Genomic DNA, 126,218 nt, shown 5'->3' on the forward strand with positions numbered 1-126,218 from the left:
ACATGCGGATTGGTTGGGAGAAGTTTGAACCTCCCCTCTACTTTAACCAATCACCATGCGGGTTTACTGGGACTTACATTTCACTGGCGAATCAGAGCACAAGAAACTGAAGATAACTGTGGGCCCTGACCAATTGTTTATTTATTTTTTTTAAATGTATGGGGGCCCTGGCTAATAGTTTTTTTTAAATGTGTGGGGGTCCTTTGCTATTTTTTTTTTTTTTTTTTAATGTGTGGGGGCCCTGGCTAATTGTTTTTTTTTTTTTAAATCTGTGGGGGCCCTGGCTAATTGTTTTTTTTTTTTTTAAATCTGTGGGGGCCCTGGCTCATTGTTTATTTTTTAAATGTGTGGGGGCCCTGACTAATTGTTGTTTTTTAAAAAAAAGTGTGGTGCCCCTGGCTATTTTTTTTTTTTTAAATGTGTGGGGGCCCTGGCTCATTGTTTATTTTTAAAATGTGTGGGGGCCTGGCCACAAATGTTTTTTTTCTTTAACCACCACCTGACACCAAAACTTGTAGGAGGGGCCTGGGCACCAAAGTTATTTTTTTTAACTTGTAGGGGGGGCACTTAATGTTTTAATGCCTGTGTCTTGTGTGGCCTTCATACTGAGGGAAGGGTGGCCCAGAAAATTTTGTTGTGTGGGGCCCCGTGATTTCTGATGGCAGCCCTGGCCAGCAAGGAGCGAATATACAAGCAGCAAAACGTACCTGGCTGCAAGATGTCCGACTCCGGGAAGTCGTCGAAATTGGAGGTGTCGTCGATGCTCTTTATTTCGATGGGAATCGCCGCCGGCCGCTCCCTTCAAACGAACAAAACCGACAACATAACGAGTAAATATACGAATATCTATTCTCGTGTCGCCATGGGAACTTTGTTTCCCATTCGTTGGCATTTAATGCGGATACATTGTAACTGTACCTGATGTGTCCCCAGTCTACGCCTTCGAAAAAGGGGCGACTCTTAATTTCCTCCACGCCGTTGGACCCGATGCGGTTTTCGGAGTCCGTACAAAACCTGGGTGACATTTATAGGAGTGTGTTACAGTTTCAGACGTCCCCGAGAGAAGGGGGTAATCGGGGAGACCATCACGCAACCCTGATCCGAATCTACAAAGGGCCGCCTTAAAACCATGACATCATAGATGGGAAGTTATATCATCATCATAAACCCAGAAGTGACAATATCTGGGAGGACCGAGAGAATCTAATTGTGGGAGCCAATTACCTGCACCCCATTGTCCCGGGACTGACCTGAGAATTAAATCCTTGGATTTCTCCGACGTCGGCACCTCGGGAGGAAAGACCAAGGTCTCCTTCCAGTTGATCACTTTCCTGTATGTTTCCTGGGGAGTCTCTGAGCAGAATGGGGGGTACCCTGGGTGCAGGCAGTGGAAAAGATATGAATACGTTTCAGGAAGGGAGTCAAGTGAAACCGTAACTCACTTCCCTCCCAAATGGGCAACTTACCGATTAACATCTCGTACATTATGACTCCCAGCGACCACCAATCACAGAGCTTGTTGTACCCCGTCTGCACAAAGACCTCCGGCGCGATGTAATCAGGGGTCCCGACTGTGGAGTAGGCCTGAAACAAATAATTCCCATCAATCACCGTGCAAAACTGGCGCATTAAAGCGTCACTGAGCGTGGTACCCACCAGCTGCCGGCGGTTTTTCTTCCACGTTTCTGCTTTTCTCTTGGAGTTCATGTTCTGGAAGGCTGGGGTGAAACACAAAGAACTTGAGAATCAAATTCATCACGAGCCCCCCTCTCAGTATCAGAACCCACTTCTCTACTTACAGAAGTCACTGGGAGGACTATGGGTCAGGTTCCGGTAAAACTCGGTTCTATGGGCCTTCTTCAGCCCCGTGCAGAGGCCGAAATCTGAAAGCTTGATGTGGCCCTATAGATTTAAAAAAAATAAATTGTAAAGGGGATCCCCAGCACCTGAATGCATGGTTTTTGGGGGATACCATGCTGTCTAAAGTTCCTCATCTAAGGAGATCGTTGTTGGGCACTTCGATGGGGGCAAACTGGGCTCCTTAGTTATAGTTTCTGAATTGATTCAAGGAGTTTGGTATTTCTTTTGTGGGAAAGTAGGCTCCTTAGTTTTAGTTCCTGATCTAAAGAGATTGTGGGTGCTTCTTTGGGGCAAACTGGGAACCTTAGATTTAGTTCCGGATTCAAGGAGTAGGGTTGTTGGGACACTTCCCTGGGGGGTAGGAGGCTCCTTAGATTTAGTTCTGGATTCAAGGAGTAGGGTTGTTGGGACACTTCTCTGGGGGGTAGGAGGCTCCTTAGATTTAGTTCCGGATTCAAGACATTAGGTTCTTGGGCATTTGTATGGGAGATAAGTAGGTCCTTCGTTTTGGATCCTTATTTAATTAAAAGTTCTAGGTTGTTGGCCACTTCCATAGGAAAAAAAGCGAGGTATTCTTCGTTTTCATTTTTGATGAGTCAAGGAGTTAGGTTGTAGGGTACTTCTAAGGTGGGCAAACTTGGCTCTTTAGTTTAAGTCCCTGATTCAAGGAGTTGGGTATTTCTCTGGTGGGAATGTGGGCTCCTTAGGTTTAGTTCTTGGTCTAAGGAGTTAGGCTGTTGGGTGCTTCTATGGGGGCAAACTGGGCTCCTTAGTTTTAGTTCTTGATTCAAGGAGTTGGGTATTTCTCTGGTGGGAAGGTGGGCGTCTTAGGTTTAGTTCTTGGTCTAATAAGTGAGGCTATTAGGTGCTTCTATGGGGGCAAACGGGGCTCCTTAGTTTTAGTTATTGATTCAAGGAGTTGGGTATTTCTCTTGGGGGGGAGTGGGCTCCTTAGGTTTAGTTATTGGTCTAAGGCAGTGGTCCCCAACCAGTAGCTCATTGGCAACATGTTGCTCACCAACCCCTTGGATGTTGCTCTCAGTGGCCTCAAAATAGACACTTATTTTTGAATTCCAGGCTTGTTTGGTTGCATAAAAACCAGATGTACCACCAAACAGATTCTTCTGTAGGCTGCCAGTCCACATAGGGGCTACCAAATAGCCAATCACAGACCTTATTTGAAACCCCAGAGACTTTTTTTCATGCTTGGTGGGAAAGTGGGCTCCTTAGGTTTAGTTCTTGGTCTAAGAAGTGAGGCTATTGGATGCTTCTATGGGGGCAAACGGGCTCCTTAGTTTTAGTTCTTGATTCAAGGAGTTGGGTATTTCTCTGGTGGGAAAGTGGGCGTCTTAGGTTTAGTTCTTGGTCTAATAAGTGAGGCTATTAGGTGCTTCTATAGGAGCAAACGGGGCTCCTTAATTTTAGTTCCTGATTCAAGGCTCCTTAGGTTGGACTCCAGGAATTGTGGGGCGACTGTAGCACTGATAACTGGGAGTGGGGGAGTGCAGGACTTGTACCTTAGCATCCAACAACAGATTGTCCGGCTTTATATCCCTGTGGATAAATCCAAGCTGGTGAATGGCATCAATAGCAAGGACAGTTTCGGCAATATAAAACTGCGTTGCCTCCTCCGTCAGCGTGTCCTTCTTCATAAGCAAAGTCATCATGTCCCCTGAGCAAAGTAAATAAATGGCATAACCAAAAATTCAGGGTTTCTAAGTCACAGTTAGATATAGGCCACGGGTGGGACTGTACCTCCAGGAAGAAACTCCATGATCATATAGAGGTTCCTCTTATCCTGGAAGCTGTAGAACATCTTAACGACCCAGGCCCCGTCTGCTTCCACCAGTACGTCCCGCTCTGCTCGGATGTGGGCTACCTGTTATATCAGAGGAACAAAGGGTCTGTTAATCTCCGTAGTCTTTATTGAGAAGCCACTTGGGTTGGACTCTCTATAACAGTGGTCCCCAACCAGTAGCTCGTGAGCAACATGTTGCTCTCCAACCCCTTGGATGTTGCTCCCAGTGGCCTCAAAGCAGGAGCTTATTTTTGAATTCCAGGCTTGAAGGCAAGTTTTGGTTGCATAAACCAGCTGTACTGCCAAACAGAGCCTCAATGTAGGTTGACAATCCACATAGGGGCTACCAAATGGCCAATCACAGCACTTTTTTTGGCACCCCAAGAACATTTTTCATGCTTGTGTTGCTCCACAACTCCTTTTACTTCTGAATGTTGCTCACGGGTCCCAAAGGTTGGGGATCCCTGCTCTATAAGAACATTGTGACTTAGACTTCAGGTTAACGGAGGAAGGCCGGGTATCTAGTGGTGATAAGTCTAAAGCAACCGGACTTGTGGCCCTAGACTTACTACTGGATGTGGGCTACCTGTTATACCAAGTGTCTGTTAATCTCTGTAGTCTTTATTGAGAAGTCACAATGTTCTTATAGAGAACCGAACCCCGAGACTTCAGGTTAATGGAGGAAGGCCCAGTATCTAGTGGTGATAAGTCTACTGGACTACAAGCTACTGAAGAGACCAGATATACCTGCTCTTTCTCCAGCATGTCGGCCTTGCGTAGAATCTTCATGGCATAGATGTGTCCAGTGTCCTTCTTCTGAACCAGACGAACCTGCAATTGGGCCAAAAATCGGAAATGTAAAACATTATCCGAACTTTCTCTAAATCAGCTAGGGAGGGACTGTGTGGGCATTTGGAGGAACATGGCCTCCTACTGAAAGCAGTCTGCATCTGTCCCGTTCTGAAGTAGGTTCTGCTCCGGGTGCATTCATCAGCTGGCTTCTGCTACACTGTTTGAGGAGTCAGAACCAGCAATGCAGAGAATCTAAACCAGCATATGGATAACGAGTTTAAAGGTGTTTTTTTTGCCCCTGCAGATCATCGCTTGGGGGCAGTGGGTTAGAAAGACACCAACCTCTCCGAAGGCCCCTCGGCCAATCACTTTCAGCGACTCGAAATCATCCAGCCCCAGCCGGGTCCTCTTCAGCCGCAGGAACTCCGTTTCCTTCCGGGCGTGTTGCGATCGCCGCATTTTTTTCTGTGAGGGCAATCGGTCAGATCGTTAGTTTCATTTCAACGATACAAGTACGAATGGGACTTTGTCCCATACACAGGGCCACCATCAGTAACCTTGGGGCTCCATACTACTAAGTAGGATCTTACCCAACAGTCACCTGGGGCCCCTGTCTACAAGTCAAATATGGCCACAAAAATATACAAATGCTCCCCAAACTCACTATAACTTTGCTCCTGATCCACCCCAACCTGCCAGTCACACCTGCCCTATTGTGAGACCACTTTTGGGGTTCCCCTTGACCTTGCTGGAATACCCCCTATACTGTAGGGTTGTGATTATTTCCCCAGTATGTTCATTTATAGATCTCAACCCAAAACGAATTTAATAGATTCTCTATTCTACCACTAGGGGGAGCATGCAGTGAATCCTTATCTGCGGAGGAAACGTTAGGCTAAAATCCTTGGAAGCTGGCACTGCTGCAAATTCTAAAAACATCAATAAAACCAGCCGCCTGAGCTTTCTTATCCATTAAGGACAGGACCTTGGAGCAGACTACATTAATCAACGGTGAACTGAAGGAGTCTATGGCAAGAGAATGAGAACCTACCTGTTGTCTTTTGTGGCCACCTACTGCCTAGGTGAGTGCATTCTCTTCAGCCAAACAATAGAGCTAATGAGAATACATTGTGTGTATGTGTGTATATACACGTCTTCTCTTATATTTATTGATTAGACTTACATTATTATGTCCCTTTAAAGTAGGGATGCACCGAATCCACTTTTTTAGATTCGGCCGAACCCCTGAATCCTTCGTGAAAGATTCGGCTGAATATTGAACCGAATCCGAAACCTAATTTGCATATGCAAATTAGGGGTGGGAAGGGGAAAACTTTTTTTACTTCCTTCTAGGGATGCACCGAATCCACTATTTTGGATTCGGCCGAACCCTTTGTGAAAGATTCGGCCGAATACCGAACCCTAATTTGCATATGCAAATTAGGGGTGGGAAGGGGAAAACATTTTTTACTTCCTCGTTTTCTGACAAAAAGTCACGTGATTTCCCTCCCACCCCTAATTTGCATATGCAAATTAGGGTTCGGATTCAGTTCAGCCAGGCAGAAGGATTCGGCCGAATCCTGCTGAAAAAGGCCGAATCCCGAACCGAATCCTGGATTCGGTGCATCACTACTTCCTTGTTTTGTGACAAAGTCACGCAATTTCCCTCCTGCCCCTAATTTGCATATGCAAATTAGGGTTCGGATTCAGTTCAGCCAGGCAGAAGGATTCGGCCGAATCCTGCTGAAAAAGGCCGAATCCCGAACCGAATCCTGGATTCGGTGCATCACTACTTCCTTGTTTTGTGACAAAAAGTCACGCAATTTCCCTCTTGCCCCTAATTCGCAGTTCGGCCGGGCAGAAGGATTCGGCCGAATCCGAATCCTGCTGAAAAAGGCCGAATCCCGAACCGAATCCTGGATTCGGTGCATCCCTACTTTAAAGGGGTTGTTCCCCTTTAAATTAACGGTTAGTATGATGTAGAGAGGGATATTCTGAGACAATTTGCAATTGGTCTTCATTTTTTATTATTTTTAACTTATCTAGCTTTTTATTCAGCAGCTCTCCAGTTCACAATTTCAGCAATTTTGTTGCTAGGGTCCAAATTCCCCTAGCAACCATCCATTAATTTGCATAAGAGAGTGGAATATGAATAGGAGAGGCCTGAATAGAAAAATGGGTAATAAAAAAGTAGAAATAACAATACATGTGTAGCCTCACAGAGCTTTTGTTTTTTAGATGGGGTCAGTGACCCCCTTTTTTTCCAAATTCCCCTAGCAACCATCCATTAATTTGCATAAGAGACTGGATTATGAATAGGAGAGGCCTGAATAGAAAGAAGAGGAATAAAAAGTAGAAATAACAATACATGTGTAGCCTCGCAGAGCTTTTGTTTTTTAGATGGGGTCAGTGACCCCCTTTTGAAAGCTGGAAAGAAAAAATGAAGACCAATTGAAAAGTTGCTTAACACGAGCCACTCTACTAAAAGCTTTTAGAACATACTAAAAGTTAAGGTAAAGGCGAACCACCCCTTTAATGTGGAAATATATAGAAAACATTCCAGGTTTTAACTTTTTTTTTTAATTTCAATAAAACGGCCTCTTCTTTAGGAATTTCTGAAGTCACCAGGATTATAGGAAGGAGAGTATGAGGTGTAATATTACCCTGGGACACTAGGGGGCAGATAGAATAAAAACAAACAAGCCTTTATCCTTTGGTCTCCTAAAATAAACTCAAACAGTGAAATGTATCAATAAAACGAATCACTTGCCTCGTCGTCTCCTAACCCCTCCTCGTCCATGACCATCTCCAGCTTCTTCTGCCTGGAACACACACACATCATATCACATGTATCACATGTATCACATGTATCCAGCACTAAACCCTCCCAACTGAACAGATCTGTGTATTGATACATATGGGGAGGAACCGCCCTCCTGTGGGGCTTCAAGTCACAGAGCAGAGGAGTCGGACTGAGAGCGAATCTGAATCTTTTGTGGATGTGAAACGTCTCTGCGCAGGAGGTTACAGAGATTTCCCTGATCTGCCTTCTGACAAGGTTACAGATATATAGAAACATTGGGGTGTCACCCTGCTATAGTTCCAGGGGTACCCAGGGTACAAATAAACACTCACCCAAATCTCCTCCTAACTGACCTTCAGACTGGGCCCCCTTAGCTCATAACAAGGTTACAGATATATAGAAACATTGGGGTGTCACCTGCTATAGTTCCAGGGGTACCCAGGGTACAAATAATCACTCACCCCAAATCTCCCCTAACTGACCTTCAGACTGGGCCCCCTTAGCTCATAACAAGGTTACAGATATATAGAAATATTGGGGTGTCACCCTGCTATAGTTCCAGGGGTACCCAGGGCACAAATAAGCACTCACCCCAAATCTCCCCCTAACTGACCTTCAGACTGGGCCCCCTTAGCTCATAACAAGGTTACAGATATATAGAAACATTGGGGTGTCACCCTGCTATAGTTCCAGGGGTACCCAGGGTACAAGTAAACACTCACCCCAAATCTCCCCCTAACTGACCTTCAGACTGGGCCCCCTTAGCTCATAACAAGGTTACAGATATATAGAAACATTGGGGTGTCACCCTGCTATAGTTCCAGGGGTACCCAGGGTACAAATAAGCACTCACCCCAAATCTCCCCCTAACTGACCTTCAGACTGGGCCCCCTTAGCTCATAACAAGGTTACAGATATATAGAAACATTGGGGTTCAGTGAGAGAATTGAATGAAAGAACCCTGAGCCCATAGAGAGGTGTCAGTACCGGGTCTCTCGCTCCTCGTGCTGCAGGATGAGATTACTGTAGAAGGTCTCGAGTGTGAGTTTGGCCACGGTCACTCTCTCCCGGGTGTGGCAGCTCGTGGCACAAGATGTGGGGGTACTCGCCGTCATTGCCATAGTAACGACTCCTGCAAAGAGCCACAAACAGCTTTCCGTCAGCTACAAGCCTGGAGTAAGTAATGTTACACATAGATACAGGGAACAGACTCCCAGCAGGGGTGGTGGGACTAATGAGACACAGAGAATTTATTTGTAAGTTTAATAGTGGAAGACGTGGGACAGACTTGTACGAATCACAGGGGAAGCTGCACCCCACCCACCCGGGATATTTGTGCTACAAAAAGCCCAGCGTTGAGGCTGAGGGTGTCACAGATTATTAGGGAATGGACCAGCCACATGGGTGTAGAATTTCTCCCAAATATCCACCGGCTGCTGAGCAAATATTACATTAAATCATTGAGTTACGTGACACTGAGATACGCACAACTGCACCACTCACCCCATGTCTCTATTCCATCTGATTCTCCTACACAGCACTAAACACATTTCCTCTACCTCTCTATATATGCGAGTGGGTGCTGCTCATTGTGGACAACACCCACTCACTTCCTTATCCACAATGAGCAGCACCCACTCACTTATCCACAATGAGCAGCACTCACTCACTTCCTTATCCACAATGAGCAGCACCCACTCACTTATCCACAATGAGCAGCACTCACTCACTTCCTTATCCACAATGAGCAGCACCCACTCACTTCCTTATCCACAATGAGCAGCACTCACTCACTTCCTTATCCACAATGAGCAGCACTCACTCACTTCCTTATCCACAATGAGCAGCACTCACTCACTTCCTTATCCACAATGAGCAGCACTCACTCACTTCCTTATCCACAATGAGCAGCACTCACTCACTTCCTTATCCACAATGAGCAGCACTCACTCACTTCCTTATCCACAATGAGCAGCACTCACTCACTTCCTTATCCACAACGAGCAGCACTCACTCACTTCCTTATCTACAATGCGCAGCACCCACTCACTTTGTTACTTTATTTTCCCCCTAGAGAAGAGAGATTTGGGGGTTTGGGGTAAATGAGTGGCTACTGAGTCAGATCCAGGGAGCAGTGACTAGTGAGAAGCTACTGAGTCTGAACCCCAATTTCTAAGTGCAGAGAATATTTCTTTATAAGCAGGTTCCCAGTGAGTGTCCCTCAGTTCTGATCAGCTGACTAACGGGCAAGAGCCGGGCCCCGGGCCCCACAGACTATTGTTTGTACAGTGACCCCCAGTCAGGACTCAATATAAACGTCTCCCCCAGGTGTAAGTGTGGGGGGTGAGTAGGATCCTCCTCCCAAGCAACTAACATGTCTGTACTGCCTGTACTATACAGCCGTCTGTCTGTCTGTCTGTCTGTCTCTGACTCCTGAAACAATGTAGACATTGAAACACAAGAAACACAACTCTGGGGGGTAACAGTCCAGTCTTCTCCCCTCCCCCCCACCCTACTATTGGTCAGACACCCCCACAAGTGCACCTCCTGACCCCTGATATCATTCTCTGGTACATCGTGTCCAGTAAACCAGAAGCAGCAGCTGTTGTGACTCCGTAGCTTTAATAGCTGTCCCTGCAATAGGCCCCGCCCCCAGATCCAGCAGCAGCAGCAGGTACAGGTGATATTACCTGTTGATAAAGATCTGGGAGGAATCAAACTGCCAATGTGCCGCCACTTTATTTATATTTTATATTTAATCTCCTCATCCACTAATTTCAATCCCGCGGGACAGAGAAGTAACGAGTAGCTGCTCCTTTATATAAATGGAAGTTAATTGCCAAGATTTTGTCAGAGAAGCAAGTTGAGTGAGTTCCCTTACATTTCTCTGGGGTCCAATTGTTCTCTTGTATTGGGGGAAGTCTGGGGCCCTCAGGCATCAGGGGAGCGTCCCTCCAGCACAAGATATTTATTATACTCACATACAGTCACTCACAGGAAGCTGCCACTCATACTCTACTACTTATTGTACAACTACTTACTGTACTACCTACTGTACTATTCCACTACTTACTGTCCAGCCTACTCTGCTACCTAATGTACTATGCTACTACTTACTGAACAGCCTACTCTACTACTGTACTACTCTGCTGCCTTATGTACTACTCTACTACTTACTGTACAGCCTACTCTACTACTGTAATACGCTGCTGCCTAATGTACTAATCTACTACTTACTGTACAGCCTACTCTACTACTCTGCTGCCTACTGTACTACTCTACTACTTACTGTACAGCCTACTGTACTACTCTGCTGCCTATTGTACTACTCTACTACTTACTGTACAGCCTACTGTACTACCGTTGCCTATTGTACTACTCTACTACTTACTGTACAGCCTACTCTACTACTGTACTACTCTGCTGCCTAATGTACTACTCTACTACTTAATGTACAGCCTACTCTACTACTGTACTACTCTGCTGCTTAATGTACTACTCTACTTAATGTACAGCCTACTCTACTACTGTACTACTCTGCTGCCTAATGTACCACTCTACTACTTACTGTACAGCCTACTCTACTACTGTACTACTCTGCTGCGTAATGCACTAATCTACTATTTACTGTTCAGCCTACTCTACTACTCTGCTGCCGACTCTACTACTGTAATACCTACTGTACTATTCCGCTACTTACTGTACAGCCTACTGTGCTGCCTAATGTACTACTCTACTACTTACTGTACAGCCTACTCTACTACCCCATTGCCTAATGTACTACTCTACTACTTACTGTACAGCCTACTCTACTACTGTACAACTATGCTGCCTAATGTACTACTCTACTACTTACTGTACAGCCTACTGTACTACTCTCCTGCCTATTGTACTACTCTACTACTTACTGTACAGCCTACTCTACTACTGTACCACTCTGCTGCCTAATGTACTACTCTACTACTTACTGTACAGCCTACTGTACTACTCTGCTGCCTAATGTACTACTCTACTACTTACTGTACAGCCTACTCTACTACATACTGTACTAACATACAGCCTACTGTACTGCTCTACTACTCTACTGCCTAATTTGCTACTCTACTACTTACTGTGCTGCCTACTGTACTATCTGCTATATTGCCAACTGTACTACTTACTGTAGGCCTACTACATGATTGTACTACTGGGCTGCCTACTGTACAACTTACTGCACAGCCCACTCCACTACACTACTCCAGCTCACCTGAGAGTCCTCACTACTAACAGTCTCCGTGTGCCTTTATTGTCACCTGTACAGTAAGACTGGGACACAGACAGATCCCATTGATAAAGATCAGGTGCAACTGCAACACTCACTGTACAGTCCAACTAAACAAGTAGCTCCCGGGCACATGTATAAACACACACAATAAGCTCCACCCCCTATTGTACCCCTACAAGCCCCATGTCTCTCTACAAGCAGTTGTATTGCCTCGGGCCTCAGCAGACACACAGGGAATTGGGAGCCCACGGAGCAATTAGTTTGCTGGAAGATTAAGTGTAGCCCTGGGCAAATACAGAGAGGAGCGGCTCGGCCCAACCATATACAGGCAACACAACACTGAGCTACAATCACACACATGAAATACACCTGAGTTTATAGGGAAGCAGCACAGTGATACAACATGGTGTATAGAGTACAGCACAGCGATACAACATGGTGTATAGAGTACAGCACAGAGGTACAACATGGTGTATAGAGTACAGCACAGTGATACAACATGGTGTATAGACTATAGCACAGAGGTACAACATGGTGTATAGAGTACAGCACAGAGGTACAACATGGTGTATAGAGTACAGCACAGAGGTACAACATGGTGTATAGAGTACAGCACAGAGGTACAACATGGTGTATAGAGTACAGCACAGTGATACAACATGGTGTATAGACTATAGCACAGAGGTACAACATGGTGTATAGAGTACAGCACAGAGGTACAACATGGTGTATAGAGTACAGCACAGAGGTACAACATGGTGTATAGAGTACAGCACAGAGGTACGACATGGTGTATAGAGTACAGCACAGAGGTACAACATGGTGTATAGAGTACAGCACAGAGGTACGACATGGTGTATAGAGTACAGCACAGAGGTACGACATGGTGTATAGAGTACAGCACAGAGGTACAACATGGTGTATAGAGTACAGAACAGAGGTACAACATGGTGTATAGAGTACAGCACAGTGATACAACATGGTGTATAGAGTACAGCACAGTGATACAACATGGTGTATAGAGTACAGCACAGAGGTACAACATGGTGTATAGAGTACAGCACAGCGGTACAACATGGTGTATAGAGTACAGCACAGCGGTACAACATGGTGTATAGAGTACAGCACAGAGGTACAACATGGTGTATAGAGTACAGCACAGCGGTACAACATGGTGTATAGAGTACAGCACAGAGGTAGAACATGGTGTATAGAGTACAGCACAGCGATACAACATGGTGTATAGAGTACAGCACAGTGATACAACATGGTGTATAGAGTACAGCACAGAGGTACTACATGGTGTATAGAGTACAGCACAGTGGTGTATAGAGTACAGCACAGAGGTACAACATGGTGTATAGAGTACAGCACAGTGATACAACATGGTGTATAGAGTACAGCACAGAGGTACGACATGGTGTATAGAGTACAGCACAGTGATAGAGGTACAACATGGTGTATAGAGTACAGCACAGAGGTACAACATGGTGTATAGAGTACAGCACAGAGGTACAACATGGTGTATAGAGTACAGCACAGAGGTACAACATGGTGTATAGAGTACAGCACAGAGATAGAGGTACAACATGGTGTATAGAGTACAGCACAGAGGTACAACATGGTGTGTAGAGTACAGCACAGAGGTACAAGATGGTGTATAGAGTACAGCACAGTGATACAACATGGTGTATAGAGTACAGCACAGTGATACAACATGGTGTATAGAGTACAGCACAGAGGTACAACATGGTGTATAGAGTACAGCACAGAGGTACAACATGGTGTATAGAGTACAGCACAGAGGTACAACATGGTGTATAGAGTACAGCACAGTGATACAACATGGTGTATAGAGTACAGCACAGAGGTACAACATGGTGTATAGAGTACAGCACAGAGGTACAACATGGTGTATAGAGTACAGCACAGTGATACAACATGGTGTATAGAGTACAGCACAGAGGTACAACATGGTGTATAGAGTACAGCACAGAGGTACAACATGGTGTATAGAGTACAGCACAGTGGTACAACATGGTGTATAGAGTACAGCACAGTGGTACAACATGGTGTATAGAGTACAGCACAGAGGTACAACATGGTGTATAGAGTACAGCACAGTGATACAACATGGTGTATAGAGTACAGCACAGAGGTACAACATGGTGTATAGAGTAAAGCACAGTGGTACAACATGGTGTATAGAGTACAGCACAGAGGTACAACATGGTGTATAGAGTACAGCACAGTGATACAACATGGTGTATAGAGTACAGCACAGAGGTACAACATGGTGTATAGAGTACAGCACAGAGGTACAACATGGTGTATAGAGTACAGCACAGAGGTACAACATGGTGTATAGAGTACAGCACAGAGGTACAACATGGTGTATAGAGTACAGCACAGAGGTACAACATGGTGTATAGAGTACAGCACAGAGGTACAACATGGTGTATAGAGTACAGCACAGTGGTACAACATGGTGTATAGAGTACAGCACAGTGATACAACATGGTGTATAGAGTACAGCACAGAGGTACAACATGGTGTATAGAGTACAGCACAGAGGTACAACATGGTGTATAGAGTACAGCACAGAGGTACAACATGGTGTATAGAGTACAGCACAGAGGTACAACATGGTGTATAGAGTACAGCACAGAGGTACAACATGGTGTATAGAGTACAGCACAGAGGTACAACATGGTGTATAGAGTACAGCACAGTGGTGTATAGAGTACAGCACAGCGATACAACATGGTGTATAGAGTACAGCACAGCGATACAACATGGTGTATAGAGTACAGCACAGAGGTACAACATGGTGTATAGAGTACAGCACAGAGGTACAACATGGTGTATAGAGTACAGCACAGAGGTACGACATGGTGTATAGAGTACAGCACAGAGGTACGACATGGTGTATCGAGTACAGCACAGAGGTACGACATGGTGTATAGAGTACAGCACAGAGGTACGACATGGTGTATAGAGTACAGCACAGTGATACGACATGGTCTATAGAGTACAGCACAGAGGTACAACATGGTGTATAGAGTAAAGCACAGTGGTACAACATGGTGTATAGAGTACAGCACAGAGGTACAACATGGTGTATAGAGTACAGCACAGAGGTACAACATGGTGTGTAGAGTACAGCACAGAGGTACAAGATGGTGTATAGAGTACAGCACAGTGATACAACATGGTGTATAGAGTACAGCACAGTGATACAACATGGTGTATAGAGTACAGCACAGAGGTACAACATGGTGTATAGAGTACAGCACAGAGGTACAACATGGTGTATAGAGTACAGCACAGAGGTACAACATGGTGTATAGAGTACAGCACAGTGATACAACATGGTGTATAGAGTACAGCACAGAGGTACAACATGGTGTATAGAGTACAGCACAGAGGTACAACATGGTGTATAGAGTACAGCACAGTGATACAACATGGTGTATAGAGTACAGCACAGAGGTACAACATGGTGTATAGAGTACAGCACAGAGGTACAACATGGTGTATAGAGTACAGCACAGTGGTACAACATGGTGTATAGAGTACAGCACAGTGGTACAACATGGTGTATAGAGTACAGCACAGTGGTACAACATGGTGTATAGAGTACAGCACAGAGGTACAACATGGTGTATAGAGTACAGCACAGTGATACAACATGGTGTATAGAGTACAGCACAGAGGTACAACATGGTGTATAGAGTACAGCACAGAGGTACAACATGGTGTATAGAGTACAGCACAGTGGTACAACATGGTGTATAGAGTACAGCACAGTGGTACAACATGGTGTATAGAGTACAGCACAGTGGTACAACATGGTGTATAGAGTACAGCACAGTGGTACAACATGGTGTATAGAGTACAGCACAGAGGTACAACATGGTGTATAGAGTACAGCACAGTGATACAACATGGTGTATAGAGTACAGCACAGAGGTACAACATGGTGTATAGAGTAAAGCACAGTGGTACAACATGGTGTATAGAGTACAGCATAGAGGTACAACATGGTGTATAGAGTACAGCACAGTGATACAACATGGTGTATAGAGTACAGCACAGAGGTACAACATGGTGTATAGAGTACAGCACAGAGGTACAACATGGTGTATAGAGTACAGCACAGAGGTACAACATGGTGTATAGAGTACAGCACAGAGGTACAACATGGTGTATAGAGTACAGCACAGAGGTACAACATGGTGTATAGAGTACAGCACAGAGGTACAACATGGTGTATAGAGTACAGCACAGTGGTACAACATGGTGTATAGAGTACAGCACAGTGATACAATATGGTGTATAGAGTACAGCACAGAGGTACAACATGGTGTATAGAGTACAGCACAGAGGTACAACATGGTGTATAGAGTACAGCACAGAGGTACAACATGGTGTATAGAGTACAGCACAGAGGTACAACATGGTGTATAGAGTACAGCACAGAGGTACAACATGGTGTATAGAGTACAGCACAGAGGTACAACATGGTGTATAGAGTACAGCACAGAGGTACAACATGGTGTATAGAGTACAGCACAGTGGTGTATAGAGTACAGCACAGCGATACAACATGGTGTATAGAGTACAGCACAGCGATACAACATGGTGTATAGAGTACAGCACAGCGATACAACATGGTGTATAGAGTACAGCACAGAGGTACAACATGGTGTATAGAGTACAGCACAGAGGTACAACATGGTGTATAGAGTACAGCACAGTGGTACAACATGGTGTATAGAGTACAGCACAGTGATACAACATGGTGTATAGAGTACAGCACAGTGGTACAACATGGTGTGTAGAGTACAGCACAGAGGTACAACATGGTGTATAGAGTACAGCACAGAGGTACAACATGGTGTGTAGAGTACAGCACAGTGGTACAACATGGTGTATAGAGTACAGCACAGTGATACAACATGGTGTATAGAGTACAGCACAGAGGTACAACATGGTGTGTAGAGTACAGCACAGTGGTACAACATGGTGTATAGAGTACAGCACAGAGGTACAACATGGTGTATAGAGTACAGCACAGTGGTACAACATGGTGTATAGAGTACAGCACAGAGGTGTATAGAGTACAGCACAGTGGTGTATAGAGTACAGCACAGTGGTGTATAGAGTACAGCACAGTGATACAACATGGTGTATAGAGTACAGCACAGAGGTGTATAGAGTACAGTAGGAGTGAGAGGGTCAGTAGAGTACAGTGTATAATATATATATACAGGATAGAGAGAGTAGAGCACAAGTCAGAGGGAGGAGAGAACAGACTGTGTTATATCGCGCATTACCTGTTACTCTCTGGCCGCTGCCTCGGTCTCGCTGCTCTCAGGCTCCGGTCTCACACTGACCTCTCTTGAGGCTTCCGCACCTGCACCGCTAACCACACCCACCGTGAGACGAGGCACACCCACCGCCTGACACGCCCACGACACACGCGAGGAAGTGATGTCACCCAACAGGGACACAACTCAATGTGATCAGTTTGGATTCAAATATCACTCAACTTTATTAGTCATAGTTGACACGTACATTTTATCATTCTCTAACTCAATCTCTGTCACTCTGTGCTACCAACTGGGTTACTAACGATCATGTCATGTCCTTCTGGGTTATTCACTTCTCTTTCACATGGGGGAGTGTATTTCCTGGTACTCGTGTGACTGTCTCTACTTCCTTTGTACGTGGGAGTGTATTTCCTGGTACTCGTGTGACTGTCTCTACTTCCTTTGCACGGGGGAATGTATTTCCCGGTACTCATGTGACTGTCTCTACTTCCTTTGCACGGGGGAGTGTATTTCCGGGTACTCGTGTGACTGTCTCTACTTCCTTTGCACAGGGGAGTGTATTTCCTGGTACTCGTGTGACTGTCTCTACTTCCTTTGTACGTGGGAGTGTATTTCCTGGTACTCGTGTGACTGTCTCTACTTCCTTTGCACGGGGGAATGTATTTCTTGGTACTCATGTGACTGTCTCTACTTCCTTTGCATGGGGGAATGTATTTCCTGGTACTCATGTGACGGTCTCTACTTCCTTTGCACGGGGGAATGTATTTCCTGGTACTCGTGTGACTGTCTACTTCCTTTGCACGGGGGGGTGTATTTCCTGGTACTCGTGTGACTGTCTCTACTTCCTTTGCACGGGGGAGTGTATTTCCTGGTACTCCTGTGACTGTCTCTACTTCCTTTGCACGGGGGAATGTATTTCCTGGTACTCGTGTAACTGTCTCTACTTCCTTTGCACGGGGGAGGGTATTTCCTGGTACTCATATGACTGTCTCTACTTCCTTTGCACGGGGGAGTGTATTTCCTGGTACTCGTGTGACTGTCTACTTCCTTTGCACAGGGGAGTGTATTTCCTGGTACTCCTGTGACTGTCTACTTCCTTTGCACGGGGCAGTGTATTTCCTGGTACTCCTGTGACTGTCTCTTCTTCCTTTGCACGAGGGAATGTATTTCCTGGTACTCGTGTGACTGTCTACTTCCTTTGCACGGGGGAGTGTATTTCCTGATACTCATGTGACTGTCTCTACTTCCTTTGCACGGGGGAGTGTATTTCCTGGTACTCCTGTGACTGTCTACTTCCTTTGCACGGGGGAGTGTATTTCCTGGTACTCGTGTGACTGTCTCTACTTCCTTTGCACGGGGGAATGTATTTCCTGGTACTCGTGTAACTGTCTCTACTTCCTTTGCACGGGGGAGGGTATTTCCTGGTACTCATATGACTGTCTCTACTTCCTTTGCACGGGGGAGTGTATTTCCTGGTACTCGTGTGACTGTCTACTTCCTTTGCACAGGGGAGTGTATTTCCTGGTACTCCTGTGACTGTCTACTTCCTTTGCACGGGGGAGTGTATTTCCTGGTACTCCTGTGACTGTCTCTTCTTCCTTTGCACGAGGGAATGTATTTCCTGGTACTCGTGTGACTGTCTACTTCCTTTGCACGGGGGAGTGTATTTCCTGGTACTCCTGTGACTGTCTACTTCCTTTGCATGGGGGAGTGGATTTCCTGGTACTTGTGTGACTGTCTCTACTTCCTTTGCATGGGGGAGTATATTTCCTGGTACTCGTGTGACTGTCTCTACTTCCTTTGCACGGGGGAGTGGATTTCCTGGTACTTGTGTGACTGTCTCTACTTCCTTTGCACGGGGGAGTGGATTTCCTGGTACTTGTCTGACTGTCTCTACTTCCTTTGCACAGGGGAGTGTATTTCCTGGTACTCGTGTGACTGTCTCTACTTCCTTTGCATGGGGGAGTGTATTTCCTGGTACTCGTGTGACTTTCTCTACTTCCTTTGCACAGGGGAGTGTATTTCCTGGTACTCGTGTGACTGTCTCTACTTCCTTTGCACAGGGGAGTGTATTTCCTGGTACTCGTGTGACTGTCTCTACTTCCTTTGCACAGGAGAGTGTATTTCCTGGTACTTGTGTGACTGTCTCTACTTCCTTTGCACGGGGGAGTGTATTTCCTGGTACTTGTGTGACTGTCTCTACTTCCTTTGCACGGGGGAGTGTATTTCCTGGTACTTGTGTGACTGTCTCTACTTCCTTTGCACAGGGGAGTGTATTTCCTGGTACTCGTGTGACTGTCTCTACTTCCTGTGAATAGGGGAATTGGATTTCCTGGTACTGGTGATGTATATTCTGTATATACAGTATGTGGTCTTGTATCAGTATTAATGGGACAAGAGCAGCAGTGGCGCCTCTAGTGGAAAGTAAAGGAAGTAGTAGTAGTAGTAGTAGTAGTAGTAGTAGTAGTAGTAGTAGCAGGGGAGGGCAGTTCAGTTGCTGGTGTTTATAGTAAGGCAAATACTGTGCCACATCCTATTTCTTCTTTTACTTTTCCGTTAAACCAGTTGGATCAGGTTCTATTGTCAGACACTGAGCAGTAAACGTGTCCTTCCACCGCACCCACATGTTCTATCAAACGTAAACACAGAGCGGGGCCCACAGGAGAGGCGGGGCCCACGGGAGAGGCGGGGCCCTAACACAACTCCTCTCTCATTGGCTCTGCTCATACTTCTCTCTGCTTCTGTTAAAACTCAGTTTCTTCTATGGGCCCAGTGGCTCCCGACTTCCTCGCACTCCTGTTATAGACAAGATTACTGCCAAACCTATTTCCTTTTTATATCCTTCTGCTTCCAAAACTTACTTCCTCTGATACCTCAACTTATTTCCTCCAACATGAAACTTACTTCCTGTTAGGGATGCACCAAATCCAGGATTTGGTTCACGATTCAGCCAGGATTAGGCCTTTTTCAGCAGGATTCGGCAAGGAAAACAAAGGAAGTAAAAACATTTCCCCTTCCCACCCCTAATTTGCATATGCAAATTAGGGTTCAGATTTAGTTCGGTATTCGGCCGAATCTTTCACAAAGGATTCGGGGGTTCGGCCGAATCCAAAATAGTGGATTTGGTGCATCCCTACTTCCTGTACCGATTCACATGAACATATGAGAGAGAGAGTTTTCTGTGAACAATAAACTATACTTTTATAATTTAAGGATCTCTCTGTACAGACTATGAGCAAACTTAGGGACTGTTCCTGCTGAATTGTGCTTAGTACAGGGAATACCTATGTACCATAGTTTTATGGGATCTCTCTGTACAGACTATGAGCAAACTTAGGGGACTGTTCCTGCTGAATTGTGCTTAGTACAGGGAATACCTATGCTGCCATAGTTTTATGGGATCTCTCTGTACAGACTATGAGCAAACTTAGGGGACTGTTCCTGCTGAATTGTGCTTAGTACAGGGAATACCTATGTACCATAGTTTTATGGGATCTCTCTGTACAGACTATGAGCAAACTTAGGGACTGTTCCTGCTGAATTGTGCTTAGTACAGGGAATACCTATGCTGCTATAGTTTTATGGGATCTCTCTGTACAGACTATGAGCAAACTTAGGGGACTGTTCCTGCTGAATTGTGCTTAGTACAGGGAATACCTATGCTGCTATAGTTTTATGGGATCTCTCTGTACAGACTATGAGCAAACTTAGGGGCTGTTCCTGCTGAATTGTGCTTAGTACAGGGAATACCTATGCTGTCATAGTTTTATGGGATCTCTCTGTACAGACTATGAGCAAACTTAGGGACTGTTCCTGCTGAATTGTGCTTAGTACAGGGGAATACCTATGTACCATAGTTTTATGGGATCTCTCTGTACAGACTATGAGCAAACTTAGGGACTGTTCCTGCTGAATTGTACTTAGTACAGGGAATACCTATGCTGCCATAGTTTTATGGGATCTCTCTGTACAGACTATGAGCAAACTTAGGGGCTGTTCCTGCTGAATTGTGCTTAGTACAGGGAATACCTATGTACCATAGTTTTATGGGATCTCTCTGTACAGACTATGAGCAAACTTAGGGACTGTTCCTGCTGAATTGTGCTTAGTACAGGGAATACCTATGCTGCCATAGTTTTATGGGATCTCTCTGTACAGACTATGAGCAAACTTAGGGACTGTTCCTGCTGAATTGTGCTTAGTACAGGGAATACCTATGTACCATAGTTTTATGGGATCTCTCTGTACAGACTATGAACAAACTTAGGGACTGTTCCTGCTGAATTGTGCTTAGTACAGGGGAATACCTATGTACCATAGTTTTATGGGATCTCTCTGTACAGACTATGAGCAAACTTAGGGGACTGTTCCTGCTGAATTGTGCTTAGTACAGGGAATACCATTGGGAATAGGAGAGGCACGTGGAAGGTGAGGATGTGGTTAAGAGGTTTAGGAGACAGTCACAGAGTAGGAAAATACCTGCACCAGAGGCACGTGAGGTTCATCACAGACAGACACTTACTAAATCAGGTTACACAAACTGTTGCCATAATCCTGGTGTTTTACTGTGGCATTCGGTATTTCCCGCAAGCAAGCAGTATGGCAGCTGTTACTCACACGTATCTGACTGATATGTACTTACATTCCCTGAGCACCACACTGGTTGGGTTGGTAGTTACTAATTAGCTGTATATAAATACCTAACTACCTCAAAGGAAACATGAAAACAATGTATTCTAAATCTTTACTACAATTCCAAGGAAGTCCCCTCTTTTGGTAGGGAATCTCCTAACCTGACTGTCCTTACAGTAAGGAACCCCTTCCTATGCTGATGGTGAGATCTCCTTTCCTCCCCACCAATGAATCACTCATTCCCCTCTCTTGGTAGGGAATCCCATAACCTGACTGCCCTTACAGTAAAGAACCCCTTCCTATGCTGATGGTGAAATCTCCTTTCCTCCCCACCAATGAATCACTCATTCCTCCTCTCTTGGTAGGGAATCCCATAACCTGACTGTCCTTACAGTAAAGAACCCCTTCCTATACTGATGATGAGATCTCCTTTCCTCCCCACCAATGAATCACTCATTCCCCCTCTCTTGGTAGGGAATCCCATAACCTGACTGCCCTTACAGTAAAGAACCCCTTCCTATGCTGATGGTGAAATCTCCTTTCCTCCCCACCAATGAATCACTCATTCCCCTCTCTTGGTAGGGAATCCCATAACCTGACTGCCCTTACAGTAAAGAACCCCTTCCTATGCTGATGGTGAAATCTCCTTTCCTCCCCACCAATGAATCACTCATTCCTCCTCTCTTGGTAGGGAATCCCATAACCTGACTGTCCTTACAGTAAAGAACCCCTTCCTATACTGATGATGAGATCTCCTTTCCTCCCCACCAATGAATCACTCATTCCCCTCTCTTGGTAGGGAATCCCATAACTGACTGCCCTTACAGTAAAGAACCCCTTCTTATACTGATGGTGAGATCTCCTTTCCTCCCCACCAATGAATCACTCATTCCCCCTCTCTTGGTAGGGAATCCCATAACCTGACTGTCCTTACAGTAAAGAACCCCTTCCTATGCTGATGGTGAGATCTTTCCTCCCCACCAATGAATCACTCATTCCCCTCTCTTGGTAGGGAATCCCATAACCTGACTGTCCTTACAGTAAAGAACCCCTTCCTATGCTGATGGTGAGATCTCCTTTCCTCCCCACCAATGAATCACTCATTCCCCCTCTCTTGGTAGGGAATCCCATAACCTGACTGTCCTTACAGTAAAGAACCCCTTCCTATACTGATGGTCAGATCGCCTTTCCTCCCCACCAATGAATCACTCATTCCCCCTCTCTTGGTAGGGAATCCCATAACCTGACTGTCCTTACAGTAAAGAACCCCTTCCTATGCTGATGGTGAGATCTCCTTTCCTCCCCACCAATGAATCACTCATTCCTCCTCTCTTGGTAGGGAATCCCATAACCTGACTGTCCTTACAGTAAAGAACCCCTTCCTATACTGATGATGAGATCTCCTTTCCTCCCCACCAATGAATCACTCATTCCCCTCTCTTGGTAGGGAATCCCATAACTGACTGCCCTTACAGTAAAGAACCCCTTCTTATACTGATGGTGAGATCTCCTTTCCTCCCCACCAATGAATCACTCATTCCCCCTCTCTTGGTAGGGAATCCCATAACCTGACTGTCCTTACAGTAAAGAACCCCTTCCTATGCTGATGGTGAGATCTTTCCTCCCCACCAATGAATCACTCATTCCCCTCTCTTGGTAGGGAATCCCATAACCTGACTGTCCTTACAGTAAAGAACCCCTTCCTATGCTGATGGTGAGATCGCCTTTCCTCCCCACCAATGAATCACTCATTCCCCTCTCTTGGTAGGGAATCCCATAACCTGACTGCCCTTACAGTAAAGAACCCCTTCCTATGCTGATGGTGAGATCTCCTTTCCTCCCCACCAATGAATCACTCATTCCACTCTCTTGGTAGGGAATCCCATAACTGACTGCCCTTACAGTAAAGAACCCCTTCTTATACTGATGGTGAGATCTCCTTTCCTCCCCACCAATGAATCACTCATTCCCCCTCTCTTGGTAGGGAATCCCATAACCTGACTGTCCTTACAGTAAAGAACCCCTTCCTATGATGATGGTGAGATCTCCTTTCCTCCCCACCAATGAATCACTCATTCCCCCTTTCTTGGTAGGGAATCCCATAACCTGACTGTCCTTACAGTAAAGAACCCCTTCCTATACTGATGGTGAGATCTCCTTTCCTCCCCACCAATGAATCACTCATTCCCCTCTCTTGGTAGGGAATCCCATAACCTGACTGTCCTTACAGTAAAGAACCCCTTCCTATGCTGATGGTGAAATCTCCTTTCCTCCCCACCAATGAATCGCTTATCCAGTGATATTTACAATAGCGTGTCCCTAATTACTGGCCCATATGCAGATATAGGTCACACTAAATGTTCCCTGGTCAGAACTGAACCCAAGTCCCGAGTGCTGCAAGATATTGGCAGTGTCGTGGGTTTGATTCTAACCAGAGCAGAATCAGCATGAAATTGTTATGTATAAACATATTCAGAGATTACACACGGGTTGCAGGGAGTTGTGCCACCCAGTATGGCAACACCACCCAGTATGATGTGTCACATTCCAAAATGCCATTAACAGCTGAGCATTCTGGGAAAGGACATTCACCTCATCACTCACGATGTACTAATTCCTATTGTTTGTGGCCTGAGCACCTGCCCTGCTACACTCCCTGATAGGGATGGGCGAATTTTTTCGCCTCGTTTCGCCAAAATAATTACGCCCATAGACTTGTATGGCGGCGTACGTAAGAAAAAAAAAAAAGACGCCCATAGATTTTAATGGGCGTCTGCGACATTTTGGAGGCGAATTTTTGTCGAAATAAAACGGGTCAAATTCGCCCATACCTACTCCCTGACTGCGTCCAACTACAATTCCCATCATCCCCAGCGGGTTACTCACAGCATCAGTGAGAATTCTGAGTTTAGTTTTCATTATGGCAGTTGCACCTAAATTGGAGTTTTATATTATCAGTTGTCCTTTAAAGTGAACCCTGAGTATTAAAAGAAAGAGTCAGTGTCAGCACATTTCTGCTGTACTTGATGTGTATCGGTAATTATTATTGATAGTGTCAGTGTGGATGTTTATAGTCTCTACACTGGTGGTTCCGACTCCTGAAACAATGTAGCAGTAGAATAGAATTAGTGCTGCATTGTTTCTAAAGTCAGACAGAGAGAAGGGGGCAGACACAATGAGGAATGAATGGATTTTGGGAAGGATTTTCGGACAGTGACCTCACCCCTGGCACTGGGCGGGAGTCGTGTACGACAGTGATACAAGAGGTGGGTTCGGACGCCGGGGCTGAGTCACATCTGTTGCTCCTGTTTGTAATGTAAATAAGCCCCAAGCCTAATAAGAGACTCGTTTGTGCAGTGAACACACAATAAAGCGTCAGCTCTGCACCAGATTATTGACTCTTGAAAGAAAGTAGCAGAAAGTGGCTCCACCTCAGCTGAGACAATTCCCACAATGCTTTGCACGTTGTGAACCCACCACTTCTCTATTTGGCTCGGCAGCAATTTAGCCACCGGGGCAGCTTTGCGATTGGTCTGTCTGTTCCCCTGGGAACCATCTACCTGCCCCCAACACACATGAACGAACAGGACTGACCCCCTCCGTACAGGAGACTCATGTTACTTACCCTTTATTTGTACAGCGCCACCCCCTTATACAGCAACATTCCCATCAGCCCCTGCTCCAACATTACTCATTATTACTTAGTAATACACCACTCACAGTATCTATAGATTCATATGTAACGCTTCCATATTCCCATCAGTCCCTGCCCCCAGGAGCTTGCAGTCTAATGACCACATTAACCCCACAGCTGTATCCGTCACCTGAGGGAATGAATAGATTCATCTCATACAAGAGGAAGCCCAATTCTATGCAATATCACGGCACTGCTACTTTATAAATAGGTTAGTTCCCCTTTAAGTTAACCTTTCATTGTGTTCTTGGCAAGTTTAAAACTCACCTTCCATCAGTTACATCTCTTTCCCCTCAGCCCTGATCTTATTCATCTTCCAGTCTTCCATTCCCACCACTGCCTGGTTGCTAGGGTAAACTGGCCCCTAGCAACCAGAAAGCTGCTGAAATGCTCAACTGGAAAAGCTGAACAAAAAGCAAATTATAAAATATAAAGACTAAATGCAAATTGTCTCAGAATATCCCTGACTGCATTTTACAAACAACTCAACTAAAGGGGAACTCTCCCTCTAACAGGAATTATTTCACATCTGTTTTTATATAAACATTATCTGCCAACTTCAAGAACATTCTCTTCTAAATATAACTCTGCTGCCTAAATTACCCCCCCCCCACACAGACACACACTGTCTGCTACAGACTCACCCCCCCTTTCTGTTCTTCGAAAAGTCACCTTATCAGTATCTGTCTGTCCTTATGTATTGTCTGCTGACTAAGCTCCACCCCCAGCCTCAAGTGCATTTCTGTCAGCTCATAAGGTTATAGATATATAGAAACATTGGGGTACAAATAAGCACTCACCCCAAATCTCTCCCTAACTGACCTTCAGACTGGGCCCCCTTAGCTCATAACAAGGTTACAGATATATAGAAACATTGGGGTGTCACCCTACTATAGTTTCAGGGGTACCCAGGGTACAAATAAGCACTCACCCCCAAATCTCCCCTAACTGACCTTCAGACTGGGCCCCCCTTAGCTCATAAGAAGGTTACAGATATTTAGAAACATTGGGGTAACAGTCACCCTGCTATAGTTCCAGGGGTACCCAGTGTACAAATAAGCACTCACCCCAAATCTCCCCTAACTGACCTTCAAACTGGGCCCCCTTAGCTCATAACAAGGTTACAGATATATAGAAACATTGGGGTGTCACCCTACTATAGTTTCAGGGGTACCCAGGGTACAAATAAGCACTCACCCCCAAATCTCCCCTAACTGACCTTCAGACTGGGCCCCCTTAGCTCATAACAAGGTTACAGATATATAGAAACATTGGGGTGTCACCCTGCTATAGTTCCAGGGGTACCCAGGGTACAAATAAACACTCACCCCAAATCTCCCCTAACTGACCTTCAGACTGGGCCCCCTTAGCTCATAACAAGGTTACAGATATATAGAAACATTGGGGTGTCATCCTGCTATAGTTCCAGGGGTACCCAGGGTACAAATAATCACTCACCCCAAATCTCCTCCTAACTGGCCTTCAGACTGGGCCCCCTTAGCTCATAACAAGGTTACAGATATATAGAAACATTGGGGTGTCATCCTGCTATAGTTCCAGGGGTACCCAGGGTACAAATAAGCACTCACCCCAAATCTCCCCCTGACCTTCAGACTGGGCCCCCTTAGCTCATAACAAGGTTACAGATATATAGAAACATTGGGGTGTCACCCTGCTATAGTTCCAGGGGTACCCAGGGTACAAATAAGCCCTCACCCCAAATCTCCCCCTGACCTTCAGACTGGGCCCCCTTAGCTCATAACAAGGTTACAGATATATAGAAACATTGGGGTACAAATAAGCACTCAAGATTTATTATAGAAGAAACAACACACGTATTGGCATATTTTCCCTTTAAACACACATTCCTTTCTCTCCCATGAGGCCTGAGTGTGGGGTGTGCTGGGCAGAGAGGGGTCACATGGGGTGCAGTACACAGAATCAGATGTAGAGGGGTCAGTAATGGGGGTACAGGGAGAGAGATGGGTGCTCATGGCAATATCCAGTTACCCCTCTCGAGGGCCTCGGGGCAGCAATGCAGTTGAATATGTGACAGTCAGTGTAATGGTTTGATATTGTGTGGGGAATGAGCGCCCCCTGCTGTTAGGATTCAGGGAGAGGCTGCTGAGTGTGAGCTCTGCTGCGAGTCTTTAGCTGGGACTGAGCAATGTCAGCGAGTGCCGTCTGGATCTTGTCCAGTAACATGTCCCCCCTATACACCACCTCCTCCAGCCGAGCCGCCGCCCCATGATTCTCCTCCTCCAATTGGTACAGACTGGCGGCCTGCAAGGGATTAGAGAGTCAGCTCTGTGGTTACTACACATTCATGATACACACGTGCCAGTAAGGATTTCTATTTCTAATACCCCGTATTGCGAGTGAAGGGAAGCTGCCTGGCGTAGGGTGCTGGGAGTTGTAAGGGAACAATACTAGAATAGATTGAACCCCAATACAGACCTGCAGGGCGGCCGTGGATTCCTCGCTGGGCAGAGACTCAATCAGAACCTCAATATCCTTCCCTGTCCTGGCAATGAGAGCAGCAAACAGCTGGGCGTATTCTGAACGGACAGAAAAACTGACAGTTGTATCTCTATATATAAAGGTCTCACAGTGGGTGCAGGAGGCGTGGTATTAATGGCTTAGGGGCAATTGTGTCCTACAAGGTAATATTTGGGCATTTTATCAGTTACCCTTTATCTGAATGGCACCCACACTTTTACTGAATTAATACACAGGATTTCCTGATACTCGTGTGACTGTCTCTACTTCCTTTGCACGGGGAGTGTATTTCCTGGTACTCGTGTGACTGTCTCTACTTCCTTTGCACGGGGGAGTGTATTTCCTGGTACTCGTGTGACTGTCTCTACTTCCTTTGCACGGGGGAGTGTATTTCCTGGTACTCGTGTGACTGTCTCTACTTCCTTTGCACGGGGGAGTGTATTTCCTGGTACTCGTGTGACTGTCTCTACTTCCTTTGCGCGGGGGAGTGTATTTCCTGGTACTCGTGTGACTGTCTCTACTTCCTTTGCGCGGGGGAGTGTATTTCCTGGTACTCGTGTGACTGTCTCTACTTCCTTTGCGCGGGGGAGTGTATTTCCTGGTACTCGTGTGACTGTCTCTACTTCCTTTGCACAGGGAGTGTATTTCCTGGTACTCGTGTGACTGTCTCTACTTCCTTTGCGCGGGGGAGTGTATTTCCTGGTACCCGTGTGACTGTCTCTACTTCCTTTGCACGGGGGAGTGTATTTCCTGGTACTCGTGTGAATGTCTCACCTTCGGTGGGATTGGGGGGCTGCTCCTTGTTGATAGAGGTCTGGATGTTGTTGAAGGAGGCGGGGGGAGCGCACTGCTGGAGGACCCCGATGGTGTTGCAGAACTGATCCGCCAGCTGAAAGGATAAAGGAAATAAGATTAATATGAGGAGATGAAGGACAAAGCACAATGGGGTTCAGTTGGTACAGTAAGGGGGGGGGGCGACTGCACGGGAGTGAGGTAGACGAGAGCGAGGGAGACAAGAGAGCGAGGGAGAGACGAGAGAGCGAGGGAGACACGAGGGAGCCACGAGGGAGACACGATAGAGCGAGGGAGACACGAGAGAGCGAGGGAGACACGAGGGAGACACAGGAGGGAGCGAGGGAGACACAGGAGGGAGACACGAGAGAGAGACGAGAGGGAGACAGAGGGAAGCACAGGAGAGCGAGGGAGACACAGGAGGGAGCGAGAGGGGAGACACAGGAGGAGGGAGCGAGGGGAGAGACACAGGAGGGAGCGAGGGAGACAAGGAGAGGAGCGAGGGAGACACAGGAGGGAGCGAGGGAGACACAGGAGGGAGCGAGGGAGACACAGGAGGGAGCGAGGGAGACAGGAGGGAGCAAGCGAGACACAGGAGGGAGGGACACAGGAGAGAGTGAATGAGACACAAGAGAGTGAATGAGACACAGGAGAGAGTGAGGGAGACAAGAGAGAGTGAGACACAGGAGAGAGTGAGAGGGAGACACAGGAGAGAGTGAGAGGGAGACACAAGAGAGTGAGGGAGACACAAGAGAGTGAGAGGGAGACAGGAGAGAGTGAGAGGGAGACACAGGAGAGAGTGAGAGGGAGACACAGGAGAGTGAGGGAGACACAAGAGAGTGAGGGAGACACAGGAGAGAGTGAATGAGACACAGGAGAGAGTGAGAGGGAGACACAAGAGAGAGTGAGAGGGAGACACAAGATGACAGAGTGGAGGGAGACACAGGAGAGGTGAGGGAGACACAAGAGGAGTGAGACGGGATGAAACACAGGAGAGAGTGAGGGAGACATAAGAGAGTGAGGGAGACACAGGAGAGTGAGGACAAAGATGGAACACAGGAGAGTGAATGAGACACAGGAGAGAGTGAGAGGGAGACACAAAGAAGAGAGGGCACGAGGGAAGGGACAGGAGAGTGAGGGAGACACAAGAGAGTGATGAGACACAGAGAGAGTGAGACACAGGAGAGAGTGAGAGGGAGACCAGAGAGAGTGAGGGAGACACAGAGAGTGATGAGACACAGGAGAGAGTGAGAGGGAGACACAGGAGAGAGTGAGAGGAGACACGAGTGAGGCACGAGTGAGGGAGACACAGAGAGAGTGAGAGACACAGGAGAGAGTGAGGGAGACACAGGAGAGAGTGGAGGGAGACACAGAGGAGTGAGGGAGACACAGAGAGTGAGGGAGACACAGGAGGTGAGGAGACACAGGAGAGTGGGGAGACACAGGAGAGAGGAAGAGACAAGGAGAGAGTGAGAGGAGACACAGGAGAGTGAGAGGGAGACACAGAGAGAGGAGGAGACACAGGAGAGTGAGGGAGACACAGGAGAGAGTGAATAGACACGGAGAGGGGCAGGAGAAGGAGACACAGAGAGTGAGGGAGAACAGAGAGAGTGAGGGAGACACAGGAGAGTGAGGGAGACACAAAGTGGACAGGAAGGAACAGGGAGAGTGAGGAACACAGGAGAGAGTGAGGGAGACACAGGAGAGAGTGAGAGACACAGAGGAGTGAGAGGGAGACACAGGAGAGTGAGGACACAGGAGAGTGAGGGAGACACAGGAGAGTGAAGAGACACAGGAGAGAGTAGAGGGAGACACAGGAGAGTGAAGGAGACACGGAGAGTGAATGAGACACAGGAGAGAGTGAGAGGGAGACACAGGAGAGTGAGGGAGACACAAGAGAGTGAGGGAGACACAAGAGAGTGAGGGAGACACAAGAGAGTGAGGGAGACACAGGAGAGACTGAGAGGGAGACACAAGAGAGTGAGGGAGACACAAGAGAGTGAGGGAGACACAAGAGAGTGAGGGAGACACAGGAGAGAGTGAATGAGACACAGGAGAGAGTGAATGAGACACAGGAGAGAGTGAATGAGACACAGGAGAGAGTGAATGAGACACAGGAGAGAGTGAGAGGGAGACACAGGAGAGTGAGGGAGACACAAGAGAGTGAGGGAGACACAGGAGAGAGTGAATGAGACACAGGAGAGAGTGAGAGGGAGACACAAGAGAGTGAGGGAGACACAAGAGAGTGAGGGAGACACAGGAGAGAGTGAGAGGGAGACACAGGAGAGTGAGGGAGACACAAGAGAGTGAGGGAGACACAGGAGAGAGTGAATGAGACACAGGAGAGAGTGAGAGGGAGACACAGGAGAGTGAGGGAGACACAAGAGAGTGAGGGAGACACAGGAGAGAGTGAGGGAGACACAGGAGAGAGTGAATGAGACACAGGAGAGAGTGAGAGGGAGACACAGGAGAGTGAGGGAGACAAAAGAGAGTGAGGGAGACACAGGAGAGAGTGAGGGAGACACAGGAGAGTGAGGGAGACACAGGAAGAGAGTGAGAGGGAGACACAGGAGAGAGAGTGAGGAGACACAAGAGAGTGAGGGAGACACAAGAGAGTGAGGGAGACACAGGAACGGAGAGTGAAGAGACACAGGAGAGAGTGAGAGGGGAGACACAAAGGAAGAGACATCAGAGAGGTGAAGAACACAGGAGAGAGTGAGGGAGACACAGGAGAGTGAGGGAGACAAGAGAGTGAGAGACACAGGAGAGAGTGAGAGGGAGACACAGAGAGGTGAGGGAGACACAGGAGGAGTGAGAGGGAGACACAGGAGAGGTGAGACAGGAGAAGTAAAGGTGAGAACACAGGAGTAGAGTGGAGGGAGACACAAGAGAGTAGGAGGAGACACAGAGATTGAGGGGAGACCAGGGAGAGGTGAAAGAAAAAAAAAAAAAAAAAAAAAAAAAAAAAAAAAAAAAAAAAAAAAAAAAAAAAAAAAAAAAAAAAAAAAAAAAAAAAAAAAAAAAAAAAAAAAAAAAAAAAAAAAAAAAAAAAAAAAAAAAAAAAAAAAAAAAAAAAAAAAAAAAAAAAAAAAAAAAAAAAAAAAAAAAAAAAAAAAAAAAAAAAAAAAAAAAAAAAAAAAAAAAAAAAAAAAAAAAAAAAAAAAAAAAAAAAAAAAAAAAAAAAAAAAAAAAAAAAAAAAAAAAAAAAAAAAAAAAAAAAAAAAAAAAAAAAAAAAAAAAAAAAAAAAAAAAAAAAAAAAAAAAAAAAAAAAAAAAAAAAAAAAAAAAAAAAAAAAAAAAAAAAAAAAAAAAAAAAAAAAAAAAAAAAAAAAAAAAAAAAAAAAAAAAAAAAAAAAAAAAAAAAAAAAAAAAAAAAAAAAAAAAAAAAAAAAAAAAAAAAAAAAAAAAAAAAAAAAAAAAAAAAAAAAAAAAAAAAAAAAAAAAAAAAAAAAAAAAAAAAAAAAAAAAAAAAAAAAAAAAAAAAAAAAAAAAAAAAAAAAAAAAAAAAAAAAAAAAAAAAAAAAAAAAAAAAAAAAAAAAAAAAAAAAAAAAAAAAAAAAAAAAAAAAAAAAAAAAAAAAAAAAAAAAAAAAAAAAAAAAAAAAAAAAAAAAAGAGGAACGGTAGGTGGAGGAGACAGGAGAAGGGGGAGACACAATGAGATGGGAGATACATTGTGTAGGAAATACAGAAACTGAGGTAGGGCAGAACGAGAGCAGGAGACAGTGAGTTCAACCCAAAGCACAGGAAACACCAGAATTGAGGGGACACCGGAGTGGGTAGCCGGAGCGATCTTTACTGGGAAGATGAAGGAGCCAGCCCACAAAGACCAGGCGCTCCTATTGGTGAAGGAGACACATAAGTGTTAGGGTACAGGAGTGAGGATACGTGAGTTGTCCCGGAGAAGAAAAGGGAACAGTTTTTATTGGCCAGTCTCAATAGGCGGGATGTAATCAGAGATCATGATCGGTATGCGGCATGCAGGATTTCTCTATGAACTAAATTTAATGTATGCTCCAGAGAGTGAGGGTTCATTGGTTGTAGCGCCCGGGCCAGCTATGTACCAAGCAGTGAAGTATGAGTCTCCAGGATTGGTCTCAATATGACTCCCCAATCACTTCAAAGTGCCCTGGAGCCTGAGTCAGTGAATTTTAAAGCAGCAACTCCCAGACCCCTCTATACACTGACTCCTCCTCTATATACTGACTCCTCCTCTATATACTGACTCCTCCTCCTGCACTTGTACTAATGTCACTACTGATGTAACATGACACTGACACATGGAGACAGTAGAACAAGATGGAGACAGTAGGACAAGATAGAAACAGTAGGACAAGATGGAGACAGTAGAAAAAGATGGAGACAGTAGGAGAAGAGGGAGACAGTAGGTCAAGATGGAGACAGTAGGACAAGATGGAGACAGTAGGACAAGATGGAGACAGTAGGAGAAGAGGGAGACAGTAGGGCAAGATGGAGACAGTAGGGCAAGATGGAGACAGTAGGACAAGAGGGAGACAGTAGGACAAGATGGAGACAGTAGGACAAGATGGAGACAGTAGGACAAGATGGAGACAGTAGGACAAGATGGAGCCAGTAGGACAAGAGGGGAGACAGTAGGGCAAGATGGAACAGTAAGAACAAGATGGAGAATGTAGGACAGATGGAGAAGTAGGACAAGAGGGGGGACAGTAGGGACAAGATGGGAGACAGTGGGGACAAGATGGAGACAGGTAGGAAAAAGATAGAAACAGTAGGAAAGATGGAGACAGTAGAAAAAGATGGGGGACATAGGAGAAGAGGGAGACAGTAGGACAAGATGGAACAGTAGGACAAGATGGAGACAGTGGGGGCAAGATGGACACGTAGAAAAGATGGAGAATTGAGGACAAGTGGAGGACAGTAGGGCAAGATGGAGACAGTAGGACAAGATGGAGACAGAGGACAAGTGGAGACAGTAGGACAAGATGGAGACATAGGACAAGATGGAGACAGTAGGCAAGATGGACACAGTAGAACAAGATGGAGAATGTAGGAAAAGAATGGAAAAGACAGTAGGACAAGGGGGGACGTAGGGGGCAAAATGGGAAAAACAGAAAGGAAAACAAAAAATGGAGACAGTAGGGCAAGATGGAGACAGTAGGGCAAGATGGAGACAGTAGAGCAAGATGGAGACAGTAGGACAGATGGAGACAGTAGGGCAAATGGAGACAGTTTTAGGTAGCAAGATGGAGACAGTAGGGCAAGATGGAGACAGACAGTAGAGGGCAAGATGGGACAGTAGGCAAGTGGAGACAGTAGGACAAGATGGAACAGTAGGCAGATGGAGCAGTAGGCAGATGGAGACAGGGGGCAGATGGAGACAGTAGGACAGATGGAACAGTAGGCAGATGGAACGTAGGAAAGATGGAGACAGTAGGACAGATGGGACAAGAGAAGATGGAAATAGGCAAGATGGAGACAGTGGGGCAAGATGGAGACATAGAAGCAAGAGGGAGACAGAGGAAAAGATGGAGACAGTAGGGCAAGAGGGAGACAGTAGGAAAAGATGGAGACAGTAGGGCAAGATGGAGACAGTAGGCAAGATGGAGACAGTGGGGCAAGATGGAACAGTAGAAAGATGGAGACAGTAGACAAGATGGAAAGTAGGAAAGTGGAGACAGTAGGGCAAGATGGAGACAGTAGACAAGATTGGAGACAGTAGGCAAGATGGAGACGTAGGGAAAGATGGAGACAGTAGGGCAAGATGGAGACAGTAGGGAAGATGGAGACAGTAGGGCAGATGGAGACAGTGGGAAACAAGATGGGACGTGGGAAGATGGAGACGTAGGAAAGATGGAGACAGTAGGGCAAGATGGAGACGTAGACAGATGGAGACAGTGGGACAGGATGGAGCAGTAGGGCAAGATGGAGACAGTAGGGCAAGATGGAGACTGGGCAAGATGGAGACAGTGGGGACAAGATAGAACAGTAGGACAAGATGGAGACAATAGGACAAGATGGAGACAGTAGGGCAGGATGGAGACAGTAGGGCAAAAATGGAGACAGTGGGGCAAGATGGAGACAGTAGGAAAAGATGGAGACAGTAGGGCAAGATGGAGACAGTAGGGCAAGATGGAGACAGTAGGACAAGATGGAGAAAGTAGGCAAGATGGAGACAGTAGGGCAAGATGGAGACAGTAGGACAAGATGGAGACAGTAGGGCAAGATGAGACAGTAGGACAAGATGGAGACAGTAGGACAACATGGAGACAGTAGGGCAAGATGGAGACAGTAGTGCAAGATGGAGACAGTAGGACAAGATGGAGACAGTCAGCGCCAGTTTTTCTTCTGGGGCCGCCCTAGGGCCCCTACAGCGCGGTCCTAGCGCCCGCCTTCCAGCGCGCCGGGAAAAAACGCCGGCGCAGCGGTGTATTAAAGGGGGGGAAGCAAAGTCCCCATAAGGGGTGGGGGGCATGCCCGCCCCTTTTTTTTCCCCGCCCTAGGCCCGGGCCTAGGGGCCCCTTGCCGCAAACCGGGCCTGGAGACAGTAAAAAAAGAGGAGACAGTAGGACAAGATGGAGACAGTAGAACAAGATGGAGGACGTGGGAAAAAATGGAGACAGGGGCAAGATGGGACAGTGGGCAAGGGGGAGTCAGAGAGCAAGAGGGACACAGTTGGGCAAGAGGGAGACAGGGGGGGCAAGAGGGGGACATTTAGGACAAATGGAGACAGGGGGGCAAGATGGAGACAGTAGGACAAGATGGAACAGTAGGACAAGATGGAGACAGTAGGGCAAGATGGGACAGTAGGACAAGATGGGACAGTCAGCGCGGATTTTTTCGGGGGGCCGCCCCGGGGGCCCCCTACAGCGCGGTCCTAGCCCCGCTTCCCCGCACGCCGGAAAAAAAAATGGGGGCGCAGCTGGTGTAGTTCAACGGGGAAGCAAAATCCCCTATTGCGGCGGGGCGGCATGCCGCCCCTATTTTTTGCCGCCCAAAGGCCGGGGCCTTTTGCGGTTTTCCCGGGCAAATCCGGGCCTGGAACAGTAGAACAAGATGGAGACAGTAGGAAAGATGGAGACAGTAGAACAAGATGGAGACGTAGGACAAGATGGAGACGGGTAGGACAAGATGGAGACGTGGGGACAAATGGAGACAGTGGGAAAATTTGGGACAGTAGATGGATCATAATGTGATTGTTTGTTCTAAAAACTGTATCCTTCTGTTGTTTGCTTCTTCCTTTTAACCGGGGCTTGGGTTTCTTGGATGGCGTTTTAAGGGGCAGAGGGACAGCCAGTCTTACTTCGAGCTTTAAAAAGCTCATTGTAATTTTTTCTGTTACCCTGTTTTAGGAAGTACCGAAACAATATTTCCAGGTGTTTCATAGCGGGAAATTTTTGGGGACTACTGTACTTTTGGGTGATTACGACATCTGCAGTTGGGCAGCTGTGACCTGAGTCTCTCTACATGTTTTCGTTTATACCCAACATGCCCAATAATTGGACTTTTTTTCCCCTTTTCTGCTTTAAAATACACGCACAAATCCAGGGGTATTCTCCAAAACCCCCAAATCCTGTATCTCCGGTGGTTTGACCAGCAAACCCAGGGAAACCAAGTCCTACTTCGAAAATTGGCTGTGCAATGCCAGTGGGCACAAGCATCACATCTGATGACCTTTGGTCGTGTGCCCTTTCCCATTTTCCCCATTCTTTCTTTCCCCGGGGTTATTTATAAATCTGCCTCATTTATGCTGGCAGGAGTTTGGAATGTTGTGTGGCCCCCTCCTGTGCATCCAGATCATGTCTCCTCCTAAAAATCCATCTATGCCTGTGGCTCCATGGCAACTTCATTATGCTCTGTTCTCTCTATTTTTCCATTTTGTACAGGTTGGGTTTCTGCAAACCCCGGGTATTTGCTTTTTTGACCATAAACAAGACCGTTGGGGGAACAGGGGGTGCAGTTCTATATGTATCTATTAGACTCCAAAATTTACTGGAGCCCCTTTGAAAAGAAAAAGGGAAAATGAAATCATCTATTGTACGGGTGTGTGAGCTATGTAATATACATGAATTCCTGATATTGTGTTTAAAGGGCAATGACACAATGAATATTATCTCCAATCCCTTGAGAACCAATAAAAAACATATTGGTGCCCGTACTGTGGGGTGAAAGCTCGGAGAGAACATTTTATTTCCGATGATATTTTTCCCTTTGGAAATTATGGAACATGATCAAGACCCGAACATCGGCTGTTGTTTTTTCCCCTTTTCCTAAAAGGGCCCCACGAGGAAATAAAGGCCATACGAGGAGATTAAAGGCCACACGAGGAGATTAAAGGCCCCACGAGGGGATAGTAGCTGTACTTTAGATTTTGCTTCATTTACCCGGTACCAAAAGACAAACCCAATTTGCCAGCAACAAAAAGCAGTGATATTATTTTCATTCTCATATTGAGGCGCAGTTTTCTTTCCCCGTTTAAATTTCTTTTTTTTTTTTACTCTTTTTTTTTATTAAAAAAGGGAAAATGTTTTTCAGTGATCTCCATAATGAGCCGCTCGTAGCAAAGATTCCATTCCCCCCAATGCCTTGCACACTTTTGAATCTTCTCAGGGGATGCAAGGGATTATGGAACTGGCCCTGGCTTGGGGGAGAGCGACTACTGAATAAAAATGTAGCAATTCCCTTTACATATAACTTTTTAAAATCTCTGACAAGTTCAATCAATAAAATATTGGGGATTTTAAAAATTTTTTTTTTTTTAGGGGTACAATTATCTTATAATACATGGAGTGATACTCAGAGTTCCCCCGTATAACTCAGCCTGAGCCTTGTGGGCCTTATATGGTCACAGGAACAACCCCTCATGACTTTTCTAATATCCTTATCATTTACAGTAGGGGGGAAATTATTTCCCTTTTAATACATGATGATACTCAGAGTTCCTGTATAACTCAGCCTGCAACCTTTGTTCCTTATTTTGGTACAGAACAACCCTCAGTGACTTCTAATATCCTATCATTTTTCAGTAGGGGGTAAAATTTCCCTTATAATACATGAGTGTACTCAGAGCCCTGTATTTAAATCAGCCTGCAGCCTTGTCTTTATATGTCAAAAAGAACCCCCCTCAGTACTTTAAATCTTATCATTTACAGTAGGGGGACATTATCCTTATTTAAAACATGAGTGGGGTACTCCCAAATTCCCTGTATAACTCGCCGCAGCCTTGTGCCTTTATATGGTTTACAGAACAACCCTCAGTGCTTCTAAATCCTTTCATTTACATAGGGGTACATTATCCCTTATAATACAAAGATGATACTCAGAGTTCCCTGTATAACTCAGCCTGCAGCCTTGTCTTTATATGGTCAACAGAACGCCCCAGATGTGATGAGGTTAGGCGGTCCCTAATGGCAGCCCTTCATTGGGGTATCACCATTGTAAGACAAGTTTGTGTAGGTGATAATTTCCAAATATATTTTGATATGTTAAAGTTAATGACCCCAATAGCCACGCAGAGACTGCAGCTGACACCGCTCGCGGATAGGGTGAACAATTATCCTACTTTAAGAACCGACCCCGCCCCATTTGGGTACTGTTTGGTTCACACCAGGTAACCAACTACTGGGGAAGAAGCCATGGCACCAGCAGTAGTGAACCTGATGTGGACCAACCAAAAGCACACTTGCATTGTGGGTATACCTAGCCTGCCCATCTCAGTAACTGACGAAGGGGTTGTGAAAAATTTGGGGAGATGGTAATTTATTGTCTAAAAAAAACAATGCAAGGTGCTGGTCCACTGTAACAGCATCCCCCCATTTTTTTATTGGACAGAAAGGCCAGCTTATTGTTCGGACAGAAGGTCAGTGTGAATAGTGAGGGTGCTGCTTGCCCTCCACCTAAAAGAAAAGAGATCATACAGGTAAGAAGTTTTTTGTATCTGATGCTTTGCTTTAACCAATTTGTCCTGTTTAAAAAAAAAGTTTTAAAAAAAAAGTTGTTCCCCTTTAAATTAACTGTTAGTATGATGTAGAGAGGGATATTCCGAGACAATTGTTAACTGGTTTTTCATTTTTATTATTTGTTGGTGTTTTGAGTTACTAAGCTTTTTATTCAGCGTTGTCAGTTTGCAATGATAGGAGTCGGAAGGGTTGCTAGGGTGCAAATTTCCCCGCTAGGCAACCATGCATTCATTTGAATAAGAGAAAACTGGAATATGAAATAGGAGAGCCTGAATAAGAAAGATGGGATATGAAAAAATATAATAACAATAAAATTGTAAGCATTCTCAGAGCATTTGTTTTCGAACGGGGGTCAGTGACCCTCCAATTTAAAAGTTGGAAAGAATCAGAAGAAGACGGAGGCAAATAATTTGAGATAAATAATGAAGACCAATTGAAAAGGAGCTTGGGAATTAGTCATTTGTAACATACTATGTACGGCCTTTAGTTGCTTGTCAAATATCTTGGATTTATTTAAAGGGGATATAAATCCAAATATGACTCTTGAAACAATCAGAAGCCGCGAATTAACAGACCCTGGAGAAGCAGCGCCGACTCCGCCTAAATTGTTGTTAGGAACAACAAGATACTGCAATTCCATTTGACAATCCAGTTTATAAAACTACTGGAACTTGGCATTGCACGTATAATGGAAAGCTGCAGAGAATGCATTCTTTTTTTCATTAGAGCAAATTGTAGAGTTTAACTTACCCTTTAAAAGTAATTGAGTAGTTTTCAGAAGTTCAGGCCGATCCTACCTACTCTTGGTGGGTAAAAACCCTCATAAGTGCAGCCAAAAGTAGAAAATAAAATCCCTTCTGAATCTTCCCATGCCAGGGATCCAACCTTACAACCAACCAAAATATCCTTCTTGATAACAAACTCATCAAACCCTTCCTTGAAACGATCTACTGTATCCGCCAGCACTTGCCTTGGTAAACCGGTTTATTACAAATTGCCATAACTGTAAGTCATCTTGTGTATGTTGTTATAATGCATGTTGTGATATGTAAATGTTTTTTATGATCCGTGATTTTTAGATAGTCCATCTTCTCTCCAATAAAGGTGATCCCTTTTGTGAAATATATATATACCGCCGCCCTTTTTTGCTCTTATGTTGATCTTGCCGCTTTATAACACAGGGGAGGGGATCTGTATAACATAGGCATGTACTGAATCCACTATTTTGCATATGCAACTTAGGTGGGAAGGGAAACCATTTTTTACTTCCTTGTTTTTCGTGTCAAAATATGTCACCAGCCATTTCCCTCCAGCCCTAATTTACATATGGCAAATTCAAGTCCGGCCAAATCCGAATCCGCTGAAAGAGCCAAATCCGGAGCCGAAGCTGGATTTGGTGCATTCCTAGTCTAAATTATGAATTTACTACACAAATTCGTTCTTTTTTCCCCAGATTCCATAGAAAATCCAGTTATTCAAGGGAACATTTCAAATGCAGAGACTAAATTTCCCTAATAAGGCGATTCCTTTCTCACCATCCATTTCGCACTTTTTTGTTTCTTTTCTCCATCACCGCAGTACGTGCTTGGGTACCAGACCCTTTGCCTCAAGGCCTCTCCATCTCCTTTGGGCTCTGTGGGGGCAGCCATGACTTCTACAATCTGCTTGAATGCACGGGTATCTTATCTTTGCATACCTGGAAAGAAAGATGGGGACTGCGGCTTTAAGAAAACGGTGGCTCGACCATTGCTGGTAATCAGGAGAACCCTGACTACATGAGGCAGGTGCTTGGAGTCCTGCAAGGATATGAAGTACCCAGGGAAAGTTCAAAGTCATCCTGGTCAGAGAATGAAAAGAATGAAGACAGATGTTAACATGATGAGACCTCAAGAAAGTTCTTTCCATGGGGAAGATTGTAGGCACCTAATTGTGAGGCAAAGGGAAAATATATATTTTTTTGCATCCCTTTTCTTCTTTAAAACAGATACAGCCCACAAACGTGTGCTTTACACTCCATGTCATTATCTCAGATTGGTAAACAGCAAACCACTGGGCCAGGTCCTCATTTTCGTATGTGGTTCTGCAGAATACCACAGTGGTGGCACAACTTTGCCTTTGGAATGACCATACGAATCCAGTGGTAGGCAAATCTTTTCCCCTTCTTCTCAACGGCTTTTTGGCTTGCCTCATGTGTTCTTCCAGCCTGTGGTAACATTGTTGGCTCTCCTGTGCATCCAGAATCACATCTCTTCTTCTGTCTATGTACGCCCCTCGCACAACTAGAAATTCCTGTATGTCTTGATGTCTTTTTATTCTGTGTTTTACAATAATTTGGCTTCTGCAATGCAGTTGTTTGCCCTGTTGACTATAGCCAAAAAGTGTTGGAGAAACAATTGGGAACAAAAGTACAAACAATTACGCTCCGCTCTTTCTCTTCCATATGGGCAGCTGTTTTGTTTTGTTGGGTTAGGCTATAGCAGTGATCCCCAACCAGTAGCTCGTTGGCAACTGTTGCTCCTGCAACCCTTGGATTTTGCTCCCAGTGCCTCAAAGCAGGTGCTTATTTTTTTGAATTCAGGCTTGGCAGTCTTGGTTTCATAAAGAACAGGTGGACTGCAAACAGACCTCAATGGTTAGGTCAACAATCCAAATAAGGGCTACTAAATGTCAAGTCACAAGCAAACTTATTTGGCACCCAAAAGAGATATTTTTCATGCTTCTGTTGCTCCCCAACTCCTTTTACTTCTGAATGTTGCTCACGGGGTAAGAAGTTGGGGAATCCCTAGGGCTTATAGCATCTATATAGCTGCAGAAAGGACTGGGCAACCCTCAAGAACATAGAGAGTTGTATCATCTACTATATGTGTGTGCCAGCCTACATGCCTATGGAAAGCTCAAGACCTGTGATATGCTGCCGTCTTGGGGAGTTGTGTAAAAGAGGTCCAGGGCTGTCCTTGAAGACAATGACATAATGATCTGTCCCTTCGGTCTGGTACTATTCAGCCTTTCTTTCACATTGAAGAATCTCCTGGATAGGGCTTTCCACAACTGAAGTGTGGAGTGAGTGTGTAGGACCATGCTTTCACTTGCACTGATGGCAAGATGCCTTGACTTGTTTCACGGTTACTGGACTTGGGTGTGAATAAATGTTTTTTATGTTGATCTTACGCACCAAGTGCATTCAGATGCCCCTTCTGCCGTATTTTTGATTCTCCCAGGGTATACCCTATTTTCCTCTTTCACGCCCTACCAACTCTGCCTCGCAACCCTTGCTATATCTAACCCATTCTACTAATAACCTGATAGCATGGACCATCTCCCTCTTCCATCTCCTTGGCTGTATTCCAGACCCTCTTCACTCCATGGTCATATCCACCTGCCTCTCCTCCCCACTTGTCATCCCTTTCCCTCTTCCCCGCATTCACAGGGAATAATCCATCCCAAACATTCCCAGTATATTTTTACCAAGAATATATTCTGAATTGCAGTACAGTGAAACCTTCAATTTACATCACTGAATTTAAGTTTCCTCATTCACATAGGGTTTTTTGTGGTCCCACCTATAGTATTATGGATAACCAAAATTTCCGGATTTTAACATTGTGAAATTTACACCATTTTTTTCCTGGCCCCCGGAAAAATGTAAAATGGGGGTTGTATGTACTTTTAACATGTTCATCAGTAGAATGTGGGTGTAACCAGGCCCACCTACGACCAAACACCTAGTGTCTTGAGATGTGGTGGTCAGGAGTGTTTGTGGAGAAACGTAGGGAGTCGAGGGATACTATCTGGTCTGGGGGCCATGGTGACTTTATTATATTTGATAGGACCAACTTGGTTTCATGTGGGGCAGAGTGTGAGCGTGGGGCTGTGTGTGAGGAGGGAGTGTGTTAAGTTGGTTGGCTGTGTGTGTGGACTTGTGTGCAAGGGAAGTGTCGTGTGTGTGTCAGTGTTTGACTTTGTTGTTGTCTGGTGTGAGTGAGGAATGGGTGTGTGTGAGTGTGGGAGCTTTGTGTGAGGGAGTGTGTGTTTGTTGAGACGGGAGTGCGTGTGTGTGAGGGACAGTGTGTGAGTTTTGGGAGCTATGTGTGAGGGAGTGTGAGTGTTTGTGTGAGAAGCGGAGTGAGTGGTAGGCTGTGTGTGAGGAGTGTGAGTGTCTGTGTTGAGAGGGAGTGAGTGTGTGTGAGGGGATGTGATGAGTTTTTGGAGGCTATGTGTGAGGGGTGTGAGTGTTTTGTGTGAGAGGGAGTGAGTGTGTGTGTTTTGAGTGTGCAGCGTGTGTGTGAGTGTCTGTGTGAGAGGGAGTGAGTGTGTATGAGGGACAGTGTGTGAGTTTGGAGCTAATGTGTGAGAGAGTGTGAGTGTCTGTGTATGAGCGTGGGCTGTGGTGTGTGGTGGTCAGTGTTTACTTTGTGTGTGTCTGTGTGAGTGAGGAATGGGTGTGAGTGTGGAGTGTTGTGTGAGGGGAGTGAGTGTGGTGTGAAGGGAGGTGTGAGGGCGCTAAATAGTGTGAGGGATGTGTTTGTGTAGAGGAGTGAGTGTGTGTTTTTGTTGAGTGTGCAGCTGTGTGTGAGTGTCTGTGTGAGAGGAGTGAGTGTGTGTGAGGGACAGTGTGTGAGTTTGAGCTATGTGTGAGTGTCTGTGTAGAAGCGTGGGCTGTGTGTGTGAGGGAGTGTTTGACTTTGTGTGTGTCTGTGTGAGTGAGGGAATGGGTGCGAGTGGGAGTGTGTGTGTGGAAGGAGTGAGTGGTGTGAGATGGATGTGAGTGTCTGGGAGAGGTGAGTGTGTCTTGAAAGTGTTGTGTGTCCTGTGTGAAGTGAGGAAAATGGGTGTGTGTAGGGACAAGTGGTGAGTGGTGGAGCATGTGTTGAGGGAGTGAGTGTCCTGTGTGAGTGAAGGGAGTGTGTGTAATCTGAGAGAAGTGTGTTTGTAACTATGTGTGAGGGATGTGAGTGTCTGTGCGAGTGTGGGGCTGTGTGTGTAGGGAGGTGGTTTGACTTGTGTTGAGTTTGTGTGTAGCTGTGTGAAGGGAGTGAGTGAGTTGTGAGTGTGTGAGGGACAGTGTGTTGTGTAAGCTGTGTGAGAGGGGGTGAGTGAGTGTGAGGAACAGTTGGTGTGGTAGCTGTGTGAAGGGAGGAGTGAGTGTGAGTTGGTGAAGGGAACAGTGTGTGTGTGTAAGCTGTGCGAGAGGGAGTGAGTGTGTGTGAGTGTGTGAGGGAACACGTGTGTGTGTTAACTTGTGTGAAGAGGGAGTGAAGTGTCCCTTGTGAAGGGAGTGTGTGTATCTGAGAGAGTGTGTTTGTAAAAAACTATGTGTGAGGGGAGTGTGAGTGTCTGTGCGGAGTGTGGGGCTGCTGTGCTGGTGAGGGAGTGTTTGACTTGTGGTTGTGAGTATTGGTTGTGTAGCGGTGTGAGAGGGGTGAGTGGAGTGTGAGTGTGGAGGGAACAAGTGGTTTGTGTTAGCGTGTGAGAGGGGTGAGTGAGTGTGAGTGTGGGGACAGTGCTTGTGTGTAGCTGTGTGGGAGGGAGTGAGTTGTGTGTGTGTGTGAGGGACCGTGTGTGTGTGTAGCTGTGTGAAGGAGTGAGTGAAGTGTTGTGTATTTGGACTGTTGATGGGGAGTAAAAAAAAAAGGGACTTGCGTGTTTTCAGAGGGGGAAAAGGGCCGGGGAATTACAACAATAATTGGGAGTAAGGGGGACAAAGTGAGATACATGGGGGATATATTTTTGTATCCAATTTTTACATATTGTGTAACAATTTTTAAGCGACGGGATAGGCCCACGAAAGAAAAAAATCATTAGTGAGACAGAGAATTGTTCATAAAGGGAAGAATTTTTACTTCAAATGGGTGTTAAGGGGAAACGGGGAAGAATCCGTGAAGAGACTCCAAGCGAAGAGGGGGGGGAACGGGGGGAACTTGTCGGGCCCGGTTTACCGGAAGGGGAGACTGAAGGAGGCAGGGGCATGGGGTGCAACTGGACGGGGAGCCGGATTTTTCAGTTTCTGGGGCCGGGGGGAAAAGCCCCCCGACTCTCAACTGCTTCTTTCCCTTTTTTTAGGGTAGGGCTTTCTTTTCTTCTGCGGGGGAGCCCCTGTCCCCACATCTTTTTACCTTCTTCTGTGTCACTTGGAGTACCCCTCTGTTCTTTTGGTTTTTATATTCTATATTCTTTTTTTTATAAACTTTATATACTTTATTCTTTATTTTTCTTTTTTTAAATACTTTTTATTCCCTTAAAACTTTATATATTATAACTTTATATTTAATACTTTATTTTTTTATATATTTAAAATTTATATATTTTAACTTTTTTTATTTATATATTTTTATATTTTTTACTTTTTTTTATTAAAATATTTTTACTTTATTTTTTAAATTTTTATTTTTTATATATTTTATACTTTTTAACATAATTTTTTAAACTTATATATTTAATACTTTATATCTCCAATTCTAATTATCTTAAAAACATTTTTTCCCAGTAGCTGCACATCCATCTGTCCCATTGAACAACATCCTTCCTGCCTTTTGGGAGCTGAAAATTCTAGCTATTGTAAACAGAAAATTTTTCCCAGGGCTCACAGATCCTATCTGACCCCCTGTACAAACAGCCTGTCCGCTTTATGGCGAAAAATTTCCCAGCTATCTGTAAACAGAACATTCTTCCCAGTGGGGCACAGATCTACGACCCATTTTAACAGGGATCCTTCCTGCTTTAAGGCAGCTAATTTTAGCTATCTGTATACAGAACATTCTTTCCCCTGGGTGGGACAATCCTATTCTTTCCCATTTTTTAAAACCCATCCTTCCTTTCTGTATGAAAAAATTTTTGCAAATTAAACCTTTAAATTTTAAATACTTTCCCGATACAAAAAGGGGTACCCTCACAATTTTCAGAAAAAAACATGACCTAATTCAGAATTTTTTAAGGTTTTTTTTTTTTGGAAAAGTGAAATGGGTTTTTTGCTCACGGGGGTGGGTGCCTAAATATTCATTTTCAAAGTGATTTTACAACTTCATACTTTTTATAATAGTCTCAATTCACTTGGGAAACCCTGCTAATTCATTCCTTTTGGGGCCTATAACTTAGCTAAGGGGGCCCAGGTCTGAAGGGCATTTTTGGGGGGGATTGGGGGATGCTTTTTTGTACCCTGGGGACCCTGGAACTATACGGGACCCCAAGTTTTTTTATAATCTTTAAATTTTATGAGCTAAGGGGGCCCCTCTAATCATTAGGGGGGGAATTTTGGGTGTGTTTTTTTTACCTGGGTACCCTAACCCATAGCAGGGGCTTTACCCAAGTTTTTATTTTCTTAACCTTGTTATGAGAAAGGGGGGCCCCCCCCTAGGTCATAGGGGAGAATTGGGTATCTTTTTTGGGTACCCGGGGTACCCGGGAACAAATGGGCAGGTGACACCCTTTTTTTCTATATATCTAAACCTTTATGGCTAGGGGCCCAGTCTGAAGGTCAGTTGGGGGGAATGGGGGATGATTTTTTTCCCGGGTCCCCCGGGAATATACGGGGTACACCCAATTTTCTTATACTGAAACCCTTTGTTATAAACAAAGGGGGCCCATCTGAATCATTTGGGGGAATTTTGGGGGGATTTTTTTCCGGGACCCGGGAAACAAGCGGGGTACACCCATTTTCTATAATACCCCTTAAACCCTTTGTTATACAAAGGGGGGCCCAGTTGACGGTCATTGGGGGGAGTTTGGGGGGGTTTAAACCCCAAATTTTTCTTAGAATTATAAAGGGTTCTAACCAATATTTTCTAATACTGTAATTTTTATTATTGGGGGAAGCAGATAATTTGGGCCCCCAAAAGGGGACCTCAAACCAAAAAGTCTTAAACCACATTTTTTTTATATTATATTAGAGAAGAAAAGTCAACTTTCACTTTTTCAATTTTTTTCAAGCTTACTTCTTGTAACTTCACATTCCGGCATTGCTTGTTTTCTTCACAATTTAAAAAAAGGGTTTGCTGGAAAGGGATTTTAACGTGAAAAGAATTTTTTTTGCTTTTTTTAAAGCAAATTTTCCACTGTTTTTTTAATAAAAATTTGAACCGTCTGAATTTCCCATGAATTTTTTTATCCCGGGGTTTCACAGCTTGGGGTATGGGGCAAATTTTTAATTTTTCACCATTTTAAATATTTTTTTTTATAGCTAACGGAAAGTTTTATATTTTTCCAGGGGGATGCAATATCAGCAGCTAGGGGCCGCAAAAAAATGGAAAACTACGAGGGAAATTTGGGTTTGGGCCAAAAATTTATTTTTTGTAATTAAAAAAACACCAAAATTTTGGCTCAAAACCCCCAAAAGTCCCCGGATCCCATTTCAAAATACCAAAATTTAGAATAGTGCGGGAAAAAAAGCAAAAAAAGAATATATGTAAAAAATAAAAAACCTTTTTTAAAATTTTTCACTGTTTTTGCAAATTTTCCATAAGCAAAAAAGGACGGGTTTTGCCTTTAACCGGGCTAACTAAGAGCCCCTGGGGGAATATAGGGGGGGGCGCATCAGGGGGGCACAGGGGGAAAATGTAAACCCGGGGCCCGGGGGGTGAAGGGGGGGACTAGCTCATTTTTAAATTTGCCGGCCCCCCTTAATGATGGGCCAACCGATTGCTAATCCCAACGACCAAAAAGTCCCCAAGCGGGAAAATCCCGGAAACAGCCAAAAAGTCCCAACAGCGGAAGAAGTCCGAAACAAATCGGGGCCCAAAATCCGGGAAAGATGGGAAAAAGTCCCAAAGAGCCAAAAATCCCAAGGGAGATTGGGAAAAGTCCCGAAAAGAGCCGAAAAGTCCAAAATGACCAAAAAAGTCCGAAGCAGCAAGAATCCAAAAGAGCGAAAAGCCCCGAAACGAGCCATAAAAATCCCCAAACGAGCCAAAATCTGAAACAAATCCGAGCCGAAAAAGTCCAAACAGCCAAAAAGTCTCGAAACGAGCCGAAGAATTCTAACAAAGCTGAGCCGAAAAGTCCCGGGAAAAAAAACCTGACCGAAAATCCCAAACAGCCAAAAAAAACCTGAAGCGGGTCAAAAAAGCCCAAAGACGAATGGAGCCGAATTTAATCCTAACCAGAAAAGACCCGAACCATAAAAAAAAGCCGAAGTAAGACTCAAGTCGAAAAAAAGACCACGAAAGGAACCCCAAAAACTGAAGAAAACTAAAAAATTAAAATTCACTGAACCAAAAGTTTTTTTTTTAATTTTTTTTAAACCTCTGGGCCCCAATGTTTTTTTTTTTTTAAAATTTTATGGGGGGCCCTACCACCAATTTTTTCCCCTTTTAAATTTTAAAGGGGGCCCCGAACAATGATTTTTTTCTTTTAGGGGGGCCCTTTACACCAATTTTTGGGGGCAGAAAATTCCCTTTTGTACGGGGGGGTATTTTTGTGGAGGCCTTATAGGGGGCCCCTAACCCTAAAAACCATGTACAGTTTTTAATAAACTTTTAAAACAAAGGGCCCCCTAACATTTTTTTGCCAGAAATTTTTCCCCAAAATTGTCTGAAATTGAGGAAGTCAAACCCAAAATGGAACGGAAACTGGGGGAAAAGACCCAAAATCTGGGACTCCGACTTAAAAGTCCCGTCCATTGCATCTGGGGAATTTTATCTTACATAACTTCTTTCAAAGCTACATTACCCACATGCATTTGGGGGACCCATATGGGGGCAAAAAAAACTTTCCGGTTTTTAAAGTACAAAAGTACCCAAAAGTATCAAAATCCGTACCTTGGGTAGTTTTACTTTAAAAACCCGCCGGGGCTTTAACCAGTAGCCCAATTTGGCTGCAAAAAAAACAAAACTGGGGTATTTAGGTCAAATCTGCCCATTTTTGGCAATCCGTAATCCGATGAGTCAGGATTAAAGGGGGACTGGGGAATGTGTTTACATGTGTAGTGATATTTGATCCACGTCTGGAGATTCAGTTCATTGTAAACCAAAACCAAACCAAAAAAATGACGGCGTCGTCAAAACTGAAATTGTGCACTCACACTGCAGTCATAAAATGTGACTTCTGAGCTTGGTGTTAAGTTGCCCCCATAGTGTAAATATAAGGAGATCTTGTCCTGCCTCGATCATGGGGGTCCCTGGAATGCTGTTTCATGGGACATGTGAGGGCATGTGATGTGTCTGAAGAGATCACGTGATTAACCCTCATGTAGGGGCCCGGGTCATCACTGCTCTCAGGATTCAGTGCTGTCCCTATACACAGGCATCAATGTGACCTCTATTCTCCTGCACCCCCAAACCTTGGATAATTGATCTGTGTCTCACACATTATATTGATATTGTACATCAGTCAGGACCCCACGTCCCTCTATACTCTGCACCCCAAACCTTGGGGATAATGATGCTGTATCTCACACATAGTTGATATGTGTACATCAGTCAGGAACCCCACTGTCCCTCTCTACTCCTGCACCCCCAAACCTTGGGGATAATGATCTGTATCTCGACACAATATATTGATATTGTACATCAGTCATGAACCCCACTGTCCCCTCTATTCTCCTGCACCCACCAAACCTTGGATAATGATCTGTATCTCACACATATATTGATATTGTACATCCGTCAGGAACCCCACTGTCCCTCTATACTCCTGCACCCCCAAACCTTGGGATAATGATCTGTATCTCACACATATATTGATATTGTACATCAGTCAGGAACCCACTGTCCCTCTATACTCCTGCCCCCCAAACCTTGGGATAATGATCTGTATCTCACACATATATTGATATTGTACATCAGTCAGAACCCCACTGTCCCTTAACTCCTGCACCCCCAAAACCTTGGATAATGATTGTATCTCACACATATATTGATATTGTACATCAGTCAGGAACCCCACGTCCCTCTATACTCCTGCACCCCATTAGCTTAGTCTGATCTCTGTATTATAAAGTTCTTGCCCATTCAGAGATGTGGGGAGAGGAGTGCGTGTAAGTGATTGCAGTACTGTTCCTCTTTCTGCTGGACTGAAAAAAAATAACAAAACACCATTAGCCTGAGTTTATGTTTTAAAGGGAAGGCAAACTATTCTGCCAACCAGTCCCTTAATGAATAGAATGTTATGGCCAATACTGTTATTATAAGGTCCAACGATGGTATGAACTGGCTTGTTTGTTCAATCTGGTTAATGAGCTATTGAGCTCATTCTTGTTATCACAACCTTTAGTAAGTGGGAGATATACAGTGTGGTTCTGATTTGGTGTTACTAGTGGGAGAGGAAGTGGGTTCAGAGACTAATTCGCTGCCTGTTAAAACTGCATACTGATTACTTAATACATTATACACACGGCAGCTCTCTCATTACTTTTTGCTGCCATAGTTTTATGGGATCTCTCTGTAACAGACTATGAGCAAACTTTGGGGACTGTTTCCTGCTGAATTGTGCTTAGTACAGGGGGAATACCTATGCTGCTATAGTTTATGGGATCTCTCTGTACAGACTTATGAGCAACTTAGGGACTGTTCCTGCTGAATTGTGCTTAGTACAGGGAATACCTATGTACCATAGTTTTATGGGATCTCTCTGTACAGACTATGAGCAAACTTAGGGACTGTTCCTGCTGAATGTGCTTAGTACAGGGGAATACCTATGCTGCCATAGTTTATGGATCTCTCTGTACAGACTATGAGCAAACTTAGGGACGTTTCCTGCTGAATTGTGCTTAGTACAGGGAATACCTATGCTGCTAGTTTTATGGATCTCTCTGTACAGACTATGAGCAAACTTAGGGACTGTTCCTGCTGAATTGTGCTTAATACAGTGGAATACCTATGCTGCATAGTTTTATGGATCTCTCTGTACAGATATGAGCAAACTTAGGGACTGTTCCTCTGAATTGTGCTTAGTACAGGGGAATACCTATCTGCTATAGTTTTATGGGATCTCTCTCTGTACAGACTCATGAGCAAATTTAGGGACTGTCCTGGCTGAATTGTGCTTAGTACAGGAATACTATGTGCCATATTTTATGGATCTCTGTACAGACAATGACAAACTTAGGGACTGTTCCTGCTGAATGTGCTTAGTACAGGAATACCTATTGCTGCCATAGTTTTATGGGATCTCTCTGTCACAGACTATGAGCAAACTTAGGGATGTTCTGCTGAATTGTGCTTAGTACAGGGAATACCTATGCTGCCATAGTTTTATGGGATCTCTCTGTACAGACATGGAGCAAATTTAGGGACTGTTCCTGCTGATTGTGCTAGTACAGGGGAAACCTATACTGCCATAGTTTTATGGAATCTCTCTGTACAGACTATGAGCAAACTTAGGGGACTGTTCCTGCTGAATTGTGCTTAGTAACAGGGAATACCTATGCTGCTATAGTTTTATGGATCTCTCTGTACAGACTATGAGCAAACTTAGGGACTGTTCCTGCTGAATTGTGCTTATACAGGGGAATACTATGTACCAAGTTTTATGGGATCTCTCTGTAAAGACTATGAGCAAACTTAGGATGTTCCTGCTGAATTGTGCTTAGTACAGGGAAATACCTATGTACCATAGTTTTTATGGGATCTCTCTTACAGACTATGAGCAAACTTAGACTGTTCCTGCTGAATTTGCTTAGTACAGGAATACCTAGCTCCATAGTTTATGATCCTTCTGTACAGACTATGAGCAAACTTAGGTTTTCCTGCTGAATTGTGCTTGTTACAGGGAAACCTATGCTGCTATAGTTTTATGGATCTCTCTGTACAGACTATGAGCAAACTAGGGACTTTCCTGCGAATTGTGCTTAGACAGTGGAATACCTAGTGCCATATTTTTATGGATCTCTCTGTACAGACTATGAGCAAACTAGGACTGTTTCCTGCTGAATTGTGCTTATGACAGGGGAATACCATGTACCATAGTTTTATGGGATCTCTTACAGACATGAGCAAACTTTAGGACTGTTCCTGCTGAATTGTGCTAGTAAGGAATACCTAGCTGCCATAATTTTAACTGCTTTCTGGCCCTAAAAATCCTACAAGCAATAACAAATTCATTCAGTGATAGTTCCTCGGAGTTTTATTGCTGAATCTTTCCAGAATCCCATTGTGGGAAGATTCTGTTAATGAAACATTTTGTTTGCACTTGATTTATAGACCCAGGATGTAGGGTGAATATGGCTAAACATTCTTCTTTATGCTCATGTATGTTTACACCCTGCACTTTATATCTATGGTTACACTCTTTCCTCTGCCTTCTTACTCTCACCCCTTCTGGTAAAGTAAAGGTTTCTCAGTCTCTAACTGTTTTTGGCAGTGTTCCTTTAAATCCCCCTAACTCCTTCAGACTGGCCCCTTAGCTCATAACAAGGTACAATATATAAAACATTGGGGTATCACCTGCTATAGTCCAGGTACGCCAGGACAAATAAGCACTCACCCAAATCTCCCCCCTAACTGACCTTCAGACTGGCCCCTTAGCTCATAACAAGGTTACAGATATATAGAAACATTGGGTGTCACCCTGCTATAGTTCCAGGGTACCCAGGGTACAAAAAAAACTCACCCCAAATCCCCTAACTGACCTTCAGACTGGGCCCCTTAGCTCATAACAAGTTTACAAATTATAGAAACATTGGGGTTCACCCTGCATATGTTCCAGGGTACCCAGGTACAAATAAACACTCACCCAAATCTCCCCCTAACTGACCTTCAACTGGTCCCCTTAGCTCAATAACAAGGTTACAAATAAAAACATTGGGTGTCACCCTGCTATATTCAGTACCCAGGGTACAAATAAACACTCACCCCAAATCTCCCCCTAATGGCCCAAGGAGAACTTAGGGGCTCCTGGTTGAACAGAAGTAATGGTTAAATTGATTTGGGAATACATTTGTGTATAACTGCAGCTCTCTGTACCCGCAGGCTACTGGAAGTCTCTATTGGTCAGTTTCACAGACCTGAGACGAATCACACGCTCCGACTGAGATCCTTCTGCGGAACATCTCCGTTAACGTTCCTTCGTTCTCTCCACGTGCACACGCTCTACCAAATGTACAGTTTCGCTCACAAGGTGCAGATTTAGTGATGCCCATGACTCATATCTAGAAATCGGTGATCAAGTGTTTTTTTTTGTGCATTTTTTAAATCTATTTTAACCCAAATGAGCCTTTAAATCCTGCAGGCACCTTTTAAAGTCCAAGTAAACCATGAAACACCACTGATCACAAAAATAAATTTTTGTTTCAACTCATAATTATGTAAAACTGTCTCCTGATTTGGTTCTGGAGAAGTGATTCATTTGTTTTTTTCTCACCCAAGTTAACCGGAACTTCGTCTGTTTCCTTGGAATAATAGTTTGCCCGAATCGATTGGCTTCCTGATTGCCGGCCCAGATAAACCAAGAGGGGGTTTTTGTTTCCCTTCTTTATAAACACCGCAGAGTTAACCACATCCACTGTAATATAAAAAAATTATATACAGGTTGTTCCCCTTTAAATTAACGTTAGTAGATGTAGAGAGGTATTCTGAACAATTTGCTATTGGTTTAATTTTATATTAATGGTTTGAGTAATTACCTTTTTATTCAGCAGTCTCCAGTTTGCCAATTTCAGCCATTGGTGCGGGTTCCAAATTCCCTAGCAACCATGCACTGATTTTAATAGGAGACAAATATGAATAGGAGAGGGACTGAATAGAAAGAGAGAATAAAAAGTAGCAATAACAATACATTTGTAGCCTTACAGCCTTTTATAGGTCATGACCCCCATTAAAAACTGGAAATGTCAGAAGTAGAAGGCAAATAATTAAAAACAATAAAAACAATGGAAACCAAATCAAATTTACTTAGAATTCCAATTCCATAATAAATTAAAAGTTAAAATAAAGGTGAACGCCCCTTTAAGAACACCCGCAGAATTAACACAGCCGCTGTAAAAATGACAAAAAAAAAAAAAAGAATTACATTAAAGACAGTAATGATGTCAATTGATAATTATGGGGTGCACTGAGCAATTCCAGGGTATTATCACTAGGGATGCACCGAATCCAGGATTCGTTTCGGGATTGATTCGCCTTTTTTCAGCAGGATCGGGCAATTTTATTTGGGGTTGAGTTCCCTTTAACGTCCGATTTATACGAATAAGAAGTCCACAAGTTCCCGGTAGGTGATAATTTAGGGAGTACCAAATCCACTATTTTGGATTCGGCCGAACCCCAGGATCCTTCACTAAAGATTCGGCCGAATACCAAACCGAATCTGAATTTGCATATGCAAATTAGGGTGGGTATGGAAAACATTTTTACTTCCTGTTTGTGACAAAACTCACACGATTTTCCCCTCCCCGCCTCTTAATTTGGCATATGCAGATTCAGATTCAGTTTGGCCGGGCAGAAGGGTTCGGCGGAATCCGAATCCTGCAGGAAAAAGGCCGAATTCCGAATTGAATCCTGGATTCGGTGCATCCCTCAAATTAGGGATTGCCGAATCCACATTTGGAATCTCGCGAATCCCTTGAAAGATTCGCCGAATCCCTGGTGAAAGATTCATCGATCCCCGTTAAAGTTTTGTCTTAATACCGAACCAATCCTAATTTGCATATGTAAATTGGGACGGTAGAAAATCACGTGACTCTTTCGTCACAAAATAATTTTTTTCCACTTTGTCTTTCCTGCCCTAATTGCCGTGCAAATAAGGATTCGGGTCGTATTCTGCCGACCTTCACAGGATATTCCGGCGAATCCCAAATAGTGATCCCTAGTGCATCCCTAATTATCACCTACCGGAAACTTGTGGTGCTTCTTATTCGTATAATGTGTCCTTTAAAGGCAAGTCAACCCCAAATTTGCCTAATAACAGAAAACTTAATTCTTAGCAACTTAACAATATACGTTTATTAAAAAAATTCAGTGCGTTATTCATAAAAAACGTTTGCTATTAAAAGCAGCATTTGCTTAACTCTTGCTTGTTGCATTTTAAACAACGATGCAAAAGTCTTGGGGGCAGATTTACTAAAGGGCGAAGTGACTAATGCCCTGGACGCAACTTTGCATTCTAGTAAATTAGCGTTGTCTGAGCGAATTTTCGCCTGGCCAAGTGTTGCGATGGCTGCGAAGCGTCGCCGGTGATTTTCGCCGCTTAGTAAATTTACCCCTTGGTTCACCAGCAAAGTCACTCTGTTAATCAGCTGCCTTGTCTTACATTGTATCAACAGTCTGAACCACCAGTGCAGAGCATAGAAAGGACGTACGCTGCTTTCAATAGAATATATAACGTAGAAAATGTGTTTATATATATATATAAATTCATGTCCTAGAATAAAAATCAAGGGGACAATATGGGGTACATTTTGGAAAGGTTGATGAAGCCCCTCCCACTGCATTATGTCACTTCTACCTCTCATTGGCTCTAGATTCCCACTGCAAATGATTCAGAAACCGGCAGCGACGCAGGATTACTGAATGAACTCCGGCCCGTACAGACCAACTGCAGCTGGTACTTGGCATCCTCCGACCTCAACCAGCTGCTGGCAACGGCGGTGACTGTTCCATATGGAGAGAAAGGTACGGCAATGGCCAGTCTGTATTGGATCATTCACCTCTCGAAGGGTTTGTTCCCCTTTAAATTAACTGTTAGTATGATGTAGAGAGGGATATTCTGAGACAATTTGCAATTGGTTTTCATTTTTTATTATTTGTGGTTTTTGATTTATTTTAGCTTTTTATTCAGCAGCTCTCCGGTTTTAGCAATCTGGTTGCTAGGGTCCGAATTCCCCTAGCAACCATGCATTGCTTTGAATAAGAGACCGGAATATGAATAGGAGACTCCTGAATTGAAAGACGAGGAATAAAAAGTAACAATAACAATACATTTGTAGCCTTACAGAGCATTTGTTTTTAGATGCGGTCAGTGACCCCCATTTGAAAGCTGGAAAGCGTCAGAAGAAGAAGACAAATTATTAAAATATATATATATATATATATATTATATATATAATATCTATATCTTATATATATTATATATATATATAATATATAATATATATATATATATATATTATATATATATATATATGATAGTAGTAACAAACCGCACTCCAAGGAATTTCTTGTGGAAAAAATCAAAAAACTTTTATTTCAACGTTTCGCTCCTCTACTGGCGCCGTCTTCAGGAAGTGAAAAACCCCATACATGTGCTCCAAACTTTATAGGTGAACAAAATGGTGTCCAATCATCATATGTGACATCATCACTGTGCGTCAATTAATTAGCATATTTATCCTCATATAATATTCACATTGTTGATTGTGATCTTATAAACAGCTTTAGTGCAGTGCGTCATCTATAGTGACAAACTTATAAATCAGTGCCTCATTTTGTGTACACACATCACCTGCGTTTGATCTGTGACTATTTGTGTCCAAATAATAAGTGCCGTGACTTTAAAAACATCAGCCAAAAAACATAAGTGTCCCAGATATCATCCAGGGCACTCTTACCCGAGGAAAGAGAGAAGAGGCTGTACTGGCCCTTGTTGGTCCCGCCAGCGCAGGTGCACATACCGGTATGGATAGCTGAATAACCTTCCGTTGCGCCTTCTTCCCTTACATCCGGTAGTTCACAACAGCTCCGCCCCTGTTACTATGGTGAGCGGCGCGCGTCCTGCCATTGCGCTGCGCTCCACCAAATTGAATGTGTAGTCCACCGATCTGCTGCCAATCAACCCCTTTCTCTCCCATAGACACTTGTCCTGACTTCGCTACTACCTCCACAGGGGGTAGAACCTGGGCATAAACCCGAGGTCACCTCCTGCTCTTTGGGAGCGAAGTCATGTACATCAACTGGGGTGGCAGTAATACACGGCTAATGGACTCACCTGGCCATCACGCTCTCCTGGGGGTCTTGTGAGCATTACCATGGGATCTTACCTACAGGTGTAGGTCTTCCAGCTAAACCGGTGTACTCCTCTGGCCTCGGACATACTCCTCCTCCAGCCCCTCCCCTCTTCCCTGGGGCACCGAAGCATCCTAAAGAACAGCAACAAAAATGGACTCAAAGTTACCAACTTAATTGCTATTTTACAATCATGTTTCTTTGTTACTTTATCCATATACTGGTATCTCTGTGTATCAAACCAGATATAGGATAGTGCTATTATTAATATCATTACCACCAGTAATATCATCGTTCCAACATCGGAGAAAAAATGAAAAGGAGAAAAACTACAGATTATCCCTGTATTGTACAAAAAAAAAAAAAAATTTACAGAAAAAATAAATGAATAAATACAAAGAAAAAGAAAAAGAAAAAGCAAAAAGAGTCTGACCCAGCCACAAAAACATCAGGCTGCATTAAATAATACTACCCGATGTAAAAAGTTCCAAGTACCATTCGACTGTGGGATCGTCCATCTGATGCCTAGTCAATAAAAGTGGGACATGGGTAGGGTCTCATTGAGTCCTCTAGGGACAAAGTGTCCAATTTGTAAATCCAACTGGATTCTTTCTGTAGTAATAGTAAGCCTCTATTCCCCCTCTCCTGGGTGCAGGAACATGGTCTATAATCATATGCCGAAACTGCGGCAAAGTGTGTTTCTTTAATAGCCAGTGTCTAGCCACCGGTTGGTCTGTCTTTCCCGTCGACGAGGGCGCTCCTTATCGCACTTCTGTGATTATTTATCCTTTCCCTGTACGTGGTTGTGGCTTTCCCCACGTAGTGTAACCCACAAGGACACCATGCCATATATACTATATGATCACTCGTACAGGTCACCCTGTGTATAATCTGGAATTTAGTTCCCTTCCACGGATGGGTAAAGTAGGTCCCTTGTGACATCCCTCCACATGTCATGCAGCCCAAACACCTAAAGCATCCTTTTTTCAGGGCTTGTCCAACCACGTGGTGTGCTTTTTCTGTGTCTCCCCCAGGTTTTTCGTAACCAAAATTTCACCCAAGTTCCGGCCTCTCCTGAAAGCCATCAGTGTTTTTTGTCCTGGAATGGTAGATTCTGGTCCGTACTGATTATTTCCCATCGCCTTTTCAGCGCTTTCTTCAAGCCTATGCTAGCATTCGTCCACTCTGTAGTAAAAATGATATCTGGGGGGCTCTTCCCTCCTTTCTCACAGGGTCCAATAACACCTCTTGGTTGTATTGCTTCGCTCTCTTACATTGTTCATCAATTAAATCCTTCGGGTATCCCCTCATGGCAAATTGATCAGCCAGAGTGGAGAGTTGTAGTTCTGCTGTAGTCCTTTCTGAGTTGTTCCTTACAATCCTAAGGAACTGAGAGAATAGACCCCCGGGACATGTGTGGAGGATGATGTGTGCTAGCCTGTATCAGGCTGTTTTTGTCTGTTGGCTTCTTAAAGAGTGTCGTCCCTAGTCTATTCTGTTTTTAAAAATGGTCAGATCCAGGTAATTAACTTGCACCTTATCATAGGTCATGGTTAATTTGATGGGGAATCTAATGAGTTTAGATCTCTATGGAACTCAATTAATTCACTTTCCGTCCCAATCCATATCAACAACAAGTCATCGATATATCTTTTGTACAGGAAAATTCTATCGCCTCCCATAGGTAGTAGCCAATTCACCTCATAGTCCTGCATAAAATAATTAGCAAATGACGGGGCAACATTAGATCCCATGGCTGTCCCCGCCAATTGTAGATAAAAAAATCCATTGAATGTAAAGTAGTTATGCGTCAAAATTAAATCTAACAGAGACACTAGGCATTCTGTGGGGGGGTTTCCCGTGTGTGAGCGAGAGAGGGCTTCCCTGCAGACCTGTACACCAGCCTCATGAGGAATCACTGTGTATAAACTAGCCACGTCCATGGTGACTAGTATGCTATCAGGGGGAATCACCTGGTCCTTTAATAAGGACAACAAGTGGCCCGTATCCTTGAGATAAGATCGCATTTGTTGCACAATGGCTGGAGAAAATGATCAATATATACCGACACAGGTTGAAATAGTGAACCTATGGCGGAGATAATAGGTCGCCCGGGGGCTTATCCAAATTTTATGGATCTTAGGTAGTGTATATATATATGGTATCCTCGGGAATTCCGTGGTCAAATATTGGCTAGTCCCTTCATCTATCCACCCCGCCGTAAGGGCTACCCTCACCTGTGTATCCAACAGTTTTTTATATTCTAAGGTCGGGTTCCCCCTCAGCCTCCTGTACGTCGATCCATCCATTAGTTGTCCCATTACTTCCTCTATGTAGTATTGTTTGTCCAACACCACTATAGCTCCCCCTTTGTCCGCTTGTCGTATAATAATATCCTCATTTGCTTTTAGAGTTTTAATCGCCACCTGTTCATCCCTGGTCAAATTTGGAAAAGTTTTTTTCTTCCTCTCTGTCGTTTTGGATAAGTCCTTATCCATCAACTGTGTAAAGGTGGCTATGGAGGGGGGAGTGTTCTGTGGCTCAAATATGCTCTTGGCCCTTAAAAGTTAAAATAAAGGTTAACCGCCCCTTTAAGAACACCGCAGAATTAACACAGGCCGCTGTAAAAATGACAAAAAAAAAAAAAAGATTTACATTAAAGTGACAGTAATGATGTCAGATTGATAATTATTGGGGTGTCACTGAGCAATTCCAGGCTATTATCACTAGGGATGCACCGAATCCAGGATTCGTTTCGGGATTGATTCGGCCTTTTTCAGCAGGATCCGGGCAATTTTTATTTTGGGGTTGAGTTGCCCTTTAACGTCCGATTTATACGAATAAGAAGTGCCACAAGTTTCCCGGTAGGTGATAATTAGTAGGGATGTACCAAATCCACTATTTTGGATTCGGCCGAACCCCAGGATCCTTCACTAAAGATTCAGCCGAATACCAAACCGAATCTGAATTTGCATATGCAAATTAGGGGTGGGTAGGGGGAAAACATTTTTTACTTCCTTGTTTCGTGACAAAAACTCACACGATTTCCCTCCCCGCCTTTTAATTTGCATATGCAGATTCAGATTCAGTTTGGCCGGGCAGAAGGATTCGGCGGAATCCGAATCCTGCAGAAAAAGGCCGAATTCCGAATTGAATCCTGGATTCGGTGCATCCCTCATAATTAGGGATGTGCCGAATCCACTATTTGGGAATCTCGCGAATCCCTGGTGAAAGATTCGGCCGAATCCCTGGTGAAAGATTCAGTCGTATCCCCGGTTAAAGATTTGTCTTAATACCGAACCGAATCCTAATTTGCATATGTAAATTAGGAGCGGGTAGGAAAATCACGTGACTTTTCGTCACAAAATAATTTTTTTCCACTTTTGTCTTTCCTGCCCCTAATTTGCCTGTGCAAATAAGGATTCGGGTCGGTATTCTGCCGACTCTTTCACAGGATATTCGGCCGAATCCCAAATAGTGGATCCCTAGTGCATCCCTAATTATCACCTACCGGGAAACTTGTGGTGCTTCTTATTCGTATAATTGTGTCCTTAAAGGGCAAGTCAACCCCAAATTTGCCTAATAACAGAAAACTTAATTCTTAGCAACTTAACAATATACATTTATTAAAAAAATTTTCAGTGCGATATTCATAAAAAACGTTTGCTATTAAAAGCAGCATTTGCTTAACTCTTGCTTGTTACTTTTTAAACAACGATGCACAAGTCTTGGGGGCAGATTTACTAAAGGGCGAAGTGACTAATGCCCTGGACGCAACTTCGCATTCTAGTAAATTAGCGTTGTCTGAGCGAATTTTCGCCTGGCCAAGTGTTGCGATGGCTGCGAAGCCGTCGCCGGCGATTTTTCGCCGCTTAGTAAATTTACCCCTTGGTTCACCAGCAAAGTCAGCTCTGTTAATCAGCTGCCTTGTCTTACATTGTATCAACAGTCTGAACCACCAGTGCAGAGCATAGAAAGGGACGTACGCTGCTTTCAATAGGAATATATAACGTAGAAAATGTGTTTAGTATATATATATAAATTCATGTCCTAGAATAAAAATCAAGGGGAGCAATATGGGGTACATTTTGGGAAAGGTTGATGAAGCCCCTCCCACTGCATTATGTCACTTCTACCTCTCATTGGCTCTAGATTCCCACTGCAAATGATTCAGAAACCGGCAGCGACGCAGGATTACTGAATGAACTCCGGCCCGTACAGACCAACTGCAGCTGGTACTTGGCATCCTCCGACCTCAACCAGCTGCTGGCAACGGCGGTGACTGTTCCATATGGAGAGAAAGGTACGGCAATGGCCAGTCTGTATTGGATCATTCACCTCTCGAAGGGTTTGTTCCCCTTTAAATTAACTATTAGTATGATGTAGAGAGGAATATTCTGAGACAATTTGCAATTGGTCTTCATTTTTTATTATTTGTGGTTTTTGACTTACTTAGCTTTTTATTCAGCAGCTCTCCGGTTTTAGCAATCTGGTTGCTAGGGTCCAAATTCCCCTAGCAACCATGCATTGCTTTGAATAAGAGACTGGAATATGAATAGGAGAGGCCTGAATAGAAAGATGAGGAATAAAAAGTAACAATACGTTTGTAGCCTTAGATGGGGTCAGTGACCCCCATTTGAAAACTGGAAAGCGTCAGAAGAAGAAGACAAATTGTTAAAAAAACGATAAAAAAAATAATAATTACCAATTGAAAAGTTGCTTAGAATTAGCCATTCTATAATGTACTAAAAGATCATTTAAAGGTGAAGCTTCCCTTTCTCTGTTTGTCATTAACCCCCTACAGGCAATGATTCTTTCAATTTATCATTGATCCATAACTGCGACGCAGCTGAACTCGCTCCCTCCAACCACATCTCATCTTTTATAATTAGATTAATAAATAGAATTTGCTGGGCTTTTTATTTGTAGATCCAGTTCCGGGGGCGTGTAACGTGGAGTTCAGTTTAGATGTTGATCCGAACGTTTATCTGCGATATAATCTCTATGAAACGGTCATCACTTTTGCACCAGCCAATCTGGGATCTGCCAGGTATGTGTGCCCAGAACATTCCTTCTCTGTATATTTGTATTTATACATATGGGAGGAGGAGGTGCCATATTGATTCCCTTAGACAGTACAGTATGAGGGTATAGCTTATTGTGTGCCCAGAACATTCCTTCTCTGTATATTTGTATTTATACATATGGGAGGAGGGAGGTGCCATATTGATTCCCTTAGACAGTACAGTATGAGGGTATAGCTTATTGTGTGCCCAGAACATTCCTTCTCTGTATATTTGTATTTATACATATGGGAGGAGGAGGTGCCATATTGATTCCCTTAGACAGTACAGTATGAGGGTATAGCTTATTGTGTGCCCAGAACATTCCTTCTCTGTATATTTGATTTATACATATGGGAGGAGGAGGTGCCATATTGATTCCCTTAGACAGTACAGTATGAGGGTATAGCTTATTGTGTGCCCAGAACATTCCTTCTCTGTATATTTGTATTTATACATATGGGAGGAGGAGGTGCCATATTGATTCCCTTAGACAGTACAGTATGAGGGTATAGCTTATTGTGTGCCCAGAACATTCCTTCTCTGTATATTTGTATTTATACATATGGGAGGAGGAGGTGCCATATTGATTCCCTTAGACAGTACAGTATGAGGGTATAGCTTATTGTGTGCCCAGAACATTCCTTCTCTGTATATTTGTATTTATACATATGGGAGGAGGAGGTGCCATATTGATTCCCTTAGACAGTACAGTATGAGGGTATAGCTTATTGTGTGCCCAGAACATTCCTTCTCTGTATATTTGTATTTATACATATGGGAGGAGGAGGTGCCATATTGATTCCCTTAGACAGTACAGTATGAGGGTATAGCTTATTGTGTGCCCAGAACATTCCTTCTCTGTATATTTGTATTTATACATATGGGAGGATGGAGGTGCCATATTGATTCCCTTAGACAGTACAGTATGAGGGTATAGCTTATTGTGTGCCCAGAACATTCCTTCTCTGTATATTTGTATTTATACATATGGGAGGAGGAGGTGCCATATTGATTCCCTTAGACAGTACAGTATGAGGGTATAGCTTATTGTGTGCCCAGAACATTCCTTCTCTGTATATTTGTATTTATACATATGGGAGGAGGAGGTGCCATATTGATTCCCTTAGACAGTACAGTATGAGGGTATAGCTTATTGTGTGCCCAGAACATTCCTTCTCTGTATATTTGTATTTATACATATGGGAGGAGGAGGTGCCATATTGATTCCCTTAGACAGTACAGTATGAGGGTATAGCTTATTGTGTGCCCAGAACATTCCTTCTCTGTATATTTGTATTTATACATATGGGAGGAGGAGGTGCCATATTGATTCCCTTAGACAGTACAGTATGAGGGTATAGCTTATTGTGTGCCCAGAACATTCCTTCTCTGTATATTTGTATTTATACATATGGGAGGAGGGAGGTGCCATATTGATTCCCTTAGACAGTACAGTATGAGGGTATAGCTTATTGTGTGCCCAGAACATTCCTTCTCTGTATATTTGTATTTATACATATGGGAGGAGGGAGGTGCCATATTGATTGCCAATCTATTTCTCTATTACACAGAGGGAACAATGCGCCTCCCTGTGATATAAAGAGAGAGCAAGAGACAAGATGGCGATTACTATATGATATTTATCAGTATTTCCTGCCAGAGAATAACCTCAGTGATACAGTGTTACTCGCTCATCTGCACAGGATGTCTATGGTGCAAGCGATTATGAGCAATGGCATTAAGGTAGGGCTGTCCATGTATGTATGTATGTACTGTACTGTATGTAGGTACTGTATGTATGTATGTACTGTATGTATGTATGTACTGTATGTATGTACTGTATGTATGTATGTATGTATGTATGTACTGTATGTATGTATGTATGTATGTACTGTATGTATGTATGTATGTATGTACTGTATGTATGTATGTATGTATGTATGTACTGTATGTATGTATGTATGTATGTATGAACGCCCATGACTTCCACCAATCGAAATTGTTTAAAATAATCACATTTTTCAAACTCAAAAACTCGAATCAAATTAAATTTGAATTAAAAAAAAAACTCGATTCGACTCCAAAGTGATCCCTGGACGTCTCCCCATTGACTTAATAGTCGAATTCGAGTTCTTAAAGGGCCAGGGTATGATATGAAAACAAAATGCAGTTATAGGGTAAAAGGTTCTTGGGTTCAATTGCAACTTTCCCGTTTTCCCATTTTTATATTGAATTTCCAGTTGCATCAAGGATCCCATACATTTCCCTCTTCTCTTTGCAGCTCCTCACCCTGAACTCTGAGCAGATGACTAAAGTCTCCTTCTCTTCCATCCCGGGCCAAGGAGTGATCTACAATGTGATTGTACGGGATCCGCTGCTCAACACCTCTGCGGCCTATGTGCCCGTTCATACGTACGCTTGTAACTTCACCAACGTCATGGACAACTGCTACACGCTGGGTAGGGAATCACTACTTACAGGCACATTTATCAACCGTCCAATTTCAAATTCATGTGATGTAAAAACTCACATTTTTTAAACTCGGGTGAATAGGATCGACCTGAAAACTTGAATCAAATTTGTTGCAAGTTTTAAAAACTCAATTCGAGTTTTTTATCTGCGTAAAAAAACTCGAAATTCGACCAAAATTGATGTAAAAAAAAAATCAAATCGACCAGAAAACTTGAATCGAATTTGTTTCCTTTTTTAAAAACCCGATTTGAGTTTTTTTCAGGCTGCAAAGATCACCAAATTGATCTTAAAGGGCCGGACTATGATAAATGTTAAAAATCGAATTTTAATTTTTTTTTAGAACTCAAATTGAATTTGGATAACTCCCTAGTCAAATTTGACTATAAAAAAAAACTGGAATTTTAGGAAGGCTGCAAAGATCACCAAATTGATCCTTGGACCTCTACCATTGACTGATACAGCAATTTGGCAGGTTTTAGGGGGGCGAATAGTCGAATTCGAGTTCTTAAATTTAGAGTATGAAAAATGTCAAAAATCGAATTCGAATTTTTTTTTTTAAAACTCGAATCCAATTTGGATAACTCTGTAGACAAATTTGACCATAAAAAAAACCTCGAATTTGAAATTGAACCCTTAATTAATCTGCCCCTTAGTGTCACTATTATGATACTAATGTAGCAGAGCGATTCCTCCCTGAATTCCGACCTCTTTGTTCTGTTCATTTCCAGGGAAAGCCTCAACCAGAGTGTTTTTCACTTTCTGTGCTCTCTTCGGCCTCTTCATCTGCTTCTTTGGGCATCAGTTTCTGAAGACAGGTACGGTCATTGCCATATGACTTTTAGGGATACTCGCTACTGATGGACACTTAAAGGGATTCTGTCATGGGAAAAAATGTTTTTGTTTTTTTTTAAAAACGTATCAGTTAATAGAGCTGCTCCAGCAGAATTCTGCACTGAAATCCATTTCTCAAAAGAGCAAACAGATTTTTTTATATTTAATTCTGAAATCTGACATGGGGCTAGACATATTGTCAGTTTCCCAGCTGCCCCTAGTCATGTGACTTGATCAGTACTATATCGCCCACCTCAAGGTGGCCATATCTGTGAGAAATCTGCTCATTCTGACGACATCCCAAACGAGTGGATCTCTCTGTGTATGGCCACCTTTAGGCTGCTGGGGGTCCTTACACTTCTTTATAAGATTATAAATCTGTTGTTATAGATTTACATATTTATATTGTTTAGTGTTTTGGTTTGCTCTGCCTCATCGCAGCTTTTTTTATCTAACCCACAGTCCTAGCTGTGTCACTTGTACACCTCTCAAGCCAACAACATTTTTAGATTAAAGGTAATTTGTGTATTGCTCTAATTGAGAATCACAGCATTAAAGGAGAACTAACCCCTAAAAATGAATGAGGCTAAAAATGTCCTATTTTCTATAGTGAACTTATTGCAGGAGGCTAAAGTTTGAGCTTGTCAATAGCAGCAATGATCCAGGACTTCAAACTTGTCACAGGGGGTCACCATCTTGGAAAGTGTCTGTGACACTCACATGCTCAGTGGGCTCTGATTGGCTGTTGAGAAGCTAAGCTTAGGGCTCGTCACTAATTATCCAGCAGCAGAAAATGAGCTTCCCTGGCTGTAATATAAGCTGATGCTACAGGTTTGCTGATTATTCAATTCTGATGCTAATTGCACTGGTTTCTGTGCTGCCATGTAGTAATTATGTGTATTAATTACTAATCAGCCTTATATTGTGACATTTCTATTCTATGTAAACTGTATATTGTGAGTGGCTCCCTAAGCTCAGTAAGTGACAGCAGCACAGAGCATGTGAATCAGTGAATCAGCAGAAAAGAAGATGGGGAGCTACTGGGGCATCTTTGGAGACACAGATCTTTACTGCTAAAGGGCTGTGGTTGCCTTGGGCTGGTACAGAAGCACAAAATACAACATTTCTACCTACTACTTTGGTTACGGTTTAGTTTTCCTTTAAGAGAGATATAAAAAAGTAAGGAAGTGGAAGCAGATAATGTATTTGTATTTCATTCCAGAATTCTTTTTCATGGGATTCATCATCGTCGGGTTCTTGATCTTTATCCTCCTCACCAGAGTGACTGTCATGGGATACGACGGTGAGTTACAGATAACTGAAGCCATGGGCAAATTGTTGCCTTCTCTGTGATGTAAATAGCCCATCAGGGGTCCCAAGGACTAAAGCTTTAATCTAGCCATACACTAAGGGGCAGATTTATCAAGGGTCGAATTTCGAATCGAAATACATTTTGATTGGTCAAATTTCGAGTTTATGAGAATTTTAAAAATACTGGTATAGGACCTGTTATCCAGAATGCTCGGGACCTGGGGTTTTCCGGATAACGGATCTTTCCGTAATTTGGGTCTTCATGCCTTTAGTCTACTAGAAATCATTTAAACATTAAATAAACCCAATAGGCTGGTTTTGGTTCCAATAAGGATTAATTATATCTTAGTTGGGATCAAGTACAAGGTACAGGTATGGGACCTGTTATCCAGAATGCTTGGGACCTGGGGCTTTCCGGATAAAGGATCTTTTCATAATTTGGATCTTCATACCTTAAGGCTACTAGAAAATCGTATACATTTTAAATAAACCCAATAGGCTGGTTTTGCCTCCAATAAGGATTAATTATATCTTAGTCGGGATCAAGTACAGCTATGGGACCTTTTATCCAGAATGTTCGAGACCACGGGTTTTCCGGATAATGGCTCTAGCTGTAATTTGGATCTTCATGCCTTAAGTCTACTAGAAAATCATATAAACATGAAATAAACCCAATAGGCTGGTTTTGCCTCCAATAAGGATTAATTATATCTTAGTTGGGATCAAGTACAAGCGACTGTTTTATTATTACACAGAAAAAGGAAATCATTTTTAAAAAATTTGGATTATTTGAATAAAATGGAGTCTATGGGAGACAGCCATTCCTTAATTCGGAGCTTTCGGGATATCGGGTTTCCGGATAAGGGATCCTATACCTGTACTCGAATTTGGCCGTAAAAAAAAAGACTCGAAAATTCGAATTTAAATTTTCAAATCGACCCATTTGAGTGAATATATTATCTAAAGGAAAAGTAAAGGCTTTGCAGCAATTAGACACTTGACCTAAGATAATAAAAACTATTTCTGATTAGTGATGGGCGAATTTCTCCCGTTTCTGCGGGAGTTTCGTAAATGTATTCGCCATCGGCGAAACGTGGAAATATCCTGCACCAGGCGAATTTATTCGCCCATCACTATTTCTGATAGAAATCCCTATATTATTAGCATTTCTTGTATTTAGACCCTTATATCTTGTGACAGAAGTGGAATTACACAAACATGTCGCAGATTTAGAAAGCCCGGGTTATACTGAAAAAAATGATTTTAATTTTTTAAAATAAAGCCCCTCCCCCAAAAATTCCAATTTGATGTCTGACTGACAAGAGTAGTAAGAGATAAAGACAAATTCAGAAAAAAATGTCTTTAAAATGTCGTGCAAAAGACAAAATCTAAATTCACAAAAGTGGAGGTTTTTATTTTGTCTCAATATCATCACTTTTGTCAATTCCCCACATTATTTTTGCACATTTAGGCTTCCCATGTGGTTGGCTCAGTTGGGCTGATCTGTTTGGCCCCCAGACCAAGAGTGGGATCTCTATAGGGGCCCATGTTGACATATTTTGAAATTCTGTATCCACAGCCCAACTGATGGCACTTTTAAACCTGCCTGACAGATACTGGATCTGGATCTCCAGGCACATAAGGGGATGAGTTGGCAGCAGCTGTATGTCCTATATAAGGTCACCTTAAAGGAACAGTTCAGTATAAAAATAAAACTGGGTAAATAAATAGGCTGTGCAAAATAAATAATGTTTCTAATATAGTTAGTTAGGCAAAAATGTAATGTATAAAGGCTGGAGTGACTGGATGTGTAACATAATAGCCAGAACACTACTTCCTGCTTTGCAGCTCTCTTGCTTTCCACTGATTGGTTACCAGGCATCAGTGACTCAAGGGGAGGTCACATGGGACATAACTGTTGCTTTTGAATCTGAGCTGAATGCTGAGGATCAATTACAAACTCACTGAACAGTTATGTCCCATGTGGCCTCCCTTATAGTCACTGACTAACTCAGAGTTAGAGAGCTGCAAAGCAGGAAGTAGTATTCTGGCTATTATGTTACACATCCACTCACTCCAGCCTTTATATATTACATTTATGGCTAACTAACTATATTAGAAACATTATTTATTTTGCACAGCCTATCTATTTACCCAGTTTTTATTTTTTACACTGAAATGTTCCCAAAAGACCCAATACTTCTCCTGTACAAGGATGGAAACCGCTTGCCTTTCGTTTTTGAAAAACCACCAGTCATTGTTAGCGCTGGGAGGTATAGGTCGTCTCACTCTTACAGGTAACCCTAAATTGAATGAGAAACAGAATGGGGTTGTTCCTGGAGACCACTTTACACTGATTGGAGACCACTCATTTTTTCTCTTGCCTAATTGGGGGACACAGGCACCATGGGGATGAAGATCCTGCAGCTGGAGACTGGACACTAAATAGTTAACTTTAAACTCCTCCTCCTCCTGCTCTGGGCTTCATCCCCTGCCTCCTCCTACAATCTCCAGTTTCGTTAGTGTCCTCAGAAGGAGAAGACACATAGTTAGTGGCTGGAGCAATTGATCAGGACTGCGTGTTAGGATCATGCCACATTATGGGGGCCACTGACATCACTCAAAGAGCCTCTCCAGCTGACAACTACTCTACCCTATAGCCTTCCCGCTCTACGGAGGTCTGCAGGCTCGCTCCTTTTTTCCCTACGCTGTCTTCCCGCTCCACGGAGGCCTGCAGCAGCGCTTTACACCTCTTAGGTGTATATCCTTACACAGGCAATTATATATGTGAGTCTTCACATATATTCTTGTTTGTGTCTGTGACAGGGAAACATATTGAAAGGGCACAGTACAGCTGGCAACGGTGGTGAGTACATTCCACCCTTCTACCCTCTCTTTATTCTCTAAATAGGCCCCCATGCTCTCTGTTCCTTTTTCACACTACTTATGTAACCCTCTCTGTATCGCCTACCTTCCACTATACGCATCGATACTTGTCGCGCGCCTTTTTTCCCCTGCTCTGCCGTCGGCGCCAACGTGCGTTCCACCTTGGAACGCACTTCCGCTTCCGCCCAGTCTCTGCCTTATGCGCAATAGGATCTCCCGCTCCCGCACTGAGGCGGCTCTTCTGGCGCCAAAAGCCCTCTTACCCCAACGGCTGCTGCTTCCTATCCCAGCACCTCGACCCACGCTGCTGCTACTTGGGCCTCTGCTTCCTAAGTCTTCAGCGACCGTGCTCCTCTAGTCCAGGCAGACATCTACAGGCAAGTATTCATTCTCTTAAAGGGGCACTACACCTGGTAGACGTGGGTTTCCCCAGGGACTCTAAACCCTCTCTTCTCTGTCTCCACAGCTCCTTCACTATTAGGAGGCTCATATCCTTGCATCTGCCAGATTCCCCTGCCTCAGCAAAATAAATAAATAAATTAAAAAAAAAAAAAAAAAAAAAAAAGGAGCATCATGGCAGATAAGACAGAAGAGCCCAGGACCTCTAAGTCCTCAGCTCACACACGCCAAAATACCCAAATCACTTTTCTAGCCTGCACCATATGTAAGGCTAAATTTCATTCGGCATCGGCTGAATCCGTGTGTATGGCCTGCAGACCTTCAGATCCCTCGCCACCACCTTTGGCCAGTACATCTGAGTCTGAGTTGATCAGGGCCCTTTCCCTCTCACTTGCAGGCATCCAAAACCTGGCCCGCATCCCAGAGACATTAGACAAGGTCCTGGAGCACCTTTCTCAACCAGCTAGAACTGCCGACCTCCCCTCAGGTTCCAAACGCCTTGCACCTTCGCCTCCTGATTCCCCTAGGGAACCATTTTCTCCCTCCAATGAGGAAGGCCAAGTCCTATCACAGGATGACTCCGATCAGGAACACATTGATCCAGATCTAGACACCCCTAGAACCCAAAAGGAGGTGGAAGGCCTTATACAAGCGGTGCTTAGTACTCTTAACATAGAAGAGCCCGTCTCTGTTGAGCCAGCGAAAAATATCTTTAAGAGACAAAAGAAGAGTTCTTACGTCTTCCCAGCTTACGAACAGCTGGAAGACCTCATCAAGGCCCAGTGGAAACATCCAGACCACAGGGTGCAAATATCAAGGCGCTTCTCACAAACGTATCCCTTTCCTCAGGAGTACACTGAGCTCTGGGCTTCACCCCCAGCGGTTGATCCCCCAGTTTCCAGACTTTCCAGGAATACCACCATTCCGGTGGCGGACGCAGCAGCATTCAAAGACCCTATTGACAAACGCCTGGAAGGGTTTTGCAAATCTTCCTTCACAGCGTCCGGATCCGCCTTTAGACCGATCTTTGCTATTGCCTGGGTCGCCAAGGCTATGGAGGTCTGGGTAGAACAGGTTGCGCAACTTCTCGGGTCCGAGGACCCCACCACCGATAATCTCCTCTCTCAAATAGCTGACGCTACCAATTACATTGGAGATGCGGCTATCGACGCAGCAAAGATGGTGGCACAGGCCTCAGCCCAGTCGGTGGCAGCTCGCCGTTTCCTTTGGCTGAAGACATGGTCGGCCGACCTCACATCTAAACGCTCCCTAGTCAGCCTGCCCTTTCAAGGAAAACTACTCTTTGGGGCCGAATTAGACAAAATAATCTCACAAGCAACTGGCGGTAAGAGCACGCTACTCCCACAGGCCAGAACCAAAAGACCAGCCTTCAAGAGACGCCCCTTTTTTCGACCCTTTCGGCAAGGCCAAAGGTCAAAGACACAGTCAGACAAACCCAACTCCAATTTCCGCTCTCGCTACCAAAATAAACAAAGGCCCAGTTGGTCGTCCAACAAAGCACCGGCCAAGTCCTCTCAGGACAAGTCCACTTCCGCATGAAGGGGTGCCCACCCCCGAAGGGATCCCACTAGGAGGCCGCCTCCAATCCTTTCGGGAGGTGTGGGAACTCAAGATACGGGACCGTTGGGTTCTCCAAGTCATCTCTCAGGGACTACTAATAGACTTTACCCAACCTCCTCCCCACAGATTTTTCGTATCCAGACTACCCCGCCAACTAGACAACAAGAGCAAATTTCTCTTGGTCATCCAAGACCTTGTCAAAGCAGGAACTATTCAACCAGTTCCACAATCAGACAGGGGAAGAGGGTACTACTCCAACCTTTTTATGGTCCCCAAGAAGGACGGCTCCCTGAGACCAGTGCTGGATCTCAAAGATCTCAACCCTTTCGTCAGGCGCTGCCACTTCAAGATGGAATCCATCCAATCAGTTTTGGCATCCATGGAAGACGGGGAATTCATGACGGTCATCGACATAAAAGATGCCTACCTCCATATTCCCATCCACCCAGCCCACCACAGGTTTCTCAGATTCTTTGTGAACGGTCACCACTGGCAGTTTGTCGCCCTCCCATTCGGACTGTCATCAGCCCCCCGCACATTCACCAAGGTGATGGCGGCAGCACTAGAAGAATTAAGACTACAGGGCATTCCTGTCATTCCTTATTTGGACGATCTTCTCGTAAAAGGCGAGTCGGCAGCAAAAGCCCTTCACCACACGTCTCAGGTCCTACAGACTTTGACAGAACTGGGATGGACTGTCAACCTCAACAAATCGAAGCTCATCCCGACTCAAACGATAGAATACCTGGGGCTGATACTGGATTCCAGGACAGGGAGAGCCTTTCTTCCGAGAGACAAGACCAGCATCCTCCAAGGCAGGATTCGAACCCTCCAGACTTCCTTCAGGGTCCCTCTCCGGACAGCCATGCAAACCCTAGGCACTATGGTAGCATCCTTCCCTGCAATCCCCTATGCACAATTCCACACCAGAGCCCTTCAACATGCAATTCTGCTGCACCAACGCACAGATCGAACCAATCTAGACCGCCGGATAGTCCTTCCGGAACAGGTCAAACGCTCTCTCACCTGGTGGACACAGCCACTACGGACAACAGGGGGGCGTCCCTTCCCTCCTCTCCACTGGACGGTTCTTTCGACGGACGCCAGCCTACGGGGCTGGGGAGGCGTGTTGGGCCAGACGACAGTCCAAGGTCTTTGGAATCAGGAGGAACGTTCTCTCCCCATCAATCTTTTAGAACTGAGGGCAATTCGCTACTCGCTGGAACGCTTGACGCCCCTCCTCCGCGGCCACGCCACCCGAATCCAGTCCGACAATGTGACAGCAGTCGCTTATATAAACCACCAAGGCGGCACCAGAAGCCCGGCAGCCCTAAGGGAGGCACAACACATTCTACTGTGGGCAGAACAGCACGTTCCGGCAATCTCTGCGGTACACATACCAGGGGTAGACAACTGGATAGCGGACTACCTAAGCAGAGAAACCCTAGATCAGGGGGAGTGGAGTCTGCATCAGGAAGTTTTCCAACTCCTCGTGGACAGATGGGGACTACCGGAAGTAGATCTGATGGCATCCCGAAGCAACTGCAAGGTCCCTCGATTTGTGGCTCGGAGCTTGGACCCCCTTGCACTCGCAGCAGACGCCCTAGTGATTCCCTGGCGTTTTTCCCTGGCCTACATCTTTCCTCCTCTGGCACTGCTTCCAAAGGTTGTCAAAAAGATCAAAAGAGAAGGCACCCAGACTATCCTGGTGGCTCCGTACTGGCCCAGGAGGCCGTGGTTTGCAGACATTGTGACACTCGCACAGGACGCTCCGTTTCCCCTTCCTCTACGGCACGATCTGCTGACACAAGGCCCTGTCGTCCACCCGAATTCTCTTCAGTGGGCTTTAACGGCATGGCTCTTGAAGCCCTAGTGCTGCGAAGAGCGGGAGCCCCATCGGATGCACTACCTACCATGCTCCGTGCACGCAAGCCAGTCTCTTCCAAGATATACCATAGAGTCTGGAAGACTTTCATCACCTGGTGCGAACACAGAGGTACTGACCCACAGAAGGCTACGGAGACTGAGATTCTCTCCTTCCTACAGGAGGGCTTGAAAAAGGGGTTGGCCTTGAGCTCCCTGAAAGTACAGGTATCAGCATTGTCCGTTCTTCTTCAGGAGAAACTAGCCCTAAGGAATAATATCAGAACGTTCCTTCAGGGGGCTATCCGGTTAATACCACCGTATCGCTGTCCGGTACCACCTTGGGACCTCAACCTGGTGCTCTCAGTCCTCCAAGATGATCCATATGAACCCATTGACAACATTCCTCTATCTACCCTTACAGAGAAAGTGGTTTTTCTTCTGGCCATCACATCTGCTCGCAGAGTCTCGGAAATGGCGGCACTCTCCTGCAAGTCACCCTTTACCATCATTCACAAGGACAAGGTGGTCCTCAGACCTACTCCAGACTTTTTGCCGAAAGTGGTGTCGGAATTTCACCTTAACCAAGATATCGTAGTGCCTTCCTTGTGCCCAGAACCCAAGAATCCAGGAGAGCGCAAACTTCACAACCTAGATGTTGTTAGGGCTATCACCACATATCTACATACCACCAAAGAGGTCAGAAAAACTGACGCCCTGTTCATCATTCCCAACGGACCCAAACGTGGTGCCAAAGCAGCTAAGTCTACGCTGGCCAAGTGGATTCGTGCTACCATCATCAGAGCATACGCACTTAAGGGTAAAGCATCTCCACTTCAAGTGAGGGCGCACTCTACTCGCTCGATTAGCACTTCTTGGGCAGTTAGGCATCAAGCATCGGCGGAACAAGTTTGCAGAGCGGCCACCTGGGTGTCCCTTCACACATTCACGCGCTTCTACAGGCTACACACACAGGCTTCAGCCGAAGCAGTATTTGGGAGGAAGGTGTTACAGGCAGTCATTACTTAAACGCCTCCTGGGGCTTACAGTGTCCCACCCTCATGGGTTGCTTTGGGACGTCCCCATGGTGCCTGTGTCCCCCAATTAGGCAAGAGAAAGAGAGATTTTTGTACTTACCGTTAAATCTTTTTCTCTTGTCCTATATTGGGGGACACAGGCCTTCCCTCCCTGTACATGTTGGAGTTCGGTTCAGTTTTTATATGTTTTTTCAACCTTGTTTTTAAGAGGTTTGGAGGGGGTAGAGGTCCTCCTCTTCTGTTTTTGGTCATCTTGCTCCTTCTTCGGTCGAAACTGGAGATTGTAGGAGGAGGCAGGGGATGAAGCCCAGAGCAGGAGGAGGAGGAGTTTAAAGTTAACTATTTAGTGTCCAGTCTCCAGCTGCAGGATCTTCATCCCCATGGTGCCTGTGTCCCCCAATATAGGACAAGAGAAAAAGATTTAACGGTAAGTACAAAAATCTCTCTATATTGTATCACAGATCCCTTACATATTAAATTGTTTGAGTTTCCAGTAGGGATGCACAGAATCCACAATTTGGGATTTGGCCGAATCCTTTGTGAAAGATTCGGCCGAATCCTGATTTACATATGCAAATTAGGGGCGGGAAAGGGAAAAAGTATGAACTTTTTTTCGCTCTTTTGTTTTGTGATGAGAAGTCCCGTGATTTTCCGCCCCACCCCTAATTTACCTATGCAAATTTGGATTCGGTTTGGCCAGACACAAGGATTGGACTGAATCTGAATCCTGCTGATAAAGGCCGAATCCCTTACTGAATCCTGTATTCGGTGCATCCCTAGTTTCCAGTAACATATAGAAGTGCTTCCGTTGAATTCTTTCTCCCCACAGGCCTCTTGGGAGTAACATCAGCCTCGGGTATCATCGGTGGCCTCCTCTTTGTGGGATTCTGGTGGAGATTTGGCTGTCCTCATGTCTGTCTGCTGCTTGTGGGCCTGGTTCTCGGGTTCCTGACGGCTTCCATTGTCTTCTTTACACCCATTGGTAAGTGACCGTGTCAGACTAGAGGATCTAAAGGAGAAATCGTTTCCACCTGCCCTCCATAAATCAAGATATTAGACGAATGCCTTTATATAACATGGTTCTCACTGCATGCACGTGTCATGTTGCTTCTCGTTCTTCCAGGGGATTATGGGACTTTTCATGATGACACAGTGTTTTGGCTCACCTTTGCCTGTATTTCATTGGTGGTGCCGGTGGCCTTTCTCGTCTCTGCTAAAACTGTGAGTATTTCATCTGTTTCTTCCAGTGCTAAACTTACTGTTTATAAATATAGCATCGGGCGAGAGTGACCCCAAACAGAGGAATATTTACAGGAATATTTGCCCTGCCCTGACCTTGTGTAATGGAAACAGGCCTGTAGTTCACTCTCTTGCCAGACTTTGCTATGAATAGCAGCTTTCTCAACAAAGTAGAACAAATATAATTACATTTGAGGCTTCAAATGGGGTTTTTTGCCTTCCTCTGGATCAACTGACAGGCAGGTTATATATAGACTTAAGGTTGAACTTGATGGACGTGTGTCTTTTTTCAACCCAACTTACTGTGTTACTATGTTACAAGTTGATCCAGGGACTGGTCCCATTGTATTTTAGAGTCAGGAAGGAAATTTTCCCCCTCTGAGGCAAATTGGAGAGGGTTCAGGAGGGTTTTTCACCTTCCTCTGGATCAACTGTCAGTTAGGCAGGTTATATATAGACTTAAGGTTGAACTTGATGGACGTGTGTCTTTTTTCAACCTCACTTACTATGTTACAAGTTGATCCAGGGACTGGTCCCATTGTATTTTGGAGTCAGGAAGGAAATTATCCCCCTCTGAGGTAAATTGGAGAGGGTTCAGACGGGTTTTTCGCCTTCCTCTGGATCAACTGACAGTTAGGCAGGTTATATATAGACTTAAGGTTGAACTTGATGGACGTGTGTCTTTTTTCATCCTAACTTACTATGTTACTATGTTATAAGTTGATCCAGGGACTGGTCCCATCCATCTTGAAATCAGGAAGGAATTTTTTCCCCCCTCTGAGGCAAATTGGAGAGGCTTCAAATGGGGTTTTTCACCTTCCTCTGGATCAACTGACAGGCAGGTTATATATAGACTTAAGGTTGAACTTGATGGACGTGTGTCTTTTTTCAACCTAACTTACTATGTTACAAGTTGATCCAGGGACTGGTCCCATTGTATTTTAGAGTCAGGAAGGAAATGATCCCCCTCTGAGGTAAATTGGAGAGGGTTTAGACAGGTTTTTCGCCTTCCTCTGGATCAACTGACAGTTGGGCAGGTTATATATAGACTTAAGGTTGAACTTGATGGACGTGTGTCTTTTTTCCATCTAACGTACTATGTTACTATGTTACAAGTTGATCCAGGGACAGGTACGATTCCATCTTGAAATCAGGAAGGAATTTTTTCCCCCCTCTGAGGCAAATTGGAGAGGCTTCAATCAAAAGGGTTTTTTGCCTTCCTCTGGATCAGCTGACAGTTGGGCAGGTTATATATAAACTTGATGGACGTGTGTCTTTTTTCCAGCTAACTTACTATGTTACAAGGTGATTTTTCCCCTGTGCACTTGCAGTGACCATACGGATTAAACAGTCATTACATAGGTCTCTCATATGCTCTGGTGAGGGAGTCACTAACTAACCTTATGCTGCTGTTTTTCACCTAGCTCAATATATTCACCTGCTCAGTGGTTGGCTCCTACACTCTGGTTTTGGCCGTAGACAGTTATGTGTTCACGAGCCTCACCTACATCACCTTAAACATTGTAAAGAGGGCGGTAAACCAAGAATTCAGTAGTGTCTACACCAGTGTTCCCTTCCAGACCAATGGTAAGTGCCCACTGGATGATCTGCTCTAATGTAAATATATTTATTTTATTTATGTTTCCTTTAGACAGTACAGTATGAGGGTATAGCTAATTGTGGGCCCAGAACATTCCTTCTCTGTATATTTGTATTTATACATATGGGAGGAGGGAGGAGCCATATTGATTCCCTTAGACAGTACAGTATGAGGGTATAGCTTATTGTGTGCCCAGAACATTCCTTCTCTGTATATTTGTATTTATACATATGGGAGGAGGTGCCATATTGATTCCCTTAGACAGTACAGTATGAGGGTATAGCTTATTGTGTGCCCAGAACATTCCTTCTCTGTATATTTGTATTTATACATATGGGAGGAGGAGGTGCCATATTGATTCCCATAGACAGTACAGTATGAGGATATAATATTTGAAGCATGAGATGAGTTGCAGAAATCAAGTCATAGAAGATATTGGAACATTCAGTGCAACTGTCATATGAACAAAACCATCCTTTTATTTTCAGACTTTATCATGATTGCATTATGGGTAGTCCTGTCTGTCAGTGGAGTGGCCACCCAGCTGTATCGGGAGCGAGAGAAGACGCCCTTCCCTCCGACCCCGTACTTGTTGTGGATAAGAGACAGAGAGCGAAGGAAAACCAACGTCTTGGACCCCAGTTACCACCTCCCGCCGTTAAGAGAACGAATTCTAATCCGACTGGCGCAGTTTCGAGATTTTTTCCGCAGAGATCAGCTGACGGGTGAACGGTCGCCATTACTTCTATAGCCGCGTGGGAAGAGCAGGAATGAGTTAACTTTGTCTCTGCCATAAATCACCGGTGCCAAAAAGAAGGAGATCCATTTCATATATATATATATATAAGTAAAAACACACAATACGCTCTCTCTTTATTATACTATTACAGCTCACAAGAGTCCGAGGAGGATGAAATGACCCCCACGTGGATGGATCAAGATAAGAGATTTATGTACCTGCTGAAATGTTGTATTTCCTTCTATAAGGAGCTGATGTTGTTATTAATATCTGCGTGTCAGTCATAAAGATCTCCCAGCTGTATAAAACTACGGGGTGGGGATTGTTACTTCTAATGTTAATGCAGAGGAGAAATAGATTATAAAGTGCAATACCACTTGTCACCACTAGTAGCAGACAGCAAGTGTTTCCCTATAGAGCTGCAATAGAGCAGCGCCACAGCCTGTGCTCCACATCAGGGATTGGTGGGTGAAATGAAGTGTCTCCCAGAAATGTCAGAGTCCTCTGCTTTCCATGCAAAAGGTTTTAATGACGATTTCATCAGCTCTTTCGGAGCGATTTTGTTTTACGAAGTCGCCCGAAGTTTCCTCGTGAGACGACTTCGGAAAACATAGCGCACCGATTGCCATCTCACCAGTGGGAGGCAGTTTGGGGAGATTTGTCGCCCTGAAAGAGAGGCGATTTGTCCTTGGGGGCGACTAAATCTCCCCGAATCTGAGTATGCGTCTCAGCCCTTAAAGGGGTTGTTCACCTTTGAGATAATGTTTACTGTGATGTAGAGAGGGATACATTGCAATTGGTTTTCATTTTTATCCTTTAAGGTTTTTGAGTTATTTAGCTTTTAATTCAGCAGCTCTTCAATTTGCATTTTCAGCCATCTGGTTGCTAGGGTCCAAATTCCCCTAGCAACCATGCATTGATGTGAATAAGAGACCGGAATATGAATAGGAGAGGCCTGAATAGAAAGAGGAGGAATAAAAAGTAGCAATAACAATTAGGGATGCAGCAAATCCAGGATTCGGCCTTTTTCAGCAGGATTCGAATTCGCCCGAATCCTTCTGGCCGGCCGAATCTGAATCCTAATATGCATATGCAAATTTGGGACGGAGAGGGGTAATGCGTGACTTTTTGTCACAAAACAAGGAAGTAAAAATGTTTCCCTTTCCCACCCCTAATTTGCATATTCAAATTTGAAGTCGGGTTCGGTTGGGTATTTGCCTGAATCTTTCGCAAAGTGAACTTTATATCTGTACTGAATGTTGTGATTCAATACTCTATGGAGGCACAAGGACTGTGGTTGCTTTGGGCTGGTAAGGGGCCATTTTGCACGGAAAGAAGAGAATTCTGGAATTTCCAGATAACGGATCTTTCTGTAATTTGGATTTTCAAACTTTAAGTCTACTAGAAAATCATGTAAACATGAAATAAACCCAATAGGCTGGTTTTGCCGACAATAAGGATTAATTATATCTTAGTTGGGATCAATTACAGGTATGGGACCTGTTCTCTAGAATGCTCAGACCTGGGGCTTTCCAGATAACGGATCTTTCCATAATTTGGATCTTCATACCTTAAGTCTACTAGAAAATCATATAAACATGAAATAAAGCCAATAGGCTGGTTTTGCTTCCAATAAGGATTAATTGTATCTTAGTTGGGATCAAGTACAAGCGACTGTTTTATTATTACAGGTATGGGACCTGTTATCCAGAATGCTCAGGAACTGGGGTTTTCTGGATAACGGATCTTACTATAATTTGGATCTTCATACCTTAAGTATACTAGAAAATCATATAAACATGAAATAAACCCAATAGGCTGTTTTTGCTTCCAATCAGGATTAATTATATCTTAGTTGGGATCAAGTACAGGTATGGGACCTGTTATCCAGAATGCTCGGGACCTGGGGTTTTCTGGATAATGGATCTTCTGTAATTTGGATCATCATACCTTAAGTCTACTAGAAAATCATATAAACATGAAATAAACCCAATAGGCTGGTTTTTGCCTCCAATAAGGATTAATTATATCTTAGTTGGGATCAAGTACAAGCGACTGTTTTATTATTATAGAGAAAAAGGAAATCATTTTAAATATTTGGATTATTGATTATAATGGAGTCTATGGGAGACGGGCTTTCTGTAATTGGAAACATTCTGGATAACGGATCCCATGCCTATACAATGCTGCGCCACCAACAATTTGCACATACGCATGTACTGCAAGTAAGAATCCCCGACACGCTGAAACCACCATGAGGTTCTGCACTAAATGCAATTTTATCCGATTTTATATCGCAGGCCGCCAATATATAACACAGACAGACCAATTAACCACTTGTGTAATAATTAGCTTTTTTTGTGCAGATTAATATTTTGTAACCACAAACATAAAACACTGGAGAGAAATAATGTCTATTTTTTATGCTGCCTTGTTTTCCTGACCCTTTGTGCTTTCTGTACAGGGGGCAATAAAGTATTTATTTTGGAATATTTATATTTTTTTCTGAATTTAGGCAATAGGAAGTTTTAGGACTTCCTGAAACTCTCAGCTGCCGTAAAGCAGGACAGGACTGCTGCTTACAATGGGGATCAGATAGGATCTGTGCAGCCACTGGGACAGAATGTTCTGTTATACAGATAGCTAGAATCTCAGCTGCCATAAAGCAGGACAGGACTGCTGCTTACAATGGGGATCAGATAGGAATTATTACTATGTATCTGATGTATCAATGTGCTACTGACCAGCTGTAACTATTGTGCAGCATTTGTTACCGAGTAAACTCATAATCAGCAAATGCATTGCAAGGTTTTATGAGAAATTCATCTTTCTTGTGTTTTTTTTTTTAAAAAAGCCTATATTGGATTAGATTGTAAGCTGTACGGGACAGGGACCTCTTCCCTATTGTGCGTATTAAGATATGGCACTTGATCTTTGTAATTGTATCTGTTTATATTTATTTATTGCTGTGTCTGTGCAGTTCATGAGCAGAGCTGTGTGTATATATGAAAGTAACATTATAGGAACATAATCTGCAGCTCTGTGCTTTCCCATTTGAACCACTTTCTGGTTGCCTGGTTAGATAAACCTAGCAACCAGGAAGTACCCCTCTCTGATATCCACATTCGTTTAAGGTGGCCATACACTATAAGATCCGCTCGTTTGGCCATACACTGGCAGCTAGACTTGTATGGGCAGCTTAAATCTGACTGTGTATGGCCACCTCTATACAATCTGGATCTGTCACGTCCCCGACCCAGACTCAAGTTCATATATATAGGCACCAGTGCCCCCTAGTGTTCATAGCAGCACATTAACCAACCTATATGTCTTCCCCCTGTCTTAGTGAATCCACCTCCCTGTTGCTGTGGTCAGTGGGGCCTTAGCAACTAGATACCAGGTACAAACTGAAAGGCTTAATCATTTACATTGCCATGGATTGTATAGTTCTGGGTTTCTCTTTCATCATGCCAAGCCCTTGATCCAGCATATTTTATTACTTTTTGATGTTACTGTTCCTTTAAAGGGATCCTCATAAAAATAAAACTGTGATTTTTGGATGATGGCCAGTCACAAAGTTGAATCTTCCCATCCATTCTATAGACAGCCATTATGACATCACAATGTCAGTCTTCCCTCATTGTGATGTCATGATGACATCACAATGTCAGTCTTCCCTCATTCATTGTGATGTCATTATGACATCACAATGTCAGTCTTCCCTCATTGTGATGTCACAATGACCCCAGCTATATATATAGCAGCAACACCAGTGCAGCCACTATCAGTTGTTGGAGGATTAGCTACCGAGCAGAACTGTTGTGTCTGTTTTGTACTAATCAACCAACTGAATTCTACATCTTTGTAAGTATAAAGCTTGAAATTAACGGAACTGGGGAATTCAGTTGGGGCTGTGAATTTGCAGCCACGATAAGGATATTGGGGGAGGTTGGTTGGGGGATTGTATTTAGAACTAGAGTTTGGTGGATGATGTCATAGTTAGTATTATGGGATGGAGCTTATCAGACAGATGGACTTGGGCTATAAATGGACAGGTGATGGGGTAGTTTGGAGGCTGGGCAGTGTCTTAATTCCCCCTTTAATTTCATTTCATACATAATTATATATTAGTAAAGTTTATTAGCCGTGGGATTTAGCCATTTACCAATCAGAGGCAAGGTAACTTTAGGTCACTGTGATGTCATAATGACTAACAGAGGAAAGCCTTTCATGATGTGGGCGGGGCATAGTGATGTCATAATGACCCCCATCTGTTTATCTAGTATCACAGCTGAACTCATTTCATTTAGTTGTGGATTAGCTATTGGACAGAGCTCCTAGAGACTGCTCAATACTAATCTTCATATTATTTATTTATTCAACATCTTTAACGAGTAAGTAATAGAGAAACCTCTTTTCATTGGTTACTTATAGCTGTCCAAGTATAACACTTAATATAAGAAATCGATTTTTTCATAGATAAATATATATAGATAGATAGATGGATAGATAAATAGATTTAGATAGATAGATAGATAGATAGATAGATAAATAGATTTAGATAGATAAATAGATTTAGATAGATAGATAAATAGATTTAGATAGATAAATAGATTTAGATAGATAGATAGATAGATAGATAAATAGATTTAGATAGATAAATAGATTTAGATAGATAGATAAATAGATTTAGATAGATAAATAGATTTAGATAGATAGATAGATAGATAGATAGATAAATAGATTTAGATAGATAAATAGATTTAGATAGATAGATAAATAATGCAAATTTATCTGGGAAACTATAGGCCTGCAAGTCTGACCTGTCTGTTATGGGGAAGGAGAGGTTTGCTGAGGGATTATATTTAGAAATGGGTTTTGGAGAATAATAAAAGTATATGAGTTAGTGTTTTGTGTTAGTGTAACTAATGGTCTAACCCCAAGGTGCATTAGTCTTGGGAATTAATGATACAGGTTTAACAATGTTCTGCTTTCCTCCCCCAGATTCATCTAAATCACAATCAACCACATCAATCAAATCAATCAGAATCAATCACATCAATCACATCGAAACCACAATCACACAATGAAGGTTGAACTCACATCCAATGATATAGAGAACCAAAAGAAAGTTCCAATGAGAAGAAGAAAGAACAGTATGTGCAAGGAATTCCTGAGATGCTTCGGCTCATTTGTTCTAGGCATGTTCTTGGCCATAGTATTTGCCTTCTTCACTCTGTTTGTGAAGAGCTACAGCCTGGACATCTGCATCATCGCCAGCGCCTTTATTGGAGTTTTCCTATCTCTCGGCATGGCGTTTTCTGAGCAGATTCGAGTAATCGTATTCCTAACACTGCCGCAGATTTTTGCAGGTAAGTTCCACGGGTTTGACTTTTAGCTTAAGGCCATATAATTGGGTCTAGGGGAGGGGTTGAGACATTTCTGGTCTGAACCAGCCTTAGAAACTCTATTTGGGTTCCCCATGAAGATAGGGGGAATGTTTGATTTATTTGTGGGGAGGAAAGGAGGTCTCACCATCAGCATAGAAACTTTAATGTAGGGGCAGTCAGGCTATGGAATAATGAGAATAAGAATAATGATTAATTCTCCCATCTCTCCCAGCTCAAGGCAAGAACCTGATTATTGCACTGGCCTTTTCGCTGACCATCCAAGGACCCGCCGGAAATATCCTGGAGAATTACAAGCGGGTGTCGGAAGCAACCTCGTGCGGGTTGCAGTTGGCCGTGAATCAGACCTTAGAAGTTGTTCAGGGGGATGAAAGCCGCTGTGATGAGTAAGTAACGGAAGAGCGGTGGGCTGTAGCAAGTAGGAATATCCCGATCTACCTTTTGGGCGCTTGAAGGTGACCCTACAGGTGCAGATCTGGTCAGAATCTGGGTGGGTTGTATGTGAAATAAAGTGCAATCACGTGAGTCTCACACTCGTTTCTCTCTTTCCAGGGGCTTTGGACAAGATCAAGTCCATTGCTGGTAACTTTAAAAATGTCTCCAAGCGGTCGCAAGGCTTCTTTACTGCCCTACAGGAGGGCGTGAGACGTATAGGTGAGTAGAGAAACCCTCGGGTTGTGTGTGCCCAGTCAGTGATACCTTGTTACTCCGTGGTACCTGGCGTGGCATCAATACTGATACTAAACTCGCCTTCTAATCCTCCCGTCCTTCCCAGGCCGAGACTTGAGAGCGGCGTGGTCATACCTGTACAACATGGGAACTATCTGCAATGAGGAGTTAGGGAACCCGAGCAAGAAATGTTACCAGCAATTCGATACGGCCAAGCAGACTTGTACCGATAATGCCGGCTTGTTTGGCTTCGTCTGCGGCATTATAGACACATTTCGGCCCCTGTGTGCACTGGCTGGAGGTAAGTTACAACTCACCCCAATCTGACATGTTCTGCTCTAGTTCTTTCTCCTGGATTAATGACAAATTCTAATGAATCCAACTTCGTCTGTCCCACAGTTCCGTGTATGGGCCCCGACTTTGTTCAGACTCACGTCAGTCGACTGATGGACAAAGGTGAGTGACGCAGATTTGGTGGGTTGGTTGCTATGGGTTACTAAGCAGGCAAGTCTTTCTGGACACTGTGTGTGGGATTTAAGGATCCAGCCCTTGTTCTATAGCAAAATTCCAATCTCTGCACTTTCCTTACAGCTGCCGATTCCGTCCTTAACAAGTTCAAGGATCACTTTCTGTTTAATATCACTGTCATCCACGACTTTGATATCAACGTCAGCGCCACCGACGTGATCAACGTGTCAGAGCAGATTATGGACGAGGTGAACGCCAGTATAGAGCCTTACCTGGAGATTATTGGACTGGCCCAGTATTTTGTGCTCTTCTTCTGCCTTTACTCCTTCATTCGGTAGGTCCAATTCCTCTGTTCTTACTGTTGGTTCTGATTGAGTTCTGACCCCATTTCCCATAGTATCTGCCCAGTCCTGTAGGGGGGGATAGTGAGTATGGGATATATATGTACAGGGGGCATTGTAGCTTTCATTCCTACTTCCCTTCCCACTCTCTCTCCCATAATGTTACTTAAGGAATTACCCATTCTAATCGGATTTCTCATTGATCTGCAGGGCGGCGCTATATCGCAGGAATTACCTGCTCAATGACAAGCACGACAATTTCTACATCACTAAGAACTTTATGAAGCTGAATGAGCTGAGAGTGAAGACTGGTGCTCCCTCTCTGTTACCCCTGAACATGAAGGAGCAATCTCTCTACGTCTCACCTGGTGAGTCCCAATTCTCTTCAGTAACACCCCCCACTCATTCACTATAGTACAGACCCCTCTATGCTTAGTGACCCCCACTACACACTATAATCACCCAACTCTCAATAACAAAGGTACCTGCCACTTACTGGCTATAACTACCACTCACTTAACTACTCAATCACAAGTTTACTCACCCCATAGTCTTTATAGTAACCACAAACCAATATTAGCCGACTGTATTACATTTAGGAAACCCACTTTGTCTGTCCCAGCCTCCATTTTCTCATGAGTCTCTCTCATTCCTACAGTTTCCCTGAAGATGACGTCAATTGAGAAGAATATGTTGACCGGTTTCTTGGGGATTGTGCCGTACATGATAGGCTCCATCTTCATCATCTTGATAGATTTCGGAGCCTACTTTTTGCTAGGGAAGGCACATGAACAGCTCAGTGGCAATATAACGGTGACAGGTAAGAGGGTTATTGGTCTGCTCTTTCACATTGGACAGGGAGGGGGCTGCCTGTAATATAGAGTGAGAGGTAATAATTTTGGTGTATTTTTTCCTCCATTAGCTCCTCTAATCTTCAACGTCACCGTAACGGGCTCAAATTTCTTCAGCGACTTCTTTAAACAAATAATATCCTCATTTGAGGATATGGTAAGGGGACAAGTGCAGATTCTAACATCCAAGTGTTTGGTTACCCCATCAAAGCCGGACTTCCGGGGCTACATAATTATCGGTAAGTAAAGTTTGCAGTTGGGATGGGCAACTCCCGTACTGTCTCCATCTTGTCCTACTGTCTCCATCTTGCCCTACTGTCTCCATCTTGCCCTACTGTCTCCATCTTGCCATACTGTCTCCATCTTCTCCTATTGTCTCCATCCTGTCCTACTGTCTCCATCTTGTCCTACTGTCTCCATATTGCCCTACTGTCTCCATATTGCCCTACTGTCTCCATATTGCACTACTGTCTCCATCTTGTCCTACTGTCTCCATCTTGCCCTACTGTCTCCATCGTTACCTACTGTTTCTATCTTGCACTACTGTCTCCATCTTGCCCTACTGTCTCCATCTTGCCCTACTGCCTCCATCTTGCCCTACTGTCTTCATCTTTCCATTCTATCTCCATCTTGTTCGACAGTCCTGAATTAAACCTGCTCTTTTTTCTCCTAGGACTTTTATATGGATTTGCCTTTTTGGCCACCGCGATTGGGGTGTATCTTACGAGATTGAGACGCTCCCTCTGTGCCTATTATTATCCATATCGTGAACTGGTAAGTTTGTAGGAAGCAAAACTCCTCACACATTCACATAGTAGTTAAAGCTGATAAATGACATCTACAGTCCATCAATTTCACCCTAGTTGCTCATATTCTTATTTAACTTTATTACTCCAAATTGTATTGAGACTTCTCCCTGGCTCAGGCTATAGGAGTATTAATCCCAAAAGCCCTTTAATATCTTAATCATGTAAAAGACACGTGACATCCTTGAATAGGAAATACTTTCTAATGTTCACATTCACATAGGGACCAATAGTGTTCAAAGTATATTTGATATTTCATTTGCTTCTCTCCAGGAAAGGATCTGCTTCCTGTACAACACGATTATCTGCGAGCGCCCAGAGAGGACCCCTTATCATATGAAGTACATTGTTACTGCTTCCCAGGATCCACAACCCAGCAGCTTCCTCTACAAACTGGCCAAACGGTATAGCAATCGATTCATACCCTGCCTGGATATACACATTTCATAGAGAAAGAGTGTGAGTGTGATAAACATTCTCCCCTTTTATTTTTACAGAAACTCTGTGTTTTACCGTCTGGTCAGACTGATGGGCAAAAGGGGAAGAGTTCTGCATGGAATGTGCCAAAGTCAGAACCGACAGTAACAGCCTGGAATTTCTAGCCTGTATTACCAGGGACTGCAGAGGTAAGTACCCCATCACTTTCAGTTGAGCCCAGTTCCTAGTACAGTACATGGCCACTTCTTAAGCCCAAATGGTCCCCATTTTTATTATCAGAATCTCAATTGGGGGTGCAATAATCACAGCCATGTTTTTAGGGGCAACCCACTAAATGTATGAGTTCTGCATGTTGGACTCTGGTATTTCATGTAATATCTAGTGCCATGAATGTCTGGCTGGCCTATTGATTGTCATACTGACCCACGTCTCTCCCTAGGGCTTGTACTGCGGAGACTGCTGCATCAAACTAGAGAACGCCTGCAAGTTCTGCCTCACTCCCCTCACCTACTCGGATTCAACAGATGAGGAGATGTAAGTTTTGCCTGAAATACTCCCCTTTCCCACCTGTTTCCCCCATCTTGTGCCGGTGTCTGTAGGGTCCCATCCCCAAATGATCCCATTCCCCCTACTTATACACTAGTCTTATGTATTATAAGGGTTTCTAGAGAATAAAAAATCATTTGGTGGAGATTAAAGACCAGTTACTGCCATCTTGTCCTACTGGCGCCATCTTGCCCTTCTACTAGGCCTCGTTCTTCCTTCCTACAACATTTAACCCTTATTCTAATCCTCAGAGACTCCAGTGATGAGGAGCAGGTCGAGCTGTGGCTGGAGGAAAGAGGCAGGAGTAAGAGGTTCAGGAAAGTGCAAAACACTGAGGAAGATGAGGACTCGGACTCCTCCATGGAATTAAGGTAAGAGCTTGTAGAACCTCAGAAAGGGTGAAAGCCATAAATAAGAGAAAGGAAGCCCCATTAGATATTGCAGAACTCTTCTTATTTTGCAAGTGTGGCCGCTCATTGGTTGTAAATAGGTTAAAGGGGAAATTAGCATGAACTTTTAGTATTTTGCAGTCAGGGTATGTTGGGAGGGCTCTCAGCTGACATTTAACCCTTTGTACTTGCAGTGATGCCGACTATGAGTACCAGGAGCAATCCCCATCAAGTGACAGCTCAGACGAGGAGACTCTAGATGAAGCATTTTCCAAGTTGACGAAGATGAAGAAAAAAGGCATCCCAAGGAAATTGTATCAGAGGCGCTGAATATATTTAAAACGTGTATTTTTATATTTAATTATAGATATGTATCTTTTTTTTATAATCAATAAATGACTATTTTTTTAAAATAAATAAATAATGGCTGTCCTGTGGATTTATTGTGATTGTGGCATTTTGTGCTTGTGTAACAATACACTGTAGCACTGTACAAACTGACAAGAAGTGTCCCCTGCCGCTCGTCTGTTCAGGGAAGGAGTGATTGGACGTCAGCGAACTATACTCACAGTAGTGATGGATGAATTTGTTCCACGAAACTCAAATTTGACGCTTCTGTCAATTCTGACGCTGCGTTAAAGTCAATGGGCGTCTAAATAATGTTGACGCACAATGGTACCCTTCTGCCTCCATGTTGTCCTACTGTCATCATCCTACCCTACTGTTTTCATCTTGTCCTAATGTCTCCATCTTCTCCTACTGTGTCCATCTTGCCTTACTGTCTCCATCTTGCCTTACTGTCTCCATCTTGTCCTACTGTCTCTATCTTGCCCTACTGTTTTCATCTTGTCCTACTGTCTCCATCTTCTCCTACTGTGTCCATCTTGCCCTACTGTCTCCATCTTGCCCTACTGTCTCCATCTTGCCCTACTGTCTCCATTTTGTCCTACTGTCTCCATCTTCTCCTACTGTCTTCATCTTGCCCTACTGTCTCCATCTTCTCCTACTGTCTCCATCTTGCCCTTCTGTCTCCATCTTGCCCTACTGTTTCCATCTTTTCCTACTGTCTCCATCTTGCCCTACTGTTTCCATCTTTTCCTACTGTCTCCATCTTGCCCTACTGTTTCCATCTTTTCCTACTGTCTCCATCTTGTCCTACTGTCTCCATCTTGTCCTACTGTCTCCATCTTGTCCTACTGTCTCCATCTTCTCCTACTGTCTCCATCTTCTCCTACTGTCTCCATCTTCTCCTACTGTTTCCATCTTCTCCTACTGTCTCCATCTTGTCCTACTGTCTCCATCTTGTCCTACTGTCTCCATCTTCTCTTACTGTCTCCATATTGTCCTACTGTCTCCATCTTGTCCTACTGTCTCCATCTTGTCCTACTGTCTCTATCTTGTCCTACTGTCTTCATCTTCCCCTACTGTCTCCATCTTCTCCTACTGTCTCCATCTTCTCCTACTGTCTCCATCTTCTCCTACTGTCTCCATCTTCTCCTACTGTTTCCATCTTCTCCTACTGTCTCCATCTTGTCCTACTGTCTCCATCTTGTCCTACTGTCTCCATCTTCTCTTACTGTCTCCATCTTGTCCTACTGTCTCCATCTTGTCCTACTGTCTACATCTTCTCCTACTGTCTCCATCTTGTTCTACTGTCTCCATCTTGTCCTACTGTCTCCATCTTCTCTTACTGTCTCCATATTGTCCTACTGTCTCCATCTTCTCTTACTGTCTCCATATTGTCCTACTGTCTCCATATTGTCCTACTGTCCTGTGACAAAGGGTTCGCAAAATATTCATGTTCATTACATTTGCACAAAAACACATTTATTCAATTTCCCGTGGGGATTTTCATCTTGGCCGGGGGTCCTGATGCAGAAGCTCGTGGGCCCAGACCCCCCCAGTTTGATGTGAGTTTTTTTTAACTCGAATTAATTAGTTTTTACTCAAAATTCAATTGGGGGTAATATTAAAAAAATCAAATATGCCAAAATCGGACGAATTTTACCGACCGGGGAACTCAAATCGAATTCAACCAATCACTGAATAAAGCTGGAACATCAGGAACGCTAAGAACATCTCCAAATTGGTCACTGGATCTCTCCCATTGACTTATACAGCAATTCGGCAGGTTTTAAGCGGCAAGTAGCCTAATTTGTACTCATAAAAGGCCAGAGTATGATAAATCTCGAAAATCAAATTAGAATTTTTAATAAAAAAATCAAGTTTGGATAATTCCCTAGTCGAATGTAAGTTTTGACCATAAAAAAAAATTTGAAAATTCTAATTTTAAATCTGCTTCATAATGTTAATATTTTTATACTTTTTGTTTTTAATACAATAAAATTATTTGGTATTTTTATTTAGATTTATTTTTATAGTTTTTGCGTTATATATAATTTAAACATTACTTTGCATTTTATTTATTATATAGATCTGTTTTATATACAATTGAAATACAGGTAGGCGATCCGTTTTCCACAAACCCAGTTCTGAATTACAGAAAGGCCGTCTCCCATAGACTCCATTATAATCAAATAATTCAAATTTTAAAAAATGATTTTTTTTTCTGTGTAATAATAAAACAGTCGCTTGTACTTGATCCCAACTAAGATATAATTAATCCTTATTGGAGGCAAAACCAGCCTATTGGCTTTATTTCATGTTTATATGATTTTCTAGTAGACTTAAGGTATGAAGATCCAGATTACAGAAAGATCTGTTATCCGGAAAACCCCAGGTCCCGAGTATTCTGGATAACAGGTCCCATACCTGTAATATATAAAATATATATATATAGATCGAGGGGGAAAACGCACTGCTCAGGGCTTATAAAAATTAAATGGATATTTATTGGCACATACTGACGTTTCGGCTATATATATATATATATTTATATATAGTGATATTTATTAAAATTATATAATTTGCCTCGTCTGCTTTCTTTGGCAATCTGGGGGACTCTTCAATAAAGTTGCTGGTTCAATATATTCAGTCAATGTGTTTCATTCATAATTTATTAAACATATAAAATCATTTGGATTTTAACAGTTTTTTATGAATAAACATTTCTTTATGAATGTGCTGACCAGTATCAAAAAGTGTTACTGCATCGGATAAAGACAATATGGTCATCCAATCGTTGCAAGTTCCCCTTAGCTCATAACAAGGTTACAGATATATAGAAACATTGGGGTGTCACCCTGCTATAGTTCCAGGGGTACCCAGGGCACAAATAAGCACTCACCCCAAATCTCCCCCTAACTGATCTTCAGACTGGGCCAACTTAGCTCATAACAAGGTTACAGATATATAGAAACATTGGGGTGTCACCCTGCTATAGTTCCAGGGGTACCCAGGGTACAAATAAACACTCACCCCAAATCTCCCCCTAACTGACCTTCAGACTGGGCCCCTTAGCTCATAACAAGGTTACAGATATATAGAAACATTGGGGTGTCACCCTGCTATAGTTCCAGGGGTACCCAGGGTACAAATAAGCACTCACCCCAAATCTCCCCCTAACTGGCCTTCAGACTGGGCCCCCTTAGCTCATAACAAGGTTACAGATATATAGAAACATTGGGGTGTCACCCTGCTATAGTTCCAGGGGTACCCAGGGCACAAATAAGCGCTCACCCCCATTGAATGCCCCCCACTCTGGGACACAGAATATAACATATGAAGGTGGGTGCTAGTCTGAAAAAGATTTATTATAGAAGAAACAACACACGTATTGGCATATTTTCCCTTTAAACACACATTCCTTTCTCTCCCATGAGGCCTGAGTGTGGGGTGCGCTGGGCAGAGAGGGGTCACATGGGGTGCAGTACACAGAATCAGATGTAGAGGGGTCAGTAATGAGGGTACAGGGAGAGAGATGGGTGCTCATGGCAATATCCAGTTACCCCTCTCGAGGGCCTCGGGGCAGCAATGCAGTTGAATATGTGACAGTCAGTGTAATGGTTTGATATTGTGTGGGGAATGAGCGCCCCCTGCTGTTAGGATTCAGGGAGAGGCTGCTGAGTGTGAGCTCTGCTGCGAGTCTTTAGCTGGGACTGAGCAATGTCAGCGAGTGCCGTCTGGATCTTGTCCAGTAACATGTCCCCCCTATACACCACCTCCTCCAGCCGAGCCGCCGCCCCATGATTCTCCTCCTCCAGTTGGTACAGACTGGCGGCCTGCAAGGGATTAGAGAGTCAGCTCTGCGGTTACTACACATTCATGATACACACGTGCCAGTAAGGATTTCTATCTCTAATACCCCATATTGCGAGTGAAGGGAAGCTGCCCTGGCGGTAGGGGTGCTGGGAGTTGTAAGGGAACAATACGAGAATAGATTAAACCCCAATACAGACCTGCAGGGCGGCCGTGGATTCCTCGCTGGGCAGAGACTCAATCAGAACCTCAATATCCTTCCCTGTCCTGGCAATGAGAGCAGCAAACAGCTGGGCGTATTCTGAACGGACAGAAAAACTGACAGTTGTTATCTCTATATATAAAGGTCTCACAGTGGGTGCAGGCAGGCGTGGTATTAATGGCTTAGGGCAATTGTGTCCTACAAGGTAATATTTGGGAATTTTATCCAGTTACCTTTATCGAATGGCACCCACACTTACTGAATTAATACACAGGATTTCCCTAACTTGTGTGACTTCTCTACTTCCTTTGCACGGCGAGTTAATTTCCTGTACTCGTGTGGACTGCCTCTACTTCCTTTGCACGGGGAGGGTATTTCCCTGTACTTGTGTGACTATGTCTCTACTTCCTTTGATGGAGTGTATTTCCCTGTACTTCGTGTGACTGTTCCTACTTACTCCCTTTGCACGAGAGTGATATTTCCTTTACTCGTGTGACTTCTCTAACTTCCTTATTGCACAGAGGAGTTGTATTTCCTGGATACTCGTTGTGACGTCTCTACTTCCTTTGCAACCGGAGTGTAGTTCCTGGTACTCGGTACTGCTCTCTACTTCTTGCACGGGCGGGATTGATTCACTGTATCGTGTGACTGTCCTCCTACTTCCTTTGCATGGGAGTGATATCCTCATACTTTGTGCACTGTACTCCACTTCCTTTGCACCCGGGGAGTGTAGTTCCTGGTACTCGTGTACTGTTGGACTCTCTCTACTCCTTTGCACAGGGATGTATTCCGTACTCGTGGTAGACTGTCTCTACTTCCTTTGCATGGGGGAGTTATTTCCTGGTACTCTTTGACTGTCCTCCTACTTCCTTTGCACGGCAGGTATTTCCTGGACTCGTTATGACTTCTCTACTTCCTTTGCACGGCCGGGACTGTATTGCCGGGTACTGCCGGTACTGTCTCTACCTTTCCTTTGCACGGGACTGTATTTCCTTTACATCCGTCTGACGTCTCTACTCCTTGCACGGGACTGTATTCCTGTACTCGTTGACTTGTCTTCTACTTCATTTGCACGGGGAGTTTATTTCCTACTCTGTGGAACTGTCTCTACTTCCTTTCACTGGATGTTATCCCTGTACTCGTGTGAGCCTGTCCTCTCTTCCTTTTGCACGGCGGCGAATGTATTTCCGCGACTCGTTGATGTCTCTACTTCCTTTGCACGAGACTGATTTCCCTTGTACTCGTTACTGTCTCTACTTCCTTAATTATCGGTTACTCGTGTGACTGCTCATCTACTTCCTTCACGCCTAGTAACTGATTCCTGGCTACGCGTTGACTTCTCTTACTGCATTTCACGGGGGCAGTGTATTTCCTGGTACTCGTGTGACTTCTTCTACTTCCTTTGCCGGAGCAGTGTATGTCCTTACTCATGTGACTGCTCTACTTCCTTTGCACGGGGAGTGATTTCACTCACTCGTCCCTGACTGTCCTCTACTCCTTTCACGGGACTGTATTTCCTGTACTCGTGACTCGTCTCTACGTCCTTCACGGGAGCTGTACTATTCCTGTACTCGTGGACTAGTCATTCTAACTTCCTTTGCACGGGACTTATTCCTGTACTCGTTGACTGTCTCTCTACTTCCTTCTGCACGGGGAGTCATTTATTCTCTGTAACTTCGTGTGCACTGTCTTAAACTTCCTTATGCACGGTGAGTGTATTCCTGTACCGTTTGACTGTCTCTACCTTCCTTTTACGGGAGTTGTCATTCCTTTACCTCATGGACTGTCTTTACGCCTTTGCACGTGCCGGCAGTGTATTTCCTGGCTAACCTCGTGTGACTCGTCTCTACTTCCTTGTACGACGGAGTGTATTGCCTGTACTCGGTATCATGTGGGACTTCGTCTCTACTTCCTTGACGGCGGCGGAGTGTATTTTCCTGCATACTCGCTGTGACTGTCTCTTACTCCTTTGCACGGGAGTGTTAATCCTTAGAAGGCGGGATACCTTATTATTTTTTTTATTGACTGTCTCTACAGCCTCACTCTGCCCTATATCATCGTCCAATGTACAAGTCCCTCTATATTATCCCACTCGTCTAGAGAATCGCCTGATGCACACCATTCGATGCGGCTATTAATCATCTTCCTTTACTCGTGTGACTGTCTCTAACTTCCTTTGCACAGGGGGCAACTGTTATCTTCCTGGTCACGCATGTGACTGTCTCACCTTCGGTGGATTGGGGCTGCTCCTTGATTGCATAAGCTGCATGTGTGGAAGGACGAGGCGAGCGCACCTGCTGATGAGGACCCCGATGTGTTGCAAACTGATCCGCCAGCTGAAAATTAAAGAACCACTAAATGAATTAAATGAGGAATGAAGCCGACAAAGCACAATGCTTCAGTTACTACAAGCCAGGCCACCTACGGGAGTAAGTGAATGGGAGAACAGAATGTGAGTGAAGAGACACACACGAGACGAGAGACACAAGAGAGGGTAGACACAAGAGGGAGACACAAGGAGGGAGAACACAGAGAGAGCGAGGTAGACACAAGAGAGACGATGGAGACACAAAGATGACAGGGAGACACAGAGAGAGCCGAAGGCGAACACAAGAGAGCGAGAGACACAACGAGAGCGAGGAACACAAGTTACAGAGCGAGAAACACAGAGAGAGCAGCGAGGAGACACAGGAGAGCATGCGAGGAGAACAACAGGGGAAGAGAGCTACGAGGAGACCACATGAAACGAGAGGATACACAGGAGAGAGTCTGAGGAGTGAACACCAGGAGACGAGAGAGAACACAGGGTGCGCTGAGACGAGAGGATACACAGGCGAGAGCCGAGGGGAAGACACAGGCGTAGACGACGAGGGATAGACACAGGAGAGCACGAGGAGCACACAGGCGAGAGTGAGAGGAACACAAGGCGGAGATGAGAGAGACACAGCGTAGAGTGAGAGGGAGACACGGAGAGTGAGACGGGAACATCCAGGCAGAATGTGAGAGGAGGACACAGGGAGATGAAGAGGAACACTGGGAGATGAGAGGAGACACGAGCGAGCGGAATGAACACAGGGAGTGGAGTGAGAGAGACACAGAGGGAGCGAAATGAGACACAGGAGAAGAGTGGAGAGGGAAACAAGAGAGAGCGAAATGAGACACACAGGGATGAAGAGACACAGGAGAGAGTAGTGAGGAACACAGGAAGCTCTAAAGCGAGGGAGACACAGTGAGAGCGAGGAACACAGGGTGTAGAGTAAGGAGAACAGGGGAAGCAGGGGAACACAGGAGAGCGAGGGAGACACCAGAATCGAGAAGCGAGGAGAACACCAGGACACGAGAGCGAGGGAGACACAGGAGGAGCGAGGAGAACACCAGGGAGATAAAGACCAGGGGAGAGCAGGGAGACACAGGGGAACCGGAGGAACACAGGAGATGAAAGACACAGTGAGAGAGTGAGGAGACCACAGGAGTAGACCCGAGAGGAGACACAGCGGAGAGCCTGAGACGAGACACAGGGGAGACAGGAGAACACAGGCGAGACGAGAACCACCAGGTGCGAGACAAGAAGGAACACAGGGGAGACGAGCGGAGACACAGGGAAGAGCGACGGGAAGACAACCAGGGAGAGAAGCGAAGACACAAGGGGAGAGCAGAACCACTATGGAGACGCAGAAACACAGGGCAGAGAGTGAGGGTGAACACAGGGAAGAGCGAGGGAGGACATCAACAAGGACTGAGACGATGGGACGAACACAGGGAGGAGAGCGAGGAGGAGGAGTACACAGGGGCGTGAGACAGGAGACCACAGGTGACGACGAGGGAGACACCAGGCCCAGCCAGAGCGAAGTGGAGACACCTATCGGGTAACAAGAGATCGCACACATGAGGCACTCGTCCACATCTGAGACGAGGGAGACACATGGTCAGAGAGCCAAGGGAGACACCAGCAGTGCCAGACAGAAGACACAGGGTCGAAGCGAGCGAAATCACAAGCGGGAGACAGGTACGCACAATCCACAGGAGAGCGAGTGAACCACAAGAGACGAGGGAGACACAGTTTCGAGAGCGAGAGACCACAGTGAGGAGAGCCGAGGGAACACAGGAGAGATGAGTGAGGGAAACAGGAGAGATGAGGAGGCGAGAACCACAGCGAGTCAAAGGAGGAACACAGGGCGGAAGCCTGAGGATAACAACCGACAACCGAGGGAACACAGGCTGAAGCGAGGAACACAAGGGTGCTCTGAAGCGAGGAGACACAGCGAGAGAGCGAGGGAACACAGGGAGAGTGAGAGGGAGACCACAGGGAGAGTGAGAAGGAACACAGGAGGAGAGTAAAGGAACACAGGAAGCCGAGGAGACACCAGCGTGTGAGACGAGGGAGACACAGGGGAGACTGAGGGAAACACAGAGACAAGGAAACACACTATTGGAGCAGCGAGGGAGACACAGGGGAGCAACGAGGAAGACACAGGGGAAACAGAGCCGAGGGAAACACAGGGAGAGCGAGGAACCACAAGAGAGAGCGAAGTGAGACACAGGGGAGCAGCGAAGGAACCACAGGGAGAGCGAGGTGAACATCATGAGCAGAGAGCGAAGTGGAGACACAGCTCGAGAGACGTAGGCAGATCACCCATGAAAAGAGACAGAGGAAACCACAGCGAGAGACGCGAGATACAACAGGACCGAGAGCCAGGCGAGGACGACCACAGGAGAGACAGATAGGCGGAGTCAACACAGAGACGGAGTACGAGAGGCGCAGGCAGACACCAGGGGGAACCGCAGGAGACAAGGTCAGACGTCGAAGGGAAACAAGCAGAGCAAGCCTGAGAGGAGACACAGCGAGAGAGATGTATGAGCGAGGAAACGAGCACAGGGAGAGTGAGATGCGAGACCACAGGGAGATGAGAGGGAGACCACAGGTCAATGCGAGTGATCCACGGAGACACAGGCTGACCAGTCTGACGAGGAGACACAGGGGAGAGTGATCGAGGAGACATCAGGGTTTGATGACGAGGGACGACAGGGGAGAGTGAGCAGCAATACACAGGACACTGTTGAGAGATACACAGCGGAGAGTAGAGAGTGGAACACAGAGGAGCGAATGACACAGGGGAGAGCTGAGAGGGCAACACAGGAGGGAGCATCCATGAGATCACACTCTGGAGATCAAGAGGAGACACAGAGGGAGCGATATGAACACTACTGCATGGACGTTGAGAGGAGACACAGAGAGAGATTGTGTAGTGAGGCAGACACTAGAACGAGAGCCGCAGGAGACACAGGACTTACTAGAGCGACAAGGCGACGATCACCAGGCAACCCTATAAGCCCTGAGGCGGATGACCACATGACGAAAAACATAACCCTATCAAACTAACACCTCAATATAGAGCGAGTGAGACACAGTGGGACGAATCTCAGAGACGATGCACATGTGTGCACGAGAGCGAGAGACCACAGGGAGCAGCCGAGGGAGACCACAGGGGTACGACGACGCGTAAGTCGAGCAGCAACACCGGGAATGAGCGGGTACGACACCAGTCTGACGAACTTCGAGAGAACACAGCGATAGAAGAGCGAGGAAACACCAAGGGCCAGCCCGTGCACGAGCCGACTTGGGAGACAACAGACTAGAGAGCGAGGGAGACACAGGAGACGAGCGAACACGAGAGAGCGAGTGAACCCACAGGGCTGTGACGACTGAAGGAACACACGGAGAGCGAGGGGAACACGGACGACACAACTCACTGAACGAGGCGCCGAGGAAGACACAGGGAGACCGAAGGATAACAGGAGAGAGTAGAGCTTAGACCACAGGATATTGATACGAGTAAAAGAGATTTACTTACCGTAAAGCTCTTTTGCATAGGCCCGTACTGTCAGTGCAGGACGACTGGGGTTAAGTTCTCCTCTCTGGAGGCAGGACAAACAATAAAGAATTCTTTAAGCTCCTCCTCTCCTGTGTCCTCCTTCCACCCTCAGTTTGGTTGTAAAGTCTGTGAATGGAGACACTCAGAGAAATACAGAACCTAACTCCCTCACCTAACTAAGGAGCGGCAGCAACCGGACACCCACACCAAAAAAAGGCGGGATGCTGGCCACCTGACAGTACGGGGCCTATGCAAAAGAGCTTTACCGGTAAGTAAATCTCCTTTTATGCATACGGCCCTACCTGTCAGTGCAGGACGACTGGGGATGTCCCAAAGCCGTCCGAAAAAAAGGGTAGGGCAGAACAAAAACTTGTAACAGTGGAACGAAAACTGCAATTTGGACTATAGGAAGCTATCTACGTGCTACTGCTGCTTGTAGCACCTTCCTGCCAAACTCTGATTGGCTGGCGGTAAACAAATCAAACTTATAGAACTTGGTGAATGTGTGTGGTGAGGACCAGGTGGCTGCCTGGCATATAGTTTCCAAAGAAGCATTATTGTGAAAGGCCCATGAGGTGCTAACCTTTCTAGTGGAATGAGCCCTCAACTGAATTGGAGGGGGCATTCCTGCTTGGGTGTAAGAAATAGATATTTCTGGCTATGGTCCTCTTAGAAGCAGGGTAACCGGCTTTACTACTGCCAAAAAGTACAAACAGTACGTCGGTATGTCTAAGGGGTTGAGATCTCTGTACATAAGTCTTTAACGACCTTACTGGGTCTAAGGTCTTTGCAACCCCTGATGATTGAAGTGAGTTCTCAGCCTGTAAGGCCGGAATAACAATGTCTTGGTTCAAATGAAATGATGAAACCATCTTCGGAAGAAATTCTGGATTGGTGCGCAGTACTGCCTTATCTGGGTGAAACTTGAGCCATGGTGATCTGCAGGATAAAGAGGCTAATTCTGATACTCTCCTTGCTGAAGATATGGCAAAGAGAAAAACTGTCTTGAGAGTTAGGAACTTAACTTCTACCGATTCAAGTGGTTCAAACGGAGCTGATTGAAGTGCTTCTAAGACTATATTGAGATCCCAAGGGGGGATCGGGTTTTTCGTTGGTGGTTTGATTCGATATAAACCCTGAAAGAATAGCTTAACCTCTGGGAGTAATGCCCATTGAGTCTGAAACAATGCCGCCAAGGCTGATGTCTGGACCTTGAGAGAAGTAATGCCCAACTGTTTGTCGAAGCCGGCTTGTAAAAACTGAAGAATCTGAGGAGATTTACAGTCCTTCCAAGCTAAGCTATTTGATTCACACCATGAAATGAAAATACGCCATATTCTATGATATGTACTAGCCGTAGTTGGGCGTCTAGCTGCTAGGAAAGTGTCAATTACTTTCTGTGAAAACCTTTTATGTTTCCAGATGCTGGATTCAAGAGAAAAGCCGTTAAACTGAGCTTTTGCACATCGGGGTACCAGGCTGGGCCCTGTGTGAGTAGGTCCGGTGTGATAGGTAACCGAAAGGGTTGATCTGTGAGCATTGCTATCACGTCCGCAAACCAATGCGGAGCTACTAGTATGACAGGGAGTTTCTCTTGCCGAATCTTCGTGAGTGTTCGTTGTAACATTGGTAATGGTGGAAAGGCATAACCCATCTGAAAGGTCCAAGGAGTAGCTAACGCGTCTACAGCCTCTGCCAGAGGGTCCCTGATCCTGGAGAAGAATCTGGGTACCTGATGGTTGTGCCTGGATGCCATGATGTCGACGCATGGCGTTCCCCACTTCTTGGTGATCAATTGGAACACTGAGATCTTGAGTTGCCATTCTCCCGGGTCTATAGTATTGCGGCTGAGGTAGTCCGCCTGCCAGTTTTGTATCCCTGGGATGTAGATGGCTGATATGGTCGCTGAGTGTGTCTCTGACCAATGTATGATTTTGGCAATCTCTGTCATTGCTGCTGCACTCTTCGTGCCACCTTGCCTGTTGAGGTATGCTACCGCAGTGCTGTTGTCCGATTGTATTCGAACGTGAGCTTCTCTTAGAAATGTAGTCCAGTGGATGAGGGCATTGAATATTGCTCTGATTTCCAAGATGTTTATGTGAAGACACTGTTCGTGCTGGTTCCATAAGCCCTGACATGAGCGGTGTTGGCATGCGCTCCCCAGCCTTTGAGGCTGGCATCTGTGGAAATCACTATTGGGAGTTGGAAGATGCCACAGCTGCCCTTGGCCAGGTTGTCCTTCTTGGCCCACCAGTGGAGACTGGTTGAAACCGTCCTGGATAACGGTATTATCTGGGAAAGATCTTGGTGATCTTTGTTCCACCGACCCAGAAATTCCCTTTGCAATGGGCGCATGTGGAATTTTGCAAATGGAACTGCGTCTATAGTCGATGCCATGAGGCCTAGAAGTTGGAGTATGGAGAATGCCGTTGGCACTCTTGTCTGAAGTGACCTTATGGCTGATTGAATGTGAAGGATCTTTTCCCCCGGTAAGAAAAGACTTTGAAGTGTGGAGTCTACCACCATGCCTAAGAATGGTAGGGTTCGAGTTGGAGTAAGGATGCTCTTTTGGTAATTTATGATCCAGCCGTGTTGAGTCAGATACTGAATGCATAATTGGGTAGCTGTAACTGCCTTTGGGCTTGATTCCGCGAAAATGAGGATGTCGTCTAGATATGGATAGATGTGTATCCCCAACGAGCGAATCACTGCTACTAGTGCACCTAGAACTTTTGTGAACACTCGAGGTGCTGAAGTCAAACCGAAGGGCATTGCTTTGAACTGGAAGTGTTGCTGATTTATGAAGAATCTGAGATATTTGTGATGATCTGGATGGATGGCTATGTGTAAGTATGCATCCTTCAGGTCTACTTTTGTCATGAATGCGCCTAATGGGATGGCTGCTGTTATGGAGCGAATCGTCTCCATTTTGAATCTTTGATATTTGACAGATTTGTTGAGAGGGTGTAAATTGAGAACCGGTCGGAAACCTCCATCCTTCTTCGGAACTAGAAATAGGTTTGAATAAAACCCGTGAAATTGTTCTTTTGGAGGCACTAAGGCTATTACTCCTTTTTCTTGGAGGTCCTGAAGGATTGACATTGTAGCTTTTGCTCTGATAGGATCCGAAGGTTGTTTTGAGGGAACGAAACGAGAAACTGGTGGGAATTTGGTGAAAAAAATTCTTAGTCCTGAATAGATTATATTGAGGATCCAAGGGTCTGAGATGGAGGTTTGCCATGTGTCTGCAAACTGCTGAAGTCTGCCCCCCACCTTTAGGTTCTCGTGTTTGTTTGAGTCAGGAGTCCTGACTTTTGGGTGGTCCCCCTTTCCTGGTGTTCTTCTGTTGTGATTGCCAGGGTCTGAATTTTTTGTTGGTGGTATTGGGACTAGAACGACCTCGGTTGGATTGCCTGGAATAAGAGCCCCAGGATCTGTGATGATAGTTGCGTTTGTGTACCACCTTGTGTGGTCGCTTTCCTTGAGGAAGGAAGGCTCCCTTGCCGCCAGTCACTTCTGCAATAATTTGTTTGAGTTCTGGACCAAATAGTTGGTTTCCTTCAAACTTCAAAGATATTAATCTGTGCTTAGACGCGGAGTCCCCAAACCATTGCCTTAACCAGAGTGCCCGTCTGGCAGTTATAGCTGCTGCTGAAGCTCTGGAGGCCAATTTGGTTATTTCTAGTGAGGCATCACTTAGAAGGATAGAGCCAGGATATTTGTCTAAGGTTGCTGCTGTATCGGAATGTTTAGCCAGTGGAGATCTCCTTAACTCCTGGCACCAAAATTTTGCTGTGCGTGCACGCTTGTGGCAGCTGAAGCTGGGCGTAACACTGCAGCAGAATGAGTAAAGTCTCTTTTCAGAGCTGACTCCATCTTTTTGTCCATGGGATCACGGAAGGAGCCGGCATCCTCAGACGGCAGCGTGGTGTTTCTAGATAGGCGTACAATGGCCGAATCAACTTTTGGGGATTGTCACCGAAAAGCTTGTGATCATCAGTAACCGGATATTTAGAGTGAAACTTTTGAGGAATTGTGTTTCTCTATCTGGTTCCGACCATTCACTAGAGATGATCTGAGTAATCGATTTGCTAGTAGGAAAGGCTCTTGTCTTTTTTGTGTGTTACCAGGACTTTGTCAATTTAGAAACTTGTAATGGAGTTTCTTTAATCTCTAAAGTAATCGCAGAGATACTTGAGCAGCAGTTTTGATATCTTCAGGCTGTTTAGTAGCAAGTAGTTTCATTAGATGCAAAAGAATCTGAGTCAGTAGAATCACTAGTATGTTCTGAGTCTGAACTCTCCAAGGATTCTAAGTCTGACAAAACAGGAGAAAAGTGTCTTGATAATTTAGATCTGTCCTTGTTACGATTAGTTGACTGTGTCTGTTTTGGTGACTGCGTGTTGTACAGGAAGTATGAATGTGGGATTGTAACCAACCGAAAAATTGAGAAAATTGCTGATTTGAAGCATTAGCTGATGGAGAAAATCTTGTGGAATGGACTGAAAGTATGTGGTGGACTGATGGGCCAGTGAAAATTGAGGAGGCGAAGGGAGGCTCCTGACTGGCATGCACCATATCAAAAGTTTGATATGTGTATAGGATCCTGTATGTCTGCATCAGATTCTGCTGATAGGAAGCCTTAGTCATCTTATGTAATACAGGGGGAGAAAGAGAGCGGAGTAGTTTCCTTCTTTTTCCTCTTTCTGGTAGCCTTAATGGGCTTTTTAGGAGCCTCAGTGAAATCCTCAATGAGGTCAACAAGCTCTTTAGAAGTAGCCATAATGTGGCTGTGAAATCCCAAGTACTTAATCCCACAGTAATGAGAATGGGCAGAGATTATTACTTATCTGGTATCCCAGATTGTAGCGAGTAGACAGGGAACTGATTCGCGTTGTCTTGCTGAATGCCGCTACCTAATGACGTCACCAGAATGCGCTGTACTTTGGCGCGCTTCTCCGCAAATTCAGTTGGGCGGAAGTGACCTGGGAGGAAGTCGCATGAATGCGCCTAATGCGGCTCTATGGGAGGTAAGCGTCAGCGTTACCTGTTCAGACTGCCACGAGGATACCAGGGGAATAACCGCCGGTCATCCTGAATGATTCTAAAGGGAATCGCTGGATTCTTTTGAGGAGCGCAACCTATCCCATAGAATGATGGGATGGGGCTCACTATTGCCAGCTAAAACGCTAATAAGCGGAGCACACAATAACTAGGAGGGCTCAATAGAATATTATATAAAAGGAGCACTCAACAAAGGGCTCACCTTGAGAGGTCTTGGAGAGTAGGGCTCAAATTTACTGAGAGAGCACGCAACCATATATGGGGGCTCAAGTTCAGATAAGAGCACGCTGATCCAGAGAAAAAAATAAATAAAATAGGAAAAAATGTGAAGAGGAAGTATGGAGTTGTCCACCTCCGAGCAGGACAAACAAAAAACTGAGGGTGGAAGGAGACACAGGAAGAGGAGGAGCTTTAAGAATTCTTTATTGTTTGTCCTGCCTCCAGAGAGGAGAACTTAACCCAGTCGTCCTGCACTGACAGGTAGGGCCGTGATGCATAAAGTGAGACACAGTGTGTGGGGGTTGGGCAGACATTAGAGATACAGGAGGAAGGTGCCGCCATATTGCGGGTTGGAGGAGCTGTGAGAAGGTTTAGCGCTTGGGGAGCACAGGACACAGACTGGGGGAGACACAATGAATGGGAAATACAATTAGTCTCAATGGAAATACACAACTGAGTTACGGGTCAGACCGAGAGCAGTGAGAAGTCTCAGTTCAACCCAACCCACAGACACTCACAGAATTCAGCGCATCCTGGAGCTGCGTCAGCCGGTCCGCCATCTTTTACAGCTGGCAAGATGAACGAGCCGCCCACAAACACCAGCGCTGGCTCCTATTGGCTAACTATACAATATATATATTTTCTGTTGGTTGAGCGTAATTACGCGAGTTTCGTCTCCGGAGAAGAGCGCGACATCTGTTTTTTATTGGCCAGTCTCATATATAGGCGGGATTGTAATCACAGACTCATGATCGGCTATTGCGCATGCGCCCTTCTCCCTAACGTGAAACTTTAATTTTAATCTCTCCAGCAGTGTGTTCATTGGTTGTATCGCCCCGGGCCACTCCTATGTACCAGCAGTGAATATGACTCCCCGAATCACTTCAATCCCTGGAGCCTGAGTCAGTGAATAAAGCAGCAACTCCCAGACCCCTCTATACACTGACTCCTCCTCTATATACTGACTCCTCCTCTATATCTGACTCTCCTCTCTCCTCTCTATATTACTGACTCCTCCTCCTGCTGCACTTGTACTATGTCACTACTGATGTAACATGAGACTGACACATGGAGACTGTAGGACAACAAGATGGAGACAAGAGGACAAGATGGAGACAGTAGAACAAGATGAGAGCAGTGACAAGACAGACAGTAGGACAAGATGGAGACAGTAGGGCAAGATGGAGACAGTAGGACAAGATGGAGACAGTAGGACAAGATGGAGACAGTAGGCACAGTAGGAGATGGAGACAGTAGAACAAGATGGAGACAGTAGGACAAGATGGAGACAGTAGGACAAGATGGAGACAGTAGGACAAGATGGGACAGTAGGGCAAGATGGAGACAGTAGGGCAAGATGGAGACAGTAGTAACAAGATGGAGACAGTAGGACAAGATGGAGACAGTAGGACAGCAGTAGGACAAGATGGAGACAGTAGGGCAAGGTGGAGACAGTAGGACAAGATGGAGACAGTAGGGCAAGATGGAGACAGTAGAACAAGATGGAGACAGTAGGACAAGATGGAGACAAGTAGGACAAGATGGAGGCAGTAGGACAAGATGAAGACAGTAGGACAAGATGGAGACAGTAGGACAAGATGGAGGCAGTAGGACAAGATGGAGACAGTAGGGCAAGGTGGAGACAGCACAGATGGAGGACAGTAGGAAAGATGGAGACAGTAGGGCAAGATGGAGACAGTAGAACAAGATGGAGACGTAGGACAAGATGGAGACAGTAGAAAGATGGAGACAGTAGGGCAAGATGGAGACAGTAGGACAAGATGGAGATAGGGTTGCCACCTTTTCCAGAAAAAAATACCGGCCTTCCTATATATTTATCTTTTTTCCCTATTAATAACATTGGGATCAACCATCATTTTTTAGCTCATAACAAGGTTACAGATATATAGAAACATTGGGGTGTCACCCTGCTATAGTTCCAGGGGTTACTCAGGGTAACAAATAAACACTCACCCCAAATCTCCCCCTAACTGACCTTCAGACTGGGCCCCCTTAGCTCATAACAAGGTTACAGATATATAGAAACATTGGGGGTGTCACCCTGCTATAGTTCCAGGGGTACTCAGGGTACAATAATCACTCACCCCAAATCTCCCCCTAACTGACCTTCAGACTGGCCCCCTTAGCTCATAGACAAGGTACAGATATATAGAAACATTTGGGGGGGGGGGTGCACCCTGCTATAGTTCCAGGGTACTCAGGGTACAAATAAACACTCACCCCAAATCTCCCCCTAACTGACCTTCAGACTGGGCCCCCTTAGCTCATAACAAGGTTACAGATATATAAAACATTGGGAGTGTCACCCTGCTATAGTCCAGGGGGTACCCAGGGCACAAATAAGCGCTCACCCCCCATTGAATGCCCCCACTCTGGGACACAGAATATAACATATGAAGGTGGGTGCTAGTCTGAAAAGATTTATTATAGAAGAAACAACACACGTATTGGCATATTTTCCCTTTAAACACACATTCCTTTCTCTCCCATGAGGCCTGAGTGTGGGGTGCGCTGGGCAGAGAGGGGTCACATGGGGTGCAGTACACAGAATCAGATGTAGAGGGGTCAGTAATGAGGGTACAGGGAGAGAGATGGGTGCTCATGGCAATATCCAGTTACCCCTCTCGAGGGCCTCGGGGCAGCAATGCAGTTGAATATGTGACAGTCAGTGTAATGGTTTGATATTGTGTGGGGAATGAGCGCCCCCTGCTGTTAGGATTCAGGGAGAGGCTGCTGAGTGTGAGCTCTGCTGCGAGTCTTTAGCTGGGACTGAGCAATGTCAGCGAGTGCGTCTGGATCTTGTCCAGTAACATGTCCCCCCTATACACCACCTCCTCCAGCCGAGCCGCCGCCCCATGATTCTCCTCCTCCAGTTGGTACAGACTGGCGGCCTGCAAGGGATTAGAGAGTCAGCTCTGCGGTTACTACATTCATGATACACACGTGCCAGTAAGGATTTCTATCTCTAATACCCCGTATTGCGAGTGAAGGGAAGCTGCCTGGCGTAGGGTGCTGGGAGTTGTAAGGGAACAATACGAGAATAGATTGAACCCCAATACAGACCTGCAGGGCGGCCGTGGATTCCTCGCTGGGCAGAGACTCAATCAGAACCTCAATATCCTTCCCTGTCCTGGCAATGAGAGCGGCAAACAGCTGGGCGTATTCTGAACGGACAGAAAAACTGACAGTTGTATCTCTATATATAAAGGTCTCACAGTGGGTGCAGGAGGCGTGGTATTAATGGCTTAGGGGCAATTGTGTCCTACAAGGTAATATTTGGGCATTTTATCAGTTACCCTTTATCCGAATGGCACCCACACTTTTACTGAATTAATACACAGGATTTCCTGATACTCGTGTGACTGTCTCTACTTCCTTTGCACGGGGGAGTGTATTTCCTGGTACTCGTGTGACTGTCTCTACTTCCTTTGTACGGGGGAGTGTATTTCCTGGTACTCGTGTGACTCTACTTCCTACGGGGCTTCCTGGTACTCGTGTGACTGTCTCTACTTCCTTTGGGGGGAGTGTATTTCCTGGTACTCGTTGACTGTCTCTACTTCCTTTGCACGGGGGAGTGTATTTCCTGGTACTCGTGTGACTGTCTCTACTTCCTTTGTACGGGGGAGTGTATTTCCTGGTACTCGTGTGACTGTCCTCTACTTCCTGGTACTCGTGTGACTGTCTCTACTTCCTTTGCACGGGGGAGTGTATTTCCTGGTACTCGTGTGACTGTCTCTACTTCCTTTGCACGGGGAGTGTATTTCTGGTACTCGTGTGACTGTCTCTACTTCCTTTGCACGGGGGAGTGTATTTTCCTCGTGACTCGTGTGACTGTCTCTACTCCTTTGCACGGGGGAGTGTATTTCCTGGTACTCGTGTGACTGTCTCACTTCGGTGGGATTGGGGGGCTGCTCCTTGTTGATAGAGGTCTGGATGTTGTTGAAGGAGGCGGGGGGAGCGCACTGCTGGAGGACCCGATGGTGTTGCAGAACTGATCCGCCAGCTGAAAGGATAAAGGAAATAAGATTAATATGAGGAGATGAAGGACAAAGCACAATGGGGTTCAGTTGGTACAGTAAGGGGGCGCGACCGTACGGGAGTAAGTGAGGAGACACAGAAGTGAGTGAAGGAGACACAGGGGAGAGCGAGGGAGACACAAGGGAGGGAGACACAAGGAGGGAGACAAGAGGGAGAACAAGGGAGGGAGACACAAGGGAGGGAGGGAAGACACAAGAGAGAGCGAGGAGACACAAGAGAGAGCGAGGGAGACACAAGAGAGAGCGAGGGAGACACAAGAGAGAGCGAAGGAGACAAGAGAGAGCGAGGGAGACACAAGAGAGAGCGGGGAGACACAAGAGAAGGAGGGAGACACAAGAGCGAGCGAGAGCGAGGGAGACACAGGAGAGAGCGAGGGAGACACGGAGAGAGAGGGAGGACACAAGAGCGAGGGAGACACAGGAGAGCGAGGGAGGGGAGAGAGGAGGGAGGGAGACACGGAGAGAGCGAGGGAGGGAGACACAGAGAGCGAGGGAGGAGACACAGGGGAGAGCGAGGGAGACACAGGGAGAGCGAGGGAGACACAGGGGAGAGCGAGGGAGACACAGGGGAGAGCGAGGGAGACACAGGGGGAGTGAGAGGGAGACACAGGGGAGAGTGAGAGGAGACACAGGGGAGAGTGAGAGAGAACAGGGGAGAGGTGAGAGGGAGACACAGGGGAGAGTGAGAGGGAGACACAGGGGAGGTGAGAGGGAGACACAGGGGAGAGTGAGGAGGGAGACACAGGAGAGGAGCGGAGGGAGCGAATGAGACCAGGGGAGAGTGAGAGGGAGACACAGGAGGGAGCGAATGAGACACACGAGGGAGTGAGAGGGAGACACAGGAGAGAGTGAGTGAGGGAGACACAGGAGAGAGCGAGGGAGACACAGGGGAGAGCGAGGGAGACACAGGGGAGAGCGAGGGAGACACAGGGAGAGCGAGGGAGAACAGGGGAGAGCGAGGGAGACACAGGGGAGAGGAGGGAGAACACAGGGGAGGCGAGGAGACACAGGGGAGAGCGAGGGAGACACAGGGGAGAGCGAGGGGAGACGGGGAGAGCGAGGGAGACACAGGGGAGAGGAGAGCGAGGGAGACACAGGGGAGAGTAGGGAGACCAGGAGTGAGGGAGACACAGGTGAGGGGGGGAGAGACACAAGGGAGGGAGACACAAGGGAGGGAGACACAAGGGATTGAGACACAAGGGAGGGAGACACAAGAGAGAGCGAGGGAGACACAAGAGAGAGCGAGGGAGACACAAGAGAGAGCGAGGGAGACACAAGAGAGAGCGAGAGAGACACAAGAGAGAGCGAGGGAGACACAAGAGAGAGCGAGGGAGACACAAGAGAGCGAGGGAGACACAGGAGAGAGCGAGGGAGACACAGGAGAGAGGAGGAGACACATGGGAGAGCGAGGAGACACAGGAGAGAGCGAGGGAGACACAGGAGAGAGCGAGGGAGGGAGACACAGGAGAGAGCGAGGGAGGGAGACACAGGGGAGAGCAGGGAGAACCAGGGGAGAGCGAGGGAGACACAGGGGAGAGCGAGGGAGACACAGGGGAGAGCGGAGGGAGACACAGGGAGACAAGGGAGAGACAGCGGGGAGAGTGAGAGGAGACACAGGGGAGAGTGAGAGGGAGACAGGGGAGAGTGAGAGGGAGACACAGGGGAGAGTGAGAGGGAGACCACAGGGGAGAGTGAGAGGGAGACACAGGGGAGAGTGAGAGGGAGACAGGGGAGAGTGAGAGGGAGACACAGGGGAGAGTGAGAGGGAGACACACAGGGGAGAGTGAGAGGGAGACACAGGAGGGAGCGAATGAGACACAGGGGAGAGTGAGAGGAGACACAGGAGGGAGCGAATGAGACACACGAGGGAGTGAGAGGGAGACACAGGAGAGAGTGAGTGAGGGAGGGAGAGAGCGGGGAGACACAGGGGAGAGCGAGGGAGACACAGGGGAGAGCGAGGGAGACACAGGGGAGAGCGAGGGAGACACAGGGGAGAGCGAGGGAGACCAGGGGAGAGCGAGGGAGACACAGGGGGAGCGAAGGAGAGACAGGGGAAGGAGCACAGGGGAGAGCGAGGGAGACACGAGGAGAGCGAGGGAGACACAGGGGAGAGGGAGACGGGGAGGGGGAGAGCAGGGAGAGCGAGGGAGCAGAGGGAGACAGGGGAGAGCGAGGGAGACACAGGGGAGAGTGAGAGGGAGACACAGGGGAGAGTGGAGGGAGGACACAGGGGAGAGTGAGAGGGAGACACAGGAGGGAGCGAATGAGACAGGGGAGAGTGAGAGGGGACAGAGGGAGGGAGAACAGAGATGAGAGGAGACACAGGGGAGAGGGAGACACAGGGGAGAGGGAGACACAGGGGAGAGTGGAGACACACAGGGGAGAGTGAGAGGGAGACCACAGGGGAGAGTGAGAGGGAGACACAGGGGAGAGTGAGAGGAGACACAGGGAGAGTGAGAGGGAGACAGTTAGGACAAGATGAAGACAGTAGGACAAGATGGAGACAGTAGGACAAGATGGAGCAGTAGGAAAGATGGAGACAGTAGGGCAGCAGATGGAGAACAGTAGGACAAGATGGAGACAGTAGGGCAGATGGAGACATTAGAACAAGATGGAGACAGTAGGACAAGATGGAGACAGTAGAACAAGATGGAGACAGTAGGGCAAGATGGAGACAGTAGGACAAGATGGAGATAGGGTTGCCACCTTTTCCAGAAAAAAATACCGGCCTTCCTATATATTTATCTTTTTTCCCTATTAATAACATTGGGATCAACCATCATTTTTACGGCCAGGCCGGTAAAATACCGGCCAGGTGGCAACCCTAAGATGGAGACAGTAGGGCAAGATGGGACAGTAGGACAAGATGGAGACAGTAGGACAAGATGGAGACAGTAGAACAAGATGAGAGCAGTGGGACAAGATGAAGACAGTAGGACAAGATGGAACAGTAAGGGCAAGATGGAGACAGTAGGGCAAGATGGAGACAGTAGGCAAGCTGGAGAGAGGGCAAGATGGAGACAGTAGGGCAAGATGGAGACAGTAGGTGGCAAATGGGCAGCGAGGGAGAGCCAAGAGGCGAGGGAGACACAAGAGAGCGAGGCAGACACAGGAGAGAGGCGAGGGAGAACAGGGAGAGAGCGAGGGAGACACAGGAGAGAGCGAGGGAGACCATGGGAGAGCGAGGAAGAGCACAGGAGAGAGCGGGAGGAGACACGGAGAGAGCGAGGGGAGGGAGACACAGGAGAGAGCGAGGGAGGAGACACAGGGGAGAGCGAGGGAGGGAGACCAGGGGAGAGCGAGGGAGACACAGGGGAGAGCGAGGGAGACACAGGGGAGAGCGAGGGAGACACAGGAAGGAGCGAGGAGACAACAGGGGAGAGTGAGAGGGAGACACAGGGGAGGTGGAGAGGGAGACAACGGGGAGAGTGAGAGGGAGACACAGGGGAGAGTGAGAGGGAGACACAGGGGAGAGTGAGAGGGAGACACAGGAGGGAGCGAATGAGACACACGAGGGAGTGAGAGGGAGACACAGGGGAGAGCGAGGGAGACAGAGGAGAGAGCGAGGGAGACACAGGGGAGAGTGAGAGGGAGACACAGGGGAGAGGTGAGAGGTAGAAAGGGGAAGGAGGGAGATCACAGGGGAGAGTGAGACACAGGTGAGAGTGAGACACAGGGGAAGAGGGAGACACAGGGGAGAGTGAGACACAGGGGAGAGTGAGAGGGAGACACAGGAGGAGCCGAATGCAGCAACAGGGGAGAGTGAGAGGGAGACACAGGAGGGGAGCGAATGAGAGGGAGAGCACAGGGGAGAGTGAGAGGGAGAACAGGAGGGAGCGAATGAGAACACGGGAGAGTGAGAGGGAGACCAGGAGGGAGCGATGAGACCACGAGGGAGTGAGAGGGAGACACAGAGGAAGAGCGAGGGAGACACAGGAGAGAGCGAGGGAGACACAGGGGAGTGAGAGGGAGACACAGGGGAGAGTGAGAGGGAGACACAGGGGAGAGGGAGACACAGGGGAGAGTGAGACACAGGGGAGAGTGAGACACAGGGGAGAGTGAGAGGGAGACACAGGGGAGAGTGAGAGGGAGACAGTAGACAATAGATGAAGACAGTAGGAAGACAGCATGGAGACAGTAAGAGAGTACGATGGAGACAGTGAGACAGATGGAGAAGTAGGAAAAGATGGAGACAGTAGGGCAGAAGATGACAGTAGGGCAAATGGAGGAAGTAGAAGATGGAGACAGTAGGGCAAGATGGAGACAGTAGGACAAGATGGAGATAGGGTTGCAACCTTTTGCCAGAAAAAAATACCGGCCTTACCTATTATATTTATCTTTTTTTCCCTATTAATAACATTGGGATCAACCATCATTTTTACCGGCCAGGCGGTATAGAGAGAGTGGCAACCCTAGATGGAGACAGTAGGGCAAGATGGAGACGGTAGGGCAAGATGGAGTACAGTAGGACCAAGATGGAGACAGTAGGACAAGCATGGAGACAGTAGAAGATGAAGACAGTGGACAGATGAAGACAGTAGGACAAGATGGAGACAGTAGGGCAAGATGGAGACAGTAGGGCAAGATGGAGACAGTAGGGCAAGATGGGCAAGCGAGGGAGACACAAGAGAGCGAGGGAGACACAAGAGAGAGCGAGGGAGACACAGGAGAGAGCGAGGGAGACACATGGGAGAGCGAAGGAGACACAGGGGAGAGCGAAGGAGACACAGGGGAGAGTGAAGGAGACACAGAGAGAGGCGAGGGAGGGAGACACAGGAAGAGAGCGAGGGAGGGAGACACAGGGGAGAGGCGAGGGAGGGAGACACAGGGGAGAGCGAGGGGACACGGGGAGAGCGAGGGTAGACACAGGGAGGGTGGGGAGACACAGGGGAGAAGTGAGGGGACACAGGGAGAGTGCGAGGGGACACTGGGGAGAGTGGAGAGGGAGACACATAGGGGAGAGTGAGAGGGAGACACAGGGGAGAGTGAGAGGGAGACACAGGGGAGAGTGGAGGGAGACAGGGGAGTGAGAGGGAGACACAGGGAGAGTGAGAGGGAGACACAGGAGGGAGCGGATGAGACACAGGGGAGCAGTGAGAGGGAGACCACAGGAGGGAGCGAATGAGACAGCACGAGGGAGTGAGAGGGAGACACAGGGGAGAGCGAGGGAGACACAGGAGAGAGCGAGGAGAAACAGGGGAGAGTGAGAGGGAGACACAGGGGAGAGTGAGAGGGAGAACAGGGGAGAGGGAGACACAGGGGAGAGTGAGACACAGGGAGAGTGAGAGGGAGACACAGGGAGAGTGAGACCAGGGAGAGTGAGAGGGAGACACAGGAGGTAGCGAATGAGACACAGGGGAGAGTGAGAGGGAGACACAGGAGGGGAGCGAATGAGAGGGAGACACAGGGGAGAGTGAGAGGGAGACACAGGAGGGAGCGAATGAGACACAGGGGAGAGTGAGAGGGAGACACAGGAGGGAGCGAATGAGACACACGAGGGAGTGAGAGGGAGACACAGGGGAGAGCGAGGGAGCACCGGAGGAGGCGAGGGAGAAAGGGGAGAGTGAGAGGGAGACACAGGGGAGAGTGAGAGGGAGACACAGGGGAGAGTGAGAGGGGACACAGGGGAGAGGGAGACACAGGGGAGAGTGAGACACAGGGGAGAGTGAAGGGAGACACAGGAGGGAGCGAATGAGACACAGGGGAGAGTGAGAGGGAGACACAGGAGGGAGCGAATGAGACCACGAGGGAGTGAGAGGGAGACAGCAGGGAGAGCGAGAGAGACACAGGAGAGAGCGAGGGAGACACAGGGGAGAGTGAGAGGGAGACACAGGGGAGAGTGAGAGGAGAGCACAGGGGAGAGGGAGACCAGGGGAGAGTGAGACACAGGGGAGAGTGAGAGGGAGACACAGGGGAGAGTGAGAGGGAGACACAGGGGAGAGTGAGAGGGAGACAGGGAGAGGTGAGAGGGAGACACAGGGGAGAGTGAGAGGGAGACACAGGAGGGAGCGAATGAGACACAGGGGAGAGTGAGAGGGAGACACAGGAGGGAGCGAATGAGACACACGAGGGAGTGAGAGGGAGACACAGGGAGAGCGAGGGAGACACAGGGGAGAGCGAGGGAGACACAGGGGAGAGCGAGGGAGACACAGGGGAGAGCGAGGGAGAGCACAGGGAGAGCGAGGGAGACAGGGGAGAGCGAAGGAGACACAGGGGAGAGCGAGAGGATGACACAGGGGAGAGCGAAGGGACACAGGGGAGAGCGAGGGAGACACAGGGGAGAGCGAGGGAGACACAGGGGAGAGCGAGGAGACACAGGGGAGAGCGAGGGAGCACAGGGGAGAGCGAGGGAGACACAGGGGAGAGGCGAGGGAGACACAGGGGAGATGCGAGGAGACACAGGGGAGAGCGGGGAGACAGGGGGAGAGCGAGGGAGACACAGGGAGAGCGAGAGACAGAGGGAGAGAGAGCGAGGGAGACACAGGGGAGAGCACAGGGGAGAGCGAGGGAGACACAGGGGAGAGTGAGAGGGAGACACAGGGAGAGTGGAGAGGAGACACAGGGAGAGTGAGAGGAGACACAGGGGAGAGTGAGAGGGAGACACAGGGGAGAGTGAGAGGGAGACACAGGGGAGAGTGAGAGGAGACAGTAGGACAAGATGAAGACAGTAGGACAAAGATGGAGACAGTAGGACAAGATGGAGACAGTAGGACAAGATGGATGGAGGCAGTAGGACAAGATGGAGACAGTAGGACAGGTGGAGGCAGTAGGACAAGATGAGACAGTAGGACAAGATGGGACACAAGATGGAGACAGTAGGGCAAGATGGAGACAGTAGGACAAGATGGAGACAGTAGAACAAGATGGAGACAGTAGGAGCAGATGGAGACAGTAGGACAAGATGGAGATAGGGTTGCCACCTTTTCCAGAAAAAAAATACCGGCCTTCCTATATATTTATCTTTTTTCCCTATTAATAACATTGGGATCAACCATCATTTTTACCGGCCAGGCCGGTAAAATACGGCCAGGTGGCAACCCTAGATGGAGACAGTAGGGCAAGATGGAGACAGTAGGACAAGATGGAGACAGTAGGACAAGATGGAGACAGTAGAACAAGATGAAGACAGTGGGACAAGATGAAGAAGTAGGACAAGATGGAGACAGTAGGGCAAGATGGAGACAGTAGGGCAAGATGGAGACAGTAGGGCAAGATGGAGACAGTAGGGCAAGATGGAGACAATAGGCAGATGGAGACAGTAGGGAAAGATGGAGACAGTAGGACAAGATGGAGACAGTAGTGCAAGATGTAGACAGAAGAACAAGATGGATACAGTAGGAGAAGATGGAGACAGTAGGACAAGATGGAGACAGTAGGGCAAGATGGAGATGGTAGGACAAGATGGAGACAGTAGGGCAAGATGGAGACAGTAGATGGATCATAGATGTGATTGTTGTTCTCAACTGTATCCTTCTGTTGTCTTGCTTCTTCCTTTTAACCGTGCCTTAGTTTCCTGGATGGCGTTTAACATGCAGAGGGACAGCCAGTCTTACTTCGACTGCTTGTCAAAGCTCATTGTAACTTTTCTGTTACCCTGTTTGTACCGAAACAACATTCTCCAGGTGTTTCATAGGCAGAAAGTTTTGTGGACCTACTGTACTTTGGGTGATTACGACATCTGCAGTTGGGCAGCTTGTGACCTGATGATCTCTCTACATGTTTCGTTATTACCCAACATGACCAATAATTGACTTATTTGTCCCTTTCTGCCTTTAAGATACACCCACAAATCCAGGGTATTCTCTGAAACGCCATCCCTGTATCTCCGGTGGTTGAACCAGCAAACCCGCTGGACCAAGTCCTACTTCCGAGAGTGGCTGTGCAATGCCAGTGGTGGCACAAGCATCACATTTGGATGACTTACGAGTCTGTGGTGTCCTTCATCTTCCACTTCTTCATCACCGCAACTATGATCTGCCTCATTTATGCTGGCAGGAGATGGAATGTTGTGTGGCTCCTCCTGTGCATCCAGATCATGTCTCTCCTCAAATCCATCTATGCCTGCTGGCTCCATGGCAACTTAATTATGCTCCTGATGTCTCTCTACTCCATGTTGTACATGATTGGGCTTCTGCTAACCAAGTACTTTGCCTTATTGACCATAAACAAGACAAAATTACTGGAGCACCCTTGAAAAGCAAAGGGAGATGTATCATCTATTGTACGGGTGTGTGAGCTATGTAATATACATGACATTCCTGATATCTGTGTTTAAAGGGCAACTGACACAATGAATATTATCTCCAATCCCTTGAGAACCAAATACAAAAACATATTGGTGACGTAACCTGTGTGTGTAAAGCTCGGAGAGAACATTTTATTTCCGATGATAGTTCTCCTGGAAATCATGGAACATGGATCAGACAGAACATCGGCTGTTGTTTTTCCCTTTGCCTTAAAGGCCACACGAGGAGATTAAAGGCCACACGAGGAGATTAAAGGCCACACGAGGAGATTAGTAGGCTGCTACTCAGATTTTGCTTCATCATTACCGGCTACCAAAAGTACAAAACCCATAGCCAGCAACAAAGAGCAGTGACTATTATTTTCATTCTCATATTGAGGCGCAGTTTTTCTTTCCTGTTAATTGCCTTTTTTATTTTACCTCTTTTTTTTATTAAAAAAGGGGAAAATGTTCTCAGTGATCTCAATAATGAGCCGCTCGTAGCAAAGACTCCAATTCCCACAATGCCTTGCACACTTGTGAATTCTTCTCAGGGCATGCAAGGGATTATGGGAACTGAGCCCTGGCTTGAGGAGAGCTGACTACTGATACAATGTAGCAATACCATTTACATATAACTTTAATATCTCTGACACAGTTCAATCAATAAATATTGGGGTGATTTACATTTTTTTATTTAGGGGTACATTATCCCTTATAATACATGAGTGATACTCAGAGTTCCCTGTATAACTCAGCCTGCAGCCTTGTGCCTTTATATGGTCACAGAACAACCCCTCAGTGACTTCTAATATCCTTATCATTTACAGTAGGGGGTACATTATCCCTTATAATACATGAGTGATACTCAGAGTTCCCTGTATAACTCAGCCTGCAGTGTTGTGTCTTTATATGGTCACAGAACAACCCTCAGTGACTTCTAATATCCTTATCATTTACAGTAGGGGGTACATTATCCTTATAATACATGAGTGATACTCAGAGTTCCCTGTATAACTCAGCCTGCAGCCTTGTGCTTTATATGGTCACAGAACAACCCCTCAGTGACTTCTAAATATCCTTATCATTTACAGTAGGGGGTACATTATCCCTTATAATACATGAGTGATACTCAGAGTTCCCTGTATAACTCAGCCTGCAGCCTTGTGCCTTTATATGGTCACAGAACAACCTCAGTGACTTCTAATATCCTTATCATTTACAGTAGGGGTACATTATCCCTTATATATACATGAGTGATACTCAGAGTTCCCTGTATAACTCAGCCTGCAGCCTTGTGCCTTTATATGGTCACAGAACAACCCCTCAGTGACTTCTAATATCCTTATCATTTACAGTAGGGGGTACATTATCCCTTATAATACATGAGTGATACTCAGAGTTCCCTGTATAACTCAGTCTGCAGCCTTGTGCCTTTATATGGTCACAGAACAACCCCTCAGTGACTTCTAATATCCTTATCATTTACAGTAGGGGGTACATTATCCCTTATAATACATGAGTGATACTCAGAGTTCCCTGTATAACTCAGCCTGCAGCCTTGTGCCTTTATATGGTCACAGAACGCCCCAGATGTGATGAGGTAGGGGTCCTGATGGCAGCCCTTCATTGGGGTACACCATTGTAAGACAGTGTGTAGGGATAATTCCAAATATATTTTGATATTTAAAGTTAAATGACACCAATAGCCACCAGAGCAGCTGCAGGCTGACACGCTCCGGATGGGTGAAACAATTATATTACTTTAAAACTCGACCCCTGCCCCATTGGGTACTGGTTTGGTTCACACCAGGTACCAACTACTGGGGTAAGAAGCCATGGCACCAGCAGTAGTGACCTGATGTGGACAACCAAAGCACACTGCATTGTGGGTAAAACTAGCTGACCCCATCTCAGTAGCTGACGAAGGGGTGTGAAAAATTTGGGGAGATGGTAATTTATTGCTAAAAAACAATGCAGGTGCTGGTCTCACTGATTAACAAGCCAGTCCCCCCTCCATTTTTTATTGGACAGAAGGCCAGCTTATTGTTCGGCAGAAGGTGAAGTGTGAATAAGTGAGGGTGCTGCTTGCCTCCACCTAAAAGAAACAGAGACATACAGGTAAGAGTTTTGTATCTGATGCTTTGCTTTACCAATTTGTCATGTTTTAAAAAGTTGTTCCCCTTTAAATGAACTGTTAGTATGATGTAGAGAGGGATATTCTGAGACAATTTGTAACTGGTTTTCATTTTTTATTATTTGTGGTTTTTGAGTTACTAAGCTTTTTATTCAGCGTATGTCCAGTTTGCAATGATAGGAGTCGGAGGGTTGCTAGGGTGCAAATTCCCCTAGCAACCATGCATTCATTTGAATAAGAGACTGGAATATGAATAGGAGAGGCCTGAATAGAAAGATGAGGAATAAAAAATAGTAATAACAATACAATTGTAGCCTTACAGAGCATTTGTTTTTAGACGGGGGTCAGTGACCCTCATTTAAAAGTTGGAAAGAGTCAGAAGAAGAAGGAGGCAAATAATTTGAATAAATAATGAAGACCAATTGAAAAGGAGCTTGGAATTAGTCATTCTGTAACATACTATGGGTACGGCCCTTTATTTGCTTGTACAAATCATTCTTGGATTTATTTAAAGGGGATATAAATCCAAATATGACTCTTGAAACAATCAGAAGCCAGCGGATTAACAGACCCTGGAAGAAGCAGCGCCGACTCCTGCTAAATTGTTGTAAGGGACAGACAGATACTGCAATTCCATTTACAATCAGTGAGAGGGAGACACAGAGAGTGAGGGAGACACAGGAGAGAGTGAGGGAGACACAGGAGAGTGAATGAGACACAAGAGAGAGTGAGAGGGAGACACAGGAGAGAGTGAGAGGGAGACACAAGAGAGTGAGGGAGACACAGGAGAGAGTGAATGAGACACAGGAGAGAGTGAGAGGGAGACAAGAGAGTGAGGGAGACACAGGAGAGAGTGAGGGAGACACAAGAGAGTGAGGGAGACACAGGAGAGAGTGAATGAGACACAAGAGAGAGTGAGAGGAGACACAGGAGAGAGTGAGAGGGAGACACAGGAGAGAGTGAGAGGGAGACACAGGAGAGTGAGGGAGACACAGGAGAGTGAGGGAGACAGGAGAGAGTGAGAACACAGGAGAGAGTGAGAGGGAGACAGGAGAGAGTGAGAGGGAGACACAGGAGAGAGTGAGAGGGAGACACAGGAGAGTGAGGGAGACAGGAGAGAGTGAGGGAGACAGGAGAGAGTGAGGGGACAGGAGAGAGTGAATGAAACAGGAGAGAGTGAATGAGACACAGGAGAGAGTGAGAGGGAGACACAGGAGAGAGTGAGAGGGAGACACAGGAGAGAGTGAGAGGGAGACACAGGAGAGAGTGAGGGAGACACAGGAGAGAGTGAGGGAGCACAGGAGAGAGTGAGGAGCACAGGAGAGAGTGAGGGAGACACAGGAGAGTGAGAGGGAGACACAGGAGAGAGTGAGAGGGGGACACAGGAGAGAGTGAAGGAGACACAGGAGAGAGTGAGGGAGACACAGGAGAGAGTGAGGGAGACACAGAGAGAGTGAGGGAGACACAGGAGAGAGTGAGGGGAGACACAGGAAGAGTGAGGAGACACAGGAGAGTGAGGGAGACACAGGAGAGAGTGAATGAGACACAGGAGAGTGAGAGGGAGACACAGGAGAGAGTGAGAGGAGAACACAGAGAGAGTGAGGGAGACACAGGAGAGAGTGAAGGGAGACACAGGAGAGAGTGAGGGAGACACAGGAGAGAGTGAGGGAGACACAGCAGGAGAGAGTGAGGGAGACACAGGAGAGTGAGGGAGACACAGGGAGGAGTGAATGAGACACAGGAAGAGAGTGAGAGGGAGACACAGGAGAGAGTGAAGGAGACACAGGAGAGAGTGAGCGAGACACAGGAGAGTGAGGGAGACACAGGAGAGAGTGAGGGAGACACAAGAGAGTGAGTGAGACACAGGAGAGAGTGAGAGGGAGACACAGGAGAGAGAGTGAGAGGAGGGAGACACAGGAGAGAGTGAGAGGGAGACACAGGAGAGAGTGAGACACAGGAGAGAGTGAGTACGAGTAAAAGTGAGACACAGTGTGTGGGGGTTGGGCAGACACTAGAGATACAGGAGGAAGGTGCCGCCATATTGCGGGTTGGAGGAGATGTGAGAAGGTTTAGCGCGGGGAGCACAGGACACAGACTGGGGGAGACACAATGAATGGGAAATACAATTAGTCTCAATGGAAATACACAACTGAGTTACGGGTCAGACCGAGGAGCAGTGAGAAGTCTCAGTTCAACCCAAACCCACAGACACTCACAGAATCAGCGCATCCTGAGAGCTGCGTCACAGCCGGTCCGCCATCTTTACTGTTGGAAGATGAACGAGCCGCCCACAAAAGACACCAGCGCTGGCTCCATTGGCTAACTACACAATATACGTTTTCTGTTGGTTGAGCGTAATTACGCGAGTTCGTCTCGGAGAAGAGAGCGACATCTGTTTTTTATTGGCCCAGTCTGCATATATAGGCGGGATTGTAATCACAGACTCAATGATCGGCTATTGCGCATGCGCCTTTTCCCCTCAGAGTGAAAACGTTTAATTTTAATCTCTCCAGCAGTGTGTTCATTGGTTGTATCGCCCGGGCAGCTCCTATGTACCAGCAGTGAATATGAGTCTCCCACTGATTTGTCTCATCACTGACTCCCCCAATCATTTCAATCCCTGGAGCCTGAGTCAGTGAATAAAGCAGCAACTCCCAGACCCCTCTATATTACTGACTCCTCCTCTATATACTGAACTCTCTCCTCTATATACTGACTCTCCTCTATATACTGACTCCTCCTCTATCATATCTCCCTCCTCCTGGCACTTGTACTAATGGTCACTACTGATGTAAATGACACTGACACAGGAGACAGTAGGACAGTAGGGCAGATGGAGACAAGTAGTGGATGGAGACAGTAGGGCAAGAATGGAGACAGTAGGACAGATGGAGAACAGTAGGGGCAAGATGGAGACAGTAGGACAAGATGGAGACAGTAGGGCAAGATGGAGACAGTAGGACAAGATGGATGAACAGTAGGACAAGATGGAGACATGTAGGACAGGATGGAGACAGGAGGGAAGATGGAGACAGTAGGACAGGATGGAGAAGTAGGACAAGATGGAGACAGTAGGACAAGATGGAGAAGTAGGACAAGATGGAGACAGTAGGACAAGTGGAGACAGTAGGGCAAGATGGAGACAGTAGGACAAGATGGAGACAGTAGGGCAAGATGGAACAGTAAGGACAAGATGGAGACAGTAGGACAAGATGGAGACAGGAGGGCAAAGATGAGACAGTAGGACAGGATGGAGACAGTAAGGACAAGATGGAGACAGTAGGACAAGAATGGAGACAGTAGGACAAGATGGAGACAGTAGGACAAGATGGAGACAGTAGGTGGAGACAAGTAGGACAAGTGGACAGATGGAGACAGTAGGAACAAGATGGAGACAGTAGGAGCAAAGATGGAGACAGTAGGACAAGATGGAGACAGTAGGGGCAAGAATGGAGACAGTAGGACAAGATGGAGACAGTTAGGTAGGTACAAGATGGAGACAGTAGGACAGTAGACAAGATGGAGACAGTAGAGCACAGTAGGACAGCAAGATGGAGACAGTAGGACAAGATGGAGACAAGTAGGTGGAGACAGTAGGACAAGATGGAGACAGGAAAGGGCAAGATGGAGACAGTAGGACAGGATGGAGACAGTAGGCACAAGATGGAGACAGTAGGACAAGATGGAGACAGGAGGGCAAAGATGGAGACAGTAGGACAGGAAGGAGACAGTAGGACAAGATGGGAGACAGTAGGACAAGATGGAGACAGGAGGGCAAGATGGAGACAGTAGGACAGGATGAGACAGTAGGACAAGATGGAGACAGTAGGACAAGATGGAGACAGTAGGCAAGAGGAGACAGTAGAGCAAGATGGAGACAGTAGGACAAGATGGAGACAGTAGGGCAAGATGGAGACAGTAGAGAGCAACATGGAAGACAGTAGGACAGATGGAGACAGTAGGGCAAGATGGAGACAGTAGGGCAAGATGGAGGACAGTAGGACAAGATGGAGACAGTAGGGCAAGATGGAGACAGTAGGACAAGATGGAGACAGGAGACAGATGGAGACAGTAGAGGACAGGATGGAGACAGTAGGACAGGATGGAGACAGTAGGACAAGATGGAGACAGGAGGGCAAAGATGGAGACAGTAGGACAGGATGGAGACAGTTAGGACAGATGGAGACACAGCAAGATGGAGACAAGTAGAGCAGCAGATGGAGACACAGGCAGTAGAGCAAGATGGAGACAGTAGGACAAGAATGGAGACAGTAGGGCAAGATGCAGACAGTAGGGCAAGATGGAGACAGTAGGGCAAGATGGAGACAGTAGGGCAAGATGGAGACAGTAGGGCATAGACTGGAAACAGTAGGAAAGATGGAGACAGTAGCAAGATGGAGACAGTAGGACAAGATGGAGACAGTAGGGCAAGATGGAGACAGTAGAGCAAGATGGAGAGCAGTAGACAGATGGTAGAGACAGTAGGGCAAGATGGACAGTAGCAAGATGGAGACAGTAGGCGCAAGATGGAGACAGTAGGGCAAGATGGAGACAGTAGGAAAGATGGAGACAGTAAGTGCAAGATGGGACAGTAGGGCAATGGAGTACAAGATGGAGACAGATGGAGACTGTAGAGAAGGATGGAGACAGTAGGACAGGATGGGACAGTAGGGGGCAAGATGGAGACAGTTAGGGCAAGATGGAGACTGTAGGACAAGATGGAGACAGTAGGACAAGATAGAAACAGTAGGACAAGATGGAGACAGTAGGAAAGATGGAGACAGTAGGGCAGGATGGAGACAGTAGGGCAAGATGGAGACAGTAGGGCAAGATGGAGACAGTAGGGCAAGATGGAGACAGTAGGACAAGATGGAGACAGTAGGGCAAGATGGAGACAGTAGGGCAAGATGGAGACAGTAGGACAACATGGAGACAGTAGGGCAAGATGGAGACAGTAGGGCAAGATGGAGACAGTAGGACAAGATGGAGACAGTAGGGCAAGATGGAGACAGTAGGACAAGATGGAGACAGTAGGACAACATGAGACAGTAGGGCAAGATGGAGACAGTAGTGCAAGATGGAGACAGTAGGACAAGATGGAGACAGTCAGCGCCAGATTTCTTCTCGGGCCGCCCCTAGGGCGCCCCTACAGCGCGGTCCTAGCGCCCGCCTTCCCAGCGCGCCGGCGAAAAAACGCCGGCGCAGCTGGTGTAGTTCAACGGGGAAGCAAAGATCCCCATAATGCGGCTGGGCGGCATGCCGCCCCTATTTTTTGCCGCCCTAGGCCCGGGCCTATGCGGCCTTGCCGCAAATCCGGGCCTGGAGACAGTTAGAACAAGATGGAGACAGTAGGACAAGATGGAGACAGTAGAACAAGATGGAGACAGTAGGACAAAATGGAGACAGTAGGGCAAGATGGAGACAGTAGGGCAAGATGGATTCAGTAGAGCAAGAGGGACACAGTAGGGCAAGAGGGACACAGTAGGGCAAGATGGAGACAGTAGGACAAGATGGAGACAGTAGGGCAAGATGGAGACAGTAGGACAAGATGGAGACAGTAGGACAAGATGGAGACAGTAGGGCAAGATGGAGACAGATGGAGACAGTAGGACAACATGGAGACAGTAGGGCAAGATGGAGACAGTAGGGCAAGATGGAGACAGTAGGACAAGATGGAGACAGTCAGCGCTGGATTTCTTCTCGGGCCGCCCTAGGGCGCCCTACAGCGCGGTCCTAGCGCCCGCCTTCCCAGCGCGCCGGCGAAAAAATGCTGCCGCAGCTGGTGTAGTTCAACGGGGAAGCAAAGATCCCCATAATGCGGCTGGGCGGCATGCCGCCCCTATTTTTTGCCGCCCTAGGCCCGGGCCTATGCGGCCTTTCCGCAAATCCGGGCCTGGAGACAGTAGAACAAGATGGAGACAGTAGGACAAGATGGAGACAGTAGAACAAGATGGAGACAGTAGGACAAGATGGAGACGGTAGGACAAGATGGAGACAGTAGGACAAGATGGAGACAGTAGGACAAGATGGAGACAGTAGATGGATCATAGATGTGATTGTTGTTCTCAACTGTATCCTTCTGTTGTCTTGCTTCTTCCTTTTAACCGTGCCTTCGTTTCTTGGATGGTGTTTAACGTGCAGAGGGACAGCCAGTCTTACTTCGACTGCGTGTCAAAGCTCATTCTAACTTTTGTTACCCTGTTTGTAGGAATGTACCGAAACAATATTCTCCAGGTGTTTCATAGGCAGAAAGTTTTGGGGACCTACTGTACTTTGGGTGATTACGACATCTGCAGTTGGGCAGCTTGTGACCTGATGATCTCTCTACATGTTTCGTTATTACCCAACATGACCAATAATTGGACTTATTTGTCCCTTTCTGCCTTTAAGATACACCCACAAATCCAGGGTATTCTCCGAAACCCCATCCCTGTATCTCCGGTGGTTGAACCAGCAAACCCGCTGGACCAAGTCCTACTTCCGATAGTGGCTGTGCAATGCCCAGTGGTGGCACAAGCATCACATCTGGATGACCTATGAGTCTGTGGTGTCCTTCATCTTCCACTTCTTCATCACCGTTACTATGATCTGCCTCATTTATGCTGGCAGGAGATGGAATGTTGTGTGGCTCCTCCTGTGCATCCAGATCATGTCTCTCCTCAAATCCATCTATGCCTGCTGGCTCCATGGCAACTTCATTATGCTCCTGATGTCTCTCTACTCCATGTTGTACATGGTTGGGCTTCTGCTAACCAAGTACTTTGCCTTATTGACCATAAACAAGACCGGTTGGGGAACATCGGGGTGCAGTATCTATATAGTATCTATATAGACTGCCAAAATTACTGGAGCACCCTTGAAAAGCAAAGGGAGATGTATCATCTATTGTACGGGTGTGTGAGCTATGTAATATACATGACATTCCTGATATCTGTGTTTAAAGGGCAACTGACACAATGAATATTATCTCCAATCCCTTGAGAACCAAATACAAAAACATATTGGTGACGTAACCTGTGTGTGTAAAGCTCGGAGAGAACATTTTATTTCCGATGATAGTTCTCCTGGAAATCATGGAACATGGATCAGACAGAACATCGGCTGTTGTTTTTCCCTTTGCCTTAAAGGCACACGAGGGAGATTAAAGGCCACACGAGGAGATTAAAGGCCACACGAGGAGATTATTAGTAGCTGCTACTCAGATTTTGCTTCATCATTACCGGCTACCAAAACAAAACCCATAGCCAGCAACAAAGAGCAGTGACTATTATTTTCATTCTCATATTGAGGCGCAGTTTTTCTTTCCTGTTAATTGCCTTTTTTATTTTACCTCTTTTTTTTATTAAAAAAGGGGAAAATGTTCTCAGTGATCTCAATAATGAGCCGCTCGTAGCAAAGACTCCAATTCCCACAATGCCTTGCACACTTGTGAATTCTTCTCAGGGCATGCAAGGGATTATGGGAACTGAGCCCTGGCTTGAGGAGATCTGACTACTGATACAATGTAGCAATACCATTTACATATAACTTTAATATCTCTGACACAGTTCAATCAATAAATATTGGGGTGATTTACATTTTTTTATTTAGGGGTACATTATCCCTTATAATACATGAGTGATACTCAGAGTTCCCTGTATAACTCAGCCTGCAGCCTTGTGCCTTTATATGGTCACAGAACAACCCCTCAGTGACTTCTAATATCCTTATCATTTACAGTAGGGGGTACATTATCCCTTATAATACATGAGTGATACTCAGAGTTCCCTGTATAACTCAGCCTGCAGCCTTGTGCCTTTATATGGTCACAGAACAACCCCTCAGTGACTTCTAATATCCTTATCATTTACAGTAGGGGGTACATTATCCCTTATAATACATGAGTGATACTCAGAGTTCCCTGTATAACTCAGCCTGCAGCCTTGTGCCTTTATATGGTCACAGAACAACCCCTCAGTGACTTCTAATATCCTTATCATTTACAGTAGGGGGTACATTATCCCTTATAATACATGAGTGATACTCAGAGTTCCCTGTATAACTCAGCCTGCAGCCTTGTGCCTTTATATGGTCACAGAACGCCCCAGATGTTATGAGGAAGGGTCCTAATGGCAGCCCTTCATTGGGGTACACCATTGTAAGACAGTGTGTAGGGATAATTCCAAATATATTTTGATTTTTAAAGTTAAATGACACCAATAGCCACCAGAGCAGCTGCAGGCTGACACGCTCCGGATGGGTGAAACAATTATACTACTTTAAGACTCGACCCCTGCCCCATTGGGTACTGGTTTGGTTCACACCAGGTACCAACTACTGGGGTAAGAAGCCATGGCACCAGCAGTAGTGACCTGATGTGGACAACCAAAGCACACTGCATTGTGGGTAAAACTAGCTGACCAGATCTCAGTAACTGACGAAGGGGTGTGAAAAATTTGGGGAGATGGTAATTTATTGCTAAAAAAAACAATGCAGGTGCTGGTCTCACTGATTAACAAGCCAGTCCCCCCTCCATTTTTTATTGGACAGAAGGCCAGCTTATTGTTCGGCAGAAGGTGAAGTGTGAATAAGTGAGGGTGCTGCTTGCCTCCACCTAAAAGAAACAGAGAGATACAGGTAAGAGTTTTGTATCTGATGCTTTGCTTTACCAATTTGTCATGTTTTAAAAAAAAAGTTTTTAAAAAAAAGTTGTTCCCCTTTAAATGAACTGTTAGTATGATGTAGAGAGGGATATTCTGAGACAATTTGTAACTGGTTTTCATTTTTTTATTATTTGTGGTTTTTGAGTTACTAAGCTTTTTATTCAGCGTATGTCCAGTTTGCAATGATAGGAGTCGGAGGGTTGCTAGGGTGCAAATTCCCCTAGCAACCATGCATTCATTTGAATAAGAGACTGGAATATGAATAGGAGAGGCCTGAATAGAAAGATGAGGAATAAAAATAGTAATAACAATACAATTGTAGCATTCCAGAGCATTTGTTTTTAGACGGGGGTCAGTGACCCTCATTTAAAAGTTGGAAAGAGTCAGAAGAAGAAGGAGGCAAATAATTTGAATAAATAATGAAGACCAAT

The 126,218-nt window shown here is 45.5% G+C and overlaps 4 protein-coding genes and 2 pseudogenes across 4 annotated transcripts in view; 2 read left to right on the plus strand and 4 right to left on the minus strand.

Moving 5' to 3' along the window:
• stk38l.L (serine/threonine kinase 38 like L homeolog) overlaps positions 1 to 17,014 on the minus strand; it is an 18,615-nt gene extending 1,601 nt beyond the window's left edge. The window contains exons 1-13 of the mRNA XM_041585808.1: positions 16,857 to 17,014; positions 8,241 to 8,385; positions 7,221 to 7,272; positions 4,793 to 4,915; positions 4,406 to 4,489; positions 3,616 to 3,739; positions 3,378 to 3,532; positions 1,800 to 1,902; positions 1,657 to 1,718; positions 1,467 to 1,584; positions 1,251 to 1,374; positions 919 to 1,014; positions 708 to 799 (exon numbers count right to left, since the gene is read on the minus strand). Coding sequence (XP_041441742.1) covers positions 708 to 799; positions 919 to 1,014; positions 1,251 to 1,374; positions 1,467 to 1,584; positions 1,657 to 1,718; positions 1,800 to 1,902; positions 3,378 to 3,532; positions 3,616 to 3,739; positions 4,406 to 4,489; positions 4,793 to 4,915; positions 7,221 to 7,272; positions 8,241 to 8,374 — 1,267 coding nt within the window. The 5' untranslated portion in view covers positions 8,375 to 8,385; positions 16,857 to 17,014. The remainder of the gene's footprint in view (positions 1 to 707; positions 800 to 918; positions 1,015 to 1,250; positions 1,375 to 1,466; positions 1,585 to 1,656; positions 1,719 to 1,799; positions 1,903 to 3,377; positions 3,533 to 3,615; positions 3,740 to 4,405; positions 4,490 to 4,792; positions 4,916 to 7,220; positions 7,273 to 8,240; positions 8,386 to 16,856) is intronic.
• Positions 17,015 to 26,971: 9,957 nt separating this feature from the next.
• LOC121401348 (mediator of RNA polymerase II transcription subunit 21) lies at positions 26,972 to 103,310 on the minus strand. Its single transcript, XM_041585811.1, has 4 exons — positions 103,245 to 103,310; positions 28,453 to 28,567; positions 27,637 to 27,737; positions 26,972 to 27,462 (listed from the first exon to the last, which is right to left on the minus strand). Exons 1-4 carry the CDS (start codon positions 103,284 to 103,286, stop codon positions 27,283 to 27,285), a joined length of 438 nt encoding a protein of 145 aa, XP_041441745.1. The 5' UTR covers positions 103,287 to 103,310; the 3' UTR covers positions 26,972 to 27,282.
• LOC121401347 (transmembrane 7 superfamily member 3-like) lies at positions 54,736 to 77,658 on the plus strand. Its single transcript, XM_041585810.1, has 11 exons — positions 54,736 to 54,941; positions 60,423 to 60,573; positions 61,200 to 61,320; positions 62,908 to 63,079; positions 63,618 to 63,795; positions 64,537 to 64,623; positions 65,862 to 65,942; positions 74,546 to 74,698; positions 74,840 to 74,937; positions 76,380 to 76,542; positions 77,044 to 77,658. Exons 1-11 carry the CDS (start codon positions 54,930 to 54,932, stop codon positions 77,304 to 77,306), a joined length of 1,479 nt encoding a protein of 492 aa, XP_041441744.1. The 5' UTR covers positions 54,736 to 54,929; the 3' UTR covers positions 77,307 to 77,658.
• Positions 82,013 to 87,933, plus strand: LOC121401350 (annotated as a pseudogene).
• Positions 90,906 to 93,513, minus strand: LOC121401684 (mediator of RNA polymerase II transcription subunit 21-like). Its single transcript, XM_041587425.1, has 3 exons — positions 93,346 to 93,513; positions 91,569 to 91,700; positions 90,906 to 91,391 (listed from the first exon to the last, which is right to left on the minus strand). Exons 1-3 carry the CDS (start codon positions 93,511 to 93,513, stop codon positions 91,212 to 91,214), a joined length of 480 nt encoding a protein of 159 aa, XP_041443359.1. The 3' UTR covers positions 90,906 to 91,211.
• A 1,851-nt stretch (positions 103,311 to 105,161) lies between the features above and the next one.
• On the minus strand, positions 105,162 to 114,858 carry LOC121401119 (annotated as a pseudogene).
• Between the last annotated feature and the right edge of the window lie 11,360 nt (positions 114,859 to 126,218).

Source organism: Xenopus laevis, chromosome 3L (assembly GCF_017654675.1).
Source record: "Xenopus laevis strain J_2021 chromosome 3L, Xenopus_laevis_v10.1, whole genome shotgun sequence".
NCBI lineage: Eukaryota > Metazoa > Chordata > Amphibia > Anura > Pipidae > Xenopus > Xenopus laevis.

Excerpts from the sequence above, each read along its gene's own strand:
- LOC121401348 (XM_041585811.1), bottom strand. The coding sequence starts at position 103,286 with ATGGCGGACCGGCTGACGCAGCTCCAGGATGCGCTGAATTCT. Across the intron at positions 28,568-103,244 it reads TCCAGGATGCGCTGAATTCT|CTGGCGGATCAGTTCTGCAA; the intron begins GTGAGTGTCTGT and ends TTATCCTTTCAG. Across the intron at positions 27,738-28,452 it reads GCCCCCCAATCCCACCGAAG|AATACGCCCAGCTGTTTGCT; the intron begins GTGAGACATTCA and ends CTGTCCGTTCAG.
- LOC121401684 (XM_041587425.1), bottom strand. The coding sequence starts at position 93,513 with ATGCAGGAAAATACACTCCGCCGCCGTCAAGGAAGTAGAGACGAAGTC. Across the intron at positions 91,701-93,345 it reads GCGTAAAGACAGTCCATGAG|ATAACAACTGTCAGTTTTTC; the intron begins GTAAAGGAATGA and ends TTATATATAGAG. Across the intron at positions 91,392-91,568 it reads AATCCACGGCCGCCCTGCAG|GCCGCCAGTCTGTACCAACT; the intron begins GTCTGTATTGGG and ends AATCCCTTGCAG.
- LOC121401347 (XM_041585810.1), top strand. Across the intron at positions 61,321-62,907 it reads GCCAATCTGGGATCTGCCAG|AGGGAACAATGCGCCTCCCT; the intron begins GTATGTGTGCCC and ends TCTATTACACAG. Across the intron at positions 74,938-76,379 it reads TTCTCGTCTCTGCTAAAACT|CTCAATATATTCACCTGCTC; the intron begins GTGAGTATTTCA and ends TTTTTCACCTAG.